Consider the following 128,644-nt stretch of genomic DNA (forward strand, 5'->3'; position numbering starts at 1 on the left):
CAATTTAAGCTCTACACAATCCTGGAATCTTGAATAGCTGAGAAACGTCCATCCTGTGCTTACCAGGCTGCACAGGAAGCTTGACTGTACTTGGGAGGACTATCCTTTCTGTTCCCCTCCTCCACACCACCTGTACTCTGCCTCCGTGTATAGAGCGTGGCCGAGAGACACAAGAGGTGGTTCAAGGGTCCTGTGGGCTGGGTGGGGAGAAGATGACCTTATTTAGTAGCATTGTACCTCTTAGGCTGGTCTAACAATGAACAAAGGGATGACAATCCTTTGACCAACATACGTAGTAAGATGCCCTCTTGAGCAGGTGCCTGAAGAGAGGAGAGTGAAGAATTGAAGCAGTGCCCTTTTAATCCACTAGGTGTCACCACCAAGATTACTTTCTCACCAAGCTTGGGAATACGGAGGCGTGCGACATGGAGAGGGGGTTAGAGCATTTCTTGGGGATCTCTTGAATCTCTCTGGGAGAGTCTGTTCCCCAGGCATGAGCCAGAAATTTGATCAGAATAACTTGTATCTTTCATTCTCTCCCTCTCTACTGGCTATTTGCCATTTAGCATTTAAACCTTCTCAAGTCTCTATTTTTAAAAACACTTTCCTTATTCCCCACATGCCTGCTCTAGCTACTGTCCCCTCTCTCACTTCAGTTCATAACCAAACTTCTTCAAAGGGTTTGCTCCACTTACTGTCTCAATTTCCTCACCTCCCATTCATTCCTTTTTTATTTTGTCTTGTTTCCCCAACTTCTCGTCATGAACAATTTCAAACATAGAAATGTTGAAAGATTGGTACAATGAATACTCCAAAGTTTCTAGATTCTATAATTAATATTTCGCTAAATTTGCTTTTGTTTTCTCTCTCTCTCTCTCTCTCTCTCTCTCTCTCTCTCTCTCTCTCTATCACACACACACACACACACACACACACGTTTTAATTGTTTAATAGCCACAGTACCTAGTGGCTCCCAAATTGGACAACTTGGTTCCAGTGGTTTTTTTAGAGCGTAAATATTCTAGAGAAGAATAGTTTAGAGGTGCTGCTTTAATAGCATTCATTGCACAGGGAGGTTGGCCCATATTAGTGATGGCTGAGTTTGACTATTAGTTAAGGGGGGACTACCAAATCTATCCATTGAAAAGACACATTTTTTTTCTCTTTGCAGTTAGTATGTGGTGATTTTTGCATTTTGCAAATATCCTGTGTATCCCAATCATTCACTCTTGTTATTTTAAATGTAATATTGTGTAGTATTTCAATCATACAAAAAGTTTAAAGATTAATATAATGAACACCCGTGTCTCCACCACCTCGCTTAAGAAATGAAAACTTACCCTGTAGCCGAGGCCTGTGGTACCTGTCTCTGATCACACCCTTTTCCTTTCTCCCCAGAGGCAACCACTCTCCTGAGTGTGGTATCATTTCCATGCATTTCTGTGAACTTTTGCTATATATACAGAGGGTGCCAAAAAAAAGTACACACATTTTAAGAAAGGAAAAACTATTAAAATTGTAATACTCAATATATACTGATAACAAAAGATGAAAAAAAAAGTCACGTTTGACTTCTGCAATGACAAGAGGTGCTCCAAGTGGTTACCATAAGCGTCCAGACACTTCTGATTATGGCAAACTACTGCTTCAGCAACATTGACCGAAGTGTCCACTTGTATATGTTTTTTTTGGCTCCCCTGGTATGTGTAACTTCAGTTGGTCTGGTTTTGTTGCTCTATGTTTCCCTTTCGTTCTTCAACACAGTGCATCTGGCTTCTGCCCTCATTACTCATTGAAACCGTTCTTATCAAGGGCACTAACTCCCTTGTTACCAAGTCCAAGGGACACTTATCTTACTTTTCCTCTCTTTGGCATTTGATATTTCTGACTGTTCTTCCTTCCTGAACACTTATTGCTATTTCCAAAACACTATGCTCTCAGGATTTCCCTCTGTCCCCTTTCTTAGTCTTGCTGGCCTTCTCCCTCAGGTTGATCCTTACACATGGAGTTCCTTGGGTCTCACCTGAGCCCTCTTCTCTTCCCTCTATACACCTGGGCTTAGATTTTATCCATATATTTTTGTTTGGGGATTTACTGCTTTTACTGAAATTATTTCAAACTTAGTGGCTAAAAACAATGACTATTTCATAACTTCTCAGGGTCCTCTGGGTTGATGGGGGCTCAGCTGGACAGTTCTGCTGTCTCACTTGGGGTGTCTCATGAGGCTGCCGTCAGAAGGTGACTGGGGCTCGAATGTTCAAGATGTCTCGCTCACTCATCTCACACCCTGGTGGGAACAGCTGGAATGCTGGGTCAGCTGGAGCTCTCTCTTTCCATGTCAAGGTCTCTTCCTCCAGGTGGCCTGTACAGCAGAGTAGCTGATTTCTCCCCCGGGAGGTTAGGGGTCCCAAAAGCACAAGAGTAGAAGCTTCCAGGTCTTGTTAACGCTTACTTCTGGACCTGGTACAGCATCACTTCCGCTGCATTAAAGGGACTCACAGGCCAGCCCAGATTCAATGAATATGAGGAGTCCTGGGTCTTTGGGGGCTGTCTTTGGAGAATGGCTACCACAGTATTTGAGTCCCAAATTGCTAGGATTGCTCTTCTAAGTTCCAGACCCAAACATCCCGTGGCCTACTGGGCCTCTCTTTCCTTCCTTGCCACACCCCCGACCCTTTTTTTTCTTGACTCTCTCCAGCCAATTGTTGGCCTCACCTGCACACAGCCAGAAACTTGGGAATCATCTTTGGCTCCTCCTTCTTTTCCAAGTGTGTATACCGTTCAGATGTATTATTCCATTTAGTCTTAGCTCCATTTTGCAGATGAGGAGCCTAAGGCTGGTGGAGATTGAATAACCTGTTCAAAGTCTCGCCCTATTCAATGGTGGGCAGAACTAAGACTTGAGACCTTGGGCTCTGCAGACAAGCAGTCCTGCCTCCAAAGCCCGTGTGCCCAGCCAGTGCGCAGCTGTCACTTGGTGTAGGTAACCATAATTTCTCACTTAGAGGTCCACAGCAGCCTCCAAACTGGTGTTCTTGCCTCCAGCCTAGCCCCGTCTAATCCATCCTCCACAATTTAGAGGGATCTTTCCAGAAGGCAAAGTGAGTGATGGCACTTTTTGGCGTAAACTTTTCCATGGTTTTCCTCTCGCCCTCAAGATAAAATCAACCTTTTTACAATAAAGTCCTATACAAATAGATCCCTGTTAACTTGACAGTGGTTCTCCATGGGCGCATTCTGGAAATTTGTGGAGGTCTTTCTGTTTATCACAATGCTGAGGATAGGCTATTGGCATTTGGTGGGCAGGGGTCAGGATGTTAAGAGTGCTCCGCTGTGAGGGACGGATCCACACAACCAAGAATTTTCCTGGGTTTCACATGGCTTTCCATGTCCTACTGGACATTCCATGTGAAAAAAAATCTATCGTCGGAGCCTAGAATCTATCTCCATTAACCTTACACCCAAGGGACGAGAGGACAGGTTTATTCCTGGTTCACCCTTGCAGTGAAGATGTAGTCCTTCGGGGTCCCATCTTTATGAAGGGAGACTCTCCTGTTAAGTTCCCCTGTTGAGGAGGTTCTGGGGTGTTTTCTTTTCCCATGAGACACTGACAGAAGCTCACATGCATCTAGTAGTCAAGTGTCCTCAGAGCAAACACCTGCTTCAGTGTTCCACTTACTTCTCTCTGTGTGTCCCCTGCCTTCATTTACTTTGTTTTGCCTTGAAAATTCCTTACTTTTTCATTAAAGAATTTAAGATTTTAAAAATATTTTTATGTAGGATTTTTAATTGTTTTTAGAGAGAAGGTTTCCAACGTACTTAGCCTATCATGTTGTCAGGAAAGGAAAGTACAAATATTAAATATTTTTACACATAGTTAATATAATGTTTTTTTCTAAGAATACAACCATTGTGTTGTTCAGAACTTTACCAAGAGTTCTCCACCATTTTGGAAAATCATTATCACAAATGACAATGCTGCCCAATACAACACCCTGACTTCAGTCTGCACTTGTTCCTGTCACATTCTTAATGATTCTAGCAATGAGTGCACGCATCTACTATACGATATATCTTCCAGTGTAGTGGTGCCTGAGCATTGGCATATTGAAATGCTCTCCTCTTATTTGTCTTCTTTATGGTCAAGGCATTATATTGATTTGTTTTTTGAAATCATGTTTTTTGAAATCAGATGTTATCTTATGTGTTGATTTCACTTTGGGATAGTAAAGTTGAGTTACAGCATAGTTGTTATAATAAAGGGACACTGGGTCCGGTAGAGTGCAGGGTCATTTGGTACGCCTAGACCCTGGAGACAGTTCTGCTACTTTGTAGGTGTGTGATTTTGAGCAAGATAGTTAATCTTGCTGTGTCTCAGTTTCTTCATCTGTAAAATGGGAGTAATAATATCCACCTCCGAAAGTTATCGTGAGGATTAAGTGAGCTGTGACAATGCCTGGCACATGGTAAGGGCTGATAAATGTCAGATGTTATGATTACTTCTTCAACCTAATTTCTTGTCTCGCCCATAATTCTAGCTCTAACCACATCAAAATGCTTTGTTTTTAGAATGTGCCATGATTCTTGTTTTGCACATACTCTCCCTCTGCCTTGATATGCTTTCCCTCCCCTCTGCCCCTGACTAACTGCTACTTACCCATCAGGCTTCACTTAGATGTTTCTTTATGAAGCCCACGCCTAGCTCCCCAGGTCTGGGTGAGATGCCCCTGTATTCCACCTCAATGGCTGCCACTATCATGGAGTGATGTTATAGAGAAGGGGGGTTTACATTAGTTATGGTGGGCAGGGAATGCCCTCTGAGGAGGGGACATTTGAGCTAAGGCCGGAAAAATGAGGAAGAGGCCAGGTACAGCCAATATAAAGGCCGTGAGAGACCACTTTGTGTTGCAGTGATAGAAAGCAGGTCTGCACAGTGTATAGCGAGCTAGGAGGGGACAGAATGAAAATGAGGTTGAAGACCTTGGAATTTAGATCCACCATCTGACTTCAGGCATGCAGGACTATATACCTGAAAATCTTTATCTTTGCACTCACTGATTCCCTATGTCTGGAAGGTGTTGCTTGCCTTCTCTGATTAATAACGAAATTGTACTCCTCCTTCAAAGCTGAGTTTAAAACAGTTTACGAAACCTTCTCTCATTCTTTGGCAGGAATTAATCACTCCTTTGCCTGATGTCCCAGAGCCCATATGTCCCCATGGCACTAATCACATGCTGACTTGTATCTCAGCTAGCTGTTTACATGCCAATCTGCCCACCACACAGCGAGTTCCCTGAGGGCAGAGGCTCTGTCTTAGTCACTTCTGCAGCCACCTCCTGGTGTCTAGCCCAGTGCCTGGCCCACAGCAGGTACTCAATGAATGCTGTGACATTTACTTGACTAGTGGGTGGTGCTCAGCACTACTCATGACAGAACAGAAGGAAAAAAAATAATAACTTCTGGTTTATCACATGCTTTCCCACTCATTACCTGACGAGCCTTCCAACAACCCTATGAAACAGTCGGCACAGGAACTATTAGCCCCATTTTACAGATAGGGTAGCTGAGGCCCAAGGGCACACTGGCAGTTAAGTACTGGGAACTAAGTCAGTGCAAAGAAGGACGACAGAGAGAGATAAAGAGCATTTTGAGGATACAAGGCAACGTGGCTGCAGTGGAAAGGCACTTTTATGGGTGGACTATGAAGGAATCCTTAGTCAGCTGAAACGGAGTTAACAGCAGCCCCTCCAGGGAGGGCACAGGATTCCTCTTCGTGACCCAAGCAGCTCGAAGAGTCCGCAGTACCATCCTCCAGCCCTAGAAGCTGGGGAAGCTCCAACCCTGGAAAGGGGAGACCGGTGCTTGCGGGCGTTCGGGTCAGGTGGGTAAGATGACGTTAATGACTTGTTAGCAAGGGGCCTGCCTCTCTGTTGCTATGACAACCGGAGCTTGACTACCGGGCCCTTGCAAGGTTGACTGAGGCAGGTTATTCCTTAACTCAAAATAAGGGAAGGACATTTATTGGGGGGGGGGGTGTGTGTAGAGCGTGGTGGAATAAAGACGAAAAAGATATATTCAAGACCCTGTTTAGCTCAGTGATTCTCCACCTGAACATTACAATCATCTGCTCAGTTTTAAAAGTCTCGATGCCTAGGCTGTACCCCAGAGCAATTAAATCAGAATCTCTGAGATGAAACTCAGGCATCACTATTACTTAAGTCTTCCCAGGTGATTACAATTGCAGCCAAAGTTGCAAATCCTGCTTTTATAATAGCTGGTAGGTGGACTTCTTGCGACCTTCTCAAGATGGTGGCTACCGGCCCTCTTCCGTCTTTGCGTGCACCGGCAGGGGCGGGCTTTCCAGGGGCGCATGCGTGTAATGTCTCTTCGCTCCCTGCTCCTTGCTCCTTTTCCCCCCCGCCTCCATTTTGTTCGTGGACGCTGGGGACGGTGGGAGCAGATCCATTTCCGGGTTGGCAAAAGGGGCGGCGGCGGCGAGAAAGGGAGCTTGCCGGGCAGGGGCCGAGCAGAGCTGGACGAAGCCGGAGCGGAGGTGGCGGAGGATTCGCTCCCAGAGCCGCTGCGGCCAGGTCAGAAAGAGGCCAGGAAGGCTGGGTCCGTAGCTGAGATGACCTGCAGACCTGAGTGGGAGGGAGATCCGGGGGAGGGGGATTGGGGCGGGGCTTGAGGAGAGCGAGGTATTGGAGGAGGGGCCTGAGGGAGAGAGGGGTCCTTGGGGCGGGGCCTGAGGGGAGGGGAGAACTGGGTCTGGGTCTGAAGAACCTGGAGGAGAGGGAGCCTGGCAAATCTAAGTAGGGAGGAGTGGTCGGGAATTGGTGTGGGGCGTTCGCTGACTGAAAATGGGGAGGAAGGTTATTGAGAGGCAGGAAATAAGGGATCCTGAAAGATTGGGTAAGGTGAGTAAGACGGTAACTCGCGGTGAGGAACGAGAGGTAACCGTGCGCAAAAAGAGAGATGGGGAGGGAGGACTTGTTGGGAACAGGTAATTAACTGGATGCTCCAGGTGAGGAGGCCGATGTTACATTTTGGGGACTGACTGGAGTGAAAACCAATGGTTGAGAGGATGACTCGGGAAACTGCTTACACTAGAGGGAATCGTCAGTTGAGAAGAAATCAGAATTGAGTTAAAGGTTGGATTGAGAAATGGGCATGGCCACAACCTAGAGTTGAAGGTTCCGATTGGAGAGGTGTGAAGTGAGGGAAGGTAGAAATCGTCAAGTGTTAAACGTGGGCGGTGTGTGTTGTTGAGTTACTGATCAGGAAACTTTTTAAAAAATGACACTGGGATGCGGGGAAGAACTGGTGTTTGCTGGAATTCATATTTTTAAAGGGGTTTCAATCATCTGTTGTTCCTGCTTTGGGCTCCCCTAGGATCCACCTCCTTTTTCCTGCTGTTATTCTTGCCATACAGTTTCTGTTTCTGAAGGACTTACTGAATGTGTTTGGTGACTTCTCTCATTTTACGAGAGAACCTGAGGGAATAAGGACTGTTCTAGCCCACGTATGAACTTACTGAGTAACGGTGGGGCAAGTCATTACACTGTCGCATTTTTTTCACTTTTGAGATACAGGGTTGGCCCTTCGCTACCTCTAAAAGATGGTGTTAACCAAATGGGATGTTTAAAGTGGATGCGAAGAAGTAACCTCTGAAAACAAGACTGAGATACTGATATTTAGAAGGCATGTCTTTCTCAGTTTCTTCCTCTCAGCCTTGCTGCGTTTTTTGTGCTAGGGAAGAGTTGGTTTTGATTTGATACATGTCCAGTTTTTTAACCTTTCTGAACTGTCAACTTTCAGTGGCCAAAAATTTCATATTATTGTGTTACATTGTATTGGCTGCCATTAAGATAAAGAATGGGAAGTTAGAGTTAGGGGTGAATGAAGTCTGGTGCAGGAGAATTCAGTCTAGCCTCCAGAGTATTTTACTCTTTAAAAAAAATTGAAGAACAAAATTTCCATTACTTTACTCTTGACAAACATTGATCTTCCTCATGAACTCTTTGAAAATTTTAAAATATTAATTTTAAAATACTAAAAATAATATTTTAGACAATTGAGCATTTTTACTTTGATCCGGTCACTTTGGCTCTGTTGCCAGTTGGTGGGGACGAGTGTGCATGTGGACAATTTTAACTTGTTTATTGTTAATTCTTTGAAATCTCAACTGTTCTAGCTTTTCCTTTGGGCATGATACCTGAAATGCTTTGCCCGTGGGTGAACTTACTTAGCTTAATGTTCCTGAAAGTCTGGGCATTTCTGAAGTCTGACGTGGATTTGCTCAAGAGGGGGCAGTTTCTAATTCTCCCTCACACTTGATATCAGAGTAGTGTTTACCTTAGTTGGTACTGATTAGTTATGTGATGTCAGCACAAAGGTGAAACGCAGGGAAGGGGGAGGGTGTTGAGAACGTTGGAGTTTTGAAGTTTTTATTTTTGAGAAGGGAGGAGAAGAGTCCTGTTCCTTTTTTTTTTTAATTTTTTTTTTTAATTTATTGGGGTGACAATTGTTAGTAAAATTACATAGATTTCAGGTGTGCAATTCTGTATCACATCATCCATAAATCACACTGTGTGTTCACCACCCAGAGTCAGCTCCCCTTCCATCACCATACATTTGATCCCCCTCACCCTCATCCCCCACCCCCCAACCCCCTTACCCTCTGGTAACCACCAAATTACGTTCCCCAGATTAATTTTCAAACCCGTGGCCATCCTGTGGTCACCGACTGCCCTCCAATCCCCTCACCCTCCCCCCCGAGTCCTGTTCCTTTTGAAGGGAATATTTTCAGATGTTCTTTCTTGACTTCTTGGGCCCTTTGGGAGACTAACCAGGTCTACTTGAGTCTGTTTTCCTATTGCTCTTGAAGTAATTCTGAAGAGCTGCAGGCTCTGAAGTATATACACTTACTTTGGAGTATAAACCTGCTTAATATTTTGCTGTAATTTCAAAAAGACTACAGTGTGTCTCTTTGGTTTTTAAGAAGGTTTTGAAATAAGTTACAGAGGCTCCGAGTTGTGGGGAGGCTTTGGTATATAGAGCCTGTTTGTTTAACAATGATTTTCCGTTTGTTTCTATCCTATTATGTTTTTCCATTGCTCTACGTGAGCTGGTCCGAAGTGCAAATGGCAAATTACATATTTTTTCCTCCTTTTGAGTCGCTGGTGGACATCTTGTGTGTGTCACAGTTTGATACCACCAAATTGAAAGGCTTCTTGACTGCTTCCAATGGGGCGTGTGACAGAAGCTGAGCTGGGCTTCCTGGGCCAGAGAATGGACTCTGTCAAAGCAAAGAATAGTTGCAGAAACACAAACCGGGACCTTGAAGCTGTGACGAACATTTTGGCAACACGCTTCCCTTTGCCAAATAACTTCTTTTCTTCTTGAGTGTGATTGTTGATCTCCTTCTCAAAGTAGGCTCTTGTTGCTACTGTTCTTCACACAACTCCAGAGCAGAAGTTGGCAGAGTTCCGGTTGACTGTCTCTTGAGGGATATGCCCCGGATTAGAGGAGATGGGATGTTCCGTGTCAAAATGAGGCTCATTGGCAGATCCTGAGAGCTGCCCTGCACGGAAGTAGAGGCAGTACTCTTTCGTGAATGTTTTTGCACTCCTTTATGTTTCTTCTAAATTCAAATCTGTTTCTTAATTCATCTGGTGATTAAATGCAGAATCATTGCCTTTGTCTAGCCTTGAAAGTCCAGGGCATTGAGAGAGAGTATTTCAGACACTTTTCTTAGGCCCCACTTTCACTTCCAAGCCTTTGAGCCTGGGGAGCCATAGGCTAAATCCATGAACATTTCTTAGTATCGTATAGAAGGGTATTTAAAATGCTGAATAGAACTTCATGGAGAAAAACAATGTTGGGAGGGGAAAAACATTTGCTAATGCCTGTGTCAGTCTTAGATCCCTTAAGATTTTGGCTTAATGTGGGGAAAGGGCCTGTGGAGGCAAATGTGTTATCAAAGTAGAGAGCCAGGAATTGGCTTCTAACTTGTCATTTAGGCTAGGCAAAGTTCTAACAATTTAGAATGGCTGTACTAGATACTTAGTTCTACTTAGTAAATGCCCTTTTCAGTGGGTTCTGCTTAGTAAATAAATACCCTTTTGTCTTTCAGGGGATAATTAGTTGAAGATAACTCTCTCCGATAGGTCTTGGGATGGATTCTGAAGATCATTTCTTATAGCATATGACGGTGGCCCTTCTAACACTGGAAACCCCGAGACAGACCCTCTCATTGGTGGTCCTGGATTCGGCTTTCTCCTGCCATCATTAGTCTAGAGTATTCGGTTCCTGATATGCAGGTTTGGGAAACTTACAGGTTCAGATCCAAAGACTTTAAATCTGGTGCAGGGTCTTGATAACAAATACAATTATTGTTTGTATTACAATACGATTATTGGAGTTGTGTTTAATCAAGTCTTGGATCTTTCTTTCCTGAAAAGTGTCTTGAAGTTTGTCAAATCTGTATTTCTGAGGAATGTCTGTAGCTTTCCTCCCCATTCTTATAATTGGTTTTCAAAAAAATTTTAGTTCTTAAACTCTGTGGATTCAAATTAAGCTCCATTAAGATTTTGAGGCCCCTCAGTGAAAATAATTTGTTTTTAGTCAGTATTTATGATATTTCTTCAGTACAAATTCATCACTCTACTATATTAGCTTATAGAAATGCTGAATCCAATAATCCCCCTTTTCTTTTCCTCCTAATAATTCCTTCTGACTGTGAAAACATTGTCCATATGTCCAGATTGGGACAACTGGTTTAAACAAAACATGGAATTTTCTTCTGAAATGATGCAATCTAGTATGGGGCAAGCTGTCCAAGATTTGTGGATAAGTGGGTTTTCCTTCTTTCTACTTCTGCCCTCCCAGTGTTCAGCTAGTAGACAAGATGTTTATCGTCAAAGATCCAAGTATGAGATGCTTACTCTCTTTCCGTCACTGTATTAGAAATAAGGACAGGAGTGTCTTTAGAAACTTTTAGTTTTAAAATAGATAATATGTTCACATGGTTCAAAATTCGAAAAGTAAAAAGGGTATACATTGAATTGTCTGCCTTCTACTCGTAGTCTACTGTCTACTCATCCAATTCATCTTCTCAGAGGCAACTAGTATTATCAGTTTCTTAAGATCCTTTGCAAAGATACCATGTACTTATAAAGCAAATATATATATTTCTTGTTTTGTATTTTTTAAACAAGTGTAGCACACTGTTAATACTCTCTACTTTTTAACTTATTTTGGCAGTCATTCCATATAAGCAATGAAGAGATTTGGTACCTGCCCTATATTGGTAGGTATTTTAAATGTTTCTGGTCTTTTGCTATTATAAACTGTGGTCCAGTGAATAATAATATATATTTTGGCCCTTTATATGTGTGACAATAACTGTACGGTAAATTATACATAGAGTTGCTGAAGCTGATTTTTTTTTTTTTTTTTGCCTCTGTTAATTCATTTATTTGACAAGAATTTTTGGGCTCCTGTGTGCCAAGCACTGTGTTAGGTACTGGAGACATAGCAGTGAGCAAAACTGACTCATTCCTTGCATTCACACAGTTCTGGTCTAGTGGGGAAGAATCCATTAAACAAACAATTAATTACTGTCACTATAAATACTGTGGAGAGAACTATTTGGAAGCCTAACCCAGGTTGATTGGGAAGAAGGGCAGTCAAGGAAGGTCCCTGTGGGATTGACTTTTAAGGCTGAAACTCAAAGAATGAAGGGAGGACAAAAGACTGTTCTAGGTGGAGGAAATGGCATAGGTGAAGGTCGTTCTGAGCAGGGAAAGAATATGGATATTTTGGAGAGTTGAAGAAAGTTCCAGCGTGTCTGAGAAACAGGAGGTAAGACTTCAGAGAGTGTGAGCTCTCTAAAAAAAATTAGATAAATAGCATAGTGAATTTTGAGTTCTACCTTTACAGTAGAGATTTTTTTCTGTCAGTTCTTTCCACAGATATTAGTTGGCTAGTGTTGATGCTAAAACCATCAGTATCATAAAGAAATCTGATGGAACGTTCAAATACAGTGGAACGTTCTCTATAAGAACTTCACTGGACAAAGCCTATTGTTTTAGTCTTGATTTCTTCTAGGTCTTGCAAATTAAACTTGTGTGGCTGGATTAGGTCTTAAAATTTTAGGGTCTTAGGAATTAGTATAGAGATGAGTGATTATTGGGGAACAATTCTTAGGTTATGGGGATTATGGATTGTTAGTTTACCAGACCTGCTATTTAGGAAACAGAAAACCCATTTATTTCTAGGGAATATTGACTCTTTATTGTAAGCTTCACGGGGCTAGAGAGAGAACACAGATGTTCTTATGAACTGGTGAATATAATATTCTCATACCCATCATCGAGGCCGTATGTCTTTAACGTCACACATAACTCTTTTTGGGCATGCAAATGAATCAGTAGCCCAAGGGCCACTATAAAAAAGCATGAAAGCATTTTTATCTCTCAGTATATTGACTTTTGTTCAGAAAGCACAGTACTCTTCCTCAAAGCCCAGATGGGCCTGTTTGATTTAGTACCTTTCTTGTGAAATTGGATCAGCTTGCCCTGTTTTCATAACTTAAAGTAGACTCTTGGTTTAGCAGTCCATCACTAGTGATCAAGAAATGAAAATGGGCAAATTTTTCTAGCATTTCAGCAAGGAGCATCTGTGTATATCATGGCTTAAGGGTATTAGAGTGAGAGAAAAGAGACTCCTCGACAGTGAAAGTCACAGCTTTGTTATTAGATTATCTGTGGTGAGTTGGGACTTAATATATTATCTTTGAAATGAGGCATGACACTTCTTCTCTCCATGTGAAGTCTGGATCAGCATTTCATGGAGCATCTGTTTACGTTTTCTTTCAGGCCTTTTCATACTGGAGACTGTTATCACTGGGTTTACTTCTGACTATTCTTTGTATATGCTTTTCTACTTTTATGATTTGGGTGTGCAAATGAAGGATGGCACATGGATGTTGGGGGCTAGTAATACGAGATATGGCTAGCCTAGAGTGAGAAGAGCTGTTTTTGTCATAAATGACTGGGTTTCAGTTCACCTTGTAATCTCCCTTCTTATCTAATTAACAGTTTATTAGAACTTCTAAAGATGTTTGACAACAGATGTTTGTTGTTTCTGTTTTTTAGTTACATTAAATTGAAAACAAGACCTATAAAGGAGCTAAGGTTTTTTTTAAAGATTTATCCCTCTATTTTTGTGCTTACCTTTGCAATTAATTTTGGTCATGATTTCTTAACAGTGACCTGCAAGTTCCTCACATATTTGACCTGAGGTGTAGAGTAAGCTCTGGGGTGGTGAACATTGTTTGGTTACACCCAGGCTGTGGCAGATTCAGGTCACATTAGGTAGCCCGCTTCCATTAGAGTTGAATTCAAGACACAGGCTCTAGAATCAAGCATGATGGCCTTTTAAATATTTTGTGTTTTGAGGATTTTCTATTGTCCTTAACTACGTTGGTAAGTAAAGTTGCTTAAGCTGATTTTTTTGTTTGTTTGTTTGGCCCTGTTTCGATCCAGTATTGATTGACATTTTAAAAAAAGTTTGGTCAGTCTGAAGCTCGGTTTTGCTTATACAGTGTTAGGATTTTTTGGTTTTTCATAATTAAATTTTTTTGAAATCAAAATAGTAAGCATACACAGTTGAAAGAGTCACATAGTATTACAAGTCTTAAAAAAACAGCTGCTCCATTTCTCCTTGTTTTTCCTCACTTTTACTGCTTTAGTGTTTTTTTCCTGATGTGTATTCATGTTTCTACATAGTATGCTTATACTGTTATTTCTTGATTTTTCCATTCTTAGATATTATCTATTGACTTTCTACTGTGGCAGATGATTTTTGCATTCTTAGGCTGCAACCTCAACCTTTCCTGCTATTTGCCTAATACAGATATATCATAATCTTGATTAAATTAATGTTTTGTATCTTTTTATATTATAGATCAGGATTCAATTAGAAAAACAAACTATTCTTGGTATTTCAAAGCAGATATTGGATGTCTACAAAACCATTGAAAGGCCATGGGAGCATTGGTCAGGGAAAGCCATGTTATAGGGATTTGTAAAAAAAACTGCTGTCGTTAATGATCTTGGCTGCCTTAAACACCAAAGCAGGCAATTAGCAGGATATTGGAAACTGCTGCAAAACTCCTGTCTGTCATCTGTCGGAAGCCACACACCTGCTCATTGCTATGGGAAGGGCAGTAGTGGCATCTACTTTTCTTAAGATCTTCCAGATCTTAAGTGAAGGACTAGTATTCTTGGAATTTAAACCACAACCCCATTGATGGGATTCTGGGAATGTAGTTCCGAGGCCTTTAGCCTCGTCCCACCTGCCACCTGCCACCACAGGAGTCGGAAGGGAGTAGTGGTGAATGTTACTAAAAAAAAAAAAAAAAAAAAAAAAAAATTGGGCCGTCCAGGTAGTTGGGGTGGTTGGAGCGTCATGCTCCTAACGCTGAGGTCACTGGTTCGATTCCCACATGGGCCAGTGAGCTGCGCCCTCTATCGCTAAGACTGTGAACAACAGCTCTCCCTGGAGCTGAGCTGCTGTGAGCAGCTGGAGGTTGGCGAGAGTTGCTGTCAGCTGGGGACCGACTGCCTCAGCCTGGGGGAGTGCAAGGCTCATAATACCAGCATGGGCCAGGGAACTGTGTCCTACACAACTAGACTGAGAAACAAGCCTGGAGGGGGCAGGGAGGAGGCGGAAGAAGGCTGGGGTGGGGGGGAGTGCGGGGGAGGAAAAGAAATTAACGGCTGATATAATAACTATATTACTATGATTATATTCCTTATTTTTCCCTAAATATAATAATTGTCATTGTTTTTCTTCCTTTCTCCTTCCTTCCTCTTTTCTTTCTTTCTCTCTCACTTTTTTTTTTTGTTTGCTTTTGCTAAATATCAATCACTAATTCATCCCTGAACTGGGGCAGAAGTATAAATCTCTCTTCGATACATTCAAATACAGTAGTAGAGCCTCTCCCAGAGGATTTATGAGAAAGAGTCCATTGGAGGGGGTGCAATTTTTGAGGACGTGTGTATCTGAATCGTCTCCTTCCCACCCTCACACCAGTTGGTAGTTTGATTAGATATAATGTATTATGTTGGAGATCATCCTTATGGAAATTTTAAGCCTTGCTTTGTGGTCTTCTGACTTGCAATAGTGGTATTGTGAAGTTTGGTACTGTTCTGATTCTGGATTCTTTGTATGGTTCTGTTTTTTTCCTGAAAGGTTTTCAGGTTTTGTCTTTACCCCTCTTTATGAAATACAATCATGTTGTGCCTTGGTGTGGATATTTTAAAATTCATCATGTTTGTCATTCTGTGTCCCTTTTCAGTCTAAAGCTTATTCCCATCTATCCTGCAAAGTTTTCTTGTATTATATCTTTGATGTATTCGTCCTTTGATAATTATTTCTCTCCTGTCTCTTTCTGGGAACCTCTGTTATCCAGATAGTGAAACTCCTACCCTGTTTCCCCGAAAATAAGACCTAGCCAGACAGTCAGCTCTAATGTGTCTTTTGGAGCAAAAATTAATATAAGACCCGGCCTTACATTATATTATAAAAGACCAGGTCTTACATTATAGTAAAATAAGACTGGCTTTTATATTAATTTTTGCTCTAAAAGACGCATTAGAGCTGATGGTCCGTCTAGGTCTTATTTTCAGGGAAACACGGTACTAGACTGGTCCTCTAATTTTTTTTCTCCTTGCAAATTTTCCTTTTTTTTATTCATCAATTTTCAGATTTCCTTAGCGTTTTCTTCCATGTTTACTATTGTATTTTTATGTATTGTGTTTTCTAGTATGAATTTTTTAAACTTCCATGAGCTCTTTTTAGTGTTCTCAGAATTTTATATATAAATATATTTGCATGTTGCCAGGAATTCTGTTTTGTTTACTTTGATTCCTGTCTTTCACATCAGAGGTTTTCTTCAGGTGTCTCACAATTCTTGGCTGGCTGTTCATTTTTAAGAATGAGGCACTAATAAGCTCTGAATGTGGAGCCCTGGCTCATTCAGGGATGGACACCACTTTGGGGTGAATTGGCGGCTGGCTGGTCAGTTTCCTCAGAGAGGCTCCTCCAGTCTCCTGCCTAGAGTCTCCTGCCCAGCAGCAGGGGTGTTTGGAGCCAAGTGGGAGAAGAGAGATGGGGAGAGGGGAGTAAAAGTTAGGCTTTTATTTGCTCCCCCTATTTTCAGATTGGCACTCCTGCCCTTACCTGTGACTGGCCCCTTGGTTCAACCACCCTCTGATTCAATTTGTCCAATCTTCCACCTGGTAAGGAGGAATCTACGTCTTATACAGACTTTCAACCAGTTCTCCTGTTTTAGCCCCCTCCTACTCTGCTTGGTCCACAGGTACTAAGTGCCTACCATTTCTGAGCCTTTTCAGAGACTCTGTGGAAGGAATTCTTTCCACTGCAAGCGTTTAGCTTTTTTCTCTTCTGTGAAGTTATTTATCACTAGTGCATCTGCTGTCCAGCTTCCAAAATTTTATTGCCATTTCTTTTTCTGCTATTGTCTCCTTTCCCATTTTCTTTCTTTCCTTGTTTCTTTCTCTCTCTCTCTCTCTCTCTCTCTCTCTCTCTCTCTCTCTCTCTCTCTCTCTCTCTCTCGTTTATGCCTTAAAAAAAAAAGTCCCTGTGCATAATTTTAACGGCATTTTCTGAGGGAACACTGGTAAACGCATGCAGCATCTTCATGTTTAACCAACATACTCATCAGTTTTCCCTTGCTGATAGCTATTCAGATAGTATCTGTGTACTTGATTCCTAATACTCTTTTAGTGTCTTCCAGAACTTCCCTAACACCAGGAATTGTTGAGTATACAGATTCCCAGATCTCTCTCGTGGAAAATTTATGATTTTAGAAGGTCTGGGTTAGGGCCCAGGAATCTTTTTGTGTTTGTTTGTTTGTTTTTTAACAAATGCCCTAGGATGTGTCTTCAGGCAAGTTTGGAAACTCTGTTTTAGAAGGGTCTTCTACTTATTGCTGTCTTAAGTCTCTGCAACGCGAACTCCTTAGGCTTCCCCTAATTTTGCTTTTTGTATTCAGACTGTGTTTTAGTCTGTCTAGCTTTGGTCTGGATTTCTAAATTAAAATGTGCCCTTCATCTGATTAATTCCTGTCTTCTCTAGTTAAATGCTGGCTCATGGTAATAACTTTGGCCTTGTGTGACTCCATTTTTTTAGCCAACATTTCTAAACCCACTGGTTCCTGGGTTGTGTGGGTGGGGAGGAAATATTAGTTATGAACATGGAGCTACTTTCTGCATCATTTTACTGTCCAAATCCAAGAATCTGTTACATTTTTTTTTTTTTGGTAAAATGGAAAATTGACTCAGGCTTTGAAAACAGATGTACTAACGATCTACCTTGGATATATGCAGCATCGTTTTAGGAGATGTTAAAGTACTGTGATTTGAAGTTTGTTTTTCACTTTGACAGTTGAAAGGACATAGTCTCTTCTCCTTTTTGTGGTATAGATCCCTAGGCCTACGAAGGAAGAAAAGCTTTATCTTTTGCTGCCAGTCTGTAAGGCCTCTGGGAATGAGATGTTTGCACTTGCCCCGAGGTTGCTGTGACTTGCTTGGCCATCAGAAGCCAACTAGTACCTGTGTGAGGATGTTGTAGGAGCTCGTTAGTGTAGCACCCTAGTTCTCGGTTCTTGGAAGTCTTGGCGGCTGTTACAAGCTAACACACAGCCGGAACAGGATGTGTGGGCTCGAGGTAGCGCTGATTGGTATTCTAAGAGCAGCTCTATAGAATCAGCTCTAATCCCTTTTTACAAGTTCCAGTGACAGATTTGGGGAATGAAGTCACAAACACAATGCCATATCTCAAGTCCTGTTGTCTCGTTGATTGTTGACCACTGGCTATGTGTTAAAGCACTGCTTTCAACTACGACTGATTTATTGCGGTTGACTATTTTCTGTATACATTCCCTCACCTTCCCAATACTTCAGTGCTCACAGGACCGCAGCATTTTCTTTTTGCTTTAGGGTGTGGTGGGGGCTGTGGAGGTTTGGTGAGGTCATTCCCTGTTGTCTGTTTTGGATGATTTTCAGGCATTTAATTTACAGTTGCTCTTGGCATTAGTTATCTTTTTATGAAACCATTCTTTGCAGCTGTGGTTATTTAATTGAACACAAGAGGAGAATTCTTATTGATTTGTCATTGTTTTAGATGAGTGGATTTGGCTCCTGGGCTGCCTTGTTTCTGGGAATAATGTGTGGTACCTAATATTTACCGCCACATCAAGTAGTACGTGAGTAAGTAGACTCCTGAGTTTATGTTTTTAGGGCTTTTAAGAAATAATCTAGGACAAGAGGAAAGAATCATATTAGGGAGGAAACCTGCATTATTAGGATGCATACTTATGTTTTTATTAGAGAAATTATATTTGAAAGCATTTCATCATGTAGTTAATGTATCTTTCTTCTGCCTCCTTCCTTTTCTCTTCCAGGGTTGTGTGCTGCTTGTAACAGGGACAGTCATTGATCTAAAGAGTAAAACATCCAGGTTTAGTTTGTAGAAGCCCTAGGATTTTCAGTATAAATATTCATGGTGGGTATGTGATTTTTTTTTTTTTTTAACTTGTTAGATCAGTCAGGTTCGTTTTATAGTTGACTTTTCCATGATGGAAAATGCTTGCAGTTGGAAAACTGATTTTTTTCCTTCATGGAATATAACCTTGGAATTTTAATTAAATCCATCTCTACACATGATAGATTTCTGTTTCACCAGAGGTTTGACTGAGTTGAATTTCAAGGGGGAGGTAGCACCTTCTCCATTGAAATAAGAGGGCTGTGGGTTATTTTTAAATTATATAAATTAAAGCCTTTGGGGATGGGGAGGGTGGTAAACTATGTAAAACATGAAACTTATTCCAGTCTGTTTCCTTGTATTTTAAACCAAAAATGCTTTAGTTGAGACCCTCTACTATATTGAACACGTGGAGACATGTTCATGATTCTGTGTTCACACTAGTTCCCATGTAGTTATTGGAACCTGTTGGGCTCCTGCTGTTCGTTAGCCTCGTGGAGTGGCATGTGAATAGTCCTCTGGAGCTCCTGGCTCTTCTCCCATGTTGGGGTTCTGTGCTTTAGGAACTGGATGCCGTTAGTGATGCTGCTGTGGTGATGAGCTCCTGCCTCCCCATACTGCACTGCTTTTCAGGAGCGAAGTTACAGGGCAGGGGGCCCGGCAGGCAGATTATCATCAGGTGACTTAATCCTGGAAGGCTTCCCGCTAGCACATAGGTCCCCAGCTGTGCTTCAGCCAAGAGATCCAGTGCAGTCTGGGATTAATGAGGTAACTCATTGCATTCGTGGTTTCCTTCAGGTGTGAAACTGTTGGTTCATATAGACTTCCTTAGTATTGTAGGCATATTAGACAGAGAAGGATGCTACTGTTGGATTTGGAGTATGGCCTATAAGGCCTCAGATTTCATCTCCTACCATTCTCCTCCTCACTGTATTCTAGCTACCCCGGCCTTCTTACTAGTTCTCTGACACATCAAGCTCAATCCCATCAGTTTGTGTGTGGCGGGTTACATGCTATTTGTTAATTCTTTTTGGAATGCTATTCTTCCCTCAGATGGTCATAGGGCTTGCTCTGCTCAGGGAGAGCCAGCCTGGGCAGGAGCCTCTCCCTGCAAGCCTGTCTAAAACAGCACTCCGCCCTACTCCTGCGCTCTCCCTTTATGAGTCTCTATTTTTTTTTAATTTCTTTTATCAGTAACTGAGATACTGAGATTATATTTGTTTTCCTTGTTTATCTCTTCCACTAGAATGTAAGCCCCAAGAGTGTAGAAACTTGTCTTGTTCACCTTCTAGAACAGGGTTTATTAACCTTAGCATTATTAATATTTTAGAATGGATAATTCTTTGTTGCGGGGGAGGAGGGGCTGCCCTATGCGTGATAGAATGTTGAGCAGCGTCCCTGCTTTCTGTCCACCAGATGCTAGTAACGGTCCCCCACTTGTGATAGTCAAAAAGTCTGTAGACATTGCCAGATGTCTCCAGGGGAAAAAAATCACCCCTGCTGAGAACCGTTGCTATAGAATAATACTTTGGCATCTAGTAGGTGGCTTAATATATATTTATTGAATGGTTAAGTGGTGGGTGCTCAGTAAATACTTATTGGATGATAAGTAAATTCATGAATGAATGAATTCAGCAAATTAAAAATTTTGAAACTGCACTATGTGCATAGCCTCATGTTTCTTCCTTTACTCTTTTCATAGATAAATAAACCATCCTTCTCCCTTTTCTGTTACTGGCACATTCATTCATCCTTTGCTGCTTTTTTCCTTCATTGAGACTTGCTTACTCTTTCAGACAGTGTTACTCTTAAATTTACTTTTGTTCAGTTAACAAGTGACTATGGAACACCTGCTGTGAAATAACAGGAGAGAACAATAGAAAGATACGTCTGTGCTTCCTCGCCCATTGGGTAAAACGGATGTAGATACATGGGATCTTCCTCTAAAGTTAGCTTCTTAGTTCAGGGTAATGTCTGTACCAGTATCATGGGGACACCACAGGGTGGTTTGTATCAGTGGTTAAGTGCTTATCAGAATGAGTTGACCTTGATGTTGAATTTGGAATCCAGTTTTAAAACCTACCCATTCACTTTTTACTTATTTTCATTTGTTGCAGTTACCCTTAGTTTCTTGCTGTTAAATCTGTTTGTCTAAAACCTGATTGAGAAATATACAATGTGGACTTGCTCATGTTGAACTTGTTTGATATGACTGTTTTCTGTGGTAGGTTGTCTTATTGAATGGTTGTGAACGGCTGATTTATCAGTGGGTTTTTAATGTCCATGCTTAGAAAGTCTTGCCACTCCACCTACCTGGGTTCTTGAAGCCACATTAACCAAAGCTGTAGTTCCTTCTGGCTGGGATTAAAATACACCAAACAAAAACCCCCTTCTTTATTATGTGAATTTCTTTGTCCAAGAGCAACTGATTTTCTGCCAAACAATTATTATGTTCCATCCCTGATACTGTTAGAAAGATTTATTTTGATTTGAACTATGGAATCAGAAGAATTCTATTGGAGGGAATGCCTGGAATCTTCTCTTGAAGACACAACTGTCTTCTCAAGATTATCTGGAGACAGAGTTCTAGGCAGAGCTATTTGTCCAGAGAGGATCTTGAAATGTCTCTTACCTAGCTCTGTTTCTTTATATTGGAAAGAGTTTTAATAGCAAATTAAAGAATTGAACATGTGTGTAAGAAAGGAGAGATAATTTTCTTGTTGACAACCCAAATTCCTACTCATGACTGGTTCTTGTAAGGTGGAACCAAGGCCCTTGAGGCTTTGCTGAGGGGAGGCAGCCTACTTTTTAAGGTCGGTATTTCTCCCTGTGGGATTTTGTTGGGTTCTCCGATACAAAAACTGTAATTTACGCTGTAATCAAAGCCAGGATTAAAGGAAAGTACTGTTACCTGAGGTCTCTAAGAATGAAAGTAGATGGCATTAAGATTTTAGATTTTTTTTTCCTTTTTAAAATAACTCGCAATTGAAACCTGAGTTTTATAACAGCAGAATGCCGTTTGAATAAAGGCCCCAGATTGTTGTGGTAACTAGGATACCTCTTAGATGATTTTAAACATATGAAAAAAGCAACAATGAAATTGGATTCTTTATTTCTCAAATGCAAAAGGCAATAGTCAGTGTCTTTGTACTCAGGAAGTCTCTTGCTCTTAAAATGTAGGAATATTTGGGTGAAATATTAGGAAGTTGAATAGGAAAATAGATTTGGTCTTTTGAGAAATAGAAGAAAGCACTTTTTAAAAGTTCATTGCTTGATTTTATGAAGACATCTGAATAAATTTGACATCAGGAAGATTTGAAATAATGCTCTCTGATCTTTATTTAAAAGAAACTGACTCCTGAGGATGTGAAAAGCTGTATTATATCGTGGTTTTTATGATGGAAGAGTTTAAGAAGGGGATGAGAATTGCTATGTTGCTGAACTAGAGGCAATCTCAAAATATTTCTGAAAACCAGGGACTCTGAAGAGCACAGATAGTGAGGCTTGTCGTTCTAATTTAATAGATCAGAAAGGAAAGACTTAAAATTCTGTCGAGAACCCTCTTTTTTCTTTTTATGTTTAATCTCAGGTTTAACCTCAGGAATGTTAGATTCTTAAAATTGCAATAGGCAGTGCTCCAGAAGATCTGAATTTGTCCTTTTACTAAAAATAATTGGTCACTAAAATTTGTCTTTCTGTCATAAAACCTTATGAACTGTTTTTGGTTTATTTTTTGAAAAAATTTTCATTTTTACTTTTATTTTGCAATTATAGTTGACATGCAATATTAGATTAGTTTCAGGTATACAACATACTGATTAGACGTTTATATACCTTACAAAGTGATCACGTCGATAAATCTAGTACCTGTGTGGCATTGGTTCATTTGTTTTTAACTAAAAGCACTTCTCAAAGCACACCCTCTTCATTGGATTACTGATCGTAAGTGTCAATGCTAAATTTGTTTGAATAAAACTTCTTTGGGGATTTTCAGGGAAAGGAAAGTTGCATTGATTTAATTTTACATAAATGGGCTGCTCTTGGAAAACATACAGAGAGCTGTTCATATTTTATCACTAGAGTAGAAACTTGGAGTGGGTTAAATTTTCATTTGGAAGCAATACCAGAAAATTGCTAAATCCAACCAATTTCCAGTAGAGATTTTTTTCCAGTAATTAGTGAAATAGAAGGGGCTCAGAACATGAGTTCGAGTCCTAACTCCACAGTTTCCTCCTGATGTATCTTGGGTGGTCACCCTCAGGTCAGGTTAGTCTTTCTCTCTAGTGCGCTGTGTGCACTCCCATTCCTGGAGCTTTAGTGCCCTCGCCTGTAAAGTGGAAGCCGTAATCCCCCACTGTAGTGTAGCACTGTACACTAGACATCGCTGCTGGGAGTGGGGCGTGCATGCGGACAATCTCTGAGGCAGCAGCAAGCCTGGAGCCACTGCTGGTGGTCAACACTACAGTCAGTCACTTGTGAAGGCGATTTTTGTTTTTTAGAAGTTTTTTTTAAGATTTTTTTTTTTTTTTAATTGGGGAAAGGGAACAGGACTTTATTGGGGACTTTATTGGGGAACAGTGTGTACTTCCAGGACTTTTTTCCAAGTCAAGTTGTTGTCCTTTCAATCTTAGTTGTGGAGGGTGCCATTCAGCTTCAAGTTGTTGTTCTTTCAGTCTTAGTTGTGGAGGGCACAGCTCAGCTCCAGGTCTAGTTGCCGTTTTCTAGTTGCAGGGGGCGCAGCCCACCGTCCCTTGCAGGAGTCGAACCAGCAACTTTGTGGTTGAGAGGATGCACTCCAACCAACTGAGCCATCTGGGAGGCAGCTCAGCCCAAGGTGCCGTGTTCAATTTCAGTTGCAGGGGGCGCTGCCCACCATCCCGCAAGGGACTTGAGGAATTGAACTGGCAACCTTGTGGTTGAGAGCCCACTGGCCATGTGGGAATCAAACTGGCAGCCTTCGGAGTTAGAAGCATGGAGCTCTAACCGCCTGAGCCACCGGGCTGGCCCGATTTTTTTTTGTTGTTTTTAATCTATTTTGGAATTGGAATTGGAATTGCACCTACTTGAAGAAGGCATCTTTAACTCTGTAATGTATTAGTGGTCTTTTGCAGTGAGTGACTTTAGAAAAAGATCTGCCTTGCTAGAGATCACTGCTTTGCTTATTAATAAGTGGCGCTCACTGTATACGGTTGTTCCTTTAGGTCATTTCTTAACTTTGTAGCATGTAGGTTGGATCACCTGTGGATACGGGAAGAATTAGGGACTTGTCTGAATCTCTTTTCCAGATTATTCTAGAAGACTGTTTCAACTGTGGCAGTGGCAAATATAGGCAGAACTAGGGATTCAGAAAAGGCAGGAACTCAGGTGACTGGAATTAGTTGAAAATGTTTGTTTCTCAATAGACAATTATTTTTTAAATAGAAGAACATTTTTTTCTTCTTCTCTATGTTTCTTTTATTTTAGATTCGTGTGTCCCCCACTCCAGTGATAGATGTTTTCTGCTTATGAAGATTTGCTATTCTGATCAGTTTTAAAAGTCTAGTGTGTTAGATCCCTGGCAAAGAAAGACTAGACTTAGCTTTGAAACAGAACTGAGAGGGTATTTCCCTTGGAGGGGCATCAGCTGCTTGTTTCTTGAAGTGAGTTCAGGTTCCATTCTCCATGGGAACCACCTAGCCAAAGTACTGCCCAGTTCTTTGTCTGTGGTTGGAGCAAAAAGCCCTTTTGGCCAGCCAGCCTATGCTGGCATTACACTGGAAGGAGCTGGGGTTTGGAGGACCTTCATAGTCATGTTTCTGATCAAATTCTGCCCACTGACAAAGGTTCTGGGTTTTATAGAACCTTTGGAATATTTGCCTTTTCCTTTCATCATTCCCAAGGCATTGAGAGAAGCGATTAAGTGGTTACTCCTTTATTCACAGAGATTTTGATCACCCCTGTAGAGTTCAGAACCAAATCTCCCCAGTGGATGGCTGTGCTGGTTGGATCTTTTAGACTTGGCTTGGTACACATGGTCACCTCTCTATGCTAGGAGGTAGACATGGTCACCCATCTGTGCTGGGGGTACACATGGTCACCCCTCTGTGCTAGGGGCTCCATGTGAATTTTCCTGTGACCTAATCTCATTAATCACCTTGCTTGGAAGCATTTCTTCCATGGATTAATGGACGAAGTTGATTATCCTTTATTGAACCTTTCTTGTCATCTGCAAGTTGTACTTACAGTGGTCATGTTGTTTTGGCTTTAATATGTTGGGATCAAGAAGTGGAATTTCCTTGGGACAGCTTTTTGGGGGTGGTTACTGTTCTTGAGTTTTGGTTTTATCTTTGCCCCCTACTTTAATGTCTGACGGTAAGACACTTCCCTGACTTTAGTCTCATTTGTAAAATGAGGATCACTTACTCAGTGTAATAGAGGGATAGCTGGATAGTTTTTTTGTGACCTGATAAGTAGCTAAATTCTCTCATGGTATTTATGCTCCGATCAGATTCCAGGGGTGTGACTATACCAGGGGCCAGTAATCTTTGACCCGTGAGTCAGACATGATCCACGGTCTGTTTTTGTATGGCCCATGAACTAAGAATGATTTTTACATCTTTAAAATGTAACAATCAAGAGAATGAGAAGACAGCCCACAGACTGAGAGAAAATATTTTCAAAAGACACATTTGATGAAGGACTATTATCCAAAATAAACAAAGAACTCTTAAAACTCAACAATAAGAACACAGACAACCTGATTAAAAACTGGGCAAAAGACCTGAACAGACACCTCACCAGAGAAGATATAGAGACGGCAAGTAAGCATGTGAAACGATGTCCAACTTCATATGTCATTAGGGAATTGCAAATTAAAACAATGAGATACCACTAGACACCTATTAGAATGGCCCAAATCTAAAACACTGACCACACCAAATGCTCACGAGGAAGTGGAATAGAAGGAACTCTCATGCATTGCTGGTAGGGTACAATATGGTATAGCCACTTTGGAAGACAGTCTGGCAGTTTCTTACAAAACATACTCTTACCATATGATCCAGCAGTCATGCTCCTTCGTATTTACTCATATGAGCTGAAAACTTGTGTCCAAACAAAAACCTGCACATGGATATTTATAGCAGCTTTATTCATAATTGCTAAGATTGGAAGCAACAGGATATCCTTCAGTAGGTGAATGGATAAACAATGGTACATCCAGATAGTGGAATACTATTCAGTGTTAAAAAGGAATCAGTTACCAGGCCATGAAAATACCGTAGAGGAAACTTAAGTGCATATTACTAAGTGAAGGAGGCCAATCTGAAAAGGCTACATATTATATCATTCCAACTATATAACATTCCAATTCTAGGACATTCTGGGGAAGGCAAATCTATGGAGTTAGTAAAACGTCAGTGATTGCCAGGAGTTGGGGAGGAAGGAGGGATGAACAGTAAGAGCACAGATTATTTTTCGGGCAGTTGAACTATTCTGTGTGATACTACAATGGTGGGTAGTTGTCATTATACATTTGTCCAAACTCATAGAATGGACAGCACCAAGAGTGAACCCTGATGCAAACTATGGACTTTGGGTGATAATGTGGTGTCAATGGAGGTTTGCTTGGAAAAAATCCAGGCTATAGATAGTGTGTGTGGGGGTGTGTGTGCTGTGTATGTGTGTGGGGAACAGGGTTATGTGAGTATGGTCTGTACTTTCAGCTCGATTTTGCTCTGAACCTAAAATTACTCTAAAAAAATAGTTTATTTTTTAAAAATGTCAAAATAAAACAGAGTAATATGCCACAGAGACTATATGTGGCCTACAAAGCCTAAAATATTTATTACTTGGTCTTTTACAGAAAAGGTTTACCAAGCCCTGGACTATGTCACAGTAGAACTAGGAAATGAGTTGCTTAGGTTTTCTGATGTCATGCCCAGTGACCTAGTTCTCCTGGTACTTACTGTCTCTAATGGCAAAGTTGTTCTCATGAATTTCTGTTTCATTTGCAGGTATATGAGTGACCTAAAGCTGCAAATTAAAACGGAGAGAGAGCAGTGCCAGCTGCGAGCAGGGCAAGGATGCCAATTCCTCCTCCCCCTCCGCCCCCACCTGGTCCTCCTCCACCTCCCACATTTAATCAGGTAGGTAATCCTTCCACCAGCTATCTCAAACCTTAATGGATACTTAGGGCTTCCTGTTGTAAGAGTGAGAGTACTCAAAGACGTGGTGCAGGAAGAAGGAGAAGAAACAGGTAACATCTGCCCTTATCAGCTAGTTCTGATTCCTGAGAGGTACTCGTAGGACCATAATGGCTTGTCTTGTTTTCTTGTCCTGGTTCAGTTTAAATAGAGATTAGGACAGGTAGGAACTGGCGTTTCCCCCTAAAACTATTTGTTCTATAAAGGTCTGCTTCATTTCTCTGGCATCGTTGAGAAAAAGGATGGCAGTTTCTGGTGGTGGTTTCTTGCTACCATTTCAACTCCTCCTCTTCTCCAAATCAGTTCATTTTAAAACCAAGTCCATTACGTCTAACACCTCATCAAGAAAGAAAGTTTATGGAATGTGTTAGTAAGAAGACTCAAAGGTTTGATCATGGAATTTTAAAAAGCAGTGTAGCTTCTCAACCAAGGAAGCAGCCTCTTTAACTATATCTGGATTGTGACATCCGGTCTCACCTGAGAAAGAAGCAACCTGGGTGCTTTATCGCATTTTTATAAAATTTAGTGAAAAAACTACAGAGAATGAATATTCCAGAGGTACACGCACAGTGTTTAACAGATGAGAAATTGTGCTATAAAGAGGGAAAGTGACTTGCCTAGCTAATTTGGTTCTGAACTACCACTAGAAATCAGGTCTGCCAGCTTTTTTTTTTCATCTAGTTTTCAGACATTTCACTTGAGGATATATGTATGAATCCCCTTTTTGGATGAAATTCTATTGGAAGCCCAGTAAGTAAAGTAGATGAAAGCAGAGCTGCTCTGGTTATAGTGGGATTCAAGGACCCGTAGGATATCCTTGGATCTCTATAACCTCTTGGATTACTGCCCTGCATCATGCTGTCTTTGTCACTCACTCAGTAGCCTTTTGTTGGGGGCTTACTGTGTGTCAGGGACTTGGCTAGGCATACAAGTTAGAAAACCCCCATAATTTTACTCTGTGCCTACATATTGTTTTACTCTTTTACAACGAGAATTTACTTATATAATTGAAAGAGAGGGAAAATACGTGGATAAGCAAAAAGAAGCAAATAAAAGTCACCCATAATACCATCGCCCAGAAATGAGACAATTTCGGCCTTTCTTTTTTTTCCCCCTTCTTCCGCCTCCCCCCCCCACTCCGGTTCAAGCCGTTGTTTCTCAGTCTCCTTGGGTAGGACACAGCTCCCTGGCCCCTGCTGGTATTAGGAGCCTTGCGCTCCCCCTGGCTGAGGCAGTCGGTTGCCTTGGCCATGCTCGCCAGCTGCCGGCCGCTCACGATGGCTGCTGGGATGGCTGCTGGCCATTCATGCTGGCTGCCGGCCACTTAGCTGCTCATGGTAGCACACGGTAGCCCAGGGCAACACACACAGCAGCCCATGCTAACCTCCGGCTGCTCACGGCAGCCCAGCTCCAGGAAGAACTGTTGTTCACAATCTTAGCTGTAGAGGGCGCAGCTCACTGGCCCATGTGGGAATTGAACTGGTGACCTCGGCGTTAGGAGCACTGTGCTCCAACTACCTGAGCCACCGGGCCAGCCCAATTTCTACCTTTCAAGAGCTCCCAGTATAATGGATAAGACAGATAAGTCAACATTTGAGGCCACAAAGAAGGGCACCTTACCTGGTGGTTGGAAGGAGAGGAGGCAGTCAGAGGAGGCTTCTGGGGGGAGGTAATACTTGAGCTGAGTCTTAAAGGATGAGTAGGGGTTAGCCAGAAAGAGAAGAGGGAGGGAGACAAGCAGAATGTGGAAGGATGCTGATTTGTGAGAAAGCACAGAGGTTTAGATTATTGCTTGAAAATGGGAGGGCTATGGTGGGAGGTGAAGCTGGACATGTGAGCTGAGGGTTTGGATTTTTCTCCCAGTAAAGATGGGGAGGTGTGGAATATTTTCAGGAGCTGGAGTAACCTGACTGGGTTTGTATTAGAAGGGTCACTTAACAGTGTGGACAGGGGTTGGGAGTTGAGACTGGAGACAGAAACATGTTGCAATTGAAAATTGAGGGTCTGGACTAAAGCAGTGAGGATGGAGAGTGGAGACAAGAGACACTTAGAAAGTAAAGTCTTTGATGACAGATGGCAGAGTGAGGAAGAGGAAGGAGGTTTGGATGACCCTAGTTTGGGGAATCAATTGATGATGGTGCTATTTACCAGAAAAATATTCTCTTGTAAATAGCACCCAAGTGCATCCAAGCATTCCCAAGCGCAGAATGATGGTGCTGTTTGTGGAGAAAGGGTGTAAACTCAATTTTGGATGTGTTTAGTCATATTTTAATAATAATTTTCTCTTTACAAAAGGAGTATGTTCAAGAAATTGATGAACTGTGGATAAGCTAAAAGGAGCAATTACCCATAATGCAACCATTCATAACGGTTTTGTATATATCCTGCCCCTCCCTTCAGTTCTATCTATATACTCTTTTTTAAAAATATTGTGCTTTATATATTGATTTCTCATATGCTCTTCTTACCCATTCATACATCGTGAATGGCTTGTCATTAAATGGTTAGTGATATCATTAAAAAACTTTTTAGTGTACTAAAAATGTGGGGAAAAATTAGAGAATACCAATGACAGAAAATGGGAAAAAGAATCTATAACTACCCTCTGTTAACATTTTGTATGTTTTATATATTGATTGTAGGAAAGCTAGAAAATACAGATAAACATAATTATTACCTGAAGTTAACTTTTGCTGGTATCAGCATATATTCTTCCAGAAAATTTCTGTATGTGTGCATCTTTTTTCTTTCAAATGTAATCTAGCTACTGTTTATTGATCTTTTATTGTACATAAGGCACTGTACTAAGCTCTTGAAAAGTGTCATTAATATCATTTAATTCTCAAAACTACTCTGTGAGATAAGTTCTCCTGTTACTCCGATTCTATAAAAGAGAAAACTGCAATCATGCTATATGTATTGTTTTATAGTATTTTTTACTTGATTGTGGCAAACATTTATTGCTACAGAGAGATACTTCTATATCTTTAAGAGCTTAACTGGCATCCCATTGTATGGTTATCATGGTTCTTTTTGGTTGAACTTTTAGATTATTTTCAGTGTTATGCTATTATAAGCCATTTTTTGCTATATTATCAACATCTTTTTGCACGTCTCCAGTGATTTTCTGAAAGTTAATTCTTAGGAGTAGAATTCTTGTGCTCGACGTTTAAAAGGTGTTTAATACATAAATTACTTTCTAGAAAGATCATACCAATTTACCTTACTGCATGTAGTGCAAAAGAGTACCTGTTTCCCTGAATCCTTCTGAGCATCATAGCGCAGTTATTTATTCTACACCGTGTTTTGAACATCTGCAACGTGCCCGGCACTGCACACCGCTGCTCATTGTCGTCCCTGCCTTCAGGAAGCTAGCAGTCTCTTTAGTTCTAATCTTAACCTTTACCAATTTCATAGGTAAATACTAGTACTGTGTTTTCCCCTGCATTTCTTTTATTGTAGTTGAATTTTATTTTCATATTTGCTGGCTCTTTGATTACTTTTACACGGTATTGTTCATATGCTTTGCTTATTATCCTACTGATTACTAAGTCATCTTTATATTTAATGCTTTATAGATTTAGGACACTACTTTTGTGTCTATCATATGTTACATTTGTCACAGATGATTTTTCCTTCCGGTATATCATCTGTTTGTTTACTTACTTTCCTAAGTAAATAATTTGTAATAAACAAGTCTGTCCATCTTTTCCTGCATTTTAGTTGTCATGCTTAGAAAGTCCTTCCCTTAGCTATTTTTTGTATGTATATCTGTGAGGTTTTTTTACACTTAAATTTTATAATTCAGCTAGAATTTGTTCGAGAATAAGCTGTGAGGTAGGTATTTAACTTTATTGTTTTCCCCCAAATTACCAGTGATTAACACCTTGTCTTTAATAATCTACTCTTTCTGATGAAATACACTTTTATTATTTCTTAAATAGGTCTGGGCCTGCCTATAGGCTTTCTATTTTGTTCCACTTATCTGTCTGTCCATGTGCATCTGTTGTAGTTTGGTCATAGGAATATTTCAGGATTTAAATGAGGTAATGAAAGTAATATGCTTAGCACAATGCCGGAGCATAGCAGGGGCTCAATAAATGTTTGCCTTGCTGCTGCTGATACATATAAAGCATCTAACACAGAAGCCTAGTGCATAGGTACTCAGTAAATCTTAGTGCAGGCCTCCTCGCAGAAGCTTCTGAGTAGGAGGGAGACCTGTACCCTTCACAGGACAGGAGAAAACAGACTAAGAAGGATGGTGACGCGCATTGATGCTGCTGGTGGGCACAAATATCTGATGAGGTTGCACAGGCATCTCCTGGAATCTAGTTTGGCTTAAGGCATTTACCCTGAGCTTGTGATGAACGGGACTCTTGGGGGTGAATTTCCATTTCCCTCTGCCTCCAGGCAAACACAGAGCAGCCCAAGCTGAGTCGAGATGAGCAGCGGGGTCGCGGCGCCCTCTTACAGGACATCTGCAAAGGGACCAAGCTGAAGAAGGTGACCGCCGTTAATGATCGGAGTGCTCCCGTCATTGAGAGTGAGTCTGAGCTTCCTTTCCAGTGACCCACCCGGATCCGAGGATTGATTTGGAGACTTGGTTGTATTGTCATTTTTATTGTTGGGTCTTGAGTGGAAGAGTTTTGTCCTGGGATATTCTTTGGCTCTCTTCCCATCTGTTCATTTGAATACCTTAGAAACTTCTTTTTGACCTTTGGGGAGCATTCTCAGGTTGAGACTCCCATTTCTTATGTCACTAGTGCTTGTTAGGGCACATCCTCAGCTGTTCTCTGAGGAGAGGATCACAGTTCTAAAAACCACTCAGCTGAAGCCAACGATGATTTTATAATTGCTACAGTGTCCATTCTGAAAGGCCTCTGGGGAGTTTGCTCACACCTGGGTCCCTGAGCCATTAGCTCCCCCCCCCACTACCATCTGGGACTATGAGAGAAGAGCCCAGAAAACTCTGTTGAACATGTCTTTATCCTGGTTATCCCTCTGGCCTAAATAAGGGAAGATTGGCTCCTTGTTCCTTTTGTTTTTCTTTTATCACTGCAAAGAGTTTCATTGTCACATGAAGCTGTGGAGCAGAGAGTCCTAGCTTTTTTTTTTTTGAAAGGCAAAAGCAAGATAGGTTTGTTTGCAAATTAGAGCCCAGGTAGAGAAAGAGTTTCTCCTCAGAATTGACTTGATCACCAGCTTAGAGTATATGAAATGAAAGCCCTAATAGATGGTATGCTTTCCAGAACCCAAAGGAAGCAGTGCTGGTTATGGCTCTGGAGCAGGTGCCCTACAGCCCAAGGGAGGTCTCTTCCAAGGAGGAGTGCCAAAGCTCCGACCTGTGGGAGCCAAGGACGTTTCAGGTATCTGATAAGTACTTTCTTAGGTTTATTTCCCAAGTATGTTAATTTCTGACTGCTGCCTCATGATCCATCGGGGGTTGAGGAGTGTGGCAGAGGCAGGAGGAGGAGTGGGAGTAGGGGAGGAGTTACAGAGTAGAATAAAGAGAAGGCATTAAATAAGAATGTATTCTGTTTATGTCAGTAGTGTTTGTTAATGGGCCCTGAGCCGGATTCAAACCGAGTCTTGTACAAATGCTTTCCTTGCTGCTGTGCAGGTGGCACTAATGAGGCTGGGTGAAGTAGAGATACTGACCGACAGCATATCTCGAGCTCTGTTGACCCAGTATTGTCTGGTATATTTGTAGAGAACGTAGTTGGTAAGCCAGCCCTACAAGTCCCCAGTTCTCGAGCTGCTGCCCCAAGGCCTCCAGTGTCTACAGCCAGCGGGCGCCCTCAAGATGATACAGACAGCAGCCGGGCGTCACTCCCAGAACTACCCCGGATGCAGAGACCATCATTACCGGACCTTTCTCGGCCTAACACCACCAGCAGTACGGGCATGAAGCACAGCTCTTCCGCCCCTCCGCCGCCACCCCCAGGGCGTCGTGCCAACGCACCCCCTACACCTCTGCCTATGCACAGCAACAAAGTCCCAGCCTACAACAGAGAGAAACCCTTGCCGCCCACACCTGGACAGAGGCTTCACCCTGGTCGAGAGGGACCTCCTGCTCCACCCCCCGTCAAACCACCTCCTTCCCCTGTGACTATCAGAACGGGACCAAGTAGCCAGTCCCTGGCTCCTCCGCCGCCGCCTTACCGCCAGCCGCCAGGGGTCCCCAATGGACCTTCCAGTCCCACTAATGAGTCAGCCCCCGAGCTGCCACAGAGACACAATTCTTTGCATAGGAAGACACCAGGGCCTGTCAGAGGCCTAGCACCTCCCCCACCCACCTCAGCCTCCCCTTCTTTACAAAGTAATAGGCCACCTCCCCCAGCTCGAGACCCTCCCAGTCGGGGAGCAGGTAAGTGTCTGGAAGCACCTTTTTTTCCTGTCATACTGAGAGTTAAGCTTATCTTTTCACTCTTTTCCTCAAAGCTCTCCAGTGATTGAAGAGAATAAGAATTCACTTACTCTTCAACACGTTTATTGAATGCCTTTTTATGTGTCAGACTCTATTGTTAGGGAAACAGCAATAAATAGAAGAAATTCCTGCACTCCTTGACAGTCAAACAAATTAGTAAAAAAAATATGTAACTACATAGTATGTATATACTTTAGAGAAATACAACGTGGAGAAGGGGGATAGGATATTCTGGGGTGGGGTGATATTTCCAATTACAGGGGTATGGGTGGGGGTGGGGTCAGGGATCAGGGAAGGCCTTACTGATAAAGTGACAATTTGGCAAAGACCTGAAGAAAGTGAGGGAATAAGCTAAACAGGCATGGAGAACAGCAAATGCAAAGGTCCTGAGATGGGGGGGGTGGGCAGCAAGGAGGCCACTGGGGCAGGCCTAGAATGAGTGAGGGGAAAAGTGGCAGAGCATGGAGGTCAGAAAGCTAGATTTCCATGGGAGAACATTGTATGTAGGACTTTGTAAAGGCTTTGAGTTTTACTTTGTCAGGAGCCCCTGGAGGGGTTGGAACAGAGAAGTAGCATTGATTTACCTTTTAAAAAGATCACCAGCTCTTACGTTGAGAACAGACTGCAGGAGGACAAAGGTGGCAAAAGGAGACCACTTAGGAGGCTATTTCAATAAAGTGGGCAGGTGGGTAGGACCATGGCAGGTTTGGAGGAAAATAGGTATTTGGTGTTAGGCAAGTCAAGTTTGAGGTGCTTGTTAGATATTCAAGAGTAAATAATGAATTGGAGACTGGCTCTCAAATTCTGAAATTCACGGAAGAGGTCTGGGCTAGAGAGAGAAATTTGAACGATACTGAAAACCACATGCTGGGTGCGATCACCTAGGAAGGGACTGTAGAGAAGAGGTCTGAGGCCTGGGGCCCTCCTACATTAGAGGTCAGAGAGATGAAGAGTGCCAAGGAGGAGGAGCTTAGAAGAGCCTCCAGGGAGGAAGGAAGGAGGGAAACAGAGTGATGGGAAAACTCCAAGACTGAGCGAGTGATCGTGTCCAGTGCTACCTCTGGGTCAGTTAAGTGGAAGCCTAAGAATGACGTTGGTTTCAGCGACATGGGAGTCATTTTTTGGGACTGCCAAACAACCTGGAACCCTTTTGAGTAGTTTTAGTGGAGCGGTGGAGGTGAAAGTCTAATTGGAATGGGTTCACAAAGGCAGGAATAGTAGAGAAATTGGAGATAATATAGAAATCCCTTAAGGAGTTTTCTGTAAATGCGTGTGGGGGGTGCAGATAAATGGAACGTGGGATTGAGGGTTAGATTTGTTTTCTTCCCAAGGTGGGAGAGATTTCAGCATCTGTTTGTATACTGATGGAATTGTCCAGTAGAGAGGGAGGAAACTGCCTGAGGAATGTCCTTGAGGCCAGAAGGAATGGAATCTGATCCATAGGTAAGAGGTTGCCCTCAGATAAGAACACAGATAGTTCTTCCATAGTAACAGGAGGGAAGGCAGAGCATATAGGCATCGAAGCAAGTTGGCAAGGGGGTGTGGTGGTAGGAGCATGTACAGTTTCTTTTCATTTACTTCTGTTTTGGGGAAATAGAAAGCAAGGACATCTGCTGAGTGAGGAGAGCAAAGGAGAGGGAGATTGAGGAGAGAGAGAAGAGGGCTTGCAGTGGTTCTGTGGGAGCGTGGGAGAGTGAATGGAGTAGGGAAGTGGGCTTAGGATAACCAGGAACAGGGGAGGCCCACTCGCCATTAGGCTGGGCCTAATCCATTTAGAGCGAGGTTAATGAGCTTGGTGCATTTGCAGATGCTGAGTTGGGCAGAGTTGTATTTAAGCAGGATTAGCAGTGTTTAGGCACATGAGACTGGGAGGGAGAGAGGGGCGAGGGAGTTAATTTCAGGATGTGTGTTAAGGGCGTGATTGTAACAATGGACCGTGTTCCTAAGCTGTGTAAGGAGGGCATTAAGGAGTCCTAGAAGAGGTAGATAGGGTTGTGTGATCTTTTTACAGAATAGCGTAACAAAGTAGAGAGCGAGGGAGACCATGACAGCAGCTCTCCGGGGCTTTCTGAGACCCAGGAATTGGGGCTCCCACATCCTCTTGTATCATTGGACTTGGAGCCACATCCTCCTCAAATGGCTTTTGAGCTTTTATTTTGAACCGTCAGTCCATGCAGGTATAGAAGTTATATCATCAAGAAACATGTATTGAAAGCCCATTAACCTGTGCTGCTGCTTGGTTAATTACATAGAGATTTATACTCTAGGAGAGCTGGCAGTCCAAAAGGCAGTCGTGCAGGAGCCTATTATTTTTGTTAGCCCGTATCTTCCTGGCTTTAGCTATAGGATATAGTCCTAAGGTGGCCTTTGGTTCTACAAAGTTTAGGTTAAAAAATTTTGTTTTTAACTTAGGAATTTTTTTTAAAGACCCTTTATCTGAGCAGAGCCTACATCTTAACCTGACCCAGGAACAGAAGTGGAGAAAAATGCAATTTCTGTGCATTGAACTGAGTAGTTTTAAATGTCTGCAGACTTCTTGTGTCCTACTTCTCTGTTCTTTCTTTATGGAGTCTTTAGAAAAACGTGAAGTTATAAGCCTTGTTCTTCTCTTTATTAGCCATCACCAACACTGCTTCTCGTATCAGTAACCAGAGTGGAAGTTCTTAAGAGTGGTACACTGAAAAAAAAAATTGAGATAGTTTAGAGATCTTCTGAGTATTGGCTTTTATTTGTTGATTCTCTGAGTTTGTTTCCTCATCTGTTAAATGGTGTGTTCACAGTATTTTCAGAGGTCGTTGTAAATAAAAGTTATTTATGAAAGTGCTTTATAAACTATAGTATGCTGATGAATGTTAGAAGTTTTATGCAAAGGACTTCAAGGTAGTTCACGGACTTATCTCTATTATTACCTTATAACAATATTATGCGATAATGTACTTTTGTTTCTATGTGAATTATTCACATTTGAAGCAGTGTGGGGTCTTTTGCCTTCCCAGGGTGCTCAGGAACCAAAAAAATCTCACAATATTGGTCCATAGAGTTTGTTTCCTGAATTTTTCCTTTGCAGAGTAAAACACTATTTTTAAGGGATATTTTTTCTTTTTAAAATATTGATTCCATTGTGCTTTCATCACAGTTGGGTTTATCTTAGATTATAAAAGGCAGTCTTCCCACCCCAAGGTTTCTATTACAAATTGCTTCTTTCTTAGGGTCCTTGGGTTCCGGGTCTGTCACTTGAAACAGTCTTAAAACTGGATATGACAGAGCTCTGAAACTTACTGGAGATGGCAGGACCCGGTTGGGATGCCCATCCCTGAGGGAGGGAGGGAGTTGAAGAAGCCAAGTGAGTTTCTCTTGGTCCTGTTCTGTTTTGCCAGTCCAGGCTGGCTCTCCTTACTGCCATCTGCTCAATGTCTAGCTGGTGTCTAGCTAACCCTGTCTACCTTACTCTCCCGGGCCCTGCCCTAGGAGTCGATACAGATTCTCGGGGCCCTGAAAAATCTGGGCTATAGGGAAATATTTTGAGGACAACCTGAAAGAGCTTCAGTTTAGGCAGAGTTGGAATGAAAGCAAGGTTCAGAGATCTGGGAGATATTAAGGAGATTTCCCTTTAAGTATTGCCTCTAATGGCCCCTGTCCATACTTAGACCTTGAAAAGACTGAGGGAGAGTTGACATTCTGAGTGTACCTTATGGGAAGTGAAAACTAACATTTCCTGGGCCTGCAGTGCCGGACCCCTCGTCTGCATCATCCCATTATGGTTTCATGCTTAACTACGGTCACTGTACAGAAATTCTGACAGTAATTCTGGAGGGACAATAAGATATGCTCATATTACTAAAACAGTGTTTTCTGTTAAGCTGATTAGTCTCCATGTACTATTTAGATAGCAACTATTTATTGGACATGGCATAGGTACCAAAAGACACACTTCCATCTCACTGGGTTATAAATTTGTTGGGGAGATAAGATATATAATACTTGCAGTAGTTACGAAAAAGCAGTGGGGGTAAGAGAAAGAGCAAACATGTGCTGGGTCTATTAGATCTGTGACCTTAGACAAATAACCTGTGTCCCAGTTTCCTTATTTGTGAAAAGGGGATAATACCACATACTTTGCAGGAGTGGCTGCAAGAATTTTTAAAGATTGACTGAATAAAATGCACCCAGGACAGTGCCTGGAACAGAGTGGATACCAAATAATTGTAGCTGCTATTGTTAGTTAATGCAAAGTATAGAAGTAATGTAACTTAAACACATTAGAACGTATTCCAGTGGTGGTGCCATTTCTTCAGACATGCTTTTGATGTTACCTTCTACTTGGTGGCAAATTTTTGTCTTTAAAGATGTATTTAATTTTTGAAAATAGCCAAAAAGCTGAGTCAGACATAGGTACGAATATTTTTGTTACTGTTGGTGTGACCTCAGAAATGAGATGTGCCCATCATATAATAATATTTATGGATCTGTCTGATAAACGGGGTTTGGAGGTAATTCTGAAAGAGCTGTTCGCAGTTTCTTAGAGCAATGAGAATATCAGTGGCGATACGTAATTTCCACAGATGAACTTACTATATGTGTATGTATCTTGAAAATCACTCACTTTAGTCTGTACTACTAAGTGCTAGAGTAAGTGACGTGGCCTATAAATGCTCTGAGTGAGCACAGAAGGAGGAGAGCAGAATAGAGTGGATTGCTTCCACAAAGCCTTGAGAAGATGGAACCTGCATTAAACCTTAAAGGATAGATAGATTTGGTAGTAAAGGAAGAGCGATGGCATTTCCAAGGCTTGTGGGAGGAGCCACAAGAGCGGAGCATACATAATTTGGTTTATTTAGCAAAGGTTGATTGAGTATCGTGTGTGGTACATTTGGCTGAGCGTGGGAACTCAGATGAATGGTCACTGCTCTGACTTACACACAGTATACTGGGGAAGAGGCCCATATAATGAATAATCAGAGTACAGTAGAGTGGTAGAGAGACACAGAGGGGATGGTGGGGTGCAGAAGAGGGGGGTGCCTAACCCAGCCTAGTAATCAAGAAAGGAAGGAGGAGAAGGTGAGATCAGACTGACTGACATGGTAAGAAAGGATCATCAGGGAAACCCAATCGGGGTGGAAGCTAAGGATTCAAAACTATGATGTAGGAAATGCAAAGCCTTTGCAAAAGTTTGAGCAAGTATTTTGGAGATCTCAGTCAGTTGGTGGTATGCAGAAGAGTTGGTGGGATTGGCAGAGTTAGAGATTAGAAGCAAGGCGAACATTTGGAAAGCTTTTTGTAATAGAACAGGCTAAAAATGAGAAAGCCCTGAATTAGAATTGTGGAGGAAGACACGGGAAAGCAGGGAAAAAATCATCAAGAAGAGGTGGAGTTCCTGCCTGACTTGTCATGAGAAATGAAAAAGGGTCATACGTGTAGTCTGAACTTCCGTATCTGGAAGAAAGAATGGCGATGCTGTTAAAGAAACAGGGGTGAGAGGAGGGTGAATATGGTATTTAACACGGTGCCCAGAGACTCTGAGCCTCTGCATCCAAACCTAATTGCTTCGGATTTTAATTCCAGCTCCTCCGCCCCCACCACCCATGATCCGAAATGGTGCCAGGGATGCTCCCCCTCCCCCCCCACCATACCGACATGGGTCGGAACCTCTGAGCCGAGGAAAGCCCCCACCTCCGCCCTCAAGGACGCCAGCCGGGCCACCCCCTCCTCCTCCACCGCCCCTGAGGAATGGCCACAGGGACTCGATTACCACTGTCCGATCTTTCTTGGGTGAGTAGCTGGCTGTTACAGCCTCCTCGTTCCTGTGGTGACTTACTAATTCCGTGGCCCTTGAGGAGTGGGAATGGTCACTTGACATCCTTTGTTCACAGCAGGTCTTCTCCCCGACTTTATCCCAGACTTCTAGCCCTGTCCATTGACATCGCTTTCCTGATGCAAATTCGAGGCCTGGTTGCTTTGGGATAGATGGAAGTAAAATCAACAGGTGTCATGCTTCCTCTAAAGCCGCTCTCTTGCTCCCCAAGGCTCATTATTTGTGGTTACCTTTTAGTTCAGTCAGAGACTTTATCCTCTTTAGGACCATTCATACAAGAATTCTATGTACCGTGTTTCCTCGAAAATAAGACCTACCCCAAAAATAAGCCCCAGTTAAGATTGTCAGCCAGACGGACGCATTTAATATATTGTGACGATGTTCCAGAAGAAGATGACCTGACTGTATTTGAATAAATGTAGATGGTTGTACATGAAAAAATAAGACATCACCTAAAAATACACCCTAATGTGTCTTTTGGAACAAAAATTAATATAAGACCCGGTCTTATTTTCGGGGAAACACTGTTTCTTCCTAGGAAGGAGAGCTCCATTCTAGTCCTTTAAAAACACTACACTGTGGAAGCTGTTTCCCGTTAAAGGGGAATGCTTTGAAGAGGCATTGTAAATGCCATTTTTATAAGTTAATCATGATTGTCTTGGAAAAAAGAAGAGTTTGTTATTTGAAGACTAAAATAAAGGTGTGTTTGGTTAAAAAACAAACAAAATACTAACTACACTGCGTATATAACATTTATTTAGTAATCCAAAGCCACTAACTAGCTGTGTTATTTTGAGGAAGTCATTTTATTTCTCTGACCTCACTTCCCTTGTCTGTGAAATGAGGAGGTTGACTAGATCAGGAGTGTGTCAGATTAACTTTTCCAAGGTTATCAGTGAATCTTAGGCCCCACCTAAGAGATTCTAATTCATTAGGTCAGGGATGGAGTCCCAAGCAATGGTTGTCCACAGGGTATCATTAGACCCTCTGTTAAGGACTCCTGGAAAGAACTGTACAATTCCTTTCAGCTCTAACACTCTGGATTCTTTTTTTCTTTTTAATAAATTTTATTGGGTAATATTGGGGGACAGTGTGTTTCTCCAGGGCCCATCAGCTCCAAGTCGTTGTCCTTCAATCTAGCTGTGGAGGGTGCAGCTCAGCTCCAAGCCCAGTCGCCGTGTTCAATCTTTAGTTGCAGGGGGCGCAGCCCACCATCCCATGCGGGATATTGAACCGGCAACCTTGTTGAGAGCTTGCACTCTAACCAACGGAGCCATCGGCTGTCCCTCCGGAAGCTCAGTGGCAGCTCGTTGTCTTCAATCTAGTTGTGGAGGGTGCAGGTCACTGGTCCATGTGAGAATCGAACCCGCAGCCCTGTTGTTCAGAGCTCGCGCTCTAACCACCTGAGGCATCCGGCCACCCCCTGAATTCTTTAATGGTTGATTCTTCTCTGCCTTGCCCTAGTCTCTTCCTATTAGGTGGACCAGGGTTTTTGCTTTGAAGATAAGTGAACGTGATCAAGCTACACCTGTGAAAAATTTGAACCTTCTTGTAGTGGGGCCATGGAAAGTGGGAGTGGGGGCCACAAGATGGCTATCCCAACTGTGTTGAGCTAAGTGAGGATAACCTGGGCCAAAAGGGAATTATCTGGTCAGATCTGTTACTAGTTGGTGAGAGAATCCACAAATATTCCCATTTTAAGTTAACTTCTACCAATTTGTGGATTCAGTTCAGTTGGTTTCCCATGGTGATAGTCTCTAAGATGATTATGTTAAAGAACTGTATTTCTTTCTCCTCCCATGCAGGCAGCTGGGCTCCTTTCCTGTTACATGCCTGATTTTTCAAGGAAAGATTTTTAAAAAACCAGTTCAGAGACGAATTCCTTCATGTACAGTAGCCTTTGAGCACCTCCTGTGTGCATGTGAGGTTCATAGAATGGTGCTATTGCTGTCCTCAGGAACTGGGCTTTAGTGGGCAAGGCAGGTCCTCACGTACATCAGAGTGCACGGAGGCCAGTGAGGGGAAGTTCAAGTGGTGCAGAGGGGTGGGAGCGTGAGGAAGGCTGGCGCGAATTAATATCCTGTTCCTTTTGTAGATGATTTTGAGTCGAAGTATTCTTTCCATCCAGTAGAAGACTTTCCTGCTCCAGAAGAATATAAACACTTTCAGAGAGTATATCCCAGCAAAACAAACCGAGGTGAGAAGAGTAGTCATGAAACTTTTTCCATAATTCCTTAGAAAGTAGAATTGGTGTCTTTTCTTCAGCTCAGATTTGCTTCTCCTCATCTGCATTTTCTTTAAAAAACCTAGTCCCTTAAAATTAAAGGTTAGTTTAAAGAGCCTGTCTCTTATTTCAGAGTTGTTTGGGTTATTCAGGGTCTGGTGGGTGAGCTTGTGTATGTGGTTTTTATTGGTATTTTTTTCAGCTGCCCGTGGAGCCCCGCCTCTGCCACCCATTCTCAGGTGAAGTCTGGCTTGGTCCTGTTCCTCAGGAAAAGGATGGACCCACTCCTCTTCTCAGATGGTCCCTTCTACTCCCCTGCAAACCTGCATGAGAGCTCCTAACGTGTTTCTCCAGTGCAACCAACCTCTAGACTCCAAGCGTCCTCCCAGCTCACCTCCATCTATGCATCTCGTTGCTGGACTTGGTGATTGGACTCTTTATATTGACAATAGGGTCTCAAACCCTGCATCCATGCCTCCTCTAGCAAGCCCTGCTAGCCAGATGAGGAAAAAGCTTCCATGTCTCCTGCTTTCCTCTTAGGGAAAGGTGCCTTGTTGTGATTGTTGGGGCAGGGTGGAGAAAGGAACTCCTACCTCCTCCTACCCACTTCGGGGGAAGCTTGGCAGTATATTACATTTCATCATTTAGAAGGCTGACATGGCCAGGACTTGGGAGAGAGGGCGAGTTTTTAGTGAAACAATCTAGGAGTTTGCAGAGAAGTGATCTGTTGTAAAGGTCAAGTTTGAAGAAAGGACAAGGAAATGGGTCTGCTTTATTTTTAGGGGTATTTTGGTTTTGCTCTTACCCCACCCCCTACACTCACCCCAGGGATAAGTTGGATATAACACTAAATACTAATCAGTTGAGCTAAACATCTAATATAAAGAGAGGGTGAAATAAACTGGGGAGCCTTTTGGAGCTAGTAAGTTCGAACTCTGCAGCGAAGGGACCAGGAGCCATTTTAATCCTCTGGGACTCCCTGCCCTATTTCCTCAGGGTGCTGAGGCTGAGGGATGTTTTCCCTCCCCTCACCACCCAGCCCTCAAAAGAAAAGTCACTTTCATTCATTCATTCCGGATTCACAAACCCCAAAAACTTCCAGATGGAGTTCAGAAGATAGGGCCAGGGCCTGGGCCTTGGCTTTACCCTTGACCTTGAGTTCAAGTTAGTCTTTTCTGACTGGCCCTGAAGGTCACCAGCCCTTTCAGTCCTATCCAGACACTTCAGCCCCATGGGTACTCCACGATGATAAAGAAGGGAGGGGTGAAACACCTTGTAGAAAGGACCAACTCTGTGGGCTCCAGAAGACTGACTAAGGCCCAATTGTTGCAGAGTTCACAACCCATCTGACTGAACAGACTCTGTTTTGTCCACCACCCACCACCCTTGCCTTCCCAAGACTTGCAGGGGTTAGCACAGCAGAGTAGAGAAGAGAGAGGAAGCTTATGGGGGTCGTCCAGGATTTCTCTGTGCCAGGAAGTGCAAAGACAGGTGAGGTGTTCCTCAGCCCAGCTGATCTTCCCCAGCGGCCAGCAATATGTTGTTTCTTCGTCTTCCAGGTCCTAGTTAAAGAGCACAGAGAAAATGGAGGTGCCCGATCTAGGCAGGAACTGAGCTTGGATGATGGGACAGGGACTTCCCCTTCTCCGACAGTGTGAAGGGGGCTCCTGGGCTCGACACACACAGATGGTTTGGTTTGCTACAGCTCTTGCCAAGTGCAGAGGCTACTCAAATCTTGGAGTCAGAGGAGGGAGGCCATGGCGATTCCTTGAAATGGTTGGGGAAAGTCAGTTGAAAAATTTCACCAGATACATTACAGGCTTCAGCCACCTTAGGGACCTTTCTGATCTGTGGGATCACAGACTAAGGGTCTGTGCCTGGTGTCAGGTGAAACCTGAGTCTTCCAAATGCTAGCTGGGACAGGGCTCGACGTGGAGTATTTGTATGGGGTCAGCTATCCTTTGTCATCCCCTGGACCACATTGACTCTTGGGACAAACCAAGATTAGGTCTGTCACCAGACTTTTCCTAATCATTATTTATCATTTTTATTTTCAAATCTCTTAGCAGTTGTCTCCCGGCGACGCCCCCAGCATCCTACCCTGAATGGAGCTGAGAGAGGGGATGCTAGTGGAGGGAAAGGGAGAGAGTACGAGACTGGATACGGCAGCAGTTCCAGGGTAGATGCTGACCGGTTACTGATCTTGGACTGTGAAGTCTTCCCATTTATTTTTGAAATGGGAGTTGATGCCTTTTGTACAATGTTATCAAAGTGTATTTTTTCCCCTTTACTCAATTATGGAGCATCAAAATACGTATCACAAGTAAAAGCCAAACCCCAGCTTTTCATTGGGGCGGATATCTTCCTCCCCTGTGACCTACTGTCCCTCGTATTCCCCAGCATTTGGACTGTGTCACATGGGTATTGTATTTTCAGTTTCTCGGCCTCATGAAAAAAGGCCTGGGCCTAGATCTAGTCAGATGGATTTTTCTTCTTCAGAGCATGTTAGTGACACAGTACTTATTTAAATGTCTTTGCCTTATACATTATTTGGTCCCTCTGTTAATAACAGATTTATTATCATGTATATTTACTATTGAAGAATGGGAATGTGATCCTCATAGTTATTGATCTATTTTGTATGTTGTAAAAAGCTTGTAATACAGGTTTAAGGTGGGCTGGCTGCAAGAGCACTAAAACTTCTCACCTTTTAAACTGCTCTTTTTATCTGCTTATGGGAATGTTGTCTCTTCAGTGACAGATTGGGTGGTCTCATGTTGAGGCTGTTGCCCAGTCCCGTTTACCCCTTATCCCCCCTCAGAAGGAAGAGACATTGCCCCACTAAGCATCAGGAAGCTGTGTTAAAAGCCCTTGTGTGGGTTTGGTTTTATGATGTTTTTCTCTAGTGGGAAAAACTTAATACTATAGTTGTTTCTTACCGCCCTTTCTGGGAAGCAGGGCAGTGGCCTCCAGGTTTGTAAATGAGCTAGATGCCCCTCTTCCCCCCTCTTCTCTAGTCACCCAACCTGGGTAAGAGCACTTTGATATTCCAGGTGTGCTTTTCTCTGTCGTGGGGATTTCCTCCAGCAGCAGAGCCTCCTCATCTTCACAGCCTGTGCCCCAGTGTGAGAGTGCTTAGGGCTGCCCCACCCAATGGATGTGAAACTTCTGTCTCCAGAAACTCATCCCAGCCCTCCCAACTGGCAAAGGCAAGGAGACTAGCCACTGGCCATTGCACTGGGGGCATCCCCTCATGCCACGGCTTCCCAACTTGAAACCCAGATTTACCTTCAGGGAGAGGTAAGAAAAAACTGTAAATAGACTTGCTACAGAGCAACTCAGGGTTGGGGTGTGTTTTAATTCTCCTGATCACTTGAAATAATCTGTAGGCTGAATGCTTATGGGAGGTGGGGGACAAGTGTGACTCCATGGTCTTCTGTGAAGCTTTGGGGGTGGAGTATAGGGCTTCTGAGGCCCTTTGATGGCACTACACTGAACTGTCTGTCCTTCTGGAAACCCAGCCTACAATCAACTACAAATCAAATTCTTCACATTCCAGTTGTAGTCTTTTTTTCCCTATTAAATCTCAGTCCCTGCCTGTGTAGTCAGGGTGGCTTGCTATAAACCACCCTAATTTAGAGAATGGAAGGCATTACAGCTCTGCCTTCAAGACTCATCTCTTAAAAACAAAATGAAAGAAAACTACAACCACCTTCAAAACACATACAAAAAAAAGGATAACTGTTTAACTGAAGGAAGGGTTTGGTTCCATTCAACTCCACGTTCATTGTGCCTTTACTTGTGTTAGATTTCCGTGCTTTCTTCCCCTCTCCCTCTTTGAAGCAATTAAAATCTTCCTTGATAACTGCTGTTTCCTTCTTTCTACTCTTGTTTCTAACATCTTAGTGGGTTCCCTAATTGTCCTAAATCTCATTCCACTAGTGGCAGAGGGGCCAAGCCTATTTTTCTCATGCCTAACCTTTATTTCCCATGACGACCAGCATGGAACTCATAGTCAACACTGAATAAAAGACTAGAACGACATGTTTGAAGAGTGTGAGTGTGTATGTGTGTGTCCATCTTTGTCTGCATGTGGACCAGTTTCTTATAAAAATAATTTATTGTATGATTTATGTTGGAGTTATATTCTGATTACAGTGCTCCCTCCCAATTAGCATTGATTCCCCACCACCTCCACTAAAATGTATAATCTGGTCTCAGGTTGGATTCTTTGGTACATTTGTTTCTTCTGGATGCCATGCAGTTTAATTAAACCTTGCTTAAAAACAAAAACAAAATACTGGAAACTGTGTACTCTTGTCGGGAATGCCACCTCATTTGGTGGCATAGAGAGGGGAGAAAATCTGTTGCTTCATATTCCAGGTTGTGTAGTGGTTTGACTCTAGGTCCTCTGAGAAAGGAGATCCACTGACTTGGGCAGAAGTATCTGCAGCTTCCTGAGGGTTTTCTCTCCACCCCTCTGCTGTGTTTTGAAAATCACAGTTCTGGTTAGCCATGCTGACTGGGTGATTCTAATAGAGTTGGTCATTATTTATATTTGCCACCTAATTTCCCTTTGCTTATGATTTCAGGGAACCCAGGACACCCTCTGGCCTTGTGTCCTTTATATCCCTATGATTCTTTCTACCTGTGTTGTATGGCAGATTCTCACTACAGCATGGAAGAAAAGGTGGGGGCAGAGCATGCAGACCTTGTGTGTCTATTTTTCTTTGGGTATTGGCTGTTTGTCTTCACTGCTCTTTAAGTTGAAATCTTAGCTAGCTTTCTTGAACTTTGACTTTCGGTGTAAAAGTTAAACCAGACATTCTCTGCTTACTAGGGTCAGCCAACATAATCACCACAAAGACTCAATGAGCTTAACTTACACTTTCATCACTAGCAAAGGTCTTGAAATTTATTTCCCATACTGATCCATAATGAGTATGTGTATAAATCACTCGCACATAATTTAGATAAAACAACCTGAAGGGGAGGGCGAGAAGGAGGAGGGAAAAGCCTCTTTTCATTTTCATCCGTACTTGCCAAATTGGCTGAATTCCTGATTATTTGGCCCATCATTGTTTAATATGATTAATAAACTACCTATTTATTGATTTAATTGTTCCTCCTGTGACTTTAAATAGCCCTCAAATGGAGCTTGCCTAAATGACCCTCAACTTCCTAACCCTATAAGCTTTCTTCATCCTATTGGGATGATATTGCTAAGTGTGTGTGTGTGTGTGTGTGTGTGTGTGTGTGCGCGCGCGCGCACCAGACAGGTCCTTCCAGTGTGATTTGATTCCTTCCCTGATGATACTGTGTACGAATTAACAGGTGATAAGGACACTAGTTTGCCCACTGTAATTATTGGTGAGACACCACTGTCTATGGTGAATGTGCCTCTTAAGTATTTCCTGGCCCAACCCAGACACAAACTGTGCGACTCACTGCAAGGAAGCTGCCTATCTCTGACTTCCTATTACTCTGCAGACAGAGATAAGAGAACTAAAATGTCAACCTCAGGATCCTAACCATCCTAGAGGATAACTATGGGGAAATGCTTCGCCTCTGACATCACTGGAGCCCAGTCTGAATCGTTTTTACACATAATTGAATTTATTCTCCACTCCTAGGTTTAGGGGTGTGAGACTTAAAGGATTACATGGTATCTGACCACAAAAAGCAGGAATGTCCTTCCCATTCAGTGAGCATTTATTGCATACTTGACTCTGTGCCAGGCATCTATACTATGAAGATGAATAGGACATGGTCTTCCAAGGAGCTCAGAGTCTAGTAGAAGACTTCAGGAGAAACCTATGCAGAGTATTAAAAGGCTTTGTGGTAATTAGCCAGGGAAGGAGGATGGTGAGCAGCATTTCAGACAGGAAACAGCAAGGACAGAGGCACAGAAGCAAGAAACAATCTGGTGGTTATGTGCATCATGTTACTGGAGTATTGGAAAGGGAAAGCTTCAAGTAGGTAAACTTTTAGACACTTTTCAATCCTAACGTATTGTGATTCTTTGCCTGTTTACACAGTGGTCATTTACCCTTGTAGGCTCTTTTTGGAACGGCTATATTTCCTGGTAAGTGTTTTCGTAGGCTCCAATATGCACATTAAGTACTCACAGCTTCCTCTGCTCCCTGTCTCCACTGTCTAACTGAGAGAGGTTGTTCACCATCCCTTAAAGGTGGCTACTAGGCACATGTTACCCCTTTCAGTTTATTAAGGACAATTTTTAGGTGCTCAGGTTATAAACATAAGAACAGGGAAGGTTGTTTCCTAGGTTCCATTGCCCTATCAAGACATCAGAAATACCATCTGGTCAAAAAACTTCCATTCTAGGATAACACTTTTTACATTCACAGCTGCCTATCTCTTCACTCTCACAGTTTGCAGCTCCTAAAAAGCCTTCGCAAAATGTGCTCTTTCACCATATCTTCCTATTTAGAAAACCACTTTAGAACCTACGTCTGTAATCCTCTCCCTATATTTGAGTGGTGAAGAGTTTGATCTGTCACACTTCCCAAGTTCAAATTCTAATTGACCTTGGGCAAATTTACTCAAGCCCCTCATTTGTAAAGGAAATAATACCAACTTCATGAGGTGCTTGTGAGAATAAGGTGATATAGGCAAAATACTTGAGCTCAGTCCCCGGCATAGGCTTAAACAGTCAGTGTTGGCTCTTATCTCCTATATGAACTAGGTGTAATTAACTGACGATTGTAATAATGTTTTCCTATTTCTGGGATTTATTGCTCTATTTTATGTGATACTGAAGGATGAAAGATAAATGCTTACCATCACCTAGAATTGGGTTTTGGCCTTGAACAGAATCTGAGACTTAGCTAGGTTATTAGCTTTGGAAGCTGGCCTGTAAATTACTGCTCTAATTTTAATTTTTTTCATTAAAAGCTCAGCTTGCCTCTTCTATGGCAGTCTTCTCTGGTCCTGAAACCCTAGTGTTTAGCCATTAAAAAAAAGATTTTACAATTAAGGGGCCATAATTCTCTCCACTCCCCACTAAGTGGGGATTAATAGAATTAATGATAAGAAGATGCACAGAATATCATTATCTTACCTTTAACAAAATAAAAGCAAAGACCTGGCCCTATATCTCACCTTTGAAATACAAATCAGGGAGATACTGTGATGAAGTGTACTGTATTGCTGTATGTGTAGAACTTTACAAAAAAATCATTGCTTTGGGTGTTAGGAAGTCTGGGTCCTAGGCCCTTCCACAAGATGCTGTGACCTCTAATTAACCCTCTGCACTATTGCTTTGTGCCTTGCAGGGTTGAGCATTAGAGAGTTAAGCGCCTCGCACGCGTCATGCCTGGCACCCAGAACCGCCCCCCAAATGGCAGATATTATATAGTAGCGCTCTAAAAATCTAGCTTATTAGGATAATGAAAATAGGTAAGCTCAGCAATGAGAAGGGGCAACCGCACCTTTATAGCTAACCACCAAAAAAAGGACATAGAAATACAGAGCCGCGTGCGGCAAAGACTACATCTCCCGCGGGGCTTTGCGGCGGGGCCGGGTCACCTTACCCAGAATCGCTCCCTCTGCAACCGCGCGTCTTTCCGCGGAGGTCCCGGATATAGTTGCGCTCTCGGCTCAGTGGGCGTGGCCTCTCGGGAGCGCTAAGACCTGGGGCTCTCTTATTGGTTGTGGATTATACAGCTGGATTGGACACGAAGAGGAGGGGCGATGGCCGTGGCGCGCGGTACTCACGACAACCAATCAGAAACGTGGCCGGGCTTTGGCGGGAGGCCGGAAAGCTGTGGCTGTGCAGATTTGGCGCGAGAGTGGCTGGGCTTTTCTGTTGCTGGTTGTTCACGAATTTGTGAAGAATCCCTGAAGCCGTGTGCTAGAGACGTGAGAAAGAGCTGGCACTGAGGTGACGCAGCCCTGTGGGGTGGAGAGGAGATTGCTCGGGAGGACTGGGATCTGGTAGGCAGTGGAGTTGGGTGGCAGGGCCCGCGGGTTTCGATGAGGCCCGAGGTGAAGTGAGGGGAGGAGAGCTCAGCTCGCGGCAGCTCAGGTCTGGATAAGGGAAGGGAGATGTGCGCCTTCGGAGTAGCTTGGCAGTTGTGCGTGGGGTAAAGAAGTTGAATATTGTAGGAGGAACATGTTCTGCGGGGGGGGGGCTAAGAGTTGTGTCCCTCCCCCCCCCCAAAGCTGGGGGACTGAGTGCAGAGTGATGCCTCGGGAAAACTACGGAAGGTTGCTGGGCGAAGCTGGTGACAAAGATAGACCCCGTGCCTGGGATGAGGGAATTGGAAATATGGAAATCACTCACGATAAACTAAATGCGTTTCTCAAGTGGGTAAGAACTTGGGCTGTGAAGCCAGAATACCGGGTTTGCTGTGACTTTGGACCCCTGTGCCTCTCACTTTTCTCATCTTGAAGATTATTTTAATAATAGTATCTACCGGGGAGGCCGTTAGTTCAGTTGGTTAAGAGCGTGGTGCTAATAACACCAAGGTTGCCGGTTCCATCCCCTTATGGGCCACGGTGAGCTGCGCCCTCCTTAATAAATAAACAAATAAATAAATAAATGGTACCTACTTTTCAGGTAGTGTAAAACTTAGATGAGTCAATACCTAACATGTTTATAACAGCTTTTTACACCTAATAGGTAGACATCAAGTGTTCACTATTATTGCATAGATTTGGATGGGAAGCAGAACTGGATGCTAAAATATTGTAACATAATTTACTAATGAGTGTCGCTCATTGGTATAAATTCCATGTTAGTTATTTTTCCTTCAGTTTTACATACTGATTGGTTGTTCTCTTTTTTCTGTGCCCAGCTGTGTTGCCATCATGCCTCAAACCCGATCCCAGTCACAGGCTACAATCAGTTTTCCAAAAAAGAAGCTGTCTCGGACATTGGACAAAGCTAAAAACTCTAGTGACACCAAACTAGAACTGACAAAAGTCCAGGCCACACCCCGTTCTCCTTGTGTAGTTCTGCTTCTTAGCCCCAGAAAACGCCTGGGTAAGCTATCCATTATATAAGTACTTTTTGATTGGTAGTTCTTGACTTCTCCTTCAATGATAAGATGCCTAATTCTTTGAAGCAGCTTTCTAAGTTCTGTTAAGACCTCTCTATTCACTTTGGTTATTTTCAGAATGGTTGCTAAATTCTTACTGAACTTAGAGTTAAGATCACTTTCTAAAGTATTTCATAGTTCTGATCTTCACTTCCTTAATACTAAACTTAATTCTGTTGGTATTTTAAATGACCTTGCAGTTAGCTATACTGTGTAGTATTTTGAAACTTGCCTTAATAGTGGTGAAATTAAGAGACACAGGAGACATTCTTGTTTTAGAACAGTGGTTGGTAATTCTTCCTTGTTTTAGATAATTTCTTTTTAATGAGGGAGGATGGGGCAGTATCTGAAAACACTTGGTTGTCACAGCTGAAGAAGTGCTAGTGGCGTAGTGGATAAAGACCAGAGATGCTAAGCATTCTACAATGAACAGGATAACACCCCCCACACACACACACAATGAAGAATTATTTGGTCCAAGATATCAGTGGTGCCAAGGTTGAGAAACCCTGTCCCTGTTTTAGAACCATCTTAGAGTTTGATCCCACTATAACCCTTTTGGTTTCTACCAAACAGTAGTAAGATTCAGTGATGCCATCTGGTGGCCAGTATTAGCTTCTAAAATGAGAGGCATTTTATTTTGGTGGCTTTGACTATCATAGAAATTCATGTCTTTCTGGGGGAGGCAGAGATCTTTGCAAGTCCTTTTCCTATCCACTACTGTGAATGACCATGTTTTTATTTTAATGTTTCAGGTGATGACAACCTGTGCAACACTCCTCATTTACTACCCTGTTCTCCACCAAAGCAGGGCAAGAAAGAGAATGGTCCCCCTAGCTCACATTTACCTAAGGGGCGTAGATTGGTATTTGACAATCAGTTGACGGTTAAGTCTCCCAACAAAAGAGAACAAACCAGAGTTCACCAAGACAAAATATGTTCCTCAGTTCAAAAAGGTCAAGAGATCGCAACAAATTCTGAGCAGAGATGTCCCCTGGAGAAAGAATCTGCACGTGTGAGACTCTTTAAACAAGAAGGTTCGTTTTTACGTGGCCGCTGTTAGTGCAGCCTTGTAAACAAGGCTGATGACTCCAGAGGAAACCCATCGGGTCTTCTCAGTCACCTGTGTTGTGTCTAATTGTCCTTTCATATCTGGCACAGGCACTTGTTACCAGCAAGCAAAGCTGGTCCTCAATACAGCTGTCCCAGATCGGCTGCCTGCCAGGGAAAAGGAGATGGATATCATCAGGAATTTCCTGAGGGAGCACATCTGTGGGAAAAAAGCTGGAAGTCTTTATATTTCTGGTGCTCCTGGAACTGGAAAAACTGCCTGCTTAAACCGAATTCTGCAGGACCTCAAGGTACGTTGAGAGTATAAATTATGATGCTCTTGCTAAAATGACACTTGGTTATTAAGGGTTAAGAAAAAGTAGAAGTCTTAGGGGCTTGAAGTTTTCCCCAAAATAAGACGTTTTTCATTTCCTTTTCTAAATCTTTCCAAATGAAAGTAGAGCTTATTCTCTTATATGCTATTAACTCCTCAAAGACACCTCAGGTTCCATCAAATCTTTATCTGAGGCCAAAATAACTCCCGTGTTTGCATTTTCCTAGAAGAAACTGAAAGGCTTTAAAACTATCATCCTGAATTGCATGTCCTTGAGGAGTGCCCAGGCTGTATTCCCAGCTATTGCTCAGGAGATTTGTCAGGAAGGAGTATCCAGGCCAGCTGGGAAGGACATGATGAGGAAACTGGAAAACCATTTGACTGCACAGAAGGGCCCCATGATGTAAGTATTGCTCTGCTGCATGTGGCTGTGAAAATCTGCAAGCTCTGTTACCTCCACACTCCCATCCTTGAATTTATCGGTTTGCTCATAAAAAGAGCATTTCCTATATTTGCTTTATGAGAGGTCGTTACATAGCTTACAGGGAAAGAAGAAAGGAAAAATACAGCTTCTAATTTTAAGTTGGGAAAATATCAGACTAATTCCTTGAAAAACCTCTATGTTATTTTTTCATGATCGTGGTGGGGGGTGTGTGGTGTGATTGTAACAGTGACTGGCGAAAGGGCAAATTATGATCTTCAAACTGGTCTGGGTTGTAGGAATGTGACCTAGAGTCAGCCCAGCTCAGACAGACAGGAGAGTTAAGAAGGTGAGCGTGGATACTAATTGTTTCTCTTTATATGTAGTGTGTTGGTGTTGGACGAGATGGATCAACTGGACAGCAAAGGGCAGGATGTATTGTACACACTGTTTGAATGGCCATGGCTGAGCAATTCTCGATTGGTGCTGATTGGTTAGTGCTCAATTGTTCATGTTACATGGTGGTTCTAAACAATTCTTTTGTTAATCTCTTCAGCTTATTTATCACCTGTTATTTTATTTTATACCAGCTTTCTGCTTTCTTATCAAAATGAGTTACCATACAAATAATGGTGTTTTTAATCTAAGGCAAGTCAGTTTTATTAAGTCTGAACAGAAATGACATAATACTGCATTTCAGAGACTGTTGGTTTTTGGAGTATCTGGTCCTGCTTATCAGTGAACAATTAATTCTAAACCAAACTTCAAAAGAGTATTCTGTGATGACTATGTACTAATGAGTATTGGGAAGGGTGGGAGTGAGAAGCAACAGTTGGAATGCTGGATTGGAACTGGGAATTTTATTTAGCTTTCAGAGGGTTGATGTTTCCTTTTAGGATGATTTGACCAGTGATGATTGGTGTTATTTATCTCTTCCTCAGGTGTCGCTAATACCCTGGATCTCACAGACAGAATTCTGCCGAGGCTTCAAGCTAGAGAAAAATGTAAGCCATGGCTGTTGAACTTCCCACCTTATACCAAAAATCAAATAGCCACTATCTTGCAGGATCGACTTAATCAGGTGAGTGTCAACTACTGTACCAAATTGTGTGTTCCTTGGATCACCTGTGTTGGGAAAGCCTAACAATAGTTCTAAAATGTTTTGTTTTGATTGCATCGCTAAACGTGAAATTCCTGTGGGCCATAAAGAGAGCATTTTTATATGAATTTTCACCCATGGCTCCATTTATTGGATGCCTCAGTGTTGAAATTAGAATAAGAAAGGAATCACTCAAATGCTTCTTTGATGGCCTTTAAAAATAGGGCCTATGAAAAAACTTTCTCTTTTGAAAAGGACCAAATAAATTTTAGTTTCGTTTCATTTTGCTAAGTTAAGTTCTGATTGCCTTTTTTCCGTTCATAAACCTCTACCACATTCCTAGGAAATACTTAAATGTTGAAATCTCCATTTACTTATGAGCAGAAAAGTCATCTTAGACCTTAAAGGGCGGCCAATCAAGTATAGACTTAAGTGTGAAATTATTTATGTCTGGGATCTAAATCACAGAGTGGGAATCTTACAATTCAAACTGTCACCTTCTTTGTCTTGAACGAAGGCATCGAAAGATCAGGTTCTGGACAACACTGCAATTCAGTTCTGCGCCCGAAAAGTGTCTGCTGTTTCAGGAGACGTTCGCAAAGCACTAGATGTTTGCAGGTGAGTTATGGCACTGTTGGCTGCTTTTATTAAAAAAAAAGAAATGCCGTTAATTGTTTCATGTAACTCAAGTGAATGTGGCTTAAGAGGCTCCATTCTGTCACTTTTTATGCTCAGAAAAGAGGACTTGTTTCTCAGTGGGGAGCTCTGCATTTCCACCGTGTTAATGTCTGAAACATTATCAGTCCATTACCTACAGAGGGAGGAACAAATGAGATGTTGCTGGCACTCCCTGTGGTGATTATAGATTGGTTAATTACATTTGTATTAAAAAAGACTCCAGTTTACTTTTCCATTAGCTGGTCTCAAGCAGGTTTATTTATGGACCTGAACCATCTTTGCCTTTAGACAATTTTTTCCTTCCTTTGCTTTTGTGAGCACCCCTTCCTCCAGTTGGTGGTCCCCACAGTTGTAACTCCAGACCTCTCTCCCTTCCCATCCCCCTTCCCCTCCTGCTGGGGAAAGCCTCTGTGCTGACTGATGAAATTTCTTCCTTCTCAGTAGGAACACTGGGTCCATTAAAATGATACTTACTGTGTTGGCCCGCTGGTCCAACCTCCCCCTACTGCCATGCAGAAGATCCAGGTCTGGCTTATGGCTTCCTGTGGGCAAAGTCGTTTGGAGAGAGCAGTGGGAGAGTAAGCTCTTCCTTTTGCTAGATGTCATGATCCTGGATTTGAAAGTTTCCCCTAGTCAGCAAACTACTTGGGTAAAGACTTGCCCTATGAGCAATAGTCATGTAGTATGGTGTGGTTTAGCCTACACATATGCCGTGTATGTACAACTGAGGACTCCCCTTTTACGTCCAGTGTAGACGGGTGATACTGGCTCTCTTTGGTCAGTCACCCACACTACATCTTCTCTCCTATCCATGACATTTTGTCCTCATCCAAAATGTTGTTATTGGCTCAATGTATGATGACCTACTTGGCATTTATAAGAGGAAACCATGTAGTGTTGAAGTTTCTCAGATTCCCTGGTCTATGAAGTATTTCAAGGCAACTAAGTCTAGCAGAGACATAATCCAGTTTTGTTTGGGAGATTTAAAATTATAAAACATGTTGTTTTTTGTTAATGTGTCCGTTTTTGAGCTTAGTTTGGTATGGTGTTTGGTTTGGCTCAGCCCAAATTAATTTCAGAAATATTTTTTTTTATAGGAGAGCTATTGAAATTGTAGAGTCAGATGTCAAAAGCCAGACTATCCTCAAACCACTGTCTGAATGTAAGTAGTTTATTTCCTTCCCGTTTTTCTTTATAATTGGAAGCTTAATTTTTCTGAGGAAAGAGCTAGAAAGTTGTAATGAACCCAGTTAAATCCACACTCACCCATTTTTGTGTCTGTCTGTTTTTGGTCTATTTCATCTGCTTATTTCAGTCTTGCCTGCCAGTACTATAATCCGTGCATTACTGGAAATGCGTTCCTCAGGGTGTTACATAAATGGTTGGGACAGAGTAAGTTTTCTTTCCAAGTTCTAGGAATGAAAACTGTAGACAATAAGGTCGGATCAGCTTCTCTGGGTGCTTGTGTTTGTGTGCAGTTTAGGTCTCAATATAGGTGAAAGCAAAGCTTGGTAAATAAGACAGATAGTGAAAGAATGGAGTTCAACTTGGGATATTTCAAACCTTTAAACAAGCCTAGGAGGGTGGAGGTATAAAGCCGATATTGCTACAGTAAACTGCAGGCTATTACAAAAATGGCAAAATTAGTCTTCCTTTCCCTCAGCCTTGTTCTCTTAGCTATGGCAAATATAAAATGGCCATGAACTACGTATCTCGTCAGTGTTCAATATGCAGTGTTAATCTTTAGAAACAGGACAGTCTGATTTGATTGTTGCTTCCTTCACTCCTGCACTGGTGAAAGTTATTAAAATTGTTTCTAGCATTACAATTCCACAGAGAACACTTTCTATTTTTCATCATCTTGTTCCTTTCAACTTTAAGATTCTGCTACTTGATCAGTGATCTCCAGTTTCTCCACTACTATTAGTCCTCTGCAGCACCTATTTGTAGTAATCAAATAGAAGCAAATTGTTGTGGGGCAGCTGCAGATGGTCACCGGAAGTAACTTTTAGCAAAGGTTGTTACAGAGTAAATCCCTCCTCTGTCTTGCAATTCATGCATCTCCAAACAATACAGCCATAGTCCTGTGCAGCTTGTTGGCAGTTTCCCAACCTGCAGCCTCTGAGATGGTGCTATCTGCTAAGATATCCAATGACATTTTCTCAAGTGTTGCTCTACTGTAGATCAGCTTGGGCAAGTGAACCAACCCTCAAAGGTCATTTACGGAGTCTATGTAGAGGACTTACGCAGGATTGACTTTACTATCCACATTGAATCACTTGTTTGATTCAAAATACTAGTTCATTTTCCCAATTTTTTTCTTCCTTTCTTAAATATCAGGCATATATCACCTTTGCTTCAAGATTCTGTTCTTCTGTACTTTTGAGATATTAGGAACTTCTAAGGGAAAATGCAGTAGTTCTGTATCTGGTTCTTCCTATTTCATGGGGTGGCTTTTTGTCTCTCTGAGATTACTTGCACTTTGCAGGGCAAAATAGCTCACCATCCTGCCCAGAAAAAGGATATCCTACTTTGCAAGTCATCCCACATTATTTTGGCCTCTTTCTGAGGATAGTATTGTCTCTCATCCTTGCGCTTCTAGTTACAGAGTTGGAAACTCGGCTTTGCCACTACATGACTGCACTTGAATTGTCTCCAACTAAAACTTAGTGTCATGTGTCTCAATACACAGAATTTTTCAAAACCTAATTAAGTTTGATTTATTTATTTTATAGGTAAATCACCCTCTGAGTCACTGGTTCCGAAGCGGGTTGGTCTTATTCACATATCCCGAGTCATTTCAGAAGTTGATGGTAACAGAATGACTTTGAGCCAAGAAGGAGCACAAGATTCTTTCCCTCTTCAGCAGAAGATCTTGGTCTGTTCTTTGCTGCTCTTGACCAGGCAGCTGAAAATTAAAGAGGTCACACTGGGGAAGGTTAGTTGGGAATTTCAGCAGATGGAGCTGGGGTGGAGACAAGAATCTGCTTTACAGAGCAGATATTTTCCAAAAGGCCTATCATGCTCCAGCTGATTTGAATTAAAAATGGATTTTTAACAGTAAGACTAAATACTGATACCATACAAAAGGCAGCTGATTTTATTTTCCTTGGGTTGTGGTTGAGAGTTCACCATTTATAATCTTCTCCCCTTCATTTCTGTTTCTCCCTATGAAATATATAAAGCCCCTTTCCTGCATTACAGTATAGGTTTTTGGCAATTATCTACAGAGTGCCTGTTCAAGGATTTTATTGAAAAGAGGGAGAATTGGGGTATTGAGATAACTTTTTTGCAAACCTAGACTCACATTTTTTTTTCAAGGATTATAAGGTTGCAAGAGATATGATTTATAAGCAACATTTGTTCTCCCTTGTTTCCTCCCAGTTATATGAAGCCTATAGTAACGTCTGTCGCAAACAGCAGGTGGCATCTGTGGACCAGTCAGAGTGTTTGTCACTTTCAGGGCTCTTGGAGGCCAGGGGCATTTTAGAATTAAAGAAAAACAAGGAAACCCGCTTCACAAAGGTACAACTAACTGCTTCTATGTGACATTGCTTTTAGTTGTCCTGTTTTGGAGAGCTTATCTTTTGCTAAAGTAAAGAATTTTAAGTGATCAGAATTTGATGATTTGTTTTTTTATTAGGTAGTTTATTAAGATCTGGGAGGATGGGACTGTGGTATGAATGAGGGTTTTTTATAGGCCATTGAAAAAGCAGTGTTTAACTTGCTTGCCTCTTGTGAGAAAAGTTTAACGTGGTAGACATTTATGTAGTAACTGCTTTTGTGAGTTCATCGTGAAAAGCTTTATTCTCTTCTTTCCAGGTGTCTTTGAAGATTGAAGAGAAGGAAATAGAGCATACTCTGAAAGACAAAGCTTTAATTGGAAATATCTTAGCTACTGGATTACCTTAAATTCTTTTGTACTAATACCCCACCTGAAAGTATCCAGCTGGCATTTAGAGAGCTATAAAGTCTTCATTTTAGTACCTAATGTATTCAGGTTTGAAAACAAATACGACCTTTTTTACTTAAAATGATCAATTTTAATTTATAGATTTAATAATATTTGCACAGAATAACATCTTTGGGTGTTATTATTTTTATGCATTAAAAATTACCAAGTAGACCCTTTTTGATTCTATTAACTACCTTAATGTGCTTGCAAGTGTATAGAGTTATGTTGCGGAATTTGTATATAGTTACCTCTTTGTTTTCTCAAACATTGGTATATTTGAAAGAACTCTGGGACTAGAGTCAGAAGAATGAGAAAGGATGATCCAGGAAAATAAGCAAGTCCACATGGAGAATTGGAGGACATTTTGTGATCAAAGAATTTGTTTCGTTTTGGAGTATATTGTGTTCACGTTGCAGATACTTCCACATTGTGATGTTTGAAAGACTTAACTGGGTTTTTAGGCACTCCCAAGGCTGTGGGGTTGGTAAGGAGAATGTAACTCTAAGATTGTGAATACATTTATTTTCAAGTTGAATTCTTTGTCTTTTTAAGCAGTCACATTTCAAGATAGTTCATACTTTCAGAAGGAAATTAGTGAAAATTTCTCCCTAAACTGTACCACAATCTTAGTTGTCCTCAGATGAAGTCACTTGTTTCAAGATGCCTTCGTTTGGAGTTGGGTTTTCATCTAAATCTCATGTTTTTCTAGTCTTACTAGATCAATTAATCCATATGGTTCCTCAAGTCTCCCCCTTTCTGGTTTAGTTTCCAGTGGCATTAAGTGGCAGTTTGTGATGGGGACAGCAGAGGGCACCATTATAACACCGACTGCCTTGAAAGTGAAAGCATGGGGCTGGGGGAGTTTTGAGAGAAGGGAGGGAAACTTAAGTTTGATTCATTTGGGAGATTGCTGTGCTTTTAAAACTCAAGCAGATGTTTGGAATGCAAGCCATGTGTGATATGAATGGTCTGAGGGCCAGTGTCCAAGTCTGTGCTCCCTGAGCTCTTCTGTCTCCTCCTACCTTTCTGACACACTTGAGTTTGGAAACTTGATATGTGTATAAATGATCTGTTGGCCACTGTTTCATTCATGCTGCCCACTGTATCCTTGCAATGTGATCTGGGCTACAGCAGGTGGTATGGGACAGAAGAAGAGCCCTCTGAAATGAACACTACCCACTGGTGTGTGTAGCAGAGTATATACAGTCTGTAGACAGGAGTCTGAATGTCATGCTCACACACTTACCAGAGCATTCATTCATTCCCTCCGAGGGTAATTTGCGAGGGTAGAACACAGTTCCGTACCTACAAGCTCTGAAAGGGTCTGGGGCTATAAGGGTTAACAAGCATAATTGCAAAGATTGTCCGAAGGCTGATGGAAAGCAGAGACTGAATGGGATTGAGAACAGATGCGAGGCTTGATTTAAATTACATTTTATTGGATGCTGCAGCCTTAAGAGACGTGACTGCTTTACAGTTTGTTTCCACACTGTGGGCAGCTGCTGTCTGTTCTGGGTCCACAGTAGGATCCTGCCCAGAAAGGAGCGGCCTCCCCACCTCGTTGTGTGTGAGGCTTGGCGCCTTCCTCTTAACTGTAGGACTTGAGTCAGGAACATGGCTTGACTCGCAGTGGGGCGGCTATGTATCTTCCATGGCGCTGAGCCAAGATTGCATTTGCAAATTCAAAGGGGCCAAATTTCTTTCCCTCTACCTCCTTTCTCTCCCTTTCCCCTGGTATTTGGAAATGGGGTTTTCTGTGTACTGGCTTGTTTCTTTTCCTTCATTTCTCCCCCCACTGTCAATTTCTAGGTCATTGCTGCTCTTAAGACTTCAGCATTTGGAACAGGGTTGGTTCTGTCAATGATGCGTGAAGCAGACTTAGAGTCCCTGCTTGGCTTCCGCTGCCCTTGTGGGAGCAAAAGCTGATGTATGTTTGTCAGCGAAGTCTTAAGTGTAATTCAGACAGCCGGGAAGCGGATAGAGGAGGAAGAAAGACCTTTCCTTGCTGGCTTTTCTCACGGAGGCTGAGAGCTATGGGAAGGTAGTGGGACGGGATGGGCTTGTGGTTACTAGTTTTTGCCAGGATCCTAGGCTCTTTCACATAGAGTAGTGGCAAAGATGCTGACCTACATTCTTCCCCTTGAAGGTGGTGGGGTGTGTGTCGATCTCTCTGGTTTACTTATTTTTCTTCAAAGAAGCAGATTAAGCTTCCGCAGTGTTGGTGGGTCTTGCCTTGGAAAGAACATAGACACAATAAAATTGGTGTGAGTTTCAACCCCAGAGCTGCCACTGATATTTCTGGCTCAATGAAGACTTGCCTGTGGCTAGATAACTGGCAAGAGTGTGTGAGGTCCAAGCTACCCAGAGATCAAAAAAGTTGGCAGAGCTCTCTTCTCTCCCCCACCCCCACCCCACTGCTCCCTGCCTTTATTAAGTGCCTTTTAAGGTAGACCAATAAGAACTGGGAAGTGGGAATGAGATCGACTGGGAGATTTTTTAAAATATCTATGGAGAGGTGTCGCCTTGACTTCTGAGAGCGACCAAAAGACCCAAGCTTGAGATTTTATTTCCATTTATACCTGTCCCCAGCCTTTCGTACAGTGTCTGGTACCTGGTAGGTATTCAAAAAACAATTGTTGAGTGGACAGATCAATGAAGCAAGTAAGATGCTGCCTTTCCCTCCACCCTGAGGACAGTTCTAATCTGGAGGTAAGCATCGCTGGTGCTCTCGCGCTGAGATGGAGCAGGCCCCTGTAAAAGGGCGCTTCATCTTACAAAATACGCCTTGGCACAGTTGTGAAGGTTTATTGGCCTCACAGATGCGTTCCAATCGCTCCCTCTGATGTAGTGGTATTTTGCTTGAGGCAACTTCCATCTTGCTCCCAGGAAGCTTTGGCTATGGGGAGAGTCCTTCCTACAGGCTGGGGAAAAAAAGGGTGCCTGTCTCGTTACCTAGTGTCCCTAGAGATTGGCCAGAAGTTATGCCTCTAGCTGGCAAGGGATTAGGAGGAAACTACCTTTGATGTCCCACTTTTTAACTTTTGGGGAAAGTTGTAACCTCAGGTTCCTCCTGAAAAGGTAAGGCGTCCTCTAAGACATTCTCTTTTAAGCTACAAATAGTGGCAGGTCTCCCTCTTCTCAGGAGAGGTGCGTTCTGTAGGGGGAGAAGGCATGCCCTCTGGCCTCCCCTTGATTTTCAACCCCAGCCCCAAGGCACTGCCAATAGAAGCTAATTGGGTGCAAGAGGCCTGGGTAAAAACCTGTCTGAAGACGTGAAAAGGAGGGAGCTAGCTCCGTTTTTAAGAAGCTCTAATTGAGTTCTGAATCAGCCTCGCTCCCTTTGATCCCACCTCTTTTTCCCACACTGCCTGAAAGAGCTAGATCAGCACTTTATAACAAGGGTGCGCCTGCTCCCCACCCCCCCTCCTGACGCTGCCGCCATCCACTGCTTGTCTCCTTCAGTTAAGATAATGAAGATGCTGAGAGATAAAATGTGTATTTAATAAGGGTGGGGGTGGGGAGGCGGAAAGGGGCAGCCAGTTTGGGGCCTAGCCAAGACTCAAGCTGAAAGCAAAGCTAGAGTAAGACTTGGCCCCAGGGTGTGGGGGTTTCTGGGCTTCAATCCAGCTGACTTCACTGCCTGCTGTTTGCCCTAAATTCCCCCACCTCCACCCTCTCACCCCCACACTCCTTTCTTTCCTCTCTTGCTCCCAATGGGAAAAGGGAGTCTTGCTTCAACTTTATTTTCAGCTGGTAAGTTGGCCTTTGGTGTGGTGCCTGCCACCCAGAGTCAGCTGCAAGGTCGGGCTAGGGCAGCCCCCTCTAGCCTAGGCCTGTAGGAGCTGTGGGCTCACTGTGGGGGGTGGAAAAAGCTGGAATTAATGAAGACCAGCTGCTAGTCTGGTTCTGCCCACAGTGAGCTGGAGGCCCGCCTTTGGGGGTGGTTAGAGGTACTGGGGGCATGACCTCCATCCCCGGGCAAAGGAGATCCCGTGGCAGCTGAGGCTCTTGCTCTGAGCTTGGCTTTATCCTTAGCTTGTAAGAGAGGAGTAGTCTTTCCCTCTTCCCGACTCTCCTCCCCAAAAAACATTCAGCCCTTATTGAGCTTTATAACTGTAGTGGTGGCCCAGCAGAGATCTGAGGATCTCCAAGCCCTTTTGTAAACACTCATTAACTCCCTGGGAAGAACCAAGAGCCCTGTTTAACAGCTGGGAGAGAACTGAGGCACATCCTGGTGAAAGGCTTGACCTGAGCTCACCCCGTGGGCTCCACCCTCCTCCATCTCTACTGCCTAACCCCTTTCCCTAGTTTTCCCTGCAAGACACAGAAAGAGGTAGAGGCAATGCTGCTGCCCTCTCCCCTTCTAGGAAGAGGCCATGCTTTCTCACTTCCGGCTCTGACTTTCTCTGGCCCTTCACCCCATGACATTTCCCCAGCTCTGCTGCTGGAGAGATGTGCAACTCTCCTTGCAAAATGTTCTCAACCCAGCCCTCTAGACTTCCATCCACCTTTCCCTGGCACACCGGGCCCACCAAACCTGAGTTCTCCCTTTTGAGCTACTGATAAGATCAGCTATTTTAAGCTGGGTCTGTAACCTTGAAGTTGATGTAAAGTGTTGAGGTCCTTCTGCCCCCTATATTTATCCCAGCTGGTACCTGGGAAAATACTCTCTTTAACTTCTTCATTCTGGAAAAGTTTCAGGATCGTATTAAGCGCTGGGGAGGCGCACTAGTTGACCACTAGGCTCTGCATCCTGTTCTCCCACTAACAATTGCCGTTCTTGGTAATGGATGTAGCCCAAAGAACCTCAGTCTCACACGCTCATACTCTTAACCTGTGTATGTATATCTCACCTCCACACTCCCGGATACACCTCAGTCTAAGGATGTAAAACTCGACCATTTTCCAAATACCATCCAAGTCATACTGTCATATTTCCTTGCTGGAAATCAGTCCTCCCCGCCACCCCTTTGCCTCTGAGGCATTTAGGGAATTGTGGGGAAGGATGGGTAGTCTGCTATATGTCTATGAGGGGGAGGGTAGAAGTGAGGACCCGTCCAAAATGAATGTCCCCTGCCCCAAATTCTCAATAGCTAGAAGCTGAGCAGGTGTGAGGAAAGCGATCTTAACCAGATCTTCAGCACCAAAGCCCAAATCCATTTGCTTAGGGCAGTCAGGAAGAAATGTCATTTTTTCTCCTGTCCCATATTCTCCCCACCTGAAGTCATCCGTGTGCTGTGTATTTGAGACGGGACTGTTCCTGTCCCCAGCCCATGACTCAGACCTCCGTCTTTCTCCCACTGAGTTCTTCCTCCCCCATCAGTCCTCAGTGCTGCACCCGTTGACCCAGTCAAGGCCGGTGAAAGAGGGCGGGAGAGCCTAGTGTTTGCAGAGTGGGCTTTAGGACCCAACGGAAACCCGTGCCTCTTGCAGCAGTCTAACCCAGAAGCAGGGGGAATCCTGAATCGAGCTGAGAGGGCTTCCCCGCTTCTCCTGGGAACCCCATCGCCCCCCTGCCAGCACACACCTGAGCAGGTAGGAGCACGCGCACCCCTTCCCAATTCCCCCTCGGTCGCCTTCCGCCGGGCCTCTCCTAATCTGCCGGTTTCCTCCTCGCCAGTTCAGGCTTTCCCCGTCCCTCCTCCCCCACTGCTCACTGTAGTCCTGGGAGGTGGGAGCCTGGGAACAGCGGGGTGTCTGGACGCCCAGCGCCCCTGCACCCTCCAGCTCCCTTCCTGCACTTCCCCGGAGACATTCCCATTCTCTAGCTAAGAATGGAAAGTGGGGGGAAGGACTGCCCAGGCCCCACGCCCTTGCACCCTCCTTTGCAGTATTGCCTAATACCCCTTCCCCCACGTCACCTCTACCGGAGAATTGGCAGTGCTGGGGTAATAGAGAGCCGAGGGAACAGGAGCAGGACAGGAGCCTCCCTGGGGAATTCCTCTCTTCTTCCGCTCTGCCAAGAGCCCAGGACTTTGCCCCCTAACTCCCTACTCACCTTGGAGGGGGACTCATGTCCCCTTCCATGCTCATCTCACACTTGGGTGGCCAAAGGCTTTGCTGGAGGGTAGTGGAGGTTGTCAGCGGCTTTTGGTGACCTTTTCCTCTAGGGAAAGTTCTTTCAGCTTAGAGCACCTCAATGCCTATTGCAAAGAGACCCCCCCTGCCTGCGCCTCCCCCTACCCCTGTGTGTGTGTGTGTGTGTGTGTGTGTGTGTGTGCCATGTGGCTGTAAGATCTATACGCTTTGGCTAGAGATGGCTGCGTGCGTTAAAAGGCAGAGATCCCAGATATGGCCCAGGCCAGAACAGGCTCAGCCCAGATGGCTGGGGAAGGGGGTGTGGACCAGATCAGGGAGGCCACCCAACTGCGCCAGCATCATGGGCTCCTTGGCTTTCAGAGCCTCAGGCTCCTGGTGTTACCCCGAAGCTTCTTCCCTCCTGCAGGCTCTCTGGGAGAGGGCTGGACGGCACCTACTGATGGCAGTGGCTTATTTTTCTCTCCAGTATGGGGCTGACAGGTTATGCTCTCTGAAGATCTAGGGCATCTCATTCTGGTTTGGTGGGTTTGCAGGAGGGTTGCATGACTCGTCTGAGTAACCATGTGTGAGTTTGTACATTGTTTCTAGGTGAAGTGGACGAGGGAGGGGAGTGACAGAAGAGACTGGTCACACTTGGGGGAACCCCTCTAGCTCTCTGGGTGTCACCACTCTGGGTGCCACCACCCAGAGAGCTAGTAGTAGGCAGGTGGCATGTCCCGATCTGGTAACTGTCCAGGTGCCAGGTGTGCTCCGTATTCCTCCCTGGCTCCCTGGCTCCCCTAGGAGTTGGTTTTGGAAGAAAGGGTGGATAATGGAGTGGATAATAAGCTTCAGACTTAGTTCTGCTCTTGACTCAGAAAGAAAAGTCAGAGATTTTGAGTGTGAGCGGTAGAGTGAGAATCAGAGGCCTGCATTTGAGACCCAGGCCAGTCATTCCACGATTGGCATTTATCCAGGTCTCTAACCCTCAGTTTCTTCATTTGGAAAAATGACTATCAGTAAGGAGTTCACTTGTCTGGTAGGGATACGGCCATAAAGACCCGATCAGACAATTTATTGTAAAGCTTGGTGCAAAAGGTAGCTATGGCTTGGGGGGAAGAGTGGCTCTAGGATGGGATTCTCTTCCTAAATCTAGGTCAGTCAATGTCTCTGCCCTGAGTGTCCTTCCTCCATCCTTGCCTGTCTAGGAGATGGAGGAACCAGGCAGGGCTGTTGCCTCATGGGCTGCAGAATTCCCCTAGTGCAGGTTGTATCTGTCACCACAGAGCCTGTGGTCAGAGAGGACAGATTCTCCACCAGGCTTTTCTTCCCCTGAGCCCGTCTCCACCATCCTCCTGCCATTCCTGCTCAGCGTCCTTGTCCCTGTTTCTCCCCTGCCCAGTGGCCTCCTTGTCCGGCTCACTGGGCAGGAGCCCTAATCGGATTGGACAGCTGAGATATGTGTGGTGGCTGAGAGCAGGCGGGAGGGAAGCCAGTGGGAGGATGGTATGAGGGCTGCCCCTGGCACTGCCCAGGCCTCCCAAGCACCACCTTCAGACTGCTGACTCCTGGCTTGGCTTGGCCGTGGGGAAGGGGTGCCAGAGGAAGCTCAGGGGTCTGGAGATTAGGGGAGAGGGAAACACACTCAGGACCTCTTGGATATTTGGTGGCCTTACTGTCAGTATCTCTGACTCTGACAGGAGAAGAGGACAGCAGGTGAGAGCCAGGCTGGCCCCACCCTTCCCATCCCCATGACCCCACTTCTCTTTCTGTTCAGAAATGTGTTCACTTACCCAGCCCATCCCCTTTGGCCAGTTTCTCCTTATGGGTCACATCTGGGAGCTGCTGGGGGTGCCATGTGTCTGCCTCACTATGGGCCGCTTCCTCCCCTCCAAGGTATTTTTCTCACTCACTCTCTGGGCGGGGTGCCAGGACTCCTGGGTTTCCCGCCTGCCTCATGGTACAGGGCTGCCCTGCAGGCCACCAGAGTCACTAAGCTGGTTTCCTTCCTCGCATGTGGGGAGGGCCTTCTCCCAGGCCTGGGAGGTGTCAGGAATCCCACGTGGGAAAGGGGTTGGGGCACTGTAGCCCCGGGCCGGAGCACCAGGCATCCTCCTTCCCAGCCTCTGACTTAGCTTGGGGACAGCACGTGCCCAGCCTGGTAGGCATGGTCTGTTCTTGACTCCAGGCTTCCGTCTTGACATATGGGTAGCCAAGATCTCCTGCTAGCCTTTTTAGCTTTTTTCCCATGGCATCTGGGGGTGGCTGTTGAAACCCCTACGTCTGCACCCACACATTTTGGGGAGCACGGGATTAGCATAATTGAGGCAGGGGCACTATTTTGTCCTCCTTCCAGCTGGGCCAGCATGAAGGAAACTAGCACAAATTTCCCCACGCCAATTCCCTCTGCCCTGAAAAGACCAGTCAGTGGAGCCAGGCCCTGCCCTCTTGGTGCCCACAATGTGGTTGGCACTGATTTGTCAGAAATTGGGAAGGTTTCCCTGTGGACCGCTTGCCTCCTCTCTCTTCCTCTCACAGGGTTGGGACAGCTCTGTGATTGTAGGCACTTATGGGCAGGCCTCCCCCTAGGGAAGGGGTGTGGGATGCCCCCGAGATGGCCAAGTTGGCACTAGTCCCAGGCTGGAGTGCTGGACATGGTTCTGAGCTGGGAGTTTGTGGGGGAGAGCGGGACATGAGCCTCCTTGCCCCCCTCATTTCCTGCTCTTTGGGCAGCTGTGGGCGAGAAAGGCTGCAGGGACTATTTTTAGTTGGTCTGTCCCCTGGCAGGAGGGACGTGCAGAAAAGCACGGGGCAGGCAGAGGGGCTGGCCAAGGTGAGAGTAAGGAGGCAGGCTGAGGCATAAGGAAGGGCCAGAGGATCTACAGAGAGAGCAATGAGGCATGTTGGCCAAGGGTAGGACCCTATGGAGAGGGTCCTGGCCCCGGTGGATGGGCCGGGCTGGGCGGAGGAGTCCTGGGGACCCTCCAGGGCTCTCTTTGTCCAATGAGAACTGGACTTAGAACCAGAAGGGGCTTTCGAGGCCATCTAGACAATCCCTCCACCTTACGGAGGGGAAAACTGAGGCCGAGAGAGGGACTGTGACTTGGCCTAGGACACTCCACTACGCATTGGCTGCACTGGGACCCCAACCCATGCCACTGGCACTGTTTTTCTCCTGCCATGGTCCCTCACCACACCTGCCTCCCCCGCTGCAGCGAGGAGGACCGAGGCTGGGCGCCCGGTCTGTCTCCCTCTCTGCTTGTTTGTGCAGGGTCTCGGGTAAACCCAGCTTGGTTTGTTTATAAGTCTCCACCATGTGGAGAGAGTCTGTGTCCAGGCTGGACGGAGGTCAGGGTTGGGGTTTGTTTAGGTGGCCTGTGGCCACTGGTGTGAATCAAGGTGCTAGGCAGGTTCCAACAGGCGCACAGGCTCGTGGGCTGTAGGGTTGGGAGACAACTTAGAGAAGGGGCGTCCGGTCTATTTTAGAGACCCAGAGGTCCACAACGTTGGTCCACAGTGGTGGGCTGAGTTAGGGACACACTGGGGACTAGGACGTGGGTTTGCTGACCCTCCAGCTTCCTTTGTGAACCCCCCCATCCTGTCCGACCTGGGTCATGGTGGGTGTTTGCCAACTCCCACCCCCCAACAAAGGAAGGGAGCAGGCTGAAGAGCGGGGAGATTACTGCAGGCTTGGAATCCCAAGTCAAAAGCGAGCCCTCCTTTGAGACCTGGAGGCAGGGGCAGCTGGTGGAGAAGCTCGGAGGAGGAAGTGCAGTGGAGAATTGTGGTCCCTCAGAATTCAGTCTCCTGCCTCAGCCTCGTCCCCAGGGCCACCATGTTGCACAGCTGTAGGAGGCGCCGTTCCATAGACTGTGATGTGAGTGTCCCCCCCAGAGTTGGTCAGGGCCCTGCCTGTGTAGCCAAATGTGGCGCTTTGGCCCTCCACCTTCTTTGAATCAGCTTCAGACCCAGCTGGAAGGAGGTGTTCCAGAGGGGCCTTAATCCAACACCCACTGCCCCACCCAGCCTCCTGCCACTCAACATCTCCAGTCCTCTGCCGCCCACTACCTGCCCCCCCCCCCCACGCTGGCTCAGGGGCCACAAATTGTGGCACAGGAGCCCCTCCCCCTCTCCACTCAGTTTCTGTCTCTGGGGGGCTGATTTATCATGCGCCCCCTCCATCAGGCCTGCTGCAGTGTGAGAAATCAATAGTGCAAATGGATTGAGGTTGCTCAGCCTGTCGACTCCCCTTGGGCCCCATCAACTCCCCTGGGACTTGGGGAGCTACTCTTCTGTCCCCTTCCGGCTCAACGTACACAGAGATATACACACCCCGTGGTTGTAGCCAGAGCGCTGAGCACAGGAATTATTCTTTCTGTCCATCTTTGTCTCGGTCTCTCTCATTCTCTCTCTCTCATATACTGGGCTGGTCTTAGCATGACAAATACTCTTCACCATTTCTTTTCTAGCTTGGGTGCAGTGGGGGCGGAGGGGCTTCAAGGACAGTAGGCTGCCAGCCAGAGGTGGGAGGGAGGCAGGTGGGTGAGGGAGACAGTGCTGGGGAAGGGATTGGGTGACAGCCCACCCCATCGTCAGCTCTGGTAACTCAATCCATGCGCTCCACCCTCCCGATCCCCCTCCCGCTCGACAACTTCAGCAGCTGCTGGCAGAAGCAGGGCTGGCAGAAGTGTGTATGAGTGTATGTGTGTATGTGGGGGGTGGGAGGGTGAGGGGCTGTGGGGGCAGGAGGTGCTGCCAGGACATGTTAAAGGAGGCTCACAGCCTGGGTACAACTTGGGTGGCAGGAGGAGGTAGGGCTGGTGGGAGAGTGAGTGGTGAGTGATGGACAAGGGGAAGGCTGCAGGGGGGCAGGGCAGGGCAGTCCAGGGGTCCCAAAACACTTGTCTGTACTGGAGCAGGGCCTGGCGTGGGGGGTGGGCATGGTGAGGGGCCAGGGGCACATACAACATGTCTTACTCCCGGATGCCTGTACTTCGCCAGGGGGCGCATGTACCCATGAAGGACAGTCTGCCCCTGTCCCCAATCCCCCCTTGCTGTGCCTGCTGGGCATCACAGTCTTGGTGACTAAGTCACTTCTGTCCTGGGGCTGGCAAGGTGCCAGGCTCAGCTCTTCTCGGTAGGTGAGTCACTGCCCTGGCATCTCCCCCGGATACAGCTGAGTCACCCGGTTGTGCCTGCTGGGCAGGTGGGCACCATGCTTGGGGTGGGGTTCAGGGGCTGTGTGTAGCCCCAGTGTCTTCTCTAATCTCTCTACCATGTCCTGGCCCTACCGATAGACCTGCAGAGCACGCAAGGGTGCTGTTCCTCCATGTGCTCTGTGGAGGGGTTAAAGGAAGAGGTGGCAGGAGACTGTGTGGAAATAGGTTTGGCTTAGAGTAAAGGGGGGAGTTAAGGATAGGACTGTGGGTTTGAATCTTAGCTCTGCCATTGATAAGCTGTATGACCTTGGGCAGGACAATTTCCTTGTTGAGTCTCAGTTTCCTCATCTATACAATGAAAACAAGAGTCCTGCCCCAGATTACCCTTCTGGATGGTGAGAAACAAACGGGGTGGGGTCATGAGCGTGCTTGTGGGAGGAGCTCCTTGGGGGATGAGTGGAGCGGAGAGGAGGACTCAGCTGAAGCTTGTTCCTGTCCCTGCAGACATCTCCCATCCCACCCATAGCCAGATGATCTTGGAGGGGCAATGCTGTCCAGCCGCTGAAAATGGGATTCTCTGGGAGTTCCCCAGAGGCTGTGAGAGGGAGGCCTTGTTTTGCTACAAATGTGAGCCCTCCCGGGGTGTCTGAGAGCTATTTTCTATGTTCTTTGACTGCTGGAGGCTGTCACTGGCATTTCACCTATCAGGGCTCTCTCAGGTTTCCTCTAGTTTGGAGCCTGATCCCTGTCTTGGGAAACAAGCCACTCAGGCTCCTCTCCCAACCCTTTTTCTGTGTGCAGGAGGGGAAGGGTAGACTCCAAGAAGGAGTCTTTCCTAAAGAGTGAGGAGCCCCCTGGGCCTGTGGCTTTCCCCCCCTCTGCTAGTCTTCTGTTGCCTCCTGTATTTTTCTCCCCTCCTGCATGAGGGTCCTTGGAGGATGGTGGGGGGGCAGGGGGCAGGAGCTCTGTTGTGGCCCCAGCACAGCTGGAGTGCAGCTGCTGCTGTAGATTGGACTCCTGGCCTCCCATCTGGGACCTCTCCTGCCTCCTGGAATCAAGCCTGGGGAGGGCTATATTGGGCAAGCAGTACTGGGTGCCTGGGCAGGGAGGCAGTGCCCCAAAAGTGTGCAGGCTATGTGCTTGTTCACATGGGTACTAATCTTGTGTGCATGAGTGTCTGACCCCCTGTGGACAGCAGGTTTGTGGGTGCATGAAATTTTCCCTCATCTGTACATGACCTACTGCTATGTCTGCTCAGGACTGTGCCCCACCCTCATGCCCTTGTGTATGTACAAATACCTGTCTTGTGTGTGCTTGTTCTGTGTGCTCATGGATGTGCATACATCTGTGCCCTGAGTGTACACATGGGGGTGTCAGCATGTGTACTCTGAGTGCACATGGGTGTGCAGATCTGGATGTCCTGGGTGTACATTTACACACCTGACTCTTAGTGTGCAGGAGTATACCTGACCCCATGTGCTGGCAGGTGTCTGTGAAGGCTGCCCTTGGTGGTAGGCAGTGTACCTGTGTTTATGCACACTTGCATTTTTGTGTGCATGATCCTTCCCTTCTGGCCTCAGCTGGAAGGAAGACTGGTAGAATCTAGTCCAGGGGGAGCCAGTGCGGGCTGGGGGTGGCTGGCCTAGAGTCTCCTGCCAGGCTGGTCCCTTTTCCCCGGGCGGCGCCCCCTGCTGCTGGCTGGGCTCAGGGAGGAAGGGGGGGAGAGGTTGGGGGGGAAGGGGTTAAGCTTCCGCGTCCACATCTGGGAGCCATTGGCGCATTCCTGCCGGCTGAGCGCATGTTTGCGGATAGATCTGGACGGGACTGGGCGGGAGGGTCTGGGAGGGCGGTTCGCAACTGCGGACGAAAATCCAGACGCAAGCGGGAGACAGCCGGGCCCAGCAGGCGGGAAGGGGCCAGGGGAAGCTCCGTCGGGCGCCTTTCCCCTACGCAGGACCTCAGGGCAAAGCGTCCCGCAGACCTGGCTTGTCCTACCTTACCAAGGCTGGAGGCTAAAGCTGGAGAGAGACAGTGGAATACCTCAATTGTAGACCAGTGCGACAGTGGACAGAACCCGGTGTCCGCTCCCGGCCTCCTGTTCCTTGTCTGTAAAGCGGGGGCCCTCTGACCAGCGGGTTTGAGAGCTCTGCCAGCCGGGACAGGCTGAGTCTCTCTACTGGGCTGGAGGCCTGGGAGTGTGACACTTCCCCTTCCAGTGGGAAGTCCAGAAGGGGCACTTGTGGCCACTTCTCTGACTGGGAAGCGGGGGGAAGGGCGGGGGGAGAGGGTGTTCCTTAGTGATTCCGCTTTCTGCCTATCCCCCAGCTGACTGCTAGAGGTGGGGACATGACCCTCCCAAACGGAGCAGCAGGCTGTGAGGGGGCACATGGCAGTGTTGGGGGCGGGGGTCTCTGCAGATGGAGAGTGATTCAGATCTTGCCCCGCTGGAACAAGAATGCAGCTTTCCTGGCTCCTCCAGCCTGGGCCAGGAGAGAGAATCTTGAGTCCCAGAGTCCTCCAGCATGGAGGGGTGCCCCTGGGTGTCCCCTATTTAGCTCTTGGAAGATCCAAAAGCTGCTGCCCTTTTGGGGGAAGGCTACTAGGGGGTGGGCTGCTGAGGGGTTGGGTTGGGCCAGAGTTCCTCCAACCCACTCGCTGGAGAGGTATTTGGGGGAAGAGGAGAGAAGAGTGCTGGAGGAAGGTCTACCTACTCTTGCACTTTTTTTGCAGGTGAGAAAATTAAGATTCAGAGAAAGAAAGCGACTTATTTAAGGTCACATAGCTCTCAGCTCCAACTGGTTGGTCCCTGGAGGAGGATTTAATTATGGGAGTCAAGGGCTTGACAGCTAGGGCCGAAAACGCTGAATTCACTTCCAGATTATGTTGCCTCCTCTCTTCCCAGGTTTAGGTGTGAGTATGTGTATTTGGTGTGAGGGTGTGTGATACCACACAGTACAGTCCTTTCTCCACCGAGTCCTCTTTCATTCTTTATTCAGAACTTCAGCTTCTCCTCGCTCTGAAGCTCTCCTTTTGGGGCAGAGGGAGGGATTCTCCCAGATTCCCACGGTCCAGCCTTCTGGTAGGTGCGGCTCCTTTAATACTCGCCCAGCCCCGGGTCTATTAAGGGAGGGCGTGATCCTATGGGCCCGCCTCTGACTTGTCATTGGTCAGTGGGTGGATGGGGGCGGGCTGAAGGAGAGGCACTCCCACCCTGCTCTGTACCCTCCGCCCCCCCAAGTCTGGGGCTCGGGGTAAAGTTTCAGCCTCCGCACGTGACTCGCTATGGCCGCTGCCTTCGCCCCGCGCCCCTGAGCCGCGGCCCCCCGGACGGCTTCTCTCCTGGGATCCCGCACCCCTGACGCTGAGCAACACCAAGGCGCAGAGTCAGGGTAGACGCTGTGCCTGTGGGCGCCGGGACGAATTGCGTCCCCCTACTGCGAGGTAACTTCCCCGGGGATTTTGGAGAGCCCTGGGCTCTCGCAGTCATCGGGGCTCCTCGGTCTGCTCCTGATAAGGAGCTGCGGGCGGGGACCAGGTGCCGGACGGATTCCGACGGGAACCTGGGGTTTCCTGGGCTTCCCAACCCGCCGCTGCCGTGCCCAGGGCGGGGGAGCCCCGTCTGTGCGTCTGTCTGCGCCTGTGTCTTCGCGCGCAGCCGTGAGGCGTCTGGGTCGGTCTGCCGCGCGTGTCCCCGGCGCCGGAGCTGTGGCAGAACCACCGCTGGGAACTCTTGCTTTCTCTCTCTTTTCTCTTCAAAAACAAGCAAAACAAAAAGACTTTCAAACCTGTTTGGGGAGAGATCAGATGCCCAACGGACTAGCCCCCTCCTCCTTCTCCTCCTGTTATCTGAGCCGCCCTGTGGTTTGGGGAGAATCAGTCCGGGGGCCCACCCCCACCAGAGGCAGCCGGCTGGGGGGGGCGGGGCCCACTCAGCGGGTGTACCCCGTGGAGTGAGAGGAACCGTCAGAATTGGGTATGGGAGCAAGTCAGTCGGGGGAGGGAAGTCTCTGGGTCTGGTGCTACCATGGGGTTGTGGACGCTTTTGGGGGTCAGAGGAGGATGGAATAGGCTGGTCGTTTTTTGCTCTGCTGAGGGTGTCTGGGACCTGGTGCCACCCACGAGGCGGGGAAGCTGTTAGCCAGATGTGTGTGTGGGAGGGGGGCGCTGGAAAATCAGCTTGGCTATGCCCCCTCTTCTCTCTGGGCACTGCCCTATTGTCAGGCTGCTCCGTGGGAAGGGGGACAGGCCCCCAGAGTGTTAGGCTGGGGATGTGACCAACTCATATGGAAATCAGTCCGTGAAACAGTCCTTGCCCCAGCCTTGGAGACGTTTCTTTACCATCTATTCTACCTTGGATCCTGTGCCCAATGTGCTAGCGAGGAGGGCTGCCCTGGCCGCCACCTGGTGTGAGCTCCCTCTTCTGTAACTAGATTGCCTTCAGCCTGCGGGCAGTGTGCACATGTGTGTGTGTATATGTTCTCCAAGAGACTTATTCCTGCGAACACTTTCCCACTCCCCCACCCCCTGCTGCAGACCCCAACCCTCACTTCTGCTGCTGATCACCATCCCCTCCTCCAGTTTCCTGATTAGGAGATTCAGAGATGTCTCTTGTCCCATTTCCCGGCTGCAGTGGTCACAGGGCAGGGTTGTTCTGGAGAAATGGTTCAGTAAGAACACCAGGTCTTGCTGGGAAGTGGGCTCAAGCCCCAAACTCCTCCAGGGCCTTGTGCTGGGTGGGGAGGGCCCAGGAAGCCCCAGGTGGAAGTGGGGGTGGCTTGGAGCTTGGGGCTTCCCCTGTGGGGGGTGGAGATGAGTCTGGGGGAGGGAACAGAGAAAGAGTATTTGGAGCTGGAAAGAAGCGGGTGGTGGTTGTGGAGTCAGGGAGTTTGTGGCTGTGAAAGGTGTTAGTGCACTGGGAGGGGCGAGGCCATCAGTGCTGCCTGGGAATCGGCCATGTGGGTCCTGAGGCAGCGGTCACTAAGGTCAGACTGGAGTAGGCCCCTTGGGAGCTGAGGATCTTGGATTCGGGTGGTATTTTGAAGATGTGTGAGTGAGCGTGCATGAGGCGGTCATGTTAGGAGTTTCCCCACCAGACTGGTGAGGACAGCGCAGTGGTGTTGGCAGTCCTGAGAAGACCTTGGGCTTGGAGCCACCTCCTCCTATAGCCCCTAAATCTCTGTCCTTCATTTTTACCCTGAATGCCCCTAGTACTGCTCTGGGACACCTCTCTGGTCCCCCTCCTACTGCCAACCATGTGGCAGCCTGGCAGGAAGCTAGCTGTGGGCAGCACCATCCTGATCACCCCCTTGCCTCCCCCTCTGGGCATAGTCACCCACATGTGCCATGACGTGGTTCCTGCCACCCTGTCTAGTGTGGGGGAGAGGACATTGTATGAGTGGCCCTTCAGGTCTGTTTTGGGGGGTATTGACCCAAACCCCAGTTAATTAGTTTTCCTTCCCTTAAATCATTTGGTCTTGGAAGTTGGCTGTGCCCTCTGGGACCTTTCCCCCCAGGCCACTTGTTGCCCAGACTCTAGGTCTTAGGTGGGGTGGTCCTCATAGCTGTGTGACATAAGGGTGACATAAACCTCAGTGCCCAGTTCTCTGTCCTCTGGGCGGCATGAGCAGGGTAGGACCTCGGCTGGGCTGGAGGGATTGGCCTCTGTGGGAGCTTGTGGCGACTTGTGAGCTCTTTCTGGGGTCTGGGATGAGGGGCATCTGGGGAAGGTAATCCTATCCCTGTGACAAATAAATGGGGTTATGTCCACTTGCCCAGCAGCCCACACCCCTTTCTGGTGGTGGTGGTTTTGGGAGTATGGGAAGTTGGCAGGGCCCCTGGCAAGATGACCAGAGTTGTCTTGACTTACTGGGTTTTGGGAAAGGAGTGTGGCAACTGATACCCCAGCTCTCAGGGCTTTGGCTGCACATCCTCTCTGCTGCCTGCTGTCTTTCCTCCCTCCATTCCCCACTCCACCCTCTGGCTGCTGTCTGGAGCCCACACGGTTTGTGGGGGAATGTGGGGTGGGGGCAAGGGCCTGGATCTCTGTGTGTGTCCAGGGAGTGTTCTGGGGGTTGGCAGAATTGGCTGAGGGTGTCTGGGTGTCCCCGCAGGGTGGGCGGTGTGCGGAGACCAGGCCCAGAGTGTGAGAATGTGTCAGCATCGCTGTGTCTGTCCCCAGTTTGGCTCTGGTGTGGGTGTCTCTTGCTCTGTCTGGATCTTGCCTCCCGCTCCAGTCCCCGCCCCCCCCCCCAGCTGGGACCGCCTGCTTGCTCTCCCTCTCTGCAACTGGAGCCTCCCTTGCCTGTTCCTGGAATTTGGAGAGGAGGAGGAGGAAGAGGCAGGCAGACAGACCTCCCACACTCTAGCCCGCCCGCCTGGCATCATGGGGAAATGAAATAGGCGCTATGGAACTAAGGTTTCCTTGGCTTCCCCTGGCCCTCCAACACACATCACAGAGTTGGGGGAGGCAGGTTTTACAGAAGGAGCATGGGTTGCCCCCCACCCACCACCTGGCAGCAATGCCTCCTTTCACCCAGCATCCTGCCTGCCAGGGCTCCTGCTGGGACCTCCAGGCACCACTGTCAGCCTGGGGGGGCGGGAGGGGGGATTAGACTGCTGCCAGCCTGGCCAGCACCTGTTGCCAACCCCCAGCCCTGTAACTGGAGCTGGCTTGGGAGGGGGCTGCAAAATGACAGGTGGAATTTCTGCAGCCCCCCCCACACACACATTGGATATGCCTTTCCCTTCCCAGAACAAGGAAAGCCTGACCCCCCAGTGTCCACCTAATCTCATGGATGATGTTCCTACCCTGCCTGTGAGGGCGGGGCCTGGGAGATGGGCAAGGGGAGGAGCTTATTGCTATTTGCCCCATGACCCCCAACCCCTGCTCTAGCTGCAGACCTGAGCCGCCCTTGTTCAAGTTTTCTGAGCTCTGCTGCTCTGCCAGGGCTGGGGGGTGGGGGGCATGGGGGTGTGTGGATGGGGGTGGTTCTCTGTTAATGTTTTAATTGCATAAAAACTGGGAGCTCAGCTCCGGGCCAGTGGGGAGTCTGGGTCTGGCTGGCCGCCCGGTTTGGGCTAAATATAGTCTGGGACATCTGCAGAGAAGGGGAGGGGGGCGGAGGGAGGTTCCATTACCCCCACCTCTGGCCAAGGTGCCCTCGTCTGGGCGGGCACCTTGGAGCAGGGAGGGGGGATTCCTCAGCACAAAAGGCAGGGGAGAGGCGGCTGGGCACAGTTGGGACCTTGCCTGCCTGGAGGCCAGTAGACGCCTGAGATGATGAACCCGGAGGCTCAGGACAGTACCAGAACGAGGCCGATGGGGCTGGATCCAATGGTTCTGCTCCCCTCCCCCAGAGCTACCTGAGGTCAGGCAGTCTCCGTGTGTCACTGGGCCCAGCTGTGTGTCACTGTGACCCACTCACTGTGTGCTTGTGTATACACACCTACCTTGGAGTGGCTCCCTCCTGGCCCCTCCCCTGGAACCTCTGTCCCCTGGCTCCTACTGCACCTCCCTAGCCCTCCTTCCTTTTGTCCCTTGCCCCACAGTGAAACCTTCAGCCCAGGAATCGAGACTTGAGAAGGGGAAGCTGCGGTGGGGAGTTCTCTGATCTTCAGTCACGGCAGGAAGTGGAGGGGAGGCGGGGGGGAGCCGTGAGTGAGTGGCAGGCGAGGAGGGAGGGCCTGTCAGCCCTTTGACCAACCTTACACAGTGCATGGGGGGTGGCCACCCTCCCAGCCGCCTCCCTTTCCTCAGTCTCCCAGTGGGGGAAACTTAGGGACAGCTGATTTTCCAGGGGTTGCTAACCATCTTCACCCCCCCTACACACACACACACACACACACACACACACACACAGAAAAAAATGTCTTCCTGTCACGTGGCTGTCACTTCCTGTCCCACTGTGGTTCCCGGGATGTTTGTTGTTGGTTGCTATGGAGATGGCCGCCGTGGGCACTACCCTGGTTCTTGTGGGGAGGGAGATGCCCCTCCCCCTAGGCCCACAGTGAAGGGGGAGGAATTGGGGGGCCTGCCTAGAGGGCCGTTTCAGGCTGAGTGTGTGTGGTCTCTGATGCCCCAGATCCCCCAGGGCCCCCAGACTTGTCTGTGGGAAGGAGTCACAGCCACCTACTCAGACGAGTGTTGGGGAGACGGTGACCGCATCTGGCTGTGCTTGACTGTGGCTGACTGTGCGAGTCTGTGCAGACCCTGTCCCCTCTAGCCTGGGTTCCTCTGCCTGGTAAAGACACCAGTTCATGTGACCTTTTACTTTTGAAGCTTTCTTCCATCATGTGTTCTCATGGAAACTACCTTTCCCTTGGAGTTTCTGTGGCTTCTTGGGGTCCAGGCTGGAGTGAGGAGGAGCTCTGGGCAGGATCCCTGGTTGTATGTGTTTTGGGGGGTGATGAGGTGGTGCCCTACAGTCACAGCCTGTACCAGCTTCTCCCTGATCCTGCCAGCCCTGTGTTTGGGGCAGGCCATGGGACTTTGTGACCCATTCTCCCCACCCCCTTGTGGGCTTCCCTGTTTGCTGGGGGTGGAGAAGGGAAGAGATTTCCCCCTATTTCTAGCCCCAACTGAGTAGGCGGGTGTGGAGTAGGAAGTTCCTGGGGGGTCCATGGAAGGGGGGTTATGGGGTGGTGCAGAGTCTGACTCAGGCCTGGTCTGGGGTCAGAGCCAAAAGGATATCCTGAGGCAGGGGTGGGGGGGGCGTTCCCAGCTTCCCTGCAGCCTGGGTCCCCAAGGAGGGATGCCGGCTGAGAGGGGGCTCGTAGGACGGTGTCCTGCTGTCGCCCTAGGATTGAATCGAGCAGTCTCAGGGTTGAGGCAGAATTGAGGGGATGGGAGGAGGTATTGCTGTAGCCGCACACACGTTTCTTGTGTTCTCTGTCCATCCAACGCCTATCCCCAGTGTGTGTTGTACTTCTTACACAGGGGAGGTTGGGAGACAGGGGTGAGGGGGCAGCTGCCAAGGTAAGGGTGGGGAAAGCCCCATGCCAGGATGGATGTGAGGACGGGGGTTTCCAAACTGGGGGGGGGGGTCCCCTTTTGTTTGTGCCCCTTTGGTTCCCCCCACCCGGACAGAGCTGCCTTTGTTTGGTCCACACACTCCTGTGGTCTGGTTGTGGCCTGGGCAGGCTCATCTCTTCCTCTTCCTGTTTTCTTCCTTCCCCAGGGCTGCTCCCTCTCCTTGAGGCCTGGGCTGCCCCCTGCCCTTTCACCTACTCTCTGCTCCAGCAATGGGAGACGTCAGCTCTGGTTCTGGGGAGGGGCTTTCAGCCCCCTGGCTTCCAGGTCCTGAGCATAGCTCCCGTGGGGCTCTGGGTATGGTCCCTGGGGGTCAGGAGTTGGGGGCACTGCCCTGCCCTGCAGAGATCTCTATTTCCTCCTCCTAGAACCTGGCCTGTCCTGGGCCTGGGCTTGTCCAGTTGCCCTTTCTGCCTGGTATTCAGTCACTACTGAGACTATGGCATGTGGTGGTCAGGCAGCCCCAGATGGGACACAAGCTGGGGAGATGTCAGACCCACTCTGCTGGGACTGGGCACTGCGTCTGAGGCGGTGGGGCAGTGAGTAGCAGGATCCAGAGGAAGACGCGGGATTTCAGCCCTCTCTTGGCCCCTCAGGATGTGCTCAGAGTCTGCACATGCTGGAGGCAGGTTTTCAAACAAGTTCTGGCCCCAGCAAGGCAGGCTTGGGGTTCTGCAGGGCTGGTGAGGAAGAGGTGACCTCTACCTGTCCCAGACTCTCCCAGGTGAACTTTTTCACGCCCTCCTGGGGTGGGCTGGCCTTGCTGAATTCCTGCAGCCCAGGCCCTGGTGAGCAGAAGATAAACAGGACCTGAGTGGCTGGGGAGGAGAGAGGCGTGAGAGCCTTTAGCCAGAGAAACCCCTGGAGAAAGGGAGTCGCGGTCATCACTGCTCCTCAACCCCTGCCTGAAGATCTGAGGAGCATGGGGGAAGAGAGAGGTTGTGGCTTTGTGAGTGTGTGAGTGTATTTTCCTGGAAAGTTTATAAATAGTTCCAGCCCACTGTTCTGGTTTGAAATCTGCCCTGTCCCGCCCTGCCTTGCTCCTGGCAGGGTAGGGGGTCCAAAGGGGCCCTGTGTTTGTTTCTGCTGGGCTGGAGTCCCCATCCCCTTCCCCCACAAGTTGAGCTTGAGTTTGGGTGTTATTTGCATATGATTCATTGACTGTCTAGAATGCTTAGGAAACCCCCTGTCTCCCCTTCTTTTAAGCTCCCCAATCCCGGTTTCCTTCTCTCAGCCCCTTGGGACTGCCTGACTTCTATTCTTTGGCAGCTATTGTTGGGGGGGAACTTGGTGAGCGGAGAGGAGAGAGTGAGTGAAGAAGAGGGTCTGGGTCAGCTGGGTTTGGGGACCCCTGGCTCCTCTCCCCTGAGGATAGGGGAGGAAATGGTCAATTTCTCTTCCCCTCTTCCCCTCCCCAAATCCAAAGATTTCCCTTTTTTGGTTTGTGAAATGAAAGAAGGGAATTTGGGAAAGCGTTGTGGTTGGGCCTCCACCCACATCCCAAATCTCCCTCTCCCCACATCCCTCTCCCCAGTCTAGGGGAAGCAGACCCTGGAAAATGGTAATTCTCCCTCCCAGGCCTGTCAACAGATGCTAGCCCTGGTTGAGGAGAGGGAAGGGAGAACAGACACCCTGCCCAGGGCGGCACTGGGTGGTGCTGAGAGGCATGGGGAGGGCGGGACCCAGTGGCCCAGCACCTCCTGTGTGCCAGGAGCGGTTCTAGGTGCTTTCCAGGACTTTTATCTCTTAAATCACACAACCGAGTTGTTGAGGTAGGCAGTTCACAGGCAAGTAAACAGATGCTTAGAGAGGTTAAGTGACTTGCCTAAGGTCACCCAGAGTGGCAGAGCTGAGATTTGACCCTTCACACCTCTGGTTCTTTCTACTGTCTTCATGGCTCAGCCAGCTCCTGGCTTTTCCTCTAGGCGTGTGACTGTGGGGAATACCATGAATGGCTGGCTGTGGACACCTGACCTTGGGAAGGGATTCTGGCACCTTTTCAGGGTGCGGGAGGCCCCAGCGGTCAGGGGTGTGTGGCTGGTGGCAGGCGCTCTGGCCCCCACCCTCTTTCTGCTGTGACGAGGCTAGGCTCAGTATGGGAGGTGTGGGCCTGTGGTTTTCTCCCCCTCCAGGGAGGGTACCCGTGGGCAGTGGAGGTGGCGGGCAGAGGGGGGAGGTTGGATGTGGGTAGTTTGTTTTCCCTTTCTTTGGTGCTGGTTTCGATTCTCTGACGGTGTCTTCCCCACCCCTGAGTGCAAGGGGCCAGGGCCCAGGATCTCCTTGAGGGTCATGGCTCCAGAGGGATCTTCTGAGGCAGAGTCTGTGCTTTTCCCCTCGGTCTCCATTATGCCTGCCCTTGCCCGTTCCTGTTCCCTGGCCAGCCTGGCCCTTGGCCCATATCTGTGACCTTTACCCCCTCCTGCTGCTAAAGGCCCTCTCCAGGGGGCTGAGTAATGTTGCACCAAAGTTTGCAGGCTGAGCTGGGTTAGGGAGGTTCAGAGGGGGTGGAAGGGCCTTCCAGCCTCTCCCTGGGGTGTGTATCTGGGGGGCGGGGGTGGAGGGGTTTGAAATTTGTTCCAATTTCAGACTTCTCAGGGGCAGAGTTGAGGCACTAAAGTGGTTGTAGTTACCTCTCCTCTGGGGACTACAGTGGCCTCAGAGGGTCTGGACTAGACTGAGTGAATCTGCCCCAAGCCCCAAAAGCTGGGTCAGGATGACTGGGGTGTGGAGTCAATGAGCCTCACCTCAGGGAGGCAGGCCCCTATGTGGATGTGAATTATCTAGAGGATTTCTCAGAGGGTACACCTGTGTGTGTTTGTGGGCCTGGGTGCGTGTAGGGTGACTGGGCCCCCAGGGAAGCGTGTACCGAGGCCAGCCTGGCTGTGTGAGAGTGAGGGATGTACAGTTTGAGAAACTGGGGGGCTGTGGTTGTGTGTCTGCGGGGTGCTGTGTCCTGGGGCTGGGCACGCAAGGCCTGAACTGTGTTCTTTGTGTGGTAGAGCCCAGGTGTGGAGAGATGTTTATCTCCAGGTTCCCTTTTCTCCTGTGCGTGCCCGCACACACACAGGCTGGGTGTGCGAGCGCGCTCTTGCCCACCCGTACACTTTCCATAGACCTGCATGTATGAGTTTCCGTGTGTGTGTGTGTGTGTGTGTGTACGTGTGTGAGAGGGTCTGTCGATGCTGATGAAGCTCAGCCAACACCCCCCCCTTGCCTTGCCTGGCTCTCCCAGCTTGAGTTCTGCTGTGTGGGGCCCCACAGGGGTGTGGGGGGCCCAGGGCGGCAGCTGGTCTGATGGGTGGGGCCCCTGTTCCTCTGACGTCATCCCTCTCAGCCTGGGAGGGAATCTGCAGGGGCTTGGGGAGGGAAGGGGGCACCTCTTTCAGGAGTAAGGAGAGAGGCCTCATGGTTGTCATAATTAGTAACAGTAAAAACCGTGGTCATTAACAAAGTCCAGATTTCACTCCTGGGGGAGCTGCCCCCTCCCCAGCAAGTACCTGTCCCCACCTCCCCCTCCCTCAGCCCTGCACAGGCTGGCTGACTGGCCCACAAGTCCTGGCCTCGTCCATAGTGGCCTTGGCAGGAACGCCCCCTTCCCAGGCCTGGTCCTTGGCCAAATGCTGGCCATGTGCTTGTCCGCTGGACTCCAGGTCTGAGAGCCTGGAGCCTGGAGCTTAGAACCTAGTGTGGCCTGAGCTTGAGGGGAAGGGGTTGGAAAGGGAGGCAGTCCTTATTTTGGGTCTCTGTGGCCCTGTTTCTTTTCCCTTTCCTTCTTTCTTTCTCTCTTCTTTTTAACAGCTTTATTGAGATGTAATTCGTATACCATAAAATTCATCCATCAAAGTGTACACTTGAACGGTTTTAGTACACGCACCGAGTTGTGTAACTTATCTCCACAATCAATTTTAGAAAATTTTCATCACTCCAAAAAGAGCCCCCATGCTCGTCAGCAGTGACTTCCCATTTCCTTCAAATCCAGGCCCCAGCCCCTGGTAACCACAGTCTACTTTCTGTCTTTACAGATTGCCTATTTTGGACGTTTCATATAAATGGAATCATACACCATGTGCACTTTTAGAACTAGTATAGTGTTTTACTAGTGTTTACTAGTGTTTACTAGTGTTTACTAGTGTTTACTAGTGTTTACTAGTGTTTACTAGTGTTTACTAGTGTTTTACTAGTATAAGGTTTATCCACGTTGTAGTGTATATCGGTACTTTGTTCCTTTTTATGGCAGAGCAATATTCCATTGTATGGATGTACAACATTTTATTTATTCATTCACCAGTGGATGGACATTTAGGTCCACTTTTGGGCTAGTGTGAATAATGCTTATATGAACATCCACGTATAAGTTTTTGTGTGGACTTTGGTTTTCACATCTTTTGGGTATATCCCTAGGAGTGAAATGCTGGGTCATTATATGATAACTCTGTGTTTAACCTTTTGAGGAACTGCCAGACTGTTTTCAAAAGCAGCTGCTCTAGTTGACCTGCCTAGCAGCAATATATGAGGGTTCCATTTTTTCCACATCCTTGCCAACATTTGTTATTATCTGTCTTTTGATTACAGCCATCTTAGTGGGTGTGAGGTAGTATCTCATTGTGGTTTGCGTTGGCCATGTTTCTTTTTGTCTGTCTCCTTCCTTTTGTCTTTCATATATATATATATATATATATATATATATGTTTTTTCATATATACATACATGTACTTATATGTATGTATGTATTCATGTGTATATTACCCTTCCATAGCCCAAATGGATTTGAAGCATCCTCTTGTGGCTCTGCTTCTCTTTTTCCATCCTTCTCTTTGTCCATCTTACTGTGTCGTGGAGTCTCTGGGTTCATCTCTCTGTCTCTGTCTACCCCATGGTGTTATCTGTGTATGTCCTCTGGTCCCAGCTGTTCAAACAGGGTGTGGATCTGTGTACACACTGGTTGGGGGCATCTGGCCTTTCATCTCCAGCCCACATCCCACCCCCTCCAGGGATGTTGCTTCTGCAGACAGAGTATGTGGGTGAGCTCTGAGATCAGTCTCTCTCACCCCACCATTGCCCGGGGTTAGGGAGCATCCACCCTGGGCAGTCCCTGGCCTCCTGACACACTACCAACCGCCAGCCCATCATGCTGTTAAATACTGGGGGTGATGCCCAGGAGTCTTCAGTTCCCATTTCCCTATTTTCATGTATGTAAACAGGCCTCCTCCCTGGGCCTGTGGGACAAACCCAACTGGGGTGCTGGGGCTTGGATTTGGGGGGGAAGTGGTGTAAAAGGGGCCCCCGGGCTTAGGAGTCATTTTTCTGAGAAGTGCCAATGCTTTAGGGAAGCGGCTTTTCCTCCCCCCCGCACCCCCCTCCAGCACACACGTTCTCTGCATTTTGACCTCAGGTAACCTGCACTGGGGGAAGGAGAGAGAGCCAGCTGCCTGCCTTTGCTGCAGGGAACCTTTGGGGTGACACTGTGGACCCTTTCCCCTCAGGATTGTGGGTGAGAGGCCCTCCTCAGTTCTGGGCTCTGTCCCCGTCTCCCCAGCCTGGCTGTGCTGTCCTGCCACCCCCAGCAGTGTCTGGGCCCTGGTCCCAGGCTGTCTCTGCCAGCCAGGCGTGGTGCCAGCTGTCTGCTCAGCTGGGTGCCACGGGAAAATCTCCGGCCGCCCAGGTTGGGGAGCTCCACGGGGAATGCCCGTGTGCCCGCTCCTCAATGCCCACTCACCTGTTTTTCCTCTTTCTGCAGCATCACAGGATATGCCCCCCCAAGCTGCCTAGCCGGGGCCCATCCAGGAGAGGCATCCTTTTGGACGTCCTGAAGGCCTACTCTGAACCTTCCCAGGAAAGCACCAGCTCACAGAACTGCTTGACCAAAGGACCGGCTCTTGGGACGTCCCTCAACCCACCCGGCCCCCAGCTAGAGTGGGGGCTCCAGGAGGCTGAGATTAGCCTACTAGCCTTGGACAGCAGCTCCAGGACGGAAGAGGGGGTGGGCTGACCACCTAAACCCCCTCTGGGCCCAGGCCCCATGTTCCGAGGAGGGGCAGCCTGAAGCCCACCAGAGCCTCCTGCCAGACTGTCTGCTTGCCCTTCTGACTGTGGCTGCTTGGCATGGCCAGCAACAGCAGCTCCTGCCCAACACCTGGGGGAGGGCACCTCAATGGGTACCCGGTGCCCCCCTACGCCTTCTTCTTCCCCCCTATGCTGGGTGGACTCTCCCCACCAGGCGCTCTGACCACCCTCCAGCACCAGCTTCCAGTTAGTGGCTACAGCACGCCCTCCCCAGCCAGTAAGTGGGGTGGTGGGGGGCTCGGTGGGGTGGGGGGCTGTGGAGGGCAGCAGGCCCCGGGCTTGGCCTCCAGGTATATCTGTTGCACTGCAGTGGCAAGGTCTTCTCAGGACATGCCATTCGTTTGGGGGGCCCAAGGATGCAAGTCTTGTAGGCTGATCACGTGGTGGTGGTGTTTGATGTTGGGGGCAGCAGCGGGAGAGATGAAACAATGCTGTTCTGTGGTACCCCTGGAGCCCTCTCCTGTGCCCTGCCGTTGAGGGCCTTATAAATAGCTCAAGGACTGGACACAGAGGCTGGAGGCGGGTAAACAAACCTCTCGACATTTGGTGGAAATGCAGCTCTACTGAGAGTGGCACCCACCTACGCCTCACCCCATCCAGCGCCTCGGAGGGTAGGGGCTTGAAGGAGTGGAGGGGCATGCTGCTGGCACCCCCTCCCACTACCAGCTCCACCCTGTGGGGAGGGTATGATGGAGGGACCCGTGAGCAGTCTGGTGGGTAGGGTGAATGTCCCAGAAGGGACGCTCGCTGGGCCTAGACTCTGGCAGTGGACACATGCATGCTCTTGGCAGGGTCTGTATTTTCTCTCTGCTTCTGCCCTTTACCACGGGGGTTGCCTGTTAGCTGGGCGGGGGTCTCAGTACCCTTCCCTGGCTGGCGGAGCCAGGTAGTGGGAGGTGGCGGTGGCTATGGCCAGCTGGCAGATTCTAGGCCTTGGGCCTGCCAGGCCGCTTACAGTAACTCTGGCCCCCAGGGCCCAGCTGGGCGCCAGGCCAGGGCTGGGGGGGAGGAGGGAGCCGGGGCCTGGCCTGGGGCTGGAGGGGGGCGGGCGGTGGAAACAGCAGAATAGGCCATGGACTGGTAGACTGGCCAGTCAGCTGCTGACCTGGGAAACGTGTCCCACCTCTCCTGGCGGGCAGGGACTGAACACCCTGCCCCGGGCACCCACTGCCTCTCCTACTGCCACTGGCAAGCTGCCTGGCACCACTGCCCTATGTGCCTGGCTGGGCTGGGTCAGTGCCCCCTTTTCAGTGTGGGGGTAGCACACTCTCCCCAGAGCCAGGGAGTCTCTTTGTCCCTGGGGCAGGCCCTGGCTAGGCGCCTCACTGCCCGCACTGGCCGTCTGCCCACCGCCACCGCTGCTTCCTGGATTGCTTGCTCTGGCTCTGCCATGGCCCCCTCCCTCCCAGCCCCAACCAGCCCCTGGGAGCAGGGGCTCTGTGTCTGCGCTTCTTTAGGCCCCTGCCCTTTAATCTCTGGGACAAGGGGGCAATCAGATACTGCCTCAGTTTCCACTGACAACCCTTCTCACACCTCCGTCTTCTGTTTCCTCTCTCCTGTCCGCACAGAGGATGTGAGGCGGGTGGCTTAGTGGCCTTGGAGTCAGGAACCCGGTTCTGGCCTGGGACTCGGTGGGTGTGATCATGGTTCCGAGTGTCTGTGTGGGGTAGTTGCTACAGCTACAGGGACTGGGGTTCATTATTTTCAGGTTGGTGTGTGCGTCCTGCCAGGGGCGGATTTTTAGGGAAGAAGTTGATGGCCGTAACCATTGCCGGTGGACAACTTGTCCTTCCCCAGATGATGGGAACAGAGCCCCAGACACTGCTCACCTGGACTCAGGGCGAGAGGGGGCCTGGCTCCTGTCCTTGCCCTGTTCTATGCCAGAAGAGCAAATGCTTTGCCCTCCTTTGGATGTTGCAAGCTTCTTCCTCTTTCTTAGAGGTGGGTGGGGAGAGCTTCCGCGTACCCCACTTCCCACCCTGGTAACCTTTTCCCCTAGGGTGGAGTGCCCACATTTCGGGCAAGTGGAGGCTTCTCTGGCTTTCCCCACCCAGGTTAGGCAATGCCCCTTCCTGTCCCCTCCCTCTGTGAACCTGTGGGTTTCCCTGCTCCTCTCCCCTTCCTAGTAAACAAATAGCTTCTTTTCCTACCCAGACCTGCAGCTTCTGAGTTTCTCCCTGACTTTCCCATTTTCTGGGACCAGAGGCATCTCCCTTCTTCCTGTGCTGGGCTGGGGGGCCTGGCTGTCAGCTCTGGGGAGCGAAGCGTGACAGATCACACTTCACACGTGTGGGAAATGGAGGCAGCCTTGCCTTCCCTGTTGTCTCTGCTCAGGGCTGGTGCCGCGGTCAGGCCGTGCCTAGGAGAGGTGGACATTGGTGGCCCTGATGCCTGCAGGGAGCAATTACAGCCTCTGGTTCTCTGCCGACCTTTTGTGGGAAACCTCACTGATAAGGCTCCCGCCTCCCACTTCCCACCAACAAAGGTGTTGGGACAGTGCTCCCCGCCCCCATCCTTCTCTCAAGTCTGGATGAGGCTGGACCTTGAGTGTCTCAGATATACCCTTAAGAGACCCTGTGGAATAACAGAAATATTCTCCAGGTCACTGTAGGGAGGGCGCGGTGGGTATTTGTCCTGCTATAGTCTCTCTGGGAGCCAGAGTGGGAGGTCCCAGAGATGGTGTAGGATCCCGCCCACCCCAAACCAGCCCCTGAGGCTGGGTCTCCGAGGATCAGTATTACTGTGGAGGGCTGGATTCTGTGTGTATTGTGGGGAGGGGTGGGGCGGTGTGTTTTAGGGGTGGGGAGTTAAGGTTGGGTGTGTGTTGGGAAGGGAGTTAATGGTTTCTGTGTATTGGGTGGGAGGGTCAGAGAGTTGCGTGTGTTTGGGGAGAATCAAATCCAAAGCTGGGGAAGGCGTATCAGCTTGTTCGTGTGCGCGGAGGGGTTTGTGTGCTGCGGTGGCAGTGACTTAGAGCAGAGGGCTTAAGGGGGAGTGGTCTGTGGATTATGTTTGGGAGGGGAGGGTCTCTAACAATTCTTATCATCTAGGCTGGAGGGGAAACTAACCTGCCTTTTTTGGTGCTCCCCCCAGGAATTCCACGGTGGGGGGGGGCATGCTGTGGAGCAGGCAGTGTAGTTTGAGTTCGAGCTTTGCCACTTACACGTCTGATGACCTCTCTGAGCATGTTTCCTCCTCTGTCAAGTTGGGATATTACCAGAACCTCCCACGGAGGGCTGAGAGTAGTCGAGACCATTGATGTAATGCCCTCAGCTTGGAGCTGTGCTTGTGGTCACTGCTGTCTCATTGCCGTGGTACTGCTGTTGTGACACTGAAAAGGGACCCAGGACCTTTCTAGGTGGGAGATGGAGAAAACGGGATGCTAACATCTGTGGAGCACCTACTGTGTGTGGGACTTTATCTCTCTTTTACAAATCTTAATCCCTATAATCCTGGGAGAGGGCCATTATCTCCATTTACACATGAAGAAACAGCACTGGTCAAGGTTGTGACTAGGTTCAGTGACTGGGAAAGCTGGGCTATCTTCCACCATCCAGACAGGCAGGGTATTGTGGGGGGCATTCCAGGATGTGGGGAGCTTTTGGGGGGCCAATGTTGAAGCGCCTTCTGTCATGGCTGAGGCCTCCCTCCTCCTTCCCCCAGTAGGGGGCATGGGAAGGCCCACAAGCCACGCCCCCTCTTCTGTTTTGGATCCTGAAGGTTGGTGGGAAAGAGCAATAATAGGCCTGGGCCAGATCACTGTCCTGTCCTGAAAGCTGCGGATAGGATCTGTTCACATCCATCCGCACCCTGGAATCTACGCGCTGCAGCACCCCCGGAGTGTGCAGAGCTCAGCAGGCAACCTTCCCCCATCCCCACTGCAGGAACAGAGTGTAAACGCCACCGTCTTATTTTGTTTCAATTTGTGGGGTGGGGCAGGGAAGTTGTAAACACTCAGTAGAGGAGCTGCGATGGGAGTCCCCAAAAGACTGGCTCAGACTTTTCCTTTCTGTCCTTATATTACCTGTGCGAGCCTAGAGACTGGGGGATGGCCCTAGAGTCTAGGGGACCTTGGGGAAACAGAGGAGGGGGTGTGCCCTTTTCCCCTTCCTCCCCTCTGCCACTCCCTCCCCTTTGCAGTCTGTGTCGTCCCCCTGTCACTCCTGCCCACTTTTTCCATGGACAATAGGAGGGACAGCCCAGGGGGGCAGGGTACTGCTAATAATGACCTTCCTAGGGTCCAAAATGCAGAGTCAGCCAAAAGACTGTCGGATGGGGTTTTGAATGAAAATGGGGCCCCTCACCTTTATCTGGCAGCATTGGTAAAGGCAGGATCCCAGCATGGGGCGGGGGTGGGGTGGGGGGAGGACTCAGGGAAGGAAGCCTGTCCTCCTGTAGACTGGCCAGGACCTGAGACATTGTGTCCACCCCATGCCACGGGCCATGTGCCCAGAAGGACGTGCCCGTACAGGTCCTGTCCACCCTCAGGGCGGGGAGGCAACATCTATGGAAAGAGGAAGTGTTTCCCTCCTTCAAATCGCTTTGGGGCAGTGCCCACACCACCTTCTTCCTCCTCCTCCATGGAGTCTGGGCACCGCTAGTGGAGCTGGGACTTCCAGGGTGGACTGGAGGCCCTCAGACCTGGCTAGATCACCAATAGAGGCCCTCCCCACCCCATTTTGACTTCTGGGTTGCGAGGAACCTCAACCAGCCCACAGATCCCCATGGGCAGAAGTCTTAAAGGACAGCTCTTCATGTGAAGACTTGGGCAGGTCACCCAACCTCTCTCTGAGTCTATTTCCTTCTCCTTCAAGTAAGACTAGTAAATCCGTGGTCCCAGGCTGGGTGAGTTGCTGTGAGGCCATCCTGCCCTGCTTGCTGGTGAGGGCCTGGGTGAGTGTCAAGTACTCAGCAAGCGCAGTGAGGGGAGGGGCGAGGCGCAGTGGGGCCCTGCATTGTCTTAGGGGACGGCCACCCTGTACTGGGACGCGCTGTTCGTCTGGCTCCAGGTCTCATGATCTCCTGTTTGTTATCCCCTCCAGATGGGGTTGGGGACAAGAAGGAGCCCTGCCATGCACAAGTGGGGGCCAGTTCAGTTAAGCCCACACCTGCTGAGGGCCTACTAAACACCCAGTCCTGGAGGAGCTGTGGGGGAGCAGCAGAGGACAGAGCCCCGGCCTGCAGGCAGTTGCCATCGAGTTTCCTTGCCCCACAGCAGGCTGGCCAGAGCCTGCCTTTTTCTCTCTCCTCCCGCTGCACCAGGCAGGACACTGAATCCTACTAGGACCTGTTGCATGACCTAGCTGTTGTGCAGGCATCTCAGCCTTGACTCCTCCTTCTCCAGCTCCAGAAATCCTATCCATCCCTCAAGGAACATCATGAATGCTGTCTCTTCCCAGACACTTCACAGATGTTCCCTGTAACTCACTACACTCTCCCACTCTCCTTTGAATGCCTGTGGGTCCTTGTTTTTTCTCTTACAACATTCGTCTCTACCATGAAGTACCTGCAGTGAGCTGTAATCCTTTGGGAGATGTTTTCCCCATCCCCATGTCTTTGATGGCAGAGACAGTCTCAGATCCCTTAGTACCTGTGTTCGCAGCTGTGAACACAAAGCCTCGTACATAACTGGTACCCAGGAGCTATGTCATTTGGGAGGAGAGATACAAAGGGCTGTGGAAGCATCTGCCCTCTTCCCAAGCAATCTCATCCATGGCCAGCATTTGCCTTCAGACCTCAGATCCCAGCATTCCATCTGCAACCCAGACCTCACTTAAGTGAGACCTCACTTTGGAGCCCCACACCCACCCGTCCACCAGCCCAGTAGACTTCTCTACTTTTTAGTCTCAGGAACTTTGCTGTTGCACAAGCCACACTCTGAAGTCCTCTTTGCTATTTCCTTTCCCACCCCACCCCCATGTAGTCTACCTTCAACATGTCTCAAGAATCTGCCTTCCTCTGTCCATCATCCCGGCGTTTCCTAGACTGCACTACCATTGTCTGCTGCCTGGGCTGTTGCAGTAGCTTCTAATCGGTCTCTCTTAACCCTCCTACAATCCATTCTTTAGACAGCTGATAGAGCTTATAATGCTGTAAATTGGATTCTTGCCTCTCCTTTGCTTGGAATTTTCCTGTGGCTTCTCCTTGCATTTAGGATAAAATCCAAAAGCCTTACTGAGGCCAACAAGCCCACCTGGTCTGGCCTTAGCCCACCTCTACCGCCTGTTCTTGTGCCTCGTTCGTTTCCTCTTGAATTTTGTGCCTAATCCTCTGTCAGTTCCTTGAATGAACTTACCAACTTCTGTAACCCCAGGAGCTTTGCACAGGTTTGCTTCTTACTCTTTACCTAAGTAGGTCTCTGTTTTGAGGTCTTCCCTGACCCTTCAACCTAAAATTAGGTACCTACATTGTCTTTCGAAACACACTATGGATTTGTGTCATAATACAATTATTTCAGTTTGCAACTGTATATATATATGTGTATACACACACACACACACACACACACATACACACACACACACACACACACAATATATATATGAAGTTTGCGATTGTTTGCTTAATGGCTATTGCCCCATAAGGTCTGCAAGGGCAGGCTCACCAGGGTATCCACATAGGAGGTACTCAGAAAATATTTTTTCTTTTTTTTTCTTATTATTTTTTAAATTTATTGGGGTGACAATTGTTAGTAAAATTACATAGATTTCAGGTGTGCAATTCTGTATCACACCATCTATAAATTACATTGTGTGTTCACCACCCAGAGCCAGTTCTCCTTCCATCACCATATATTTGATCCCCCTCACCCTCATCTCCCACCCCCCAACCCCCTTACCCTCTGGTAACCACTAAATTACGTTCCCCAGATTAATTTTCAAACCCCGTGGCCATCCTGTGGTCACCGACTGCCCTCCAATCCCCTCACCCCCCCCTCCCGCCCATCTAGCAACCCTAATATTTTTTCTTGAATTGGCCTGGCATGGTAGGAATTTGGGCTTTGGCGACAGAAAGTTCTCTCTACCCTTTATTAGCAGTGTGATCTTAGACAACCCACTTAGCGTTGTTGCCACCTCAATTAATTTGTAAGACAGGAATATCTTACAAGATAGCTTTTCTTTTGGAGTTGCTAGGGGAATTAAATGACAATATATGTTAAGAACCTGGCTTCTAGAATAATATCCTTGGGAAGCATGTAAATTCCTATCTTTTTTATGGGATACCATCTCCTCCAGGAGCGTCCCCTCCTTCACGGACCGACCCAACCTGGGCCTTTCTTCCAACGGAACAGGCATCCCCGGGGCTTCCAGGAGGAAGTGATCAGCTGGAAGGCACCAGCCCCTCCTTTGATTTTTCTAGGGCTGAGCTGTGGGGGCGGGGGGGGGCAATCCTAGTTCCGCGGCTGGGAGACACCCTGGGCGGGGCTTTGCTCGCCGGAAGCACGCCGAGCAGAGGAGAGCCCCCTCTGCGCGCTTCTGTGCTGAAGCACCCGCGCTGCCGCCTCGGGTTCCGGCGGACTGCAGGCGGCTGGAGTCACACATGATGTCACAGACAATGACACAAGCCGTGTGTCTCAATCCGACACAGCTCCGGAGCTGCACAATGTCACACTCGGCACGCTGCGTCCGCGGCGCTAACACTTGTCCAAACGCACGCCCTTCACCTCCCGCGTCTCGGGGGAAGCTGGCCGGGCTCGGCTGGGGAGGGGGCCGGCGGGCTAGCTCCACGGCCGGGCTGGCGAGCGAGTGATGTCACGGGCAACGGTGGGTGGGTCACCCGGAGGTGAGGCGCCTCCAGGCGAGTTCAGGGAGAGTTCAGCCGCATTGCATTAGGCAAATGAGGCCCGGGCTGGGTGGGGGTGTGTGTTAGGGGAGGACACCGGGACCACCCCCCTCCTCGCACCGTCACCTCCCCCGCCGTGGCTTCGCTGGGTCGGGGACTGACCAAAGCACGGGGGAGGCTGGGAGCCGGAACTGGGTTGGGGGAGACGCCCGCCCCGTTTCCGTCCTCACCTCTGAGCGCAGCCCCCTCCTCTCCCCGTACCGGCCTCGGTCTGTACTAGGCGTACTCCTCCTCTCGTGCCTTTTCCCTTCTGTCCCCTCTTCTCTCCTCCCCCTCCCCAGCCTCTCCCTACTCGCTCATCAAATGCCGCCTCTCAGCCTCAGTCCTGGTGTTTCGCCCGCTGCAGCCAGGCCAACCGGGAAAGGGTTAAGCCAGGGGCGGTGCCTGGACGCGACTGGGCGGAGAAAAGGGGGTGGGACCGCAGGGGAGCGGGGCGCGGACTGGGGGTGGGGTGCAGCGGCGCGCACCACCGGAGCCCCAGCGGCTGGCCTGGTGGAGGCGGGGCCGCGCGGGGTCCCCACCCCCACCCGGAGTCCTCGCCCGGGAGAAGCCCAGGAGCCCCGGCGTGGAGGAGGAAGTGCTCGGTGACCGCCCCCCCGGTCCCCCCCCCCGCCTGCCCCGCGTCCATGCTGATCCCGCCCCCGGCCGGCGCACTTGGGGAGCCGCGGGACTCTGCCTTGGACACCATGAGACTCGACACGGGATCCCCCTCGAGGTGAAGCCGCCGAGTTCCCAGGTCTCGGCCGGGCGTTCCCGCGGGGAGCCGAGGGACCCTCCTCCCAGCGCACACAACTTCCCTGCTTCCACCTGGGACTGGTAGAGCGGCGGGCTGACTTAGACACGGAACTTTGGGCAGAGGGCGGCCCCCTGCCCAGGTTGCCAGTCGGGGCGAGGGGACGTGCCCCTCGCCCCCAGCTGCACTCTCTGGATGGCGCCATCGGCTGAGTGAGGGAGGCGGTGCGCAGGACTTCCCCGCCCGGACCTCTTGTCTTCGCGGGGAAGATGTACGAGAGTGTGGAAGTGGGGGGGCTCACCCCCACCCCCAACCCGTTCCTGGTGGTGGATTTTTATAACCAGAACCGGGCCTGTTTGCTCCCGGAGAAGGGGCTCCCAGCCCCGGGTCCCTATTCTACCCCGCTCCGGACTCCCCTTTGGAATGGCTCAAATCACTGTAGGTACCCGCCGCTCCTCTCCTATTGTAGGGATTGGGGGTGGGCGGTGGGGCTTCCGGGGATGCGGGCCTGGGGGGGCGGGTCTTGTCTCTACCCTTCACTTTCTCTTGTTTCTCTTGCTGAAACCTGGGTGTCCTTGCTGGGCAATTGGACTCCCCGAGTAATTCTGGGCGCTATTTGTTATATTAGGGCTGAGGAACTTTGGGGGTTCCTCCCTCCAGGAAACATTTGTTCATGTCTTCTTCCACTGGAGGAGAAATGAAGCCCCTTGCCCCACTTTGTATCTTCTTGCTTGGAATCCAATAGCTTCACAGCAGAATGGTCCTTTCTCCCACCCTGGAGGGTGGGGGAAAGGTCCTATTTGTGGGCTTGTCTGCCCCTAGGAGGAGGGGCCTCCTCCCCAGATCCCAGCCCTTGCGTCATTTGAGTGGGTGTCAGGGGAGCAATGGACGTCTTGGGTGTTGGCAGTGGGGTGTGGCAGGAAGGGGCAACTTCATCAGACACCTCAGCATCCCTTCCATCTTGGGAAGGGGCACCTGTCCATCTGACTGTGGTCCTGGCCCCAGACACTTGGCTGGCATCTTTGAGGCACCAGTCCTGGGAATGGAGGGGAGAGCTGCTTTGGTGCGAAGAATCCTCCTCCCCCTGCTCCTAACCTGGTTTGTTTGCTGGGGGATGAGTGTGTTTTTTGTGGGTCTGGAGTTACTGTGGAAATGGATACATTCCCTTCCCACACAGCGGTGCCCTTTTGTTACCCTGTGTGCACTTGGGATAGGGGCAGGTACTGGGCTGCCCCTTCCCTAAGAGGGGCGCTGATGAGAACCCTGGAGTCTTGGCATCCTGCTCACCTCCTCTCCTCATTGCCCTGTCTGGATTCAGGCTCCTCTGGCAGGGAGGGGCTCTGTCCACTGTGGGAGCTGTAAGTGCTTGGGGTATACTTATGGGTGTGTTTATACCCAGCTGTGCCTGTCCTGTATCTGGGTGGGAAAGAGCTGGCCCTCTGCTGGGGGTGTTTTTGTTACACTGCTGGGGTTTCTTCCAACCCCCCTCAGGGCTCAACTTTTCCCAGGAGCTTCTCCCACCCTCCCAGACCTGCTGCCTCCCTCCTGCCTGCTAGGGAGGAGGGATGGAGTGGGTCTCTGGGGGCCTGGCAGATTGGAGAGGATTGAAGGGCAACCTGCAGCCCCTTTGCTCAGGGAGGAGAGACAGACACCTACCTCTGCCCCTCCCAGAGCCACCTTAACTCCAGCCTTTGCTTTTGTCCTGCCCCCTGACCTTTGCCTCCGGGGCTGATGGCTGAGAGGCTGCAGACTGGAAGGGACGGTGTGAGCGTGCGTTGACTTTGGCAAAAAGGGAGAGGTGTGAGGTATGACCCTTCCATCCTCCCAGAGCTGGAGGAAACGTGTGCCCCCCAAGTGGATAATTGGGGCAAGGCTGCTAGGGTCACTCTCTTCACCACCTGGACTGCCTTTTCTAGAGGACTAGGGGTGAAGCAGGGATGGGAGACCTTGAGCTCCAGCCCTGTCTCTTCCTTTGCCCTTGGGGACAGCTCAGCTCTTCAACTGAAAGGGAAGGAAAAGGAGTGTGGAGTCTGGCAGGTGGAGGATTTGGTGAGGCAGGTGACGGAAGTGGAAGTCTGTCCCCCACACCCTTTCTGGGGTGGGGCAGAGCTCCAGGCCTGGACCCCTCGTCCAGCATTCCATGTAAGTGTGTGTATATGTCCGTGGGGTATCAGTGGGCTCAGCCCCCCAGGCTGTGGGAGAGGTGTTTGGAGGCCCTGGAAGGACTTGGAGACTGGAGGTGGCGACTAGACCCTGTCTAGAGTTCACGAGGTCACTACCACTGCCTTAGAAGAGCCACTTGGTATTTGTGGAGGTCCTCTGGTGACAGGGGTCCTCTGGCCCCCTAGCAGGAGTTCTCTGCTCCAGTCTGCCTCCTCCACTAAAGGTGGGAAGAGACTGTAGGACAGCTGTAGGAGGAGACCTCCTCCTGCAGGGCCCCGGGGACATTGCCTCCTTCCCCAGAGCCCCCATTTGGGGGCACTAGAGGACAAGGGGTACACAGGATGTGGTTCCCGGACTGTCCCCCACCAATCTCCGCTGCTCACGCCTCCGCCCGCTCCCAGACGTCCAAGAATGTGAAGCACGTGGCCCCCGTAGTGGGGGAAGGGGGATAGATGCTTATCGGCAGCTGCTGGGCCAGGGGCCTTCTTCCGCCCTGCAGCACCCGAGCCACCCCCACCCTCCCTCGGGAGGAGGAAGGGCGGTACCAAGGGCCCTGCGCCCCCTTCCCAGCCCTCCCCAGGGGCTGCAAGGGGAGCTGCGGAGGAGCGGGCGCCAGCTGGATTGGGAGGGGAGCCGCTGGCCAGGGGCCCGGCTGATTTCCTGCCGATCTCCTCCAGGAAACCGGCCCCTTGTGCGAGCCTGCGAACGGCTCTGGGGCGTGGGGAATCCGGAGCGCTCTGCGCCTCCTGCGCGCCCGGAGGGGACGGGGCGGGGGGGGGGGGGGGGGGGGGGGGGAAGGGCACCCTGGCAGTGCGGACCGTTGGGAGGGGACCCTGGCTTTCTGGGCCGCTGCCAGCCCGGCGCTGAGCTCTGGAACTTTGAGCTGAGAAGGTGTGGTGCTTCTCCAGCTTAGTCCTTCTGCAGGAAGAGGAGAGATTTGTGGGCTGGGGCCTCTGGGGGAAGCGGTGAGCGGGGAGGGGCCAGGGCATGGCAGTCCTTCCCCCGAGGATTGTGTGGGCAGAGTTAAAGCTGTGTCCTTAACTCTTACAGAGGCCTTGAGGGTCCCAGAGTGCCCCTCACCTTCCCAGGCTGCTGGCTGGCGGCCTGAGGAGGTGGGGACTTGGGCCAGGGCTCTGAGTTCAAAGGACACGCAGGGAAACAAACCTCAGCTCTGTTACCTGGGTGACAGGTGGCGGTGTGCTGGAGGTGGGGTATAAACTGTGATATAGCTTCAAAGGCACCCAGCTGCTGTCCGTAGGTGGCCAGGAGGATTCACTCGGCCCAACTGTAGCCCCTACCTGAGCTCATTCCCCCACCCTACGAAAAACATTTTTCAAAGCACATTCTTTCAGTTCCATAAACACCCTCTGGACTTTGCCTGAGCTCCCAATTTCTACCGGTCTTTGCCCTACTAGTCTTGTCTCTGGCTTTAGCGCTGTCTGTCCATCATCCTGGAATCCTGTGGGTCTTCCCATGCCCTCCACCCCACTCTGTACCCCAAAGCTCCCCCTCTCCTTTCTCCACCTCCAGTCTGGTCCATTTTAGAGGTGGGCCTTGGGGAGGCCGGGCCAGGGCAAAGGGCTGATGGGGGTGGGGGGGACATCAGTACCTCCATCCTCTGCTTGTTGGAATGCTGACTGGGATTCTAGGCCATGGCCCCCCCCCCCCACCTCTATGTCCTTGACACCCCCCCACCAGTCTGGATTGTCTATTGTTACTCCTGTAACGTCTTGGAAAAAGTTAGCACAACAAAGGGCTTCTTTGTGGCTCACCCCTCTGCCTCCTGGCCTCACCCAGGCCCCCCAACCCTGCCCCCCCAGCAGCTGTTCTCAGGCCTCTGCCTGTCTGATTTGCTTGTCTCCCGCCCCCCCCAGAGTGAGGTGGGGGGAAACCAGGCCAGGGATGTTCCGTGTTGGGGTAAGGAGCAGAGGGCTGGGGGGGTGGGGTCAGTGAAGGGTCTGTGGACTGGGGGTGGGGTGGGTGGACATCCACTGTTCCTTTGCAGTGGGCCAGGCTCTGGACAGGCAAGGGGATGTGGGGCCATCGCAGTGCTGGTCAGCCAGGCTGACCAGGCAAGTGGTGCCCGGGCACTACTGAGAGCCAGGAAAGCCCTGCCAAGGTTGGCGGCCTAGTTCTCTGTCAGCACCCGCCTGGCGTTCCCTGGCGTGTCTGCAGGTAAGCGGGGAGGGTGGCAGCGTGCAGCCAGCCCTGTGTCCAGGTGCTGCTTTTCTCTGTGCCTGGACTTTGGGGCCATGAGACTCATGGCCATCAGGTGCTTGGGCCAGCGAACCTTGTGTGTTGGAGTTTGGGGTGACAATAGGTAGGATTCTGGGGTGTGGGAAGCGGTAGGGATCTACCTACCTGGGAGGCATCCTGGACCCTCCTTGGCTTTGGACAAGTGGACTTAGCAAGGGCCTCAGGAAGGTGTTGGGTGGCTCCTTGGGAATGTGGGATTGCCTTGGTCACAGGTCTCCATCTAGAACAGTTCACCTCCAGCAGCCCAGGCTTTGGGCATAGACGCCTCCACCCAGCCCAGCCCTGCTCTGCCTGGGGCGATGGGCTTGGGGCCAGGCACTGGGGAGGCTTTGGCGAGTGGGGGCTGCCCTGCTGGCTGGGTCATCCCTCCTCGCTGCCCTCTGGGAGCTGAATAACAGGAGGGGAGGGGGATAGTAACCCGGACATAGTATTGAGGCCAGACAGACCGACCATTGATGGGAACAGACCCCCTTTGTCATGCTGCTCCCCCCAAACTGGGTACCCAGAGCAAGGGGCTTCCGGGGCCCATAGGGACTCTTCTCCCTGTCTGGGGGGGGGGTCCCCCTGCTTATCAGGGAGTCCCCGCCTGCTTTGCTCAACATTTGTAACTCTTCTTTGCACACCCTGCCTTGAGTCCCAGGCCAGGGGATTGTTTGGGTGTAGGAGGGGCTGTGGCTGCAGGCAGAGAGGGAAGGGGGGAGCGGAAGCTGAGGGGGTGGGGGAGTGGCCGGCTTTGAATATCCTGTTGACCCCAGTTTCCTCTACCCCCAGCTTGTGTCCTCTTCTTCCCTCCCTCCTCAGAGACCTTAACTCCTTCCTAACTCTGGGGGTAGGAGGGGGGGTGGGGCCTGGCTGCCCAGGGCTCGGGCTTTAGAACCGGGCTGACTCCCACCCCTACCTACCAGGTATAGCCATGTCCACATACAAATCTGATGGTTTATCATCTGATCTTTCTGATCTTTGAAGGTGGGGTCCTGGGGAAGTAGATAGGACTGATGGGGTGTTGATTGGCAGCCTCATTCTGCAAGTCTGGCTGAGGAGTCCCAGCTTTCCTGAGACTGTCCCTGGCCCGGAGTTTGAATCCTGGCAGCTGTGGTGAGGCTGGGAGAGGCTCCTGGAAGAGATCGTGTGGCAGGGCGGGCCTGGTGTTAAGGATTGTGACCTGGGTCTCTAACCACCCCTCCCTCCCTCTTCTCTCCAGCCATTGAGACCCAGAGCAGCAGTTCCGAAGAGATAGTGCCCAGCCCTCCCTCGCCGCCTCCCCTCCCCCGCATCTACAAGCCTTGCTTTGTCTGTCAAGACAAATCCTCAGGCTACCACTATGGGGTCAGCGCCTGTGAGGGCTGCAAGGTGAGTTGGGTCCTTGGGAAGGACAGTCCTTATTAGATATATGGGATGTCCCCACTGCCATGTCCTGGGAGCATGCTGTTGGGGGTCGGGGGTACCCCTGAAGCTGCTGTGCTTGTTCCTGTGCAGAAGATGGCAGCAGCCTTGGAGGAGGAGAGGACCTCCCTGCCATAGATGAGCAGGGGTCCCTCAAACCAGAGGTCCTCTCCTGCCTAAGCTCCTTTCCCTGTCTTCATCCTCCAGCTGGCAGGGCATAGGCTTACTCTGCCACCGCTGCCCAGGTTACCATGGTGAGCTGGCTGCTGACTGGCTCTTGGCTTGGGACCCAGGAGGCCTGCCCCCAATGGCCCTGCCTGAACCTCGCCATGGCAGCCTGGCGGGAGGCAGGTAGGAGCAGGCACCTTGCCTTGGCCTCTGCTTCAGGTATCCAGGCTGTGGGCTCCCCAGTGTCTGGCGGGGTTTCCCTGTGCCCATGTTAGGCTCCAGGATACAGATATAGTTGCTACCTTCCCAGGTGGGCATGGCCTCTCCTTCTCCTCTCCTAAGGCCTGAGCCTCTGGACCGGTTTCTTCCCCAGAGATTGGGGCTTCCAGGCTGCCCCTCAGCCTGGAGGAGCTGTCCCCAGGTGTGGGGCAAAGAGCAAGGGCAAAGCAGAAACCTCAGACTGTGTGTCTGCCTGTCCTGTCTGGTTGTTCCTGGTCTGTCCCTGATCTGTCTGTCTGTCTGGTTAGCCCTGGTGTGGAGCCTCTGACCCATCTGGGTCCACCTGTGATCAGTCTGTGCCTATCTCCCTGGTTGGAGAACATGTGTCTCGTTGCTTGTTCCTGAAAGTGTGCGTCTCCATCCCTCTGGCCAGTCTGTGTGTCCTTCCACGGCCTCTTCCCGCTTGCCTTCTGCGCCCAGGGCTGTGGGCTACAGAGCTGTGCCTCCCTCCTGTCTAGCGCCATCGCCCCCTTTTCCTGACTCACTGGCAGCCCTGATGTCCTTTTTCCCAAGGAGAGAAGCAGCAGTGTCTGTGGGTATGGGTTGAGGGAAGACCCCCGCCTACCTGCAGTGTAGAGGCAGGTATTGGGGTTCTGGGGGTATGCTTGTAGGTGGGCCATTCTCCCATCTTACCTGGCTTGCTCAGGTAGGTGATGGCCACAGGCTTGGGGGCAGCAGTGGCCTGGCCCTCTGTCCCACTGGCCGGGCCGCAGGCTGGTGTGGCGCTCACTGTGGGGGTGGCCGCCCTGACTCTCTCCCTTCCACACCCAGGGCTTCTTCCGCCGCAGCATTCAGAAGAACATGGTGTACACGTGTCACCGGGACAAGAACTGCATCATCAACAAGGTGACCCGCAACCGCTGCCAGTACTGCCGGCTGCAGAAGTGCTTCGAAGTGGGCATGTCCAAGGAGTGTGAGTGCCAGGGGCCACTGGCCGGGCCACACACTAGGCAGGGCCTGAGCTGCTCCTACAGGCCAGGGGAGCGGGGTGTGCGGATCTGTGTATATGGACGTGACCTTGCACAGCTGGTACGGTGTACAGGCTCGTGGTTAAGGACAGTTTGTGGATAGCTGCAAGGATCTCTCCGTCTGTCTGCATCGAGCCGGCTGTGTGTCCATATGCAGACAGCCATTCCAGTTTGCACGTGGCCGGCTGTGCGTGCTTGCACATGTGTGCATGTGTGTCTGCTCTGGGCTAGCTTGCTTCCAGACCCTGCTTGGCTTTGGGACAGGACTCAGAGGCATCCCAGAGTCCCTGTGGATTTTGCATCTTACGGGAGGGCCTGCACTGAGGCCGGCTGGTTGGTGTGTTGGTGTGTGTGTGTGTGTGTGCGTGTGTGTGTTGGGGGGCAGGGTGCGGCTGGCACAGGGATCTGAAAGCCATTGTCTAGTGAAGCCCGAGCCCTGGAGTTGGAAGAGAGAATTGGGATTTCTCAGATCCCAGAGGGATGGGGGTTTCCAGTTTGGGCTCAGCTGAAGCCTGATGGAAGGAGGAAGGGAGGGCTCGACAGGGAGACCCTCTTGTGTTGAATCATGGGTGTTGCCGTGGTGACCGGTGATTGATGATGTCAGAGATAAATGACGCTGACAGACGCCTCCTTGTCTGCGTGGCCGTTGCCATGGAGCCTGAGCCTTGGGGGATGGGGTGGGGGAGGGGGCTGCTGGACCCCCTAGCCCTTTGTAGGGAGGGCAATGGAAGAGGGAAATGGGGAGAGGATCTGGGGGACCAAGGAGCCCCAGATAGGAGTAGACGGGACCTGCATCACCCTGCCACCTTTGCCACTGGAAGCAGGGCCTGCCTTGTCAGGATCCTAAGAAGTGGTGGCTCCATGCTGCAGAGTGGGTGACAACTTGGGACCTTTAGGGCTCAGCTTCTCCTCCTCCCTTTTCTTCTTCCACCTTCAGCTCCCAGAGCTTTTCAGTGCAGAAGGACCAGGGTGGGGACCCCCTCTCCCTCCCACCGCCATCTCCCCCTTTCCCTCCCTCCTCTCTCCGGCTGCTCTGTGCCCCTGAGCTGAGCAGCTGCCATTTCAATAGAATTAAAGCTTCCGAATGATAAACGTCTTGTCACAGCTGCAATTTTCTCTTCCCAAATTATCCCCCCACTCTCCCTCTCCCTCTCCCTCCTCTCCCTTGCACTTTATTGAATTTGCAGAATCGACATGAGTGATCTCCGAATTATGCCAGCTCCCCCCCCCATCCGCTGCCCCCTCCCCAGGCCCCCACCCCCACCCTCTCTTCCTCCAGCGTCAGCAGCCGCCACCACTGGCCCTGTGAGTGATTGTGTGTCTGGGATAATCGGCTGGTAACGACCCCATCGCTTCTTTAAAGCCGAGTGGTGTGTGCTGCTCAGCCCCCGGTGATTTGTCAGCTCCCCCAGCTAATGGGTCGAGAGATTCTCCCGCCCGGCCCCCCACTCTCAGGCTGGGGAGCCCTACTCCTTGCCTGCCTGCCCAAGGAGAGGAGCTGCTTCCTTGAGGCAGTCCCAGGGACCCCCAGGGAAACTGCTGCCAGGAGGCCTGGGGGCCATTGGAGACAGGAGCAGGTCCTTCCTGGAAGCGGAGGGAGTCGGGGGCAGGAGGCCGAGCACAGAGGTGGGACACTACTGCACACTGGCTTTCCCTATGTATGCAGTGCGGGCTGGAGGAGGTGCTTGGGAGTACAGGGCACAGTGGTCTGGTGCTGTGACCAGGGCCCTGTGGCAGGACTTGGCACGTGAGTCAGGTGGGCATAGAGGAGTGGCTCAATCGATGTTGTCTGTGCACTCGTGTGTGTGTGTGTGTGTGCCCGCCGGGTGACCACCTGTGCAGTAGCTCTGGAGGGAGAAGCTCAGGCTGGGGATGGACTGCTGCCCGCACTTGCCCTCTAACCAGTGGCCTTGCCCTCCACAGCTGTGAGGAACGACCGGAACAAAAAGAAGAAGGAGGTGCCCAAGCCTGAGTGCTCAGAGAGCTACACACTGACCCCGGAGGTTGGGGAGCTCATCGAGAAGGTGCGCAAAGCGCACCAGGAGACCTTCCCTGCCCTCTGCCAGCTGGGCAAATACACTACGGTATGGCTTCCCCTGGCCTGGCGGGGTGGGGTGCACGCAGTGCCACAGGCCCAGGATGGGGACACCTCATTCCTCCTGCCAGGCGGGCTCCTCCTCACCCCTGCCTGGGGTTGCCTGTCCTCCCCTCCCCCTCCTCTCCCTTCTGCTGCTGCCTCCTGTCAAGGAAGTGAAGGCCGGGTATAGGGCAGGCCTGTGGGGCTGGCGGAGCCAGACCGAGGGGAGTGCCATGAGGAGAAGGCCCTGACTCTCCCCCGCCCTCCCAGAACAATAGCTCAGAACAGCGCGTCTCTCTGGACATCGACCTCTGGGACAAGTTCAGTGAACTCTCCACCAAGTGCATCATTAAGACTGTGGAGTTTGCCAAGCAACTGCCTGGCTTCACCACCCTCACCATCGCCGACCAGATCACCCTTCTCAAGGCTGCCTGCCTGGACATCCTGGTGAGCGTCTGCGCCCTGCCCACCTGGCTACTGCCTCATGTCCTTGGAGGATGTCCTGCCACTCAAATGACCACCTTCCTAAACATCCGTCTGGAACGGACTTGTCTGAGTGCCCACCCACCCAATTATCCACGCTTCCTCTCCCCCCCGTGTCCCTTTGTCCACTTCACCCCTCAGCACCTGGGTGTACATTGGTTTACCCCCTCAGCCACACACACAGCCGTCTCCCCTCACCCCATCTCTCCATTAAGCCTTCCATCCAACCACCCATCTTCCCATCTGTTCAGTCTGTAATAAAGATTCAGCTGGGACCCTGTGTGGCCAGGCCTTGAGCTGGGTGTCAGGAACAGAGGTGGACACAAAACCATCCCCTCTTGAAAACCTGTTTTTGGAGGCAACAGATATGTAAACAGAGGTTGCAAACTGTGATAAGTGTTGGCTAAAGATGGGGGAGGGCTGTCCTCTCCTCCACGCAGAAGAGAGAGCCACAGCTGCTGCGCCCCAGGGATGTCCAGAGGAGGTGGCATATAGGGGTTTTTTGAAGGGACATGGGGGAGGGCGTTCTGAACTTAGGACAGGATGTGAAAGTCCTGCTGTTATGAGTCCAGCTGGATTCAGGGGACTTGAGGGCATTTGGTGGGGCCAGAGGGTGGGCTGGGCTGGAGGCAGGATTGCGGGCAGTGGGGACTGCCAAAGCCTCCCGACAAAGGGGACTCTCGGCCACCTCCGGGGTGGCGAACCTGGGCTGTGACTTCCGGGTAGGGGTGGGGTAGGAGGTGCAGAGTGTGCTGTCTCCAGGCAGCCTCCCATCTGCATGCCCAGATGCAAGAGGCAGGATCACAGTTGAAGCTGACCCACATTGATTAAGCTCCTGTTGTGTACCCTGTCCTGGGAACTGTAGTCCTTGCCTGGAAATTCTAGTTGCTAGAGAAATCTAAATTCTCTGCATGGAGGCAGGGTCACCTAGATTGCCACAGTCCCGTCGCCGCTTCCGTGTGTAGCTCTTTACACTTCAATTAACTTAACTCAGTCCCTCAGTTGCACCAACACATTTTCAGTGTCCGGTGGCCACACTGGCGGGTGGCTGCAGCCCTGGATGGTGCAGACTTGGAATGTTGTCATTACTGTTGGGGGTTCTGGCCTGGCTGCCAGCCAGGTGGTCCTGTGGGACAGAGGCTGGTACTGGCCATGCTGGGGGAGGGGCCGAGCCCCTGAACTCTCACCTCCCCTGCACCCAGATCCTGCGGATCTGTACGAGGTACACGCCCGAGCAGGACACCATGACCTTCTCGGACGGGCTGACCCTGAACCGGACGCAGATGCACAACGCCGGCTTTGGCCCCCTCACGGACCTCGTCTTCGCCTTCGCCAACCAGCTGCTGCCCCTGGAGATGGACGATGCCGAGACTGGCCTCCTCAGTGCCATCTGCCTCATCTGTGGAGGTGGGCAGGGGCCTGCGTCCGGTGGCCAGACCCAGGGTGGTGCCCAGGGATCGTCAGGTCAGAAGGGGACAGTGGCCCTGGTCAGGCCCCTTCCTGGAGGGGAAACCAAGTCCCAGAGGGGCAGGGTCTGGTCTGAGCCGCACAGCAAGGGGATGGTGGTGGAGACCTGCGCTCTGGTTCCCCATTTCTGGGCAGTGCTCCTTCCTTCTAGGACAGTTAAGAATAAGGGCTTGAGGGTCAGACCACTTAGGTGCAAATCCTGGCCAGCGGTGACCTTGAGCAGGTTGCTGAACTTCTCTGAACGCGCATATCTGTATAATGGGGCACAGTGTGTCCAGAGTAAGACCCAGTAAGCGTTGGCTGCTCTTAACCATTTTTCTGTGTGGAGTTCTGCAGTGTCCTGCTGGTGGCGTTAATGGGTCGGAGTGGGAGACCTTCCTGGGCATCCTCCCTCTGCTTGAGGTCGGCACTGCTTGTGTCTAGGGGTCCTATGCCCATGAACTGGGCTGTCAGGGCAGGATTTGGGCAACCCCCATGCCCAGCTCCTCTTGCTTACACTAAGCCCCAGGGGGGCCTTTTCTCCAAGTACACAGTGTACTCCTTCCACTGCAGTGAATGGGGAGGCCCCAGGAGCAGACGCGCAGCTTGTGACCTGGGCTGGCGCACCCCCCAGTGGCCAAGGCTGGGGATGCAGCTGCTCAGGGGACACCTCTGCTTCCGCAGACCGGCAGGACCTGGAGCAGCCAGACCGGGTGGACATGCTGCAGGAGCCACTGCTCGAGGCGCTGAAGGTCTATGTGCGGAAACGGAGGCCCAGCCGCCCCCACATGTTCCCCAAGATGCTGATGAAGATCACGGACCTGAGAAGCATCAGTGCTAAGGGTGAGGCTCCCACATCTGGAGAGAGAGACCCACATACCTGCCAAGGCCGGGCCCCAACACCTGGCCCAGGACGTACTATTCATGCCCAGGGCCAGGACCCCTGCGTCTGAGCCAACACCCCATGTCTTTGTGCCTAGGACAATACCCCATTCATCAGGACCCAGCCTGTCCCCATCTGTGTCTAGGCCAAGGTCCCCCGGAGACCCCACCATGCCCAGGTGACCTGCCTGTGAGCTCTAGGGTGGCAGTGTCGTCTTTGCATAGTGGTTAAGGGTATGGCTCTGGAACCAGATGGTGCAGGTGTGTGTCCTTGAGCAGGTCACTTAACAGCTCTGAATCAGTTTCCCATCTGAGGTGGGGGTGGGTGATGATGGTGCGTAGTTGTTTTGAGGTGTCAGCAGGAGAAGCACACAACACATAGGAAGGGTCCAGGGTCAAACCAGGCCGTCTGACCCCAGAGCCCAAGTTCAGAACCACTTTCCCTGCTGCCCCTTGGACTTGGGGACTTAAGAGAGCTGGGTGGTGTCAAAGAGCTGAGCCCCAGTTCAGTGCCATGGATGCTGTATTGGCGATACTGATGGTTCTGCCCACGGAGCCCTCCCTCCTACAGCCACCCTTGTTGCAGAGCTTGCTGGACTGGGGGCATCGGGTGTGCGTGTGCTGACTTGTGCCCCTCTTCTTCTGCAGGGGCTGAGCGGGTGATCACGCTGAAGATGGAGATCCCAGGCTCCATGCCACCTCTTATCCAGGAAATGCTAGAGAACTCAGAGGGCCTGGACACTCTGAGTGGACAGCCGGGGGGTGGGGGGCGGGACGGCGGTGGCCTGGCCCCCCCGCCCGGCAGCTGTAGCCCCAGCCTCAGCCCCAGCTCAAACAGAAGCAGCCCGGCCACCCACTCCCCGTGACCGCCTGTGCCCCGTGGACACAGCCCTCGCCCCTCGCCTGGCTTTTCTCTGCCTTTCTACCAACCATGTGACCCCAGCCAGCCCTGCCCCCTACCTGTCCTCCCTTCCTGGGACAGGGAGGAGGTGGCGAGTCTGGACAGAGGCCTGGGTGCTGTGGACTGCCATTCCTGCAGCCTGGGCTGACGTCAGGGGCAAGGTCAGGAACTGCGTGAGGACCCCTGGTCCTGGGCCTCGGGATGGGGCCTGGGGGCCTTGTGTTCATCAAGAGACCCCTCTGCCCACCTTGCCACATCTTCATCACCAGCAAACGCCAGGACCTGGCTCCCCCATCCTCAGAACTTGCAAGCCATTGCCCCCCGGTTGGGGAACCCCCCCTTGCCTCGGTTGGTGACAGAGGGGGTGGGCCAGGGGTGGGGGGGTTCCCCCTGTACATACCCTGCATTACCAACCCCCAGGTATTCTCGCTGGTTTTGTTTTTATTTTAATTTTTTTTGGTTTTGATTTTTTTAATAAGAATTTTCATTTTAAGCACATTTATGCTGAAGGAATCTGTGCTGTGTATTGGGGGGAGCTGGATCCAGAGCTGGAGGGGGTGGGTCCTGGGGGAGGGCAGTGGCTCAAAGGGGCTCCCACTCTCTCTCCATGTCCCTGTGTCCCCCTAGCCCTCTTCCCCCCCAGCCTTTTTCTCCTCAGTTTTCTCTTTAAAACTGTGAAGTACTAACTTTCTGAGGCCTGCCCTCCCCTCCTTCGTGCTGGGGAAGCAGCTAGCCCCTCTTCTCCCTTTGCCTAACCACTAGGTGTTACAGTTCCAGGCAGCCCCTGGAAGGAGGGAGCCCACCACGAGAGGTCAGAGCAAAGAAAGGGGGGCCCCTCAGACCATACAAGTGTGTGTCTCAGTTCTGTCCTTGGCTGAGATTCCCTGTGGCAGGGCCCACGTGATCTCAGCCCTCCAGCCCCCACTGTGAAGGCGCTGGCCAAGGGTCTGAGCTGTCCCTGCCCTCCGGCCTCACAGCCACCAGCACCACCCACAAGGCCCCAGATAGAGACATACACACACCAGAAAGGCCAATACACGCTTGGCCTGAGTTCCTCCATTTCTCTGACCTGCCCCCCACCACCCACCCTACACCTCTGCCCCCTTCTTGCCCCGCAGGACGGGCCTACAGGGGGTCCCTTCCCCAGATCCCCTGCACCCCCAGGACTGGGGGAGCTGGCTCTGCCCTGCCCCCCTTGCCCCGGGGTTGGGGTCTCATCCCCCCAGAGCCCGCTGGTGCACCTGTTACTGTTGGACTTTCCACTGAGATCTACTGGATAAAGAATAAAGTTATATTTATTCTACACATGCCTCAGCCTTGCTGCCTCACCGCCTTCTCTCAGTGTCTGGGTAGGGGGTCGGGGGTCAGTTATGAGCACTGAGGGCTGCCTTGTGCTGGGGTTCTTGGGAGACCCTGTTGGAGGAGACAGGCCTGCCATTGGGAAGCCCTTGGTCTAGGAGCCTGTGTCGGGGACCTCCAGTCTGGAGGTGGGGAAGGGAGGGAGGAGAGACGGTCACCTTAAGGTCACTCCCTGGGAGGAGTGAGGAGGCACAGAGGACAGATTGCAGGAGAACCTGGATGTTCCTGGTTGAGAGGTTTGAGTGGCAGCCGTCTAGGGTCCTTAGAGACCAATTTTGCCCACTCCTTACACTACACATCAAGGCCCAGAGAATGCAGTGCCCTTGTCCAATGTCACACAGCAAGTTAGAGGCAGATGGGGAACCAGTACTGAGGTCTCCCACCTCTTAGCCAGGGCTCTTTCCTGAATCTCTGAAGCCCCAGAAGAAGCATCAAGCACCGAGGCTATGCTTGGGAAGGATTAGCAGCGTGGCTGGGCAGGAAGAGATTCCTACGCAGGAAGGGGTTTCTTCCATTGGGGTTTCATTTCTACTGCTCCATGCCATTTCTACTTCAGCCACCAGGTGGCAGCAGTTCCTCGTTTATCTCACCTGGCCCAGACGAGTGCGCGAGCAGACAGAGGCTCTCTTCTAATAAATATTTTCTCACACATTCTTTATGAATCTGAAATGAAATTTAACATAACATACTTACACACTATGCTATCACATTGTATTGTAAAGGAGAAATGAAAGTACTATGAATTTCAATATGTAAATGCTTGGGCACAACCACATGGCAGAAATATGACATAGTCCCCAGCTTGCTTCTATTTTTAATGAACACATTTGAATTTAAAAGAAGTAAGGTCAGAAGCCATTCTGTACATGAAGTGCAGGAAAGTTAAAGAGTATGGGTGAATGTTGAAATAAAAACTGACAATGTATAATAAAACCATGCAAAAAAATTCCCAAACAAAACCCTTAATGGTTTACATGTAAAAACAGAGTCAGGTTTTGGGCTCAGGTAATTATAAAGAGCTTTTTCACTGTGCAAATGTCCAGCGGGTCATTCGTAAGTCAGCATGACAATTCTTTATTATGGGTGGACCTCTTGGCATTCTTAGTCCCTGTCCACTAAATGCCAACAGGGTCCCCCCTCATGTGACAACTAGAATAGTGGCTCCTACATTTACAAAGTGCCCCCCTTGGGGTAGTACCTTTGCTGTTGGGACCCTTCAGGGCTTGAGGTTGCCCACAGTGGTTCACAGTTCATTGCTGAGATCAGTTTCTCAACCACGGCACAAGCGACATTTTGGGCCCAGGAATTCTTTGTTGAGAGAGAGGCCATCGTCTTGTGCACTGTAGGATATTTAGCAGATCCCAGGCCTCTGGTCACTAGAAGCTAGTTGCACATTTCCCCCATCCGTGACCACCAGTTATGTCTTCAGACACTGTCAAATGTCTGCTGGGGGGCAATATCACCCCCAGTTGAGAACCACTGCGGTAGCGTCTGATCATCCAGGACTAACGTGTGCTTTGCATGGCGTCAGGCCCGGTCTTTCACCCGGGAGACTGACCAGGGATGGCGACTGGGATACAACTTGGGGAGGGCAGCAACGGGGTCTTTCTCGGACCTTGGGAGTCCAGGGAAGAGGAATTGAACCATGCCTGGGACAGGTTTCGGAAGGCTTCCTGGAAGAGGTGCCTCTTCCCAGCTAAATCTCTAAGGTGAAGAGTTAGCCAGGTGAGATGCAGAAGTGATAAATAGCTTCACATGATCAAAACTGTCACCAGCTTGGTGTTTTAACCATTTCAGATTTTGGTTAGAATGGTGGAAGAGGAGAGGCTGTAGAGATTGGGGTGGGCTCAGGTCAGGAGCTGGACTTGATCGTGACGGTGATAGGAGTGAAGGATCCTAAGGCAGCAAGGGAGGTGTTCAGATATCGGAATTGCAGGGGCGAGAGCAGAGGCGGTGGGAACACTCCAGGCCACCGGTGATGGGTGACCCTGGGCAGCTTCTGAAGGGGTGAAGAAGAGTGGACAAGGCGAGGAATGTTTAGGGGATAAAACGGGCGGACCAGGTGATTGGTGGGCTGTGGAAGGCGGGCAGAGGACAGCCTGTGGCAGCGGTAGGTGCAGGTGTTCTGGGTAGATGGAGATGCCAGCAACTGAGAGGAGAACTAAGGAAGTGGAGGTTGCATTTGCGGTGCTGGTGATCCTCCACCTTTCCTGTCCCTCTCTCCACTCCAACGCACTGGCCTCGTTGCTGGCCTCAAATACCCACAGCACATTCCCGAGACTCAGGGTCTTTGCGCTTACCACTCCCTCCAACTGGAACGCTCTTCTTGGAGACAGCTTCATGGCTAGCCCCTTGCTACATTCTGTTCCCGCGTCACTCCTTGGGGATGTCACGCTCTCTCCCCTTACTATTACTGTGACCTGGTGCTATATTCCAAATTACTGTCTGCCTTCCCCACCAGGATGGAAGCTCTGTGAGGCCAGGTTTTACTCATGATTGTAGCCCAACTCTGGATCTGCTGTATTCAACACAGCAGCCACCAGCCACCTGTGACAACTGATTCTTGACATGTGACTGGTCCAAATTGAGATATGCTCCAAGTGCACAATACATATCAGATTTCAAAGACTTAGTAGAAAAAAATATAAGATATCTCCTTAATACTTTTTTATATTGATGATGTGCTGAAATAATATTTTCGATATATTGGGTTAAAGAAAACTATATTACTAAAATTAATTTCACCTGTTTCCTTTTCCTTTTTAATGTGGCTAATGGAAAACTTGAAATTACACGTGTGGCTCATATCCCATTTCTAGGAAACAGTGCTAATCTCGAAAATTGCCTGGCATACAGTAAGTGCTCAACAAATATTTGTTGAATGAGTACATCTGGAAAACAGCTGGACATCCAGCTCTGAGTTTGTGTGGAGGGGTCCAGGCTGCAGACACAGAACTGTCATCAGAGAGATAGTGGCATATGCGGTGAGCGTGGATAAGCGCTCAGGTCCCAGGGACACCTTTAGTTCTTCATCCAACACAAATTTACTAAGCACCTCCTACGGGCTAGCGAGGAGAGCGATGCCATCCAGCAGACGTGCTCTGCCTGGGGAAGCCCCGGTGCCACTGGGCATCTGGCTCTAACTGGAGGGTGAGGGCTGTCAGGGAAGGCACCTGTTTTCTTTCCACGTGAGATCAAAAGACAGGTAGGTGTTAGCTAGGGTGGGGGGAAGGTGGCTGCAGAGGAACAGCATGTTCAAGCACTTGAAAGCAAAATGGGTCACTTGCTTAGTAGGAAGAGAAACTTCAGTGTGGATTGGAGCACGGAAACCGTGGGAAGCCAGAGCGATGGTGCTGGAGGCCGGAGAAGCAGAGCCTGTGGGGTGGTAGGCCAGGGCTTCAGAAGACTCATTCAGGTGCTGGACTTACTCTGAGGACAGGGAGGCCCTCAAGGGCATAAGTAGGGGGCTATTTAGAAAGCCCCCACAGGTTGCTGTGTGGAGTCCAGGCAGGGGCACTGACGAAGAGGAGGAAAGGAGGAGAGAGAGGAGAGGGCCATAGGAGAAAATCAGGCAGCCTGCTCCGCAGGGTCGGATGAAGTCCCGGGTGCCGTCAAATGGTGGCCCCTGGTTGTCACTTAGGTCCTGGGTGATCTTACAGAGAGTAGCCCCACTGGGGCGGTAAAGGACAAAGACAGATGGGGGCAGAGGAGAGACAGGAAGGGGACAGGAGGGTGGTGGCTACAGGGAAATGCAGGGTCAGGAGCATTTATGGAGAGGTTTTTCTGCGTATGGAAGGGACTTTATCATGTTTATGGACCAAGGGGAACAGCAGCAGGATGAGGAGGGTGAAGTTAGAAGAGAAAAGGGTCCTGCCCTTAGATCCCACTGGCTGCCCCCACTCTGCCTCCAAGAGAGGGAGGGCCTGGCCATGCAGCCAAGACCACCAGGTGGAAAGTGTGGATGGGTCCCACAAGACTTACCAGGCTGAGGCCTGCCCTGGGGGGTGAAGGGCACCTCCCCTCCCGTCCCTTCCTGTGTGGACTCCATCAGGAGGGGAGACGGTCCAGTGATGCCCTTGCTGGTAGGGAGGGGACACTGTGGCTGCTGCCAGCACTGGATCCTGGCTACCCACACTGCGCATATCAGAAAGGCCACACAGAGAGCTCACCCAGGGCATACACATGCCCACAAGACAGCCTACACAGGATGTGCATGCGTGTACACGTGTGCACACAGAGCTCACACAGGATATACAAATGCATGCACACACACCAAAGGCTCGCAAAGGCTCTACATGTGCGCACGCACATACCTCCCACTGTGTATATGTGCACATGTGTGCACATACGCAGAGCGCTCACACAGAGGCCATGTCTCGGTCTGAACGAGGGGATGCTGGTGTCACAGTTGGTTTTTCCCCAGTAAAAGAACCACGTTACCACCTGAACCTCCACTTTCTACTCTGCTCTGCTGTCTGCTTGCCCACTTTCTCTCAACACCACCCCCTCCTCGCCCCGGCCTCCTTTCTACCTGGATCATGGCATCAAGGACCTGCCTTAGTTCATTCTACCCCGCTCTGCTGGGAGTACCAGGGAAGAGCGGAGGCTGCCCTGCGGGCCACCCTCACTGCGCGGTCGGGGGAACAGGTCTGGCAGAAGCCATTTCTTGCTTCTGCGGCGAAGGTCCGGGGGTTGGGTAGGGCCTCTGACCTCACCCTCCGCCCGAGGCAATTCTAGATGGCCAGGTCCTGGCGGACGGTGGCCAGTGACGCCTTGCTGCGGCCGCTGCCGCCCTCGCTGTCGCCGGCCGGCGCCCGGTGCGCATAGGCGGGTGGGGCGTAGGAGTCGGGCCCGGGGCGCCGAGAGGGCAGGGCTGGCGGCGGCGGCGGCGGCGGCGGCGGGAGCAGCTTCTGCGCCTCCTCTTGCGCTTTGTTGCAGCGGTTGTCGTGCTCGGCCGCTTGGCGCAGGCGGCCCTTCCAGAGCAGGTGGCCCAGCTCGGCCACGCTGAGCAGCGCCGAGAGCAGCCCCACGGCGAAGTAGAAGATCACGAAGACGGTCTTCTCCGTGGGCCGGCTCACGAAGCAGTCCACCGTGTGCGGGCACGGCGGGCCGGCGCACGCGAAGTGCGGGGCCACGCGGAAGCCATAGAGCAGCGTCTGGCCCACCAGGAAGGCCAGCTCGGCCAGCAGGCGCATCGCCACGCTGAACAGGTAGCAGCGGCGCGCGCGGCGGGCGCGCAGGGCGCAGGGCGCGCACGGGCCCTCGGAGCGCACCCCGGCACACGGCGTCCCGGCCTCCGCGGCCGCGCCGCCCGGCTCCTTGCTGGCCTGGTGCATGGAGTAGATGACGAACAGCACCGGCGGCGCCGAGAGCAGCAGGATGTGGAAGAGCCAGAAGCGGTAATGGGAGACCGGGAAGGCGCGGTCGTAGCAGATCTGGCGACAGCCCGGCTGCAACGTATTGCACACGAATTCTTCCTGCTCATCGTCGAACACGGCGCCGCCCACCGTGGCCAGCACCAGGATGCGGAAAATCAGCATGACCACCAGCCACAGGCGTCCCACGAGCGGCGACTGCAGCTGCACGGCGTCCAGCAGCGAGCCCAGGAACGCCCACTCCCCCATGGCGCTGGGGGTGCAGAGCAGGGAGTCAGAGGCCTGCGACCCGCGCCCCCAACCCCTCCATGCCCATGGGGGTGAGGTCAGTTAGACCTCCTCTAACTTTGGGGTGAGTTGGGGGTCAGCTAGGTCTGGGTTATTTAGCAGGGATTTTGTGGGAACAAAGGAGTTAGCAAGGGGGGCGGGAGGGGTTAGGTGATTCTCAACTGTGGCTGTCCGTCACTCTGGGGTCAGTGGGTGCTTGGGAGGAGCCGCATTCTGGTGCTTTAGCCAGATATCCATGGGCCTGCTTCTCCAGAGTCCCAATTTGTAGGAAGGAAACTTGGAGATCAGCAGGGCCGCCCCTCACTGCATTTGTAGAAGCAGAAACCAGCTGGGCCCTATGTACTCAAGGCTCCTTTCCATGGGCAAGAGTGGTGCCTGGAACCCAGGACTCCAGGCCCAATTTGGTACCCCTGGGAGAGGTGGGAGTCAGCAGACCCAGAGGGACCCCACCTCCTTCTTTCTCTGTCCTTTTTACTGTAGTGAATTCCTCTCAGAATTGTAGGGTGACACAAAAGTAGCTCCCGCTTTTATAACTCTGTCAAGATCCTCTGTCCTAGGTGTCCCCTGCCGTCGGACTCCAATGAGTGATAATGCGGACCCTTGACACCCCTTGGCTTCCAGTCTCCCCCATCTCCTGAAATCCGCCCCAACATACACACACACAGAGGCCCCACAAGCCCCTGACACCCCCAGACCCTCAGCCGACCCCACTCACCCTGTGGCTGGAGCTGAGGTGTTAGAGCTGAGCGAGGAATCTTGGGAGATGGCTGGGACCTGTTCCTCCTGGTCCTTTCATTTTCCCTTTCGGATTTGGCCAGGATGGATGATAGGACAGGATGGCCGAGAGGGGCTAGCTCTCCCCCCTCTCTTAAAGGGACAGGGTGACCCTGTTGTCTGAGTCCACCCTTGGGAACAGATACAGGGCCACGCCCCTTGCTGGGCTCTGCCAGCTCTCCCTTTCCTTCCCTCACCCACCTCCACCCCATCCCATCCCACAGCTGTGCTGCCATCTGGAAGTGGGGGAGGGGGTTAACCAGAGCTGCACCCCTTATTGAGGGAACCTCAGGGAAGCCAGTCCCAGACATACTCCCTCAAGCTGGAAGGCTTAGATCAGCTATCAGCTATCTTCTTTGAAGGCGGTCTTCACCACTGGAGGGAGGGTTGGTACTGATGTTGGTACTGGTATTTTAAGAGGGAGCAAACACCTAAGAGCTCTGCTTCCAGCTCTGCTATTGACCTTGGACAAGTCACTGAGCTCTTCTGGACCAGTTTCCTGGCTTGTTAACTGAGAAGGCTGGGCCAGCTGACCCCCAAGTTTCCTTCCAGCTCCAGCTCTACATCTTAATGCTAATGTCCCAACCATGTTACAGAGAACAGAAGAAAACATGCCCAGAAAATCTCCCACATGGAAAAACATTAAGGTATCAAGAGTGGCTAGTGGCTTTGGTAGTTACATAAAAGCTTTTGCTTCCCTCCTGTTTTCCGTAATTTCCAGACTTACCATAATGAGCATGTTCTTTTATAATGTGAAAAATAAATAGAGAGAAAGGCTTCTCTTCCCCTATAAGGCTCTGAATTGAATCACCTGCTATGGCTCTAGGTGGCAGGAGAAGCTATCCCATAGGGCAGGAGAGCTGGGATGACCCATGGTGACCCGAGCAGCTAGGGAAGGGATGCTTTCAGGCTGAGATGTTTTGTTTGTCCCCTCTGTCTTTCTGCCCAGGTGTCTGCCCAGCCTGCACACCATTTCCCTCCCTCACGGTGCACCTGCTATGGGCCAGGTACTCTGCAGAGCCCATCACACGATTCAGAGGACTTGATGACCCAGCAGGAGGGAAGCTGAGACTCACAGGGTCTAAATCACTTGCTCACAGTCACACGGCAAGTAAATAGCATGTCCGTCCTCATGCCTGGCCTGACTGGTTCCAAGTTCATACTTTTAAGCCTGTCATGGAACTGTCCTTCCTCTAGCCTGGCTGGCCTTCCCAGGTAGTGTCCCAGGGCCTGACAATCCCCAGGGCTTTGGCAGGGCTAGTGGTCACAGACACTGGAGGTGGGCCATGCCTGCCCCTCCCTGAGGGGGTAGGATGTCAGGACTCGCCTGCTCGGTGACATTTCTTCTCCCCTTCAGCCTTGGAGGCCTGTATGATTTTCCATGTTGACAGGGACCCCCTGACCTGATTTCAGGAAAGGGTGGGAGATGTGCCCTTCACCCACACTGGTACCGGGGCCCAGCCTGGAAAAACCCTAGGTCAACCCTCTCCACCTTTGTGCAGGGTTCCCTTGGGAGTGGGACTGGGTGGGGAGACACTACCCTGGATGAAGTCCAAAGGAAAGCACATGCTGGGGCCCCACATTCCAAAAACAGGAAGTGGGGTGGGGCCACTGCTGACCTCCCCATCACATCCTCCTCCTGCTCCTGGCAAAGCTGCTCCCTGACCCCCAGCCCCCGCCCCCAGCCATGGGGGCTCGGGGACACACCTCATCTCCCCTGACTCCAGGAATGACCCCTGTCCTGTCCCCGTGGCCCCTGCTGGGTCAGGCCACTGGCCCAGCCTGGAAAAACCCCATCAGACCCATCTGCCTGTGGGGAGTGGAAAGTGGCAGAGGTGGTGGGATAGGGTGGGGTGGGAGGTGGAGAGCCCATGGTCACTCTGTGCTGTACCCCGGGCCAGACACAGGAGACTATAATCTCAGGGGCCCATCCTCCTTCCCAGATAATGCTGTCCAGCCTGGGAGGAGGTGTCGCTGATGCTAACCAGGGCTGGCGGCACGTGGCCCCATTCTTGGCTGTACTTGAGGTCTGGGGCTGGACTGAGAGGCCCATCCTGCCCTAGTCCACATTCAGTCTCTGTCCCAGATACTTCATCCTACCCTGTCTGGAGCTACTTCCCATGTCTGTTGCACGTGAATACACATATGCAGTCACATACATGTTTATACTCAGTAAGTGACATCATCAGGACACAACTGTATTTTCTCTCCCCTGTGCCCCTCTTAACATTTTAAAAAGTCTTTACAGGAATGTTGCCTTTTAGTGAGGCCTTCCCTAGCTACCCTAACTGGAATTCAAACCCCTATTTCCTAGCCCCTTTCTCAGCTTTATTTCCTTTGCACTGATCACTACATAACATACTTTATATTTTTTCTTATTTATCCCGTGTAGCATCCATCTCTTCCATTAGCGTGTAAGCTCCATGAGGGAAGGGATTTTTGGTGCTTTATTCACTGTTGTGTTTCCAGTACCTAGGACAGTTCCTGGCACATAGTAGATGCTCAATAAGAGTGTGTGTGTGTGTGTGTGTGTGTGTGTGTGTGTGTGTGTGTGTGATGAATGAATGAAGTGGGGTAGGAGGTTGAGGAGGATGCAGATCTTCTCTGCCCCAAGGTGATGACAACTCTGGTGGGTTCCCATGTCTCAGTTGCTTCTTCTGGTGTCCTCTAGAGCTTGTGATCACTAAAGTGGCCAATTTAGTCTGAGGTTGGTAATCAGAATGTCCAGTCCTGGGTAGAAATGAAAACTCCAAAATGTATTAATGGTAAAATTCTCCTGTCCCCAGCTCAGCCTGAGTGGGAAAGGAGAGGGTGGGGTGGCAGGCAGTGGGCATGGTTGGTTCTTCTTGGTTACTTCTCCTAGTCCTCGGCAGCCCCTTCCCCACCTGGCTGCACAGTTTCTGACTCTTCAAACTCTTCCAGGCCTGAAAACCAGATAGGACCACCACCTTCTGTTCACTGGTCACCCCTGCCCCTCTCTCGTCTTCCCTGGCCCTCAGCCTTAACTGGGACAGGTTTGGCTCTATAATTATTTAAGATTAGGTTTGGCTGTAACAGCAAACATACTAAACAGTGGCGTAAACAAGACAGAAGCTTGTTTCTCTGTCACATCAAAGGAGGAATGCGGTGGTCTATTCAAGGCTGGTGGAGCAGCTCTGCTCCCGAAAGTCCTCAGGGGCACAGGCTCCTCCCAAACTCCTCACTAGGTGTGGCCCTCGTCCTCCATGAGCCACAGATTCATTCCTATCCAGGCAGTGGATGGAGAAAAGTATGAAGGCAGGAGAAATACAAGCAAGGGCATCTCTCTTAGAAAAGTCCCGGGAAGCTGCCACGTGACCAACCTGCTTTCATATCATTGGCCAGGACGGCCTTCCACAAGCAAGGCTGGGAAATGTAGTCTTCATTTGTATATGGTGGCCTTGCACTATAGTGGAAGGGAGGAGAATTTAGACTTAATTGTCACAAATCTGCTTCAGGTATTGGCCCCCTACGCTGACTTGGGGAGTCAAAGACTCAGTTCCCCCCAAGTCTGCCCCATCCAGCTGCTCCTGTGCAGCTTCTTCCTGAGGGAGAGGGAAGCCTCCCCAGTCTTGCTTGTCACTTCATCCCAGGGCCTTCCAAAGCACTGCCTCTCTGGGCCTTCATGTACTTCTGCCAAGTGCCACCCTCTCTTTCTTGGGCTTGAGCAGAGGAGTCATTACTGTTAGTGGGAGGCCCTCCCTGGGACTATTTTCCCCATTTCACCCATTTCTAGTTGTGCATGTAGCAGCTTTGCTCAGTAAGGACAATAACTGGGCCTGAAGTGTCTGGGCCCTGTAGGCAGCCCCATCTGAGCCACCAAGGGGCTTGGGAATCCCTCTCTTCCTTTCCTCGAAAGCCCAGAATAAACTGACAGATGAGAGAAACTGCTGTGGGATCCGGGTGGGGAAGAGTAAGGCTCTGAGTTATTAAAAGGCGTATTTCAAAGTCCCTTCCCCTTCCATGCAGCTCTGGGTGGCCCGTGTTTGTAAGTGCCAAGTTGTATAAGCAACCACAATCACTGCCTGTAGCCTGGGGTCCCTGACCTTCTCTCCATCACCCCAAGGGCAGAAGTGGGATCAGGTTAACTCAAGATCAGTTGGTGGGCAGACCAAAGTGACTCCCTTCCTGAAAGCAATTTTCCTGGGTCCAAAGGACTGCCCTTGGCTTGGCCCTCGAAAGTCATGGAAACTTACTAGAGGCAGAAGACAAAGGCACCTATGGATTGGGCTTATTTTCCTCCAGGTAAAATAACATTTACTGGTATATCTTTTTGCACTCACCAGGATGTATTGGGCCACCTTGAGGCCAATGAAGATACTCTTACTCAAAAGAAACAAATCTGACTCCAGAAAGTACTGAGGAAAAATGTAAGGGGGAATGTAAAATGATACAATTGCTTTGAAAAAAATCTTGCAGTTTCTTATAAAGGAAAACAAATATTTAAATGACCCAACAATTCCACGTCAAGGTATGTTACCTAAGAGAAATGAAAAAATATGTCTATAAAAAACTTTTGCACTCTAATGTTCCCAACAGCTTTATTTATAATAAGCTCAAACTGGAAACAACCCAAATGTCCATCAATAGGTGAAAAGATAAACAATTCATACAATGGAATAATACTCAGGAATTTAACAAGAAGGAACTATTAATACATGCAACAACAAGGATGAATTTATTTTTTAGTTTGTTTTTATTTTCTTTTTTTAAAAATATTTTTATTAAAAGTCTAGCTAACATACAATATTATATGAGTTTCAGGGGTACACAATAGTTGTTCAACATATACCTAAAGACGTGATCACCATGGTAAGTCCAGCAACTAACTATCTGACCCATACTATGCTGTCACGATCTTATTGACTATATTCCCTACGCTGTACATTACATCCCCATTTGTTTTATACCTGGAAAATTGGACCAGTTATTGCCCTTTACCTCCCCCCCTTTAATTTTTCAGTTACAGTTGACATTTAATATTTTATATTAATTTCAGGGGTACAGCATAGTGGTTAGACATTTATGTAATTTAAGAAGTGATTTCCCCTGACTAGTCTAGTACCCACCTGGCACTCTACATAGTTATTACCGTATCATTGACTGTATTCCCTATGCTTTACTGTACATCCCCATGACTATTGTAACTACCAATTTATGCTTCTTAATCCCTTTACCTTTTTCATGCTGCCCCCAACCGCCTCCCATCTATCACCCAACAAACCTAGTACCCATCTGACACTATACATAGTTATTACAATATTATTGACTATATCTCTTATGCTATAGCCTACATGCCCACAACTGCTGTGTAACAACCAATTTGTACTTCTTTTTTTTTTTTTTTTTTTAAGATTTTATTGGGGAAGGGGAACAGGACTTTATTGGGAAACAGTGTGTACTTCCAGGACTTTTTTCCAAGTCAAGTTCTCCTTTCAGTCTTAGTTGTGGAGGGCGCAGCTCAGCTCCAGGTCCAGATGCTGTTGTTAGTTGCAGGGGGCGGAGCCCACTATCCCTTGCAGGACTCAAGGAATTGAACTGGCAACCTTGTGGTTGAGAGCCCACTGGCCCATGTGGGAATTGAACTGGCAGCCTTTGGAGTTAGGAGCACGGAGCTCCAACCGCCTGAGCCACCGGACTGGCCCAATTTGTACTTCTTAATCCCTTTCCCTTTTTTCACCCACACTCCCAACCACTCTCCCATCAAAATGTTCTCTATATCTATGAGTTTGTTTCTGATTTCTTTGTTTATTTTGTTCTTAGGTTCCACATATAAGCAAAATCACGTTGCATCTGTCTTTCTCTGTCTGACATACTCCCCCAGCACAATACATGCCACCACAGATGGCAAGAATCCATTCCCTTCCAAGGTGCCAAGCAATATTCCATTGTATATATGTACCACCTCTTCATTATCCATTCTTTCATCAACAGACACCCAGGCTGCCTCCACATCTTGGCCATTGTAACCAATGCTGCTATGAACATATGCATGCACATATCCCCTTGAAGTAGCATTTGGGTTTCTTCAGTTACATACCCAGAAGTGGCATTACTGGGTCCTTCTTTGTCTCTTGTTATAGCCTTTGTTTTAAAGTCTAGAAAAAGCTGGCTATCCCAGCTGTTTTTGTTTGTTTCCATTTTCATGAAATATCTTTTTCCCTCTCTTTCCTTTCCGTCTTTGTGTGTGTCTTTCAATCTGACGTGATTCTCTTATAGGCAGCATATGTAAGGGTTTTGTTTTCTTATCCATTCAGCCTTCCTATGTCTTTTGATTGGAACATTTAATCTATTTACATTGAAAGTAATTGTTGATAGATATGTAGCTATTGCCATTTTTTTATTCATAATTTTGATCTTTTTTTCCCCCCTGTCTTAAAGAAGTCCCTCTAACATTCCTTGTAATACTGGTTTGGTGGTGATGAACTCTTTTAGTTTTTCTTTGTCTAGGAAGCTCTTTATCTCTCCTTCAATTTTAAATGATAGCCCTGCTGGGTAGAGTAGTTCTGGTTGTAGATCCTTGCTCTTCATCACATTGAATATTTTGTGACAATCCCTTCTGGCCTGCAAAGTTTCTGTTGAGAAATCAGCTGATAATCTTATGGGAGTTCCCTTATAAGTAACTAGTTGTCTTTCTCTTGCTTATTTTAGGATTCTCTCTTTGTCTTTAACCTTTGCCATTTTAATTATAATGTGTCTAAGTGTGGGCCTGTTTGTGTTCATCTTGTTTGGGACTCTGTGATTTCTGAGCTTGTATGTTTATTTCCTTCTCCAGGTTAGGAAAGCTTTCAGTCATTATTTCTTCAGTCTCAATCTCTTGCTTTCTCTCTTCTCCTTCTGGTACTTCATGATGCAAATATTGTTACGCTTGATGTTGTCCCAGAGGTCTCTTAAACTATCCTCATTTTTTTGGATTCTTTTTCGTTATTGTTCTGACTGGGTGTTTTCTGCTACCTTGTCTTCCAAATCGCTGATTCGATCCTCTGCTTCATCTAGTCTGCTTCTGCTGGTGATTCCTTCTAGTGCATTCTTCATTTCAGTTATTGTATTCTTCACTTCTTATTGGTTCTTTTTTATAGTTTCTATGTCCTTTTTTATGCTTGCTATCTCTTTGTTGAAGTTCTCACTGAGTTCTTTGAGCATCTACTTATAACCATTGTTTTGAATTCTGTCTCTGGTAGTGTGCTTGCCTGCATTTTGTTTAGTTCTTTTTCTGGACTTTTCTCCAGTTTATTTATTTGGGACGTATTTCTTTGTTTCCTCATTTTGGCTGTCTCTCTGTGTTTGTTTCTGTGTATGAGGTAGATCTGCTATGTCTCCCAGTCTTGACCGGGTGGTCCTTATGTTTGTAGTAGGTGCCCTGTGGGGCTCTGGCACAGTCTCCCTGGTCACCTGCCCTGGGTGCTCCAGAGTGTCCCGTGTGTGGGTTGTGAGTGCTTTCCTGTTACAGTTGAGCCTTGTTGCTCTTGGCACATCAGTGGGTAGCATTGGCCCTCAGATTGACTGGCTGTGAGGTTTGGCCACAACAACAAGTAATGGGCTGCTGTGTAGGGGACTTACCCCACTGAGTGGGATTCACCCCAGGAGACTCTGGTGCCTGTTGAGATCACTCTTTGTGTATGCACTTGATGGGCTAATTGGGTAGTGCTCTGCTGTGGTCTGAAGCCAACCTCCAGGTATGTTGGTTCTGGGGCTTTTTAGGAGGGTATCTGGTACAGGCCTAAGTCACCCAATGCCTGTGACCGAATGGGGACTGCCTGGTAGGAGCTACAAAGTGATCCATGGTTTTTCGCTGCCTGTGCTAAACCTGGAGGCCCATGGGAGAGGCCACGCCATGAACCAATGACTGCTGCCACTGGTACTGGGCCTGGGGTAGCTCCGCAAAAAGCCAGGACACCCCGAGTCCTGCTGCCACCTGCTGGCTCCCTTAAGTTCAGCCACTGATAAAACCTCTTGTGGTATGCAAATTGGATGAGGCAAGGTCTCAGGGAGTCACTACAGTGGGAAGAGTTGTGGTCACCAGGTTAATGTAGATTCTGGTTTGGTGTCAGTGCTGAGCCTGGAGCTACTCAGGAAAAGTCTCAGAGCACACCGAGGCCAGTCATTGCCTGCCTGGGGCTCGTGGACTCTGATAGTTTTCCAAGAAAGAGCGCAATGTGGGTGGGGCTGGCTGTTCCCTGAGAAAGTGCCTTTGGCTTTGGGGGAGTTGGGTGGGGCGGGGTCCCAGTGAGTCAGTAGTGCAGAGCCCTGGAGCTCATCAGACCAATCAGATTCAGATTTGGCTGTAAGCGTAGGGGGCGGGCTCAACATATTAAAGATGGCGGCTCCCTGGCGGCTGCCTGCCAGCTGCATAAGAAGGCCCCTTACGGGGAAAATGGGACTGTCCTCCAGCTCTGGCCTCAAAGCCGCACACCTCAGTCTGCTCCCTGTATGCTTCTGACATCTCCCGAGTCACTGTCCCTCCGCTGGAGACCAAGGTAAGTGCCTATGTGCGAGTCTGTGCACAGGCTGTTTAAAAGGATGTCTGGGTTTCCCGCCACCTTCCGTCCCACCTGGATGGTTGGAATCCTCACTGTTTTTCACAGCCAGATGTTGTGGGGGCTCCTCTTTCTGGAACCAGTTCTCCTTGCTGGGGAGCCTCGCTGGGGTCCTTCGCTCCTCTGGGGGGAACCTATGCGGCCAAGGTGCCCTCCAATTTTCATCCACTACATGGAGGTTTGGGACAAGCCCATTTCACATCTCTGCCCTCCTACAAGTCTCGATGTGGCTTCTTTATATCCTTAGTTACAAAACTTCTGTTCAGCCAAACTTCAGGTTGGCTGTTGTATAGGTTGATTGTTCTATAATTTAGTTGTAATCTTAATGTGTTCACAGAAGAAAGCAGGCACAGTGTTTATCTGCTTCACTATCTTGGGTCTCCTCAACAAGGGTGAATTTCAAAAACATTATGCCTAATGGAACGAGCCTGACACAAAAGCATGCATACTGTATGATTCCATTTACCATGTTTCCTTGAAAATAAGACCTAGCTAGACAATCAGCTTATAGTAATATAAGACCAGGTCTTATATTAATTTTTGCTCCAAAAGATGCATTATAGCTGATTGATATAAGACTGGGTCTTATATTAATTTTTTGCTCCAAAAGATGCATTAGAGCTGGTTGTCTAGCTAGGTCTTATTTTTGGGGAAACACGGTATATGAAGTTCTAGGTAAAGCTGACCTATAATAGTAGGAGTCAGATAATGTTTATCTGGGATTGGGGAGAAAGAGACACATAAGAACTTTTTGGGATGATGGAAATATTTTTTTGTCTTGATTGTAATGGTCAGGCAGGAGTGCGCATTTGTCAAAAGTCATCAGTCTATACACTTAGAATAGGTATGTTTTATGTATGTAAATTGTACCTCAATAAAGTTGCTTTAAGAAGAAAAAAGTAATGTTAGTCTGTACTGAAATTCTTTTGAGGAGGTGATGAGAAAGTGAGACTTTCTCTAAGTCATCATTACACATCTCTCTCTCCATCTCTCTGGGAAAGCTTCTTTCCTCTCCCTGTTCTTTCACTCTTGTTCTCATGCACTCCACATTGCTCATGCTGACTCCTTTACCACCTGCCTCTTTCCCATTTTTTATGAAATAATTTGGCTTGCTCCTATCAATCTGAGTTTGATGTGTGAAGGGGGATTTTGTGCCCAAAATCAATATCCTTGGGTTTGAATTTATATTCTAGTTCTTAAAATTTTAAATTTAAAAAGTAACTTTTTCCTTTTAAGCCTTCAAGTTCAACTTACACATTTTGGTGTTCTATTTATACACTTACTACTTTGAGTATAAAAATAAGAATAATCACTTTCACTTGTTCTTTAATTACTATTCAATTATCTCACAATTTTGAGAAGCTAAATTTGCCTAAGCTATGAAAAGTAATTACAAACCTGATTAATTAAATTTTCAAACATTTTCAATGCTTGATGGACTTCCAATCCTAACAAGTAATATCTTTGTATGCATTAAAACAACTCCTATAATCCTAATAAACCAAATATACAAATATAGCAATTCAAGTTCTTTCCAATTTTGCAAGTATTTACAAATTTGATCAAAAATTTTAAAACTTTTCAATTAAAATCACATCTAAAAGTAAATTTAAATCAAAATTATAATGCTAATCTATCAGATTCCCTAATGTCCAGTTCTCTTAAACATTAGGGACATTCAAAATATGTAATACAAACACATTATCCTGAATGATTATGAAACTATTCTTAAATTTCACACAAAATTATACTGTTGGTTCAATTGCTTCATCATTTCTGTATTTCTGTCTTTACCTTCAAGGTTGTAGAGTTACCTACCCAACTCAGAACAGTTTAATCATGTCAGGTAGACCGAGAATTTCTAAATGAAAAATATCGAGACTGAGATTCAGGGTTAGAATCAAGACTGAGATTTGGAACCAGGTTGACTCTTTTCTTGTGGTTGAGCCTTATGTGTCTTGTCAGCCCAAGCTCACCCTTTTCAGTGGGAATTTGTTTTATAATTCAGTTTGTCTGATTGTTCGTGTATGGTTAGGTTCATGTTAAGTGTTTTTTCCCGTGACACCACATCAGGAGCATGTTGTTTTGTTTCATTATTGGTGTGCTATATTTGATCACTTAGTTAAGGTGGTGTCTGCCAGAGCTCTCCATCGTATAGGAAACTTTTGTCTTTGGAATTTATTAAAAGTATGTGTTTATGTTGTCACTTTTAGCCTTTTCATATTTATCACTTCCTGTCCTTGTTTAGCAAAGACAGTTACAAAGCACGTAATTTGGATATGCACTCCCTGAATTCTGTAGCCATATAGGTGGCAATGCAACTGTTTCTTCATCCAGTTCCAACTCCTGTGTTCCATCTGGCAAGAAACGATACATTAGTGGTTTCCGTGGAGATTCTTCAGGGCAGGATCAATAGTTTCCCCGTGGTGCATCAAAAATCTCTCCCCAATAACCACAGTACGTTCCAGTTAATTCCAGATCATATTGATAAGCGACATCTTTGATTCTCTCTTTCAAGTGGGTTTCTTGCATAAAAACACACAGAATCTGAGATCACAAGAGCTCTAACATGAAGGTCAGAGTATCACTTAGCAGGAATAGTGGCCACCATTTTCCACTCACTTTTATTCACACTGGATTTTCTATAGTTATTGAAGACCCATTTACTGTGTACAATACAAAATGTTATTACCAAAGGCTGCAGCTGGTCTGCCTCCTGGCCACTGTTGCAGACCTGGGGTAGTGACTGTACAAGAGGTTCATTACTGTCACGTAACTACACTTGTGGACCATAACTGCTGAGCACAGGACAACGGCTCACCCTTGTCTGTCATCCTCCTCAGGGTTGTACCTGTCAGCCGTCCTCTGATTAAGGTCTCTGCCTGCACTCTCTCCTCGTTCATAGTTGTAGTGTTCATCGCCAACCAAAGATGGCTTTTCCAGGGCCTTTGCAAATCTTCCTGTGCATTGAACCAGTGAAAGTAATTGCAGATCTGAAGGCAACAGGAAGTTGGTTTTTTTGAGACTCCGTCCTGTGTTTTTCAGAGCAATGTGCCTGCCTGCTCTAGAGATGTCGTTATCAGGAGTTACAACTGTCCGACCTTATGCAAATCAGCTGGTGGGCTGCACTGTAAATCAGCTGAGAACTTTTTTTTTTTTTTAAATCTGGGGGTTGTATAATCACAAAAATGAAGACTAGAAGGCTCTTCATAAGATGATTTAGTGGAAATTTTCATCTCTTTAGTCAATCCCCAGAGCACCCACCCACTTTGATGTGGTTGAGAAATATTGTGAAGGTGATTCTGGATTGATTTCTAGCCACAGCTCAGCAGCTTTGCAAACTGTCCCCTCATTTCCCACAGGTAAATTGTCACTACTGGGAACACCTATCTGTAAGTCAGCTGGCAGCTGCATGAACGCATTCTGGTGGTACCCAGAAGTGAACTTGTGCCCACCAACCTTTTAGCATTTTAATTCCTCACAACTGAAGAGAGGCAAAACACAATTATTCTCTACACTTATTTTTTGCTAAATATCTTTGACATTGTTGCAATACCTCTTCTACTTGTAGGAAGCGTGTTGTTTTATAAAACTCTTCTACTGTGTTGTCATTTATTGCCAAGTTACCCTGCGTAAGTTACTCTTATCTCTAAGGCCGTGGAGTGACACAACATCCCCTAGTGTGACGGTGTCTGCTATCACTACTTCACTCATGAGCATGGCCTGAAATAAGAGCCACCTTGTGACCAGGGAGTCTGATGTCCTCACTACCAAACACTGTGCCAGTGAAGAACTGCTCTTTGTTAAAGTTTTAACTGGTCCAGCAAAGACACAGCATATTCAAAATTGGTCTCTTGTCATTGTGTTCTATTAATATTTTTAGGATGCGATTGGAAAAGTTAGTCTTTCTAATGACAGACAAATCAAGTGAATGATTCTCAAGAAAAAAGTGAACTTATCTGCAGCATTGAGAACTGAGGCTGGCATATCCACTATCAGCTCCATCCGGGGCTCTTTGGGTACCAAACTGGACTTTGAAGTTTGTATCAGTCAGGGTTCTCCAGAAAAACAGAACCAGTAGGATATACAGTAAGTCCTTACTTGAGGTGGCTGATAGGTGGTGTAATTCAGTCCGAGTTTGAAGGCCTGAGAACCAGGAGCACTAATGTCCAAAGGCAGAAGACTAGATGTCTCAGCTCAGAGACAGGAAATTCACCCTTCCTCCACCTTTTTCTATTCAATGGATTGGACGCTGCCCACAGCATTGGTGATCTTTCCTGTCTATTGATTCAAATGCTAATTTCTTCTGGACACATCCTCACAGACACACTCAGAAATAATATTTTACCAGCTACCTGGGCGTCCCTTACCCTGGTGATGTTGACACATACAACATATCATCACAGAGTTTTTCAACACGGCCTGCAGATATCCTGCTCAGGTCTGCAAGGGAGCAGCACAGGAGTGCAAGAGAAAAGCGCCTGAGGCTGATTCCCGGCGTGCTACCAGGTCAGCATCACGTTAGGACTAGAACCTATATGTTACTTTCAAAACGAGAACAAAAAATTATAAAGCTATTTTCACTTTGAAAGAGAACACGTAACATTTACTATTTTTATAAACTATAGGAAAATACAAAGAAAGCAAAAATCCCTCAAATCTCATCATCCAGAGAAAAGCAGCTGACATTTTGCTGCAACTTGCAATAGGCCTTCAGTGCATCTAGCATCGGTTCTCACATTTGAGCATGCGTCAGAATTAACTGGAGAGTTTGTTAAAACAAGTGCTTTTAAGGCAGTAGCTCTGGAGTGGGCCCAAGAATTGGAATTTCTAACAAGCTCCCAGGTCACGCTGATGCTGCTGGTCGAGGGACCACACAGAGAGAAGCGTTGGTATGTGGTTTCCACCTTTGCTGTTTCAAGTAGGGTCTCCAGCGCGCTGCAGTGACGTCACTGGGGAACTTGTTAGTAATGCAGTCTCTGGCCCCGCCCCAGAATGACTGAGTCAGAATCTGCAGTTTCACGAGATTCCTGAGCTTTGTAAATACAAGTTTGAGACGCACTGGTTTATATTTGAGCCTCATACTGTCTAGCTTTTCCTCCCTACTTTATTGCGGTACAACTTACAGTAAAATGCACCATTTTATAATAAAACTTGATGAGTTTTGACAAATTATACAGGATAGTTTTGTGTCTTTTCCCCCTAACATGACTTTCTGGTGCTATTAAATGTCCTGGGAAAACAAACTGGTACATTCTTACATGTATTATAATACATGGTAAGTATAGATGTACCAGTTTAACCAGTTCTTCTAATGCAGGACATCAGTGCTGTTCCGCTTTTCACCAGCGTAAATAATGCTTCAGTGAAGGCTTTTGGACCCAAACTTTTTGCTTTTCAGACTTCAGAATAATTTTCCAAAAGTGGACTTATTGAGGAAAGGAATACTGGACAAGCAAGATGTCCATTACTCCACAAGAAAAAGTTAATGAATCAAAAATTTTCCTGTGTTTGGGTTTCAGGATATGGCCAGAAATCACTTAAAAAATTCCATTGCAACAGAACGGTGGGGTGCAATGTATCTTAAAAAAGAAAAGGGCTTATTAGTCAGCTTAGAGGATCATTTCTCTTTTTTTTTGGTTGGGGAATATTGGGGGACAGTGTGTTTCTCTAGGGCCCATCAGCTCCAAGTCATTGTCCTTCAGTCTAGTTGTGGAGGACGAAGCTCAGCTCCAAGTCCAGTTGCCGTTTTTCAGTCTTTAGTAGCAGGGGGTGCAGCCCACCATCCCATGCAGGAATTGAACCAGCAACCTTGTTGTTAAGAGCTCGCGCTCTAACCAACTGAGGCACCCTCTGGCAGCTCATTGTCTTCAATCTAGTTGTGGAGGCACAGCTCACTGGCCCATGTGGGAATCAAACTGGCAACCCTGTTCAGATCTTGTGCTCTAACCACCTGAGCCATCCAGCTGCCCCTACATGGTCATTCTTAATGAGCACTTGGTATTCCTCACTGTACCATAATATGAACTAATTGTTTTACCAAATGTCTCCTTTTAGTTTCTCCATGTAGTTTCCTTTCAATGTTATTATTACAGAAACTTTAATAATCATCTTTGTATGTGGCTTTTTGGAGATAACTGTCGATTTACATTTGTAAAAAATGATGCAGTGATTCCCTCATACACTTTGTCCACTTCCCTCCAATAGTAGCTTTTTGCAGGATATTGATATTTACTGTGTTATTTGCACTTGCATTTGTGTGTGTTTACCTAGCTTTTTGTACATGTTTGATTCTTCTCTTGAACTTTCTTAAAGTAAGAATTGCTGGGACAAAGAGTTTGCCTTTTTGTCCAGCTTCTGATGAACGGGTTCATTTTTCCATATTTTTGTCAACAGCACCCTTGGGGACATGTTTAGGATATCCCTCTATAACACAAAATGACTTTTCTTCTATTCCATTTTAAAATAGTTTTATTTTTGACATTTAAATATTTAGTCTACTTGAACTTAACTTTGGTGTAAGATGTGAGGAGGGGTTGGATTTATATAACATTTCTTTTTATTCTAAGTGATTAGCCAGTTGCTCCAATCTATTTTACGGATATCAAGTAGTTGACCAGGTT

General features: G+C 48.7%; 4 protein-coding genes across 18 annotated transcripts; 3 read left to right on the plus strand and 1 right to left on the minus strand.

The window, feature by feature from the left end:
* Positions 1-6,406: 6,406 nt before the first annotated feature.
* WIPF2 (WAS/WASL interacting protein family member 2) lies at positions 6,407-44,667 on the plus strand. 5 transcript variants are annotated; one of them, XM_033090312.1, is made up of 10 exons: positions 6,407-6,590; positions 10,136-10,322; positions 11,266-11,311; positions 26,571-26,702; positions 31,170-31,302; positions 32,009-32,125; positions 32,470-33,126; positions 38,749-38,955; positions 41,094-41,195; positions 41,425-44,667. In XM_033090312.1, exons 4-10 carry the CDS (start codon positions 26,640-26,642, stop codon positions 41,463-41,465), a joined length of 1,320 nt encoding a protein of 439 aa, XP_032946203.1. In that variant the 5' UTR covers positions 6,407-6,590; positions 10,136-10,322; positions 11,266-11,311; positions 26,571-26,639; the 3' UTR covers positions 41,466-44,667. The 5 variants fall into 5 exon arrangements, with proteins under 5 accessions (XP_032946203.1, XP_032946204.1, XP_032946201.1 ...); XM_033090313.1 differs by lacking the exon at positions 10,136-10,322; XM_033090310.1 differs by lacking the exons at positions 10,136-10,322; positions 11,266-11,311.
* CDC6 (cell division cycle 6) lies at positions 41,509-58,356 on the plus strand. Of its 4 annotated transcripts, none has more exons than XM_033090300.1 (12): positions 41,509-41,646; positions 50,042-50,229; positions 51,040-51,321; positions 51,446-51,645; positions 51,896-52,071; positions 52,476-52,582; positions 53,031-53,170; positions 53,706-53,806; positions 54,964-55,028; positions 56,602-56,804; positions 57,251-57,391; positions 57,689-58,356. In XM_033090300.1, exons 2-12 carry the CDS (start codon positions 50,055-50,057, stop codon positions 57,776-57,778), a joined length of 1,680 nt encoding a protein of 559 aa, XP_032946191.1. In that variant the 5' UTR covers positions 41,509-41,646; positions 50,042-50,054; the 3' UTR covers positions 57,779-58,356. The 4 variants fall into 4 exon arrangements, with proteins under 4 accessions (XP_032946191.1, XP_032946190.1, XP_032946188.1 ...); XM_033090299.1 differs by lacking the exon at positions 41,509-41,646 and adding an exon at positions 48,788-49,125; XM_033090297.1 differs by lacking the exon at positions 41,509-41,646 and adding an exon at positions 49,307-49,327 and having other exon boundaries at positions 51,899-52,071.
* A 4,891-nt stretch (positions 58,357-63,247) lies between these two features.
* RARA (retinoic acid receptor alpha) lies at positions 63,248-106,973 on the plus strand. Of its 8 annotated transcripts, none has more exons than XM_033090303.1 (9): positions 63,248-63,356; positions 83,764-84,306; positions 98,285-98,433; positions 99,685-99,826; positions 101,805-101,965; positions 102,229-102,405; positions 103,644-103,848; positions 104,572-104,730; positions 105,418-106,168. In XM_033090303.1, exons 2-9 carry the CDS (start codon positions 84,129-84,131, stop codon positions 105,633-105,635), a joined length of 1,389 nt encoding a protein of 462 aa, XP_032946194.1. In that variant the 5' UTR covers positions 63,248-63,356; positions 83,764-84,128; the 3' UTR covers positions 105,636-106,168. The 8 variants fall into 8 exon arrangements, with proteins under 8 accessions (XP_032946194.1, XP_032946193.1, XP_032946195.1 ...); XM_033090302.1 differs by lacking the exon at positions 63,248-63,356 and adding an exon at positions 72,237-72,439 and having other exon boundaries at positions 105,418-106,973; XM_033090304.1 differs by lacking the exon at positions 63,248-63,356 and adding an exon at positions 83,494-83,517 and having other exon boundaries at positions 105,418-106,973.
* Positions 106,974-107,678: 705 nt separating this feature from the next.
* GJD3 (gap junction protein delta 3) lies at positions 107,679-114,197 on the minus strand. Its single transcript, XM_033089045.1, has 2 exons — positions 113,408-114,197; positions 107,679-112,657 (listed from the first exon to the last, which is right to left on the minus strand). Exon 2 carries the CDS (start codon positions 112,651-112,653, stop codon positions 111,763-111,765), a length of 891 nt encoding a protein of 296 aa, XP_032944936.1. The 5' UTR covers positions 112,654-112,657; positions 113,408-114,197; the 3' UTR covers positions 107,679-111,762.
* Positions 114,198-128,644: the final 14,447 nt, after the last annotated feature.

The sequence above is a fragment of the Rhinolophus ferrumequinum genome, chromosome 21 (assembly GCF_004115265.2).
Source record: "Rhinolophus ferrumequinum isolate MPI-CBG mRhiFer1 chromosome 21, mRhiFer1_v1.p, whole genome shotgun sequence".
NCBI classification, from domain to species: domain Eukaryota; kingdom Metazoa; phylum Chordata; class Mammalia; order Chiroptera; family Rhinolophidae; genus Rhinolophus; species Rhinolophus ferrumequinum.

Excerpts from the sequence above, each read along its gene's own strand:
- WIPF2 (XM_033090312.1), top strand. The coding sequence starts at position 26,640 with ATGCCAATTCCTCCTCCCCCTCCGCCCCCACCTGGTCCTCCTCCACCT. Across the intron at positions 26,703-31,169 it reads CACCTCCCACATTTAATCAG|GCAAACACAGAGCAGCCCAA; the intron begins GTAGGTAATCCT and ends CTCTGCCTCCAG. Across the intron at positions 33,127-38,748 it reads CCCTCCCAGTCGGGGAGCAG|CTCCTCCGCCCCCACCACCC; the intron begins GTAAGTGTCTGG and ends TTTTAATTCCAG.
- CDC6 (XM_033090300.1), top strand. The coding sequence starts at position 50,055 with ATGCCTCAAACCCGATCCCAGTCACAGGCTACAATCAGTTTTCCAAAA. Across the intron at positions 52,072-52,475 it reads GCACAGAAGGGCCCCATGAT|TGTGTTGGTGTTGGACGAGA; the intron begins GTAAGTATTGCT and ends CTTTATATGTAG. Across the intron at positions 53,171-53,705 it reads TGCAGGATCGACTTAATCAG|GCATCGAAAGATCAGGTTCT; the intron begins GTGAGTGTCAAC and ends TCTTGAACGAAG.
- RARA (XM_033090301.1), top strand. The coding sequence starts at position 94,602 with ATGGGAGACCTTGAGCTCCAGCCCTGTCTCTTCCTTTGCCCTTGGGGA. Across the intron at positions 94,807-98,284 it reads CCCCTCGTCCAGCATTCCAT|CCATTGAGACCCAGAGCAGC; the intron begins GTAAGTGTGTGT and ends TCTTCTCTCCAG. Across the intron at positions 98,434-99,684 it reads GCGCCTGTGAGGGCTGCAAG|GGCTTCTTCCGCCGCAGCAT; the intron begins GTGAGTTGGGTC and ends TTCCACACCCAG.
- GJD3 (XM_033089045.1), bottom strand. The coding sequence starts at position 112,653 with ATGGGGGAGTGGGCGTTCCTGGGCTCGCTGCTGGACGCCGTGCAGCTG.